Source organism: Poeciliopsis prolifica, unplaced genomic scaffold (assembly GCF_027474105.1).
Source record: "Poeciliopsis prolifica strain line A6 unplaced genomic scaffold, Auburn_PproV2 SCAFFOLD021, whole genome shotgun sequence".
Classification (NCBI taxonomy): domain Eukaryota; kingdom Metazoa; phylum Chordata; class Actinopteri; order Cyprinodontiformes; family Poeciliidae; genus Poeciliopsis; species Poeciliopsis prolifica.
The window spans coordinates 2267576-2374031 of NW_026562396.1; the positions used below are offsets into that span (position 1 = coordinate 2267576).

At 39.6% G+C, this 106456-nt stretch overlaps 11 protein-coding genes across 21 annotated transcripts; 6 read left to right on the forward strand and 5 right to left on the reverse strand.

The window, feature by feature from the left end:
* The first annotated feature begins 879 nt into the window (after positions 1–879).
* Positions 880–13553, forward strand: gas6 (growth arrest-specific 6). Its single transcript, XM_055044978.1, has 15 exons — positions 880–1370; positions 1575–1735; positions 3528–3552; positions 3651–3713; positions 5540–5662; positions 6481–6600; positions 8027–8149; positions 9036–9157; positions 9499–9617; positions 10020–10209; positions 10295–10459; positions 10544–10712; positions 11009–11148; positions 11227–11428; positions 11796–13553. Exons 1-15 carry the CDS (start codon positions 1292–1294, stop codon positions 11945–11947), a joined length of 1953 nt encoding a protein of 650 aa, XP_054900953.1. The 5' UTR covers positions 880–1291; the 3' UTR covers positions 11948–13553.
* Positions 13554–15066: 1513 nt separating this feature from the next.
* LOC129369580 (transmembrane protein 255B) lies at positions 15067–29249 on the reverse strand. The gene is made up of 9 exons (XM_055045090.1): positions 29027–29249; positions 28263–28405; positions 28100–28162; positions 19374–19463; positions 18458–18538; positions 17968–18053; positions 17018–17177; positions 15911–16057; positions 15067–15728 (listed from the first exon to the last, which is right to left on the reverse strand). The coding sequence occupies exons 1-9, from the start codon at positions 29088–29090 to the stop codon at positions 15498–15500; spliced, it is 1065 nt and encodes a 354-aa protein (XP_054901065.1). The 5' UTR covers positions 29091–29249; the 3' UTR covers positions 15067–15497.
* Positions 29250–30115: 866 nt separating this feature from the next.
* Positions 30116–35041, reverse strand: grk1a (G protein-coupled receptor kinase 1 a). 2 transcript variants are annotated; one of them, XM_055045270.1, is made up of 7 exons: positions 34151–35041; positions 33430–33557; positions 33149–33306; positions 32368–32451; positions 31863–31987; positions 31580–31781; positions 30116–30995 (listed from the first exon to the last, which is right to left on the reverse strand). In XM_055045270.1, exons 1-7 carry the CDS (start codon positions 34850–34852, stop codon positions 30703–30705), a joined length of 1692 nt encoding a protein of 563 aa, XP_054901245.1. In that variant the 5' UTR covers positions 34853–35041; the 3' UTR covers positions 30116–30702. The 2 variants fall into 2 exon arrangements, with proteins under 2 accessions (XP_054901245.1, XP_054901244.1); XM_055045269.1 differs by having other exon boundaries at positions 33149–33557.
* Positions 35042–36619: 1578 nt separating this feature from the next.
* Positions 36620–46084, reverse strand: tmco3 (transmembrane and coiled-coil domains 3). Of its 5 annotated transcripts, none has more exons than XM_055045013.1 (17): positions 45375–45486; positions 44372–44502; positions 44227–44265; positions 43378–43681; positions 42361–42528; positions 41515–41694; positions 41215–41415; positions 40987–41115; positions 40804–40896; positions 40050–40236; positions 39537–39654; positions 39247–39442; positions 39013–39163; positions 38827–38906; positions 38597–38746; positions 37497–37626; positions 36620–37413 (listed from the first exon to the last, which is right to left on the reverse strand). In XM_055045013.1, exons 4-16 carry the CDS (start codon positions 43633–43635, stop codon positions 37513–37515), a joined length of 2025 nt encoding a protein of 674 aa, XP_054900988.1. In that variant the 5' UTR covers positions 43636–43681; positions 44227–44265; positions 44372–44502; positions 45375–45486; the 3' UTR covers positions 36620–37413; positions 37497–37512. The 5 variants fall into 5 exon arrangements, with proteins under 5 accessions (XP_054900988.1, XP_054900987.1, XP_054900986.1 ...); XM_055045012.1 differs by adding an exon at positions 45208–45265 and having other exon boundaries at positions 36620–37626; positions 45375–45464; XM_055045011.1 differs by adding an exon at positions 45208–45298 and having other exon boundaries at positions 36620–37626; positions 45375–45464.
* dcun1d2b (DCN1, defective in cullin neddylation 1, domain containing 2b) lies at positions 45560–51576 on the forward strand. 3 transcript variants are annotated; one of them, XM_055045018.1, is made up of 8 exons: positions 46243–46471; positions 46591–46835; positions 47571–47787; positions 47881–48049; positions 48154–48284; positions 48375–48457; positions 48741–48837; positions 49632–51576. In XM_055045018.1, the coding sequence occupies exons 3-8, from the start codon at positions 47733–47735 to the stop codon at positions 49709–49711; spliced, it is 615 nt and encodes a 204-aa protein (XP_054900993.1). In that variant the 5' UTR covers positions 46243–46471; positions 46591–46835; positions 47571–47732; the 3' UTR covers positions 49712–51576. The 3 variants fall into 3 exon arrangements, with proteins under 3 accessions (XP_054900992.1, XP_054900993.1, XP_054900991.1); XM_055045017.1 differs by lacking the exons at positions 46243–46471; positions 46591–46835 and adding an exon at positions 45560–45668; XM_055045016.1 differs by lacking the exon at positions 46591–46835.
* A 1194-nt stretch (positions 51577–52770) lies between these two features.
* Positions 52771–58010, forward strand: adprhl1 (ADP-ribosylhydrolase like 1). 2 transcript variants are annotated; one of them, XM_055044759.1, is made up of 7 exons: positions 52771–53308; positions 54422–54586; positions 54673–54798; positions 55792–55932; positions 56066–56193; positions 56285–56420; positions 56608–58010. In XM_055044759.1, exons 1-7 carry the CDS (start codon positions 53095–53097, stop codon positions 56775–56777), a joined length of 1080 nt encoding a protein of 359 aa, XP_054900734.1. In that variant the 5' UTR covers positions 52771–53094; the 3' UTR covers positions 56778–58010. The 2 variants fall into 2 exon arrangements, with proteins under 2 accessions (XP_054900734.1, XP_054900735.1); XM_055044760.1 differs by having other exon boundaries at positions 56288–56420.
* Positions 58011–62216: 4206 nt separating this feature from the next.
* grtp1a (growth hormone regulated TBC protein 1a) lies at positions 62217–69553 on the forward strand. The gene is made up of 8 exons (XM_055045089.1): positions 62217–62851; positions 64407–64558; positions 64648–64806; positions 65294–65418; positions 66609–66705; positions 67299–67471; positions 68164–68349; positions 68496–69553. Exons 1-8 carry the CDS (start codon positions 62817–62819, stop codon positions 68586–68588), a joined length of 1020 nt encoding a protein of 339 aa, XP_054901064.1. The 5' UTR covers positions 62217–62816; the 3' UTR covers positions 68589–69553.
* On the reverse strand, positions 69138–75226 carry lamp1a (lysosomal associated membrane protein 1a). The gene is made up of 9 exons (XM_055045088.1): positions 74793–75226; positions 72063–72169; positions 71763–71982; positions 71270–71431; positions 70975–71171; positions 70773–70895; positions 70629–70695; positions 70382–70549; positions 69138–70293 (listed from the first exon to the last, which is right to left on the reverse strand). The coding sequence occupies exons 1-9, from the start codon at positions 74845–74847 to the stop codon at positions 70154–70156; spliced, it is 1239 nt and encodes a 412-aa protein (XP_054901063.1). The 5' UTR covers positions 74848–75226; the 3' UTR covers positions 69138–70153.
* Positions 75227–76221: 995 nt separating this feature from the next.
* cul4a (cullin 4A) lies at positions 76222–84659 on the reverse strand. Its single transcript, XM_055045117.1, has 20 exons — positions 84031–84659; positions 82498–82613; positions 82168–82272; positions 81864–81932; positions 81710–81783; positions 81475–81637; positions 81298–81387; positions 81132–81214; positions 80342–80409; positions 79883–80001; positions 79597–79789; positions 79369–79473; positions 79154–79264; positions 78314–78399; positions 78123–78230; positions 77934–78047; positions 77746–77851; positions 77484–77656; positions 77166–77318; positions 76222–77062 (listed from the first exon to the last, which is right to left on the reverse strand). The coding sequence occupies exons 1-20, from the start codon at positions 84158–84160 to the stop codon at positions 76967–76969; spliced, it is 2262 nt and encodes a 753-aa protein (XP_054901092.1). The 5' UTR covers positions 84161–84659; the 3' UTR covers positions 76222–76966.
* Positions 84660–85198: 539 nt separating this feature from the next.
* On the forward strand, positions 85199–95638 carry tgfbrap1 (transforming growth factor, beta receptor associated protein 1). Of its 2 annotated transcripts, none has more exons than XM_055045099.1 (13): positions 85199–85396; positions 87417–88132; positions 88415–88609; positions 89000–89154; positions 89897–89979; positions 90376–90556; positions 90635–90795; positions 92089–92146; positions 92241–92384; positions 92739–92882; positions 93143–93302; positions 93408–93850; positions 94730–95638. In XM_055045099.1, exons 2-13 carry the CDS (start codon positions 87436–87438, stop codon positions 94916–94918), a joined length of 2610 nt encoding a protein of 869 aa, XP_054901074.1. In that variant the 5' UTR covers positions 85199–85396; positions 87417–87435; the 3' UTR covers positions 94919–95638. The 2 variants fall into 2 exon arrangements, with proteins under 2 accessions (XP_054901074.1, XP_054901075.1); XM_055045100.1 differs by having other exon boundaries at positions 87422–88132.
* Positions 95639–98637: 2999 nt separating this feature from the next.
* Positions 98638–105722, forward strand: LOC129369630 (F-box/LRR-repeat protein 3-like). Of its 2 annotated transcripts, XM_055045166.1 has the most exons (7): positions 98638–98949; positions 99514–99718; positions 100494–100658; positions 100752–100874; positions 101942–102113; positions 102703–103349; positions 104102–105722. In XM_055045166.1, the coding sequence occupies exons 2-6, from the start codon at positions 99515–99517 to the stop codon at positions 103341–103343; spliced, it is 1305 nt and encodes a 434-aa protein (XP_054901141.1). In that variant the 5' UTR covers positions 98638–98949; position 99514; the 3' UTR covers positions 103344–103349; positions 104102–105722. The 2 variants fall into 2 exon arrangements, with proteins under 2 accessions (XP_054901141.1, XP_054901140.1); XM_055045165.1 differs by having other exon boundaries at positions 102703–105722.
* Positions 105723–106456: the final 734 nt, after the last annotated feature.

Consider the following 106456-nt stretch of genomic DNA (forward strand, 5'->3'; position numbering starts at 1 on the left):
AAAAAAGTTTCAGAAAACGTGACTTTTCTTGTTAATGGATAAAATAATTTATGTCTCACAAAACAGTTCAGTCAAAATGATTCAAACCCTTGGCAGATAAACTAAATTATTTTCATTCAACCATTTTTTTCCCTGATAGAAAATTATATTGACATTTCTCAAAAACAATAGTAAAATGTAAACAGAGTATGAATTTCGAAACTATAAACTCTTTCAACAGTCTATTAATTATTCATATGTCCAATTATGACCTCTACTCAGCACTGTTGGTGGCAATCTCCAGCGGCAATTGAATATAATTTAGACAGATTTCCAGTTCATCACATTTTCTTAATAGCAATGTCAATATCTGTATTTGCATTACAGTAAACAATCTCTTCTTACCACCGCTGATCTGCTTTCAACTTGTTCTGACAATTTATCTGTGGTGTGGACTCCCAAGTCTTTGAGGTTGGTAGGCCTCCTTGCCATTACCCTAATCTTTGGCTCCCTCCACAGATAATCTGGCAGACTCAAGGTAGGATACTGTTTTACTTATTCCAAACACTATTTTCAGTCAGAAGCAACATGCTAAAATTTACAGACTTCAATATTAAAGGGGACATGAATAATTCAGTGCTTAACCACATAATAACCCACAATGACCCCCAATTAGGTCATCCCACAAAACAACAACAAAAACAAAACTTATATTCAGTGTTAACATTACGGAGAGCCACATTCCTCAAACTTGAGCAGAAGCACCGCATCACTTGTCTGCATTGCAATCCATCTAAGCCAATAGCTGAAGTGAGGTGAAATCAGTTTTTCCCAGTGTATAATGGGGTGGCCGCGCACACTCGCTGAGAAGGAGAGGGAGGGAGGGATGGAGCTGCGTGGAGAGCTGCATCATTACAAACTCCTCAGAGCGACTCCCCCTCCAGAAGCAGCACCGTAACCTGCAACAAGGGCTGAGGCGCGCAGTCTTTCTCTGCAGACCCACACCGGTACACAGAGGACGAAGCAGGGAGAGGAAAGTGCAGCCAGACCGCAATGGGGACGAGCTGAACCGCAGACACGAGACAGGCTCGGCTGTTTTTATTCTGTGCGCGTGCTGTTTGAAAGAGCAACGTTTAGTTCCTCGAGGCGACAGAGACGTCGGAAGCTGCTAACGGACGGAGACGGTGGAGGTTACCTGAATACCTGCAGCGTTTCACACCGACGTTAGCTCGGACAGAGACGGTACTCCGAGACCACCACACGGGACAGGAGAAAGTTTCCCAAGCTTAGCGCCACCTTTAGCGGCTAAACAATGTGGCTGACCCCGACAAAGTCCGTCTCGTCGTCCGTTGCCCTGCTAATCCTGCTGGTCGTCCGCTGGTCCCACAGCGGTAAGTAAACAGTTGCGTGCTACGGCAGGCTAGCTAGCTCGCTAATTTCAATTTAATATGAAGCGTTGCTTTTTTTTATACGCGTCACAGTCCTCATTACAATAATTGTTTTGACGGTTAACCTGGGGTATGTCGCAATATTTTTCTCGTTCCCATTTGGTTAGACATGTCTTCGTTAAAGGGCGCATTTTGCTTTCCTTTTAGTTTTAATCTCTCCCCAAGAGGCGAACCAGTTTTTGAGAAGACACAGGCGAGCAAATCAAGTTTTTGAGGAGACGAAGCAAGGGCACTTGGAGAGGGAGTGTGTGGAGGAAAGGTGCACCAAGGAGGAGGCTAGAGAGGTTTTTGAAAACGACCCAGAGACGGTGAGAATCTAAAATTTGTTGGACTTTTCAAGCTTGTTTTCACTTCCATCAGTGGCATTATTTACATGTGTACATACATATATGCGCGATGCCTTGTTTACATCATGATGTCGTTTACTTTAAACTGATGACTGCAAGTGACACCAGACCAGTGATTCATTGTCTGGGCTTTGAGTGCTTTTGATCTATTGGGTTCTGTGATCTGTTAGCTGTCATCACTGTCCTCATGCTGGGGCCCTGACATGTTGTTGTCTGTCCTATTGTGTCTGATCAACTTTGAGTCATCTTATTAACGAAGCTTCAGCTTATTTCCAGTTTTTACAATAACACCTCTGTCTTTAAACTCACTCCTCACCACTTTGTGCACAGAAAGACATGCATCTAGTTGTATGACTGGTATTGGCATCTGCTTGGCTTATGTTTTTGCCAAATATGAGAAACACATGGATAATCTCTGCCTCCATGTATGTCAGACTGGCTCACAAATGCAAGTCAAAGTTGTAAACAAACCCTTACTGAAGTGACTAATAAAGAAAGTAAACCGAAGGTGAGAAACTTTTTTTTCTACGTATTGCATCACTAAACTACAGGCACACCTTGTTTTTGTCGCTTGACATTTAGCCACAAAATAAAACAAGGTGGTGTGTGATGAGATTATGTTCCGTAAGCTTCTTATGTTCTACATGTGATGAATATGTAGACAAGCATCAAAGATAATCAAATTTAATCTTAACCTATGCAGAGACTTTGGCAACATATTTCTGAACACTGGTTGTTTCAGGTGTCAGTATATACAAGATGCTTTTAGAATGTTTTTTTCTTGATATTTTGAATACATTTTCAGATTAATAATGACTGAAAACAGTGAGGGGTTGGTATTTTGCAGCATTAATGGAGTAATCCTTTGGCCTTTAACTAACACTTGTGAGAATTTGACATAGAGAATTGAGGATACTTAAATGTGTTAATCTATGACTCACAGATTATTGATTAGATTAGCAAATCAGAGAGACTTGAAGACTGAAAGAGGGACAAAATAAAGAGGATTGAACTCATAAGTAAAGTAAATGTCAGATAAAATATAATTGGTAAAGAGGTAAATATTTAGTGATATAAAGCTGCAGTCTCATTCAAAGCTACATTATTCATTCAGAAGGTTCCCATTTCTGACTCTGCATTTTCTTCCTGCTGCAGCTTTTTATCTCTGCAGGGACCAAACAATATCTTCTATGGCATTATACATACTCGCATCAAGTTCCTTGAGGGTGACTCAAGTACCTAACATCAGTATTAAGTTTAGAAACAGCCTAGAATTTGGCAAATCATTTGGTGCATGAAATAATCTGCCTTATATTTATTGTAATTGTCCAAAAGTGATGGTTTCCTAAAAAAAGAAAAAAAAAAGCCTGGCTCTTTAACTTGGTGCATTGGTTCTCTCTGCAGCAAGTCTCTGTGCCTCGAGGACTATTCTTTTTGCTAGTTTTCTGAAGATTTTGACCTACATGTGGCTGAGTACTGCAGCCTTGAGGAATATTATGGCTATTAGGAATGCAGAATTTTTTTTTAGGAAGCCTCTGAAGAAGGAGTGTGCAGATTAGTTGTGTTTTTTTTTAGCTAGAACAGATGAGGGTAAAAGAAGCAGTATAGAAGTGACTCCATATCTTAAAAACTATCATGTGTTACAAAGATTTCCCTTTTAATTGTGAGTCTATATTCAGAAGTTGTTCAGATTTTAGTTTTTATGCATAGTAAGCTGAGTAACTAAAACTTCTTTCTTTTCTTTCTGACTCAGGACTACTTCTATCCCAAGTACATATGTAAGTTCTTTTTTGCCTAAAACACAAAATCCTCACTCTCTCCATTGGTTTGATTTGCAATTTCTTCATAGTGCTGTCTGTTCTTTGTCTTTGTTCAGCTTGTGTGGAGAAATTTGGGGACTCTGAAAAGAAAAAGCAGGATCTGATCACATGTGTGCATAGTAAGTTTGATTTTGAAATGTTACTTATAACTGATCTTTCCTTATTGTTTCTTCAAACTTTCTTTCTCTTTAAAGTTTCACTTGCATGCAATGCTACACTTGGAGGAGATCGTCTCATTGTGCTGCCCGGTTGTGCTGCACTGCAGTGACATTGCTCTGCATCACTCTGAGGGATCTTTTTCTTGCTGGAGCAGAAGTTATCTGTACCCAATTTCTTTGTCAAATCTAGTCTGTTTTTTTTTCTGGAATGATGCTCAGGTATTTGTGAGTTACGTTGCAGCACCATAGTCGTGCTGCACATTGGTCGATGGAGGACACACCCCTTCATTCGTCACATACTCGCTCTCTGCAGTTGCTTCTTCGTGAGCTGAACCAGTGAAGGAGTGACGTAAATAAAAAAAAGAAATGTCTGACGTAAAATGAGGACAGGATTTTTCTGCTGCATCAGGGTAGAGGAGACGTGGAGCCACCCGGCTTTTACGCTATTGGCTGTAGAGTCTCCGGGTGGGTGCTGTGATTCAGCTGCATCACTGAGGCACTTAAAGATACGGCAGTGCTTTCAGCAATGACTGCCTACACGCAATGTCTTCTGCATCACATTTTTTTTTTTTTCGTGTCCAATTCATCCAGTCTCTCCTCCCTGTACTGCAGAATAGTGACTCTTTGGAGTGGTTTGATCAGTTCAGCCCTCACAATTAACTTAATGTTACATTTTCATAAACGTCAAACTAATAATAGCTGTTTATAGAAAGTATGACACCATTTAATCCATGTGAAATTAATGTGTGACTAACATAATTACTTATATTTAAACAAATTATCCACAGATGTTTCGTCCTTTTTGGTTTCATTTTGTTCTCTTCCAGATGCATGGTTGCAACTAACAATTATTTTAATTACCGATTATTCTATTGATTAGTCAATTAATCAGAAAAAACTTAGTACATTTTGCAGTTTTTTCATTTACGCACTTAAACTGTTTTTTTACATTAGAAATACAAGAAAAATAAACATTTTATTTACTAGAATGGGATAGCATAGCAATACTTTAGAGAATTTGCTGCCAAGAATCTTCATGGTCTGAGTCAATGTTGTTTCTGAGTAATGATTTGAAAAGCATCTCTCGTTCTTTCAGGAATGTAGTCCGACTGTCTTTTGAATCATTTTTGTGAACTTTTCAGAGATCAAACATTCAGAACATGAATCTATTCAAATCTATTGCTTGCAATGAATGCTGTTGTTTCAAAGTCCTAAATGTGAAGGTGAGGGAAATGGAAACCACGGCACATTTATAAAATAGGCATAATAGGCATGCTTGTTAAGTTGATTCTTTGTGTTTCATGAACTTGTTTCTGTTTTTCCTTCTTCAGACTGTGTCCTTTTCTGTCACTTGCTGAGCTGGAGCTGACATGCCCAGACATGTCAAGCATTCAGACTCCACTGCTATGATAACTGTAGCAGAAGAAACGAGATTTGCACTCTCTTACACAAGCCTAAGATGACATAGAGGACTTAGGAAGAAGTATACATTGGAAAAGCAAAGTAAACTCATTAAAATGCAGTTGGTATCAGTTTGATCTTTTCTATTCAAAGCTACAGCTCTCGTATTGTGGGAAAACCTGGATAGGGCATATTCAGGAGGATAGGTTACCTGCATTAGGCTATTTATACTGAATTCCTGATTTGCAGAATATGAGATTTGTCCTTCCTCTACGTTCTCTGCTTCACAGTTGCATGCAGTGTGTGAATGACACACACTTTCTTCTGTATCACCTTTATCAGGTAACTAATAACATCTATTACCTCCTGTTTTTCAAACTCTTAAGACATTCCAGACCAGTGCTCTCCTTCTCCCTGTAATGCCAGAGGTACGGTGCGCTGCGAGGACAAAAAGGGTGATTTCCACTGTCACTGCTTTACAGGCTGGACAGGAGCCAGTTGTGAGAAAGGTATGGTCATCATCACATGACTCGACTTTGTGAGCTGGATCCCAGCAGAGGTTGAATTTATGCAGTGTCACCCAGAGTCGGTGCAGACAACTCACCACTCTGACCTTGGTTCTGACAGCTGCAGCCTGTCCTACCCACAGATGAAAAAATCTGGCTCAAAAGATCTTTTTATTTGGGTTTAAAGTTGTATCTTAGTAAGGTGAAAGTAACTAGTTTCTTTCTATTTCACTTATGTCTTTCTACTTAAGCTGTTTATGACGGGAATATGATTATCCAACTGCTGATACAGTTATTATTCATGTGGGGGAGGATGGTTAGAGTCCTGAATGGCATTAACTGGAACTAGAGTTCAAAACAAGAATGTTTCTTTCTACAGAGATCAGCATCATTTAAAGGAATATTGCGGAACAAGCAAGAACTGGAAAACATACTTAAGTGAAATCCAGATTCAATGGGAGGGAGAGAGAGGAACATTTCCACTGTGACTCATCCCACCACCTTACTGTGAGAGGAAAACTGTAACAGATTTAATTTGACTCGGGCCAAACCTTTTCCAGAACATGACAAGTTTGCTCCTTAAACCTCTGCTGCAATCCTCAGCCACAGTGACAGAGTGCCATAGTTATTTTTAAGGACTTTAAGAAAGTAAGAATTCAATTCATTAGGATTAAGAAGTCCTGCACTGTTCAGAAGCTTAGAATTTACTTTACAAATTATTCTTACGGTAAACGTATTATTCAGGTACCACTTCCTGCTGCGCAGGTACAGATTGGTTGTTATTTCATACTATGTTGACAGTAGTTTCGGTTTTTCTGCAGATGTCAACGAGTGCACCAGAAGTAATGGAGGTTGTGAACATAAGTGCAACAACACTATTGGAAGTTACCGCTGCTCCTGTCATGATGGTTTCATGCTGGTGGGTCGCCACATGTGTAATGGTAAGCCACAAACCACTGAACCATTTATTCTAACAGCTGGGGTCCCGTCACAGCTGCAGCTGCAAATAACCGTTTGTTACTGAGGTTCCTTTCTCCTTTCAATCCACTTTAGACCTAGTAAATATCAAAACTACTTTTCGATAAAGGTTGTAATTAAGTTACAATGCTAAATTGCTTTGTTAATTCAATTTAATTATGCCTCCATAACACTTATGTAATGTCTACAAAAACGTGAAGAGTAACAAGCTCACTTTATAAAGGTTTAATTAAAGTTATTGTGATGAACACAAACTGCTTTAATTGATTGATGTAATTACTTTAATGTCGTTAACTAGATTTACCAGTTCTTCAAAGTCAGATCAATCTCATGATTGATTTGATTTCATCTGAAGCATGTACTACACCTTTCTGTCAAGTTTTTAAAAACTACACTAAAAAAGAAGAAGAGATTTTATTTTCATGGTTATTTGTCTGAAGAACAAACACAAAAAAGTTTGAGACTTTACCAAGGATTATAGGGAAAAATATAATGTCTGATTTTACAGAATTAAGGTTTTGTTGCTACTTTAAAAGACAAATAATTATTTTGAAACTATACACTTGATTTATAATAGATTATATTCATTTTGAGATTTAAGTCTTATTTCTAAGTTAAGGAAGAATCTCATCACAAACTTTCTCAGGTGAAAACGATGAAAGATTTTCTTTGCTAAACTTCTAAAATGTCTGCTGAGAGTTGCTTTTTACATCTAAGTTGTATTTTAGATATACATTGTTAAATGTATCATTTAACAAGATAAAAGCATATTACATTCAGTATTTTGTAATTTTGCTAAGTATTCGACTTTCTCATGTATTGTTTTAGTTAGAAAGTAATGAAATTGGTAACTTTCATAATCTCTTGTTTTAACTAATCTCTTTGAGACTAATACCACTGTAAATGGCATTCACATACTCAGAATGGCAATTTAGAGGTCTTAAAAACGCATAACTTTGAGAAACAAGCTTACTGTTTTTCAGAAAAAACTTTATTTTGTCTGACTTACACATTATTATTGACTAAAAAAAATCCAATTTTGCTGACAGTTTGAAATCAGGGAGAGAGCAAAGTCAATGGAGGTAATAGGAGAAACTCCAACGATTGCATCACGTTATTTACAATATCATCTATAAATAAATTGTCAGTTTTTCAGGTAACTAAGGATGAGGATACATCTGATTATGTTTTGCTGTTGATTACAACAACAACAAAACATAACACAACACAATTTGATAAATTAAATTGTACATTTAATTGATCAAATTTAATTGATAAATTAAATTTAATTGATACATTTAATTTATCAAATTAAATGTACAATTTGATAAAATCTCACTTTGACATGAACCTCACCAAGCTGAACACACACTTTGTTTGATTTTTCAGATATCGACGAATGTCAGGATGCAAGTGTGTGTGGAACAGCTCTTTGTCAGAATAACCAGGGCAGCTATGATTGTTTGTGTGAGGACGGCTACGTCTACGACAACAAAACCAAAAGCTGTGTTGGTGAGTCTGTGCAGCCATTCACAATAAGAGAAACTGGGGCAGTTTTATTTGATCTGGCACGCGAACAATGTTATCCTCAGCAGGCGCCTGATGTAGCACTGCTGTAGGTCCTGAAAAGAAAGCAAAACATATTTTGAAGAAATGCTGCACAATTAGGTAACAGTTCACTCTTGTCCAAACAGTGTTTTTGAATATTTTAGTTTATCCCACCGAAAAAAATTTGAAGCACACATGCAAATTAGCCAAAGTTCTTTTCGCAAGACCCACGAATTTTGGTTCTCTGAAGAACTCCAAATATGGATTCATAGATGAAGACATTTTAAAAACATAAAGATAGCCATTCAGCTAATTACATGTTTAATGATTAAATATATCTTTAAAGTTTAATGTGTTTGTTTGATCTGCTGTGTGTTTTCCAAGATATGCAATAAAATGCTATTAAGAACACATTTTATCTCGACTGTTGTTATAAGTTGAAGCAACAACAGAATCAAATGATGGAAATATAGAACGAAAGCCAACAATGACTTGGTGAGAACCAGACTTTTCATAACCTCGGTGTCCCTCCTCAGAGGATTGGAGTTTATTTAAGCCAATCTTTTCATGGCCATGTAAGGTTGTACGTGAAGCTCCAAAGTACTGCCTTGGCCAATGTCAGTGACCACTTTGCTCAAGTGTTGTATGCATTCCTTCTGTGTCGAAATACTCTTTCTTTCAGTTTTGTCAAGTATTTCTGTGTGTGTGTGTTTGTAGTTCTTGGAAGTTGTGTTTTCCCTGAAAATGATGATGTGCCTTTGCTAAGATCATGAACTCTCTGCTTCCCTGTAATCTTCGCCCCACAACCATTCTTCTCTTTAATCCATTCAACCTCTGTTATCACTTGCAGATGTGGATGAGTGCCAGTCTGGTGTTTGCGAGGAGGAGTGTTTGAACATTCCCGGGAGTTTCCGTTGCTTCTGTGACGGTCGTCAGGGCAGGAAGCTGGGTCGTGATCTGAGGAGCTGTAAGGTAGTTGTATCAGGTTCTGTTTTTGTTGGAAACCAAGAATTAAAATCTACTTACTGTGTTATAACATTTAGGTTAAATGGTTTACAAGTGCATCTGAGAGCCCATAAAAATAATTAAAACCTTTTACTCATAATAAAAAAGCAAACTGCAGAGATATAATAATCTCTGCAGGTTTTCAGTTGCACTTTGATGCTTTGTTTGGTAGAACTGGTACATTTCTAAAAGGTATTAAAGCATCAATAACTCAAGCCTTCAGACAGTCTTGATGCTTGTGTACTTTTATTATTTCATAAACTACCTCATTGTGCCTGATAATGTCATTGTTTTGGTTTGTTCTCCAGCCTATAACGCCGTGTATGTCGCCTTCCCTGAAGAGAAATCCTCGTTCTCTTTATTTGGGCCGCATGTTCAGCGCCGTGCCCGTGGTGCGACTGCGTTTCCGCCGCAGGGTCCACACTGGGTAAGAAAATGTTCCTCATGCTTATCACCAGCAGTGTGTGAGACTGTCCCTATATTTATACACTATTTCATGAAGTAATGGTACCAGCTGTAGTTCAGATAATGTGGATGTGTCTGGCTGTCTTCAGTTTGAGCCAAGGATGTAATTTATTTTCTATCAACAAACTCAAATGTTATAGTTTAAACTCTTGAGATATGAAGGATATCTTCAGGGTATGGCATTGCAGAGTAATTGTTAGCCAAAGAACAAAAACACCTGATTTGGGTTTGATTAGGACCAGTTTTTAGACTAATTTATGAATTTTTTTTATGTTATTTTTCTGCACTATAGAAAAAAATCTACTCTTTTAGCTTCTACTGTGTTTCATTTCTTTCCATTCTTTTTTTTTCCTGCCTTCATCAGTTTCTCTGCAGAGTTTGACTTCCGCACCTTTGATGATGAGGGGGTGATCTTCTTCGCAGGAGGCCACCTCAACAGCTCCTGGATTGTCCTCGCAATGCATCAGGGGAAACTGGAGCTGCAGCTCAAGTACGGCGCTGTCAGCAGAGTCACCAGCAGCGGGTCCCTCGTCAACGATGGCCAGTGGAGAAAGGTTCCTGCTCAGAAGCTTGAAAAGCAGCTACACATGACGTAAAGAATTTGAACTTACTGAAAACACCTGGGATGTGTTGTCACAGATCTCAGTGGAGGAGCAGGGCCGCAGTCTGGTGATAAAGATCGACAGGGAGGCTGTCATGAAGATCGCTGTAAACGGTGACCTGTTCACGCTGAAGAAAGGCATGCACGAACTTAACCTCACTGTCGGAGGAGTTCCTTTCAGGGAGGATGGCCTCATCAATCAGGTGTTTATTTGTCAGCTTTCCTGATCCACACCGAGGTTAGATCCTGTTCAGATGTTTTCCAACCGTCCTGACTTTGATGCGTAGATAAATCCCCGGCTGGACGGCTGTATGATGGAGTGGCGCTGGCTGACGGGTGAAGACACCTCAATCCAAGAAACCATTCGGTCCAATGACAACATGCAGTGTTTTAGCTCACAGGTTCCTGGAGCTTATTACCCTGGATCAGGCTTCGCTCTCTTCAACATCAGCTATGGTGATTACTCTATCCTCCAGACAGTTAGAGAAAACGCAGAATGATTGGACTTTAAACAAAGCAGTATTACAAAAAATCTAGCAGTTTGAAACTATACCTTTTTAAAACTTTGGTAGTCTTTAATAACATATCCAGGTCCATCCTAAGTACGTACAGTTGTCCAGAAGCATTGGACATTGCACAACAAAGTGTAATTTGTCATTCCTGACTCAAGTTCACTGTTAGGCTTGTTGTGATGACTGTAAGTTGACTTTCACTGACTCTTTCAGTGTATTCTCTACCTTCCTGTTCTCTAGAGTCCAAGAACCTGAGCGTCCAGATGACCCTCCGCCCACTTTCTGGTATCGGAGTGCTGTTTGCGCTGGTTCACCAGGATAAAGTGCCTCTCTCTATCGCTCTGTCTGACTACAATCCCACCACAGAAGAGTGGAGAGACGTGAGTGATTCATAACCCAGCTTTCTCACACATTCATCTTCTTTCCCTGTAAAAACTGATCTTGTGTTTGTTTTTCAGTTCATCCTGGTTTCCGTAGGTGACGTGGTTATCGCCAGCTATCCAGCACCCCTCTGCGACGGCGAGAGCCACAACATCCAGGTGACCATCTCAGGTAACCAGACTCTCCTTGTGGTCGACGGTCAGCCTGGACGAAGCGAAGAATCCGAGTACACCACAGATGTCTTCTCACATTCAAGCACCTTTATAGGAGGTCTCCCAGGTAACGACTAACTCTGTTTTTTCACTTATAAAGTTGATAAAGTCAATATTCTGCATGATCTTAGCGTCATCAAACCTTGTCTCCAGTACTTTCTAGAACAAAGTGTTGATCAGCTGCCAAAACATCACCTTACTAAATAAAACCAGTTTTATTTTGTTTCTAATCATAGTTGCTCCATTTCTGAGCCGTAAATAAAACCCACTGTTTTAAGATGAGAGTAGCTCAGAGCCTCTAATCGTACATGAGAGCAGTAATTAACACTGGCTTGTGTGGCGGGGTTGGGCTCTTGTTTGCTAAGTGGCAGATTCAACACCGGGAGTAAAACTTTTGGTGTTGCTGACTCACATGTTGTCATTTCCTCTCTCAGATGTCTCCCTGGTGTCCACGCTGGTGTCGGCGGCCTACAGCGGTTGCTTGGACGTCGCAGTGAACGGACAGTCTCTGGACCTGGACAAGGCCATCCACAAACACAACGACATCCGTTCTCACTCCTGCCCCCTCCTGAACTCTCAGCTGTGAGAAGAAGCGGTCTATGAGTAGGTCTTTGTCTTGATGGGGGGAAAATGTCCACTAAAATTCCAAAAGCTTTGACTCATTGGGAGATGGCTTAGATCGAAAAAAGAATAAAACACACATTTTTTATGTAAAATCTGCTACATAAATGGCTGGGGATTTCTACCCTAGCATGTCGGATGGCAACTGAGCAGGAAAATCCATCGAATCCAGCAAATACATGGCAATATATTTTGTATTTTATGTCAGCTGCCAATGTATTACAGGCTTATTAGCCCTTAAGAACACAGGAGATGATTTTCAAAGCAGTTTTAAATGGTTAGAGCCTGATGGTCGGAGTTCTGAACATCCTACCTTTGTTGAAATACAGATTTATTTTAATGTCTTTGCTGGTATTTCCAAAACTTGATTAAAGGGAGTGCTAACAAATGTTAAAAAAACAAACAAACTAGAACTCTCCACTCCCCTGCTCAGAGAAAGTGTCATCATCTGGTGCTTAAACGTCTCTGAGTGTTTGGTGCATAACAACGTGTTGATTGTGAACCGAGACTCGTATTTGCCCTTAAAATGCTGAATCTCCTCTTGAGCCACAGCATCGAAAACACAGCTTTGTGTTTTGCTGATGACCTTGCACATCGTTACAGGCAGAAATGGACTGCAGCCTGGAGCCATTTTTATGATCTCCTCTCGATTGCGAAATCACTTCATGTCTGCCTGCAACCTTAAAAATCAACCATGTGCCTAGAAAACAACAACCCAAACTTGTCAACCGCTCCCCTCCGATCGGGTGAACCGTTTTTTTTGCAATGGTGCAGTACTGTAACAACTCAAATTTTCAGCCTGTGCATTTTCCGGGTGGATTCTGATCCTTTGAAGCACTGAGCTGATTGTTGAGGTTTAGTCACTGACTTCATCGCAGACTCCCCTTCTTTTCCCGAGAGTCACTCAGTCACAGTTAAAACCTGCCACATACCAACCTGACGGCCACAGAAGCACAGGGAGACGGGTCGGGGCGCTGGTCGTGAGCGCCGGACAAAGCACTGCATCAATCGCACCACACAAGCTACTGAGAACAAGAAGAGTGCGCTGTACTATACTGTGTGTAAATAATGTTACTGTAAAATGCTTTAGAAATGACAGAAAGCAAACACTACCTTCTGCTGCAATATTTTTGGATCGTTTCAACAACAACCAAAAAAAAAAACAGACACAAAAGCCTCTGAGTCTGAGGAAAGCTTTGGCAATAAGTTTGTTCGCTTGACACAGAAACAGTCTTTAGGAGCTCGTTTTTAATTTATCGGTGCTGAGCAAATCAAAACACGTTTCAAAGCTGAGAATGTCAGAGGAGCATTTTGACTTGAAACGCCAAAAGGGCTCCGGAGTTATTTTACATCCCTGTCATTTTATAGTTCTCTTATGAATGAATGCAAGTGTATCAAGTTTGACCTTCTATTGTATTTTTTTTTTAATCATGTGTTGTATCTTGAATTTTCCCTTATTTTTATTTTCACTTTAAACTGCCAGTATGTGTACAATGCTGCAAGATGTCTGCCTTTTGAGTTTTAACTTCCCCTGAACCTATTTAAAAATAAAATCAGCTGTATGAACATTATATTATAGAGTAAAATTGTATTTTCAAAAAAAAAAAAAAAAAAGATTTGTGTGTGTGTGGTCTTTGTTATAGTCATGTCCTAAATTTTGGCTGCACTTACTTTGAGTTATTTTTATTACAGATAAAGCACTAGATTTCTGTTCAAGTTGATGTTGTTTGTTTTGGTCTCAACATTTTCAGCATGAGAGAATTTAAAACATGTAGTTGGAGATATGCAGTCTAATGGACGAGGTTAATTAAAAAGAATAAAAACCAGCGGATCTTGAGTAAACTGAGTTTAGGACCTTAAGTTTCCCCCTCTCCCTGGAGAGTAAACACTATACATTTAAAATGAAGTTGAGAAACATGCTTGTAGAAAGTGTGCTTATGTAACAGACTGCTGTGGCCCTTCAAAACGCAACGTCAGCACTAGAGGACATTTATACAGTCGGGTTTATAGGAAAACATGTTGAAATGGGCTGCTTGAGACTTCTGATTTGGCCCGACAGAACAGCTGAAGCAGAGGGAGTTGCAGAACCACATTTTATTGTTTTTTACTTAAACAAGATATTTAAATTCTCCTTTTTTTTTTAAACGTACAGCAACTGCAGTTATACAGTGAAGTCACCGAGTAGTCTCGAGTCTGTTCAGTTGAATCTTCCAAGGAAAAAAAGACATTTCTGGGAAATACACATTTTTCTCACATGAAGGCAGATCATTAAACGCCAGGGTTTGTGTTTACGTAAGGTTGATTTTAAATTTTTTTTTTCTGATCGTCATAGCATCTCTTTTCCACTTGTTTTCAACAAAGACTCTTCGGGACATGCTTCTTTTTTTTCCACTTATATTTTGGTTGCCACTGTATGCACCACTCAAACATGAATGTTGCAAAAATGGACATAGTTTCCAAAACCTATTGTTTGATGTTCTTTCAAAGCCCTTGCAGCACAAATATATAGGTCAAAGATCAAAACAGTATGAATTTCATAGCAGCAGATACTGAATCCCAACAGTTTACACACATCATCAATAATGCACACAGTATATTGACTTTAAGTGCACATTAAATAACACGAAGATTAAATAAGAGCAACATGAATATCATCTAATGTCCTTTTCACATTTTAAGAAAGCCCTTTTTAATTTAAATGAAGATGATCTACACATCTATTATCTAAATGAGACAGTAGATCAGTACATTGTCCTAATATCACACTGTACATTCATAGCGTCCATCAGCAACTGAGACGTAAATTACTGAGTACTTTGGAAATCTGCTTACTTTTGAAGTTTAACACAGACAATATTTTTAGATTGATAAATGTTGGCTAGCAGATCTCCTCTGCAAACCCACAGTCTTAAAATAAACGAGAGAAAAAGGGATTCATTTACTAAATCCTGACGAACAGAAATGCTACTTCAGACATTTACTGTTCTCCTTTGTTTGGTTTTAAAGTCTCATACCTTGACTAATCTTAAACTGTTGTTGAGATCATGGCTGGAACGTTGGACTCCGAACATGTGGTGAAGTGAATTGTAGCGATCCTCCATAAATAAAATCCCATATTTTAGTGTCAGCTTGAGCCTGTGAGGAGTTTGCTTTCTCCCTTTACTTGCTTGCGTCTGATCGACTAAACCAGCTGCAGGAGTAAGCGTGTATCCTTCTGTTTTTGAAATACTGACGAGGCAAGTTGCTGTTTAGGGGTGGTACATTTGATTGGTTTTAGACTCTTTATGAGAGACGAATTCTAATCTTATGTTGAAAATCGGATAACTGAGCTGATTTCCTCAAGTAACCACAGGAAACATAAAGATACACATCTATCAGTCTGTGATCAGTTAAAACCCATAAGACAGAACTGAAATGTAGTGAGTTTTCTCTCCACAAAGACAACCTACAAAAAGTCTTGTGCTGCACCAGGTGAAGACATCCTCCTCCACTTCCTTGCGTGTGCGTGTCGGGGCTCAGCAGGCATACGGTGGGGGCTTCTCGAAGGGGCTGTAAGTGGATCCGTACAGGATGGGAGCATTGGGGGTCAGCATGTAGCCTCCGGGGTCCTGAGTGGCTCCCTGAGACAGTGGCTGGGTGGGCATGTGGGCAGGCTGCTGGCTCTGGCTCTCCTCAGAGGGGTTGGCGCCAGAGCCTCCGTCAGGGATCATCTGGGGGGTGGCAGGTGCTTGGAAGCTGCTGGTATGCTGGCAGAGGAGAAACGGTATTTGGTATTTTTTTTAGGAGAAATGTGCTTTTCATTTCTTTGATCTTTGTAGTGTGGCCAAAAAAAACGTCAACCAAGATTCATCAAAAAAAAAAATCACCTTAAATCATCAGGAGCACCAGGACAACACACAACATCTCAATCACAGCTATGCTTTGGTACCTGCATGGGTGTGGGGTAGTTTGGGTAGGCGGGCAGAGCCTGGCCTGACGGGCAGAAGCCCGAGTAGGAGAGCATGTGCTGGGTCGGGTTGTAGAGGATATGGGGTGGAGGCGCGGGGCTCGGAGCAATCTGAGCAGAGGGCTTCTGCTGCAGGAAGGATGAGAATAATCATTTCAATCAAGGAAAAAGTGAGATATGCAACTATTAAGTTGCACCTGTTACCTAATAGTTAGAACTTTCCCAAAAATGTGTTTCACTAAATCAATTCAACCAGTGAAACTCAACTGTTTAGTGTAATACTTAATGTACAAAGTGACGTAAGGACTTATTTCTGTAGGAACTCTGATGATTTTGATAAACATCCCAAATTCAGTTTCTCGAAAAATTTCAATATCGCATAAGACCAATAGAAAAAGTTTTAAAACATGAAATCAGTGCTATGGCCATGATATGTCTTGACAAATATCAAGAGGAAGATGAGAATCTCCTCATCTGAGCTGAAGGTCACGACTGAAGCAATAGGACGTCTTATTTATTTATTTATTCACATGTTTGCTTCCAGTGAGCCAGATTTTTGTGCAAACTATTAAAATAGTTTTAATCAAAAGTTTTCTATTCCTTCTTAAACTCTTTCTATGGACATTGGCTAGTGTTGAAGACATGGGCGTTAGCTGTTTCTCTGTTTTAGGCCTGACACTCATACTTTTGTCCACCTCATTGATTTTCCTTGAACACAACGTACAGTATGGTGTCAGCAACAAGAGCTCGACAGAAAATGAGCCAGGCGCATCTCTAAGTTAGGCATCATTTCACTCAGCTGAGTTCTCTGAGACACGCGGCGAGCTTATTAAAATAATATATTAGCCACGCAATAATCATAGAGGAGCAGATGTCTGGAGTTCGTTTTCTTCAAAGCCTGCAGGCTGTTAAAGCAGTGTTTCATAAAACTCCAACCACATGGGATATCACACACATTTCATTTTAATCTGGAGTAAGATCACCTTTACATTTTTTTCTTTTTTTACTATTTCTGTGGCTTTATTTTTTCCTGCCCATTCAAATGACTTTTTCATTTTTTCTTGCAATTCTCCTGGACCTGCTGCTCACCAAATCCTTGTATGCTCCAAGGATGGCGGCGTCGATGATGCCCAGGAACATGGCGATCACGTTCAGCACCACGGAGGCCCACAGCAGTCGGTACAGGTGGATGGCGTCGAAGCAGCCGCTGACCCCCGTGAACTCGTAGTATTGGGGGTGGTAGTCTGAGCTGGAACAGGAGGAGGGCAGCTGTGAGTCGTGAAGGACTTGTAGTGTTTTCAGTCTTGCTGTTATGAGCACCGAGGATTTCTACACCCGTTAACATTGACTGGTTCACTGTTGACAAGTCGCTTTTACAGAATCTATTATTTGAAATTAGTTTGCAATATATTGTATTGTAAAAAAAACAACAACAAAAAATAAATCCTGCATGCAACACATTGTAAGCCATGTGTTACACAAACTCTTCGCCTTTTAATCAATCTAAAAGATCATCTCTGTTCATATTTCAGGAGAATGTGGTTCATGATATGTGGCTATTATAATGATGTTTCTCATTTTAAAAAACAAATTTTCAATTAAATAAAAAATTAAATAAATTTTATGTATCACTGCCATCAGGCCTGTTCGACCTGACCAAAAGACGTGCGTGTCAAAGGTCACCCGTTGTTCAAAAAGTACAATATAAACATTTTATAATCACTGTTGAGCAATAAGGTTAGGCCTCATCGGTTATTAGATTTTACTTATGCAGTCGCTCAAGAAGAATTTTTATTTGGTTTTCCTTCAGCTCAACTGCAAGCCAGTATTTACCTAAAGCACTCACTCCTGCAGCCCATTTACTAGGCAAGCAAATGATCAGCTTACAACAGATGGATAACTTTGATTTTCTCAAGCACTCAGGTCTCAAGCTGCATCCTCTGCGCTGTCGCAAGTCAAATTTAAACCCACATGCAATATGAGTTTTAACAATGTGAAGCCAGTTGCCAAAGTGCTTGCTGAATGTCTGATGCTCTCACCTCTCACAGTAAAGGTAGCAGCAGTAGCAGGTGTTGCTCCGAACTCTAAGCGAGCAGGCTTTATTGAACGAGCGGCACGCCACCTGCTGGGACAGTAGGGAAGTTCACCAGGCTTAGAATTGTGTGGGTTTAGATAAGTTGTTCAGGCAAACAGATGTAAATGTAACGTGTGCAAATCGTTTCCAAAACCAGGGGAAAAAATCCAGAAAGTTTTTAGGAGGAGCAGGATCACTGAATCCGAGCTCAATAACTGGATTTCATATATGTAGTAACGCCTTTGTGCCACTAGATGTCACCGCAATACTTTATAAAACATTCAATGGGATTGGTGCTTTTACTGTTTTCTAAGAAAAGTCAGTGTGTGTAGGTGTGTGCGTGCGTGTGTGTACATAGGTGTGTGTGTGTGTGTTTGTGTGTGGGAGTGTGTGTGTGTTTGGGTGTGTGTGGGGGTGTGTTTGTGTCTTGCATGGATAAATGTAAGAGAATAAACCTCAGTAAAGTAGTTATCGTAGGCGTAACCTGATCCACTGCTGTAATAGTTACACATGTTCTGCTCCAAAGGCCGTACGTCCTGAAACAGGCAAAAATATTTAAACAATTAAAAGTGTGAGACACATCATGCAAAATCTGAGCATCCTCCCCCAATCCACCAACATACAGTAAATTTACATTAAATGTGAAAAGCGATGCGCTTCGTGTTGTTATTCTGCCTCTGTGTGCCGCGGAGGCTGCAGAGGTTTACAACATGCATCTGCTCATTTCTGCCCACTGCACTGGTTCTGCAGAAGCCAGCCCATTATTCTTCACTGCACTTTATGCAGCACCAAAGGTAATAAAAGTCATTTTACTTTCCAAGGCCTGAATGTGCAATAGATATGACTTTTACTGCATGAGAACCAAATACATATATCTGTGGAGACCAGATAATATTGGTGATCAATATTAGGAGCTCAGTGCAGCTTTTAGGATGTCATTAAGAGCAGCTGCCTCTGTTGCCCACAGGGGAGGCTGTGATGATCTTATTAGCCCTGTGTTTGCTTGCCTAGAGGTATTCCGGGGTAAAATGTGCATATACTCCTTTAGTTTGTGCATTAACACATTTTCCCTCCTTGATTCCTTGTAGTTAACAGAAGTAATTTGGGGATTTGATTTATTTCGTGACATTCCAATCGGGATAAAAGCTGAAGAAACCCTCTCCACAGGTCAAGGTGAGATCAGGACGTTCGATACGACCCGATCAGTGTGTCTGTGTGAGTCTCGACATGGATTCCAGCAGAAAATCCTGCCTGATTTGTGGGGAATGAGATTTTCTTTGTAAACACTTGCCTGATTTCTTTTTCAGACAAAAAAAAAAAAAAAAACATTTTTATTTATGTTTTTTCAAGAGAAATCTGTGCAATACTTACAATGAACTCTGAAGCAATAATCCCATCCACAATGGCACACAAGAAAGACGTAATAACTCCGATGCTGATGAAGATTATTGCAGCCACAACCTTAAGGAGAGACGGAGACAGAAATAAGAATAAAATACTAATAGACATTTGTAGAATATCACACCATAAACATGTAATATTAAATGTTTGGTTTTCCCTGATAACCAGAGCTTATGGCTTGGCAACCTAATAAGCAAACGCATTGACATAAACACACAGAAATGTACGTCTTAATTTCCTTAAAAATAATTTTAGAATAATTTGTAACCTTAAATTGGCTGTGTTTGAATCATCAGTGTCAAGGTTTAATTTTTCTGATCATGCGTCTGTCTAATTTCAGATCAATGATTGCCCAATGCTGAAAGCCAAAGTTGGCATTTTCCCATCGCACCAAACACACACACGCACCCAAACACACGCAAGCAGGTAATCTTCTCATCCCCGGTGGTATTCATCCTGATTGGTTGTCTGCAGCGTCTGGGCTGCAGGATGATAAAGGAAATGTATGGCTCCTTCGTCTGCCAACATGTTGTGGCTGATTTACAAGCCGGCCCCGGTGGTGACCGCGAGGTCAATCTAATTCCCTCTAATCTGCCACACACACACGCAAAACCACAGTGTTCTCTGTTCCCGATCACTGATCAATAACCTCTACCTTCAGCTTTTTTTTTTTCACTCTTTTTTTTAAGACAAGGTGATCTAACTCACATATCCGCCCGAGTCTTTTACACGGTACGGCACGGCCATTTTGTGATTTCACACCCTCAGCCCTGCAGACGCAGCTGGCAGACCACAGATGTCTGGTAATAAAATTTACTAATCAGCATCAGCCACTGACGTTTAAATCGCCCCGCAGGACGGAAACAACTTTTTTTTCTCCAGAACGTCGGCCTCAACTTGTAATTTTCCTGATTGGTAGCTGGGATAGTCACAGAGATCTATTTCATTTAGGTTATTGGAATGTTTCAACAAAGACTGTGAGAAACTCAAGTCAGACTTTAAATCTGTGAGAAACCTCTGTATTTATTATTCATCTGTAATCTTATTAGAGATTAATGGAGTTTACTCATCTATTTTTAATCATTGTAAGGCAGACAACATTTAACAGACATAAATATGAAGAATTAGAACAAAACATCATAATACAATTTTTATAGGTAACTACACATACTAGCAGGTTGACTTATAACCTTGTAACTTAGTAAATTGCTCAAGATCACCTGGAATATTTTTGCTGTAATTTTGTCATTGCATTAAGAAAGATCTAAAAAAAAAAAAAACAACAACAACAAAAACAGCATTTTTGCTCAAAGTCATCTTTTCAGAAGAAAGTACATTTTTTAATTATGAAATCAAAGTCCCAACCAGAGAAGAGAGACACAGAATCCACGTTGCTTCCAGTCCAGTCGGATCAAAGTCAGTGATGGTTTGGGTTGCCATGTCATCTACTGGTGTTGGTTCACTGTCTTCCGCCAAGCAGGAAGTTTTACAGAATGTCATGTTTCCTTCTGCAGAAAAGCTTCATGGAGATCCTGAGTTCATTTTCCAGCTGTCCTCAGTGCTACAGGTACCAAACGTTGGTTCAGGGATGTCACTGAACTTGATTGAGCTCATGAAGGCTCAAGAACTTTTCAGAAGCTTGACTTTTTGTTCATTTGATTTTATATAAAATCCAAATTTTAATAATCTGTGAGCAAAAATAATGAGACATAGCTGTGTGAATATTTTTACTCTGCATGTACAGTAATAAATATATAAGATGTAGGAGTTTTATTTTCTGAAATAAGTGGCAAAACATACAGAATCTTTCCACATTATTTTTAGATGTATCTGAAGAACGCCTTGCTTTAATCTTCTTACAGCTTTTTCCTACTTTACAATCCCAGCTAAGGTCTTCTTTTTCTTTTTCACTTTCATATCAAACATTTGTCTTATCACCATATTGCAATAAAATTTCCTCAGCTCAATCAATTTGATCACTTCATTTAGATAAGTTGCAGTCGTGCAGCAAAACAAATTCATTTCTTAAGCTGTCTAAACTCTGCTTGCATCTCTCTAGTGAGAACATATTTCCAAGCAAACAACGATTTGTAATTCTGAGAACTAGAACAACAAATTTTGCTCCTTCAACCCTTCATGATGCCCGACCTCTTCACTCTCACTGACGTTTGCAGTTAATTACAGGACTGTTTCACTTTTCCTCTTTGCAGAAAAAAAACCCCATAATAATTAAAACAGAATTCAAATTGTCATTTTCTTCTTGTTTTAGAGTATAGATAAAAAGTGAACGATTTCGCTTTTCAAAATGGCGCAAACATTGTCAAGCATGTTTGAAAATGAGCAAGAAATCTGAAAAAAAAAGAGAAAAAAGATACTTCTAACAAGATTCTGAAATTAATTTTCATCAGCGATGTGAATAAAGAACCGGGCTGAGGAAATGAGCTCTTTCTGGACGGCTTTATCTGCCACTGGTCCAGACTCTCCACTTCATTAGCGGCTCAAATGACTTCGCTTTTATGGGCTGCAAGTGGGAGATGAAGCCATGAAGCCAGCGGCCGAGACAATAGAGCCTGACAACTGCATTACTTCAGATTACCTTGGCCACAGCTGCCAGCACATAAAACATATTCACTGTTCAATTCACTAACATTATTCCCCCAAAGGTCCAGTTGAACTGAATAATCATATTCTGTTTAAGATTAAAGACACACACACACATCTGGTGCAGATGGATGATCTACTCTTGAGATCTCGCTCTACTTCCCTTTAAAGCAACTCTGCAAACTTCAGGTGTGACCTGAACATTTTTCTCTAAAATGGTCCCACTTTAATATCTTAGATCAACATTTTAACACCAGACAAAAACAACCTTTGCAAATCAGCTGTCAGACAATTCAAAAATATCGTTTAAGTAATAAAAATATAATGTCCCTTAAAACATAATAATTGGTGCTGTGATGGTCAGCAGAGGAACTTCAGCCCGATCTTCTGCTCAGAAAAGGCTGAATGTGGCCGCGTTGAATGAAGAGCCGTGCTTCGTGCGTCGTCACAGCGTCTCGGTCGGTTTGAGATTCAACTTTGACGAGACCGCCTCGCTCAGAGGAGGACCTGCTGTTGTCCTTTTGTTCATAGCACTGCTAAATAAGCTGGTTTTCTTTAGCCGATAGGGTGAGAAACTGAAAGTCGGATCTTTTCCTTCAAGGCTTTCTATGAGTGGGAATACAATTTAGCACACACACGTTTTACAGTCACCTAAAAGTTGTTGATAGCTTATTTATTTATGCATCCATCCATCTCCATAACTGTTTATATTTTGTAAGTATTTTTGAAATATAGAAGATTATCCACTTTTATGAAATAAAGGCCAGTTTTCAGCCAGCAGGTTGTTAGATCACTTTATCTTTATAATGTCTCATCAGTTGATCTAATTAGATCCTTTTAAACCTTTTAACCTCTGTAACATTTGTGTCACTTTGTTATTAACAATAAGTCTATAGCTAATAATGACAGAGATGCCTTTATGATCTGCTTCAACAACCTTTTAGTGGGAAACATGCTGCGTGTTTCCACGTGTCTGTTTCCATTACGAAAGCATGGTGGGACATGCACTTTCCAGCTTATGCTAACTGTAGATTTGCGTGAAATGCAACTGGACTTTTTGTATTTTAAAGATATTTATTCTTTTCTTCTCAAGCTCAGTGACTGTAGTGTAGGTAAACTCACAAATCACCATCAGTGTTTTGGTCTGTGTTGAGAAACTTCTACAAAATCTGAAACCCAAAGAAGCATTTTGATACAACTTTCAGAGTGGAGCACTAATGACAAATGGATAAAGACACAAAGAGGAATTTTACTGCCCCTGCAAAGATAACTATCAGGTTATGCAACTAAAATCGCTGACCGCTGCAAGGTCTTCCTCCGCTGATTGGTCGACGATCGTCCAATTGTGACCACAGCTGGCCGCGCTGGCAATAAGAAGTGATTGTGCCGTGGCCTGTTGGGTAAAATACGGCCCGTTTAAAGGCGCTTCTCTCTGAACTGCAAGGTGACCAGGCAGGCAGGCTGCAGTGTGGGAGACACGGGCGGTAAGTAAAGGAGATGTGGCTTTAGGAGAGAACACGAGCTACACGAAGCGTTCAGTCATAAAGAAATCTCTCGGCACATCGGGGCGGTGAGGCCTGTTATCAGAGTGGCTCTGATGACCAGACAGAGAAGCAGTTTTTCATCTTCCTTTCACAGGGAACGCTGCACGCTCCGACAAGTTCCTATAAGATTTCTCCATAAAATATATGGCGGCAGAGTACAAGAAATTAAGACACTGAAGTTTTACTTTGCACATATAACTGAGTGCTGTTTGAGCTGTGACGATAGACCCATCTGTCTCTGGAGCGATGAGGTACAAGTTTCAAGTCTCAATCTAAATGTTCTCTGATGTCAATGAAAAATGTAAATGTCCAAAATGTGGATCTTGCAATTCAACTCTTTCTTGCAAAAGATAGAAAACAAATAAAGGGAAAATGTAACATTTTAGTGACTTCAATTTACAGCTATATTATAAAAAAAAGGAAAAAAAAAGAACAAAACTCTGGTAACACTTCATTTGGTCACACAACACTGTCATAAACGTGACATAACACCTGTCCTGAAGATGAAGGAGCCTTTATGAATGTTTATGACTGTTGTCATGAAGTGCCGTTTGGTAAACAAAGACACTGTCAATGCAAACTCCATTACCAAGAAACTCTCGTCTTTAAACCGAAACATTACAACAAGTAACAACTTGGAATGTTGCTGCATTCAAAAATAACCCAACGAATTAAAACTCTGGTTAAATAAGAGACAGCGTGCAGCTGTCGTCATCGCCTGCCTCTGAATAAGCTCAGGTAAAGTCCAGACGTCTCAATTAGTTTCCTGCAGAAACTAACTAATCTGCAGAGAGCTTCCAGATCATCACATGGATCTCCTGGTCAAAATTGGTTGGTTGGGGGGGAAAAAAATCAACTCTACACGTTACAAAGCATGCCGTTCCCACACTGAAGCATGGTGATGGCAGCATCGTGCTTTGGTACAGTTTCCTTTTCACCTGGAAATGAGACCTACATGGTGGGTGGAGCAGTCTCATAGATTTCATGTGACTGGAAAGGCCAGTAATTTCCGGTCAAAATGTGCCGAGCCGACAGAATCCGACCTAAAAAGAATGAAGGCTTTAAAATCAAAAGGAGCTTCAACAAAGTCTTAGTTGAGGGGCTAAAAACGTTTTTTCTTCATTTTCTCCCCAAAAGATTTCAGTTTGTTTTAGAGATGAGTTGTACTGCTCACACCACAGAAACCAGGCATTTCACCAGGCGTGTGTAGACGTCTACTTTGCTTTCCTTGTGTGTAGTATGGCTTTTTTTATTTTTTATTTCTCTATATTTTGTAAATGTTATTTCGCCTTGCAGTTGAAGAGATGCCTGTTCAACTTTGAAACATAATCTGTAAATCAATGGTACGAATATAAAAAAAAAAACAAAAAACAAAAAACTGATTACAATAGATTGGTTGTTTTATTGAGTTCATAATTTTTTCCAGGGAAGCAGGAAGCGCATGTTTGGCCCCTGCAGATAAACTCATCACTTCTCTCCTTGTTTACATTTCGGGCCATACCAACACCTCCATCTGCTGCTTTATGAGGTCAGAGTACCAAAAGGGTCGGCCCAATCAGGAAACGAGAACTTCGGGGCTCTCAGGTATCCGAAACATTGTGCTCGGGATAATTGTTCTTCTCTGCCGTGCCAACCAGCTCTCGCGTTACCGCGATGGCATCAGATGGAGGAGAGAAGAATTAGACACCCGTGTGGGAGCGAACATCGTGCCTCAGAGGAGACACTGTAGACCAGTGTTGGCGTGGCAGCGATCACACCATTAAAGTTTAAAAGCACAGAGGCGGGGGGAGGGGGGGAGCGATGCCAGAGCCAGACAAGACGCCGCAGCTCGCCGTCTTTGTTCACACGTTTAAGCAACAAAGTTGACGACGCGAAACCCGAGTCAAAACTCAAGAAAACCGACTGAAAATATGACCTGATGACCCTTTGTACAGATGCTTTGTCACAGAGTGTGCTGTGGGTGTCTGAACGGCAGCAGGAGGAGCATCTATGACGCGGACATGGTACGCTGTCTCACAAAGTAAGCCAACGTGATCCGAGCAGGCATGCAACACCCCGGACGCTCCATGAAATATTCACGTGGGCCTCAGTCAAGTTGAAAGGCACAGCGGACACGCCTGCATCATGCCTGCATCATGCCTGCATCACGCCTGCATCACGCCTGCATCACGCCTGCATCACGCCTGTATCATGCCTTGACAATCTATAATGAAACTGCTGATCTGTGCTTTGTTGTAATGTAAGGATTTGAACAGAAACTGGTTTTCTTTTTCTTTTCTTTTTTTTTTTTTACAGAACTTAAAAAAAGATGAATACGATAATCGTTAGAATTAGGATTATGAATGTGGTTCAGATGTTGCTATTTGTTTATGGTAAAATGCTCATGGCAAGCGTGATAGCTTTGAAAATTAAAAATAAAAGGGTTTATATCGCGTTCCAAATTATTATGCAAGTGATATTTTCTCAGATTTTCTTAAATGGCCGATGCAAATGATGCTCAGTATAATTTTCAAATCATAAACTATTACAGCATAAATCACATTTTACTGAACAAAGCTCCCCATGAGGACAGTATTTTTATTTCAAAAATAAAAACTCAAAATGCACTGTTCCAAATTATTATGCACAGCAGATTTTCTAAACATTTTATGGATTATAAAGAACTGCAAAACGGTTATTCTCTGATAACCTTCATTCTGAAATTAGATGTTACAATGAGTAAAGGAGTTATGCAATTGATTTTCTTTTGTTTTGTTCTGTATTTTTGTGTCATTCCTCATAATGCAGAAATAAATCAGGAACGTGGTTTTAAAAAACGTACAACTGTATTTATTGTTTATCATTATGACTACTGTTAGGTATTTGGAGTTCATTGATCAGTTTAAAAACAGCAAGTTATTATTATGTTTGGAGGTTATGAAACTGATTTATGATATGTGTTTGTGCAAAGAACCAAATCTCCTCTCCATACATTTTCACAGTTTTTTGTTCACAGAGATTAGACGGATTAGACAATAGAATCTTTTTCTTAAAGGGAAAAATAGGAAGAGCGACAAAAATACAATAGCGACATTAAAGCAAAGAGGAGAAAACTAGGCATGATTAGCTCTTTTTAGTGTGTGGATTAGAATAATTAGGGGAAAATGAAACATCAAGCAAAAAGGTTTGTAAGTCATCGGAGTCCCGTTCAGTGGTGCTGGGTATCATGCTGAGCTTCAAGTGCTGTTAACTCGATACTGACAATTAAATGTCATGTAACACCTTCTGTGCTTTTGGTTTTGTAGCTGCAACGTATTTGACCGTCTCTAGACTTTTATAACAAACTGGTTTGAACTGGCTTCTGGCCGATTCTGACCCAGTTCAGCAGCGGGTTCTTCCCAAATCTAAAACTTCTGATTTAGAGTTGGGATTTGGGAGTCGTGGATATAACCTTTTTTTTTTTTTAATTTTTATTATTATTACCTTTTGGGGTTTTTTTTGTTTGTTTTGTTTTATGCAAGGAGATGTCGGTGTTGTCTGTGTTCCTGTCCAGAATAAAGGATCTCTGCCAGCAACTGGCCAATACTAATGCAATTTTCCCTCTTGTCATTGAAGTCTGGAGACAAATTTTCTCCGACCACAAATCCAGCCATGTACTCTGACCTGAGCATGAGGAACATGAACTCATTACGCTGCCATTGAGTAATTTGATTTGTCTCTTGCTCACAACACAACAATTTCCCGCAAAACAGTTTAGCAGATTTGCACAGTCTGTAATGTAATCCTATAATTTATGTTATATATGTCTTGTTTTCCTGGAACACGGCCTCGTTTATAGATGACAATTCTAGTGAAGCACAGAAAGCAATAACTCACCTGGATGCAAAACAAGGAAATATTGCACAAGTGAAGTTTTCAGTATCACAAATTTAGATTTTGTTTGAAAAACTTGAAATCATGAAACATTGCTGTATCCTATTTTATTTGTGCGATATATCACATTATAGCCTCTTTATGGGGTTCTTGAGTAACTAAATCTGAGTTGAAATAGACCACGAAACACTGGATGTGTGACTAAGATGAAGAATATCTACAGTGACAGTTTGGTGTCTCTTTCCAGCGACCATCGGGTCAGTGGCAGGATACTCTGGACAGGTCACCAGTCCATCACTGGGCTATTTCAATCATTTCTCAAGTCATCAAACTAATTGTAATGTCAGACAAAGATAACCTGAATAAATACCAAATGCAGTTTTCAAATGATGAGGCTAAAAAGTCCATCCAAACCAATCTGGCTCTACGGTAAAGGTCATTTTATTTATATTGCACATTTTCAGCAACAAGGCAAAACAAAGTGCTTTACATGAATTAAAAGGAAATACAAACAAAATAACAAACCAAAGGAAAGAGCAAAAGAAGAAAAAGCTAATAATGTTGATCCAAAGTGAATAAACTAGATAAGTAAACTACCTTTACCTTGAACGTCTCTAAAAACAATGTATCCCTGACAAAACACACAAAACCATGGGTGTTGTGTCTATCTCACCATGTTAGACACAAACAGAAACTCACCATGGGTCTGCGGTTTTCCACCAGGTGGATGCCAACAATTCCCAGAAACGCTCCAAAACTGAGCTGAAGAAACAAAAGAAATGTTTGTGTTAGTAATTTAAAACCCACCAGGTCACCTTATAACTTTTTTTAAATATAAAAAAAAAAGAAATGTTTCACTCACAGTGATGCCGGGGTAATATCCAGACACGGACACGTTGTCAGTGCGTGTGGCCGAGACGAGACCGACGGTGAGGACCACCAAAGACAACGCCAGCAGAGACACGGTCACCCACAGAGCCGTCCTCCTTCTGCGGACATAGAGACCTGAAAGACAGGGAGAAGAATCAGAATGAAACAGATAAAGACGGATGTCCAGATTCTGACATAAATGTGGCTAAATATAGTGAAAATATTTCTGCACAAATCATGGAAAATAGATATGTGACATGCATTATAAGTATTGATCAACATAATATGATATTCTATGCAACTAAAGCACCCAGTGTTGTTACGTAATAGTTTTCAATTTTACAAACATTTATGCATGTGATTCACTGATTGTTGCATTTGATTCACCGTGCAAAAGAATAGAGATTTGACTCCCATTGCTTTTTAAACTCTTCTACTTGCTGACAACTCGCTGTAATCATTTTTTGCAACCGTTATGGGAATTATTGAGCTCTTCCTTTCATTAAACAAACTTATAAAAGTGATTGCTCCTTCTGCCCAGCAGGAGATAATGAAGATGTACCTCCTCAAGTATTTAGTTCATTCTGCTCCCTTTTTTCACTTGAATAATTTAGAGTTTTTGTCTTCCTCCCAAACCTAAAGGTGCATTTGTTAACACAACAACAATATCAACTTGAAGAAGGCTGATGATCAGTTTCACGGTGAAAATGAAGAAACATGCTGAACAGTGTGAATGATGCTCATTTTTAAAGTTACCTGCAGAATCCTGAGTTTCTGTGGTTGTTTGCTGACTGCTCTGTTGCGTTTCGGGCTGCTGCATGTTGCTTCAATCAGGATGAATTCAGTCTAAAATAAATAACAATAAAAAACACAGTCCAGGTGGTTTCTCTTCAACTAACGCTAATTTGCTTCAAAATAGTGTCCTCATCCTGCACGGAGTGACGCGACCGGGTCCCGTGTTTCCAGTCCAAAGAGGTGCAGGACGATCAGAGGAGGTTTCAGACAGCTGACTGTGAAAGGTCCGAAGGGTTCAACTTTACTTGTAGCCTGAGAGGAAGGGAGTCACACAGAGAGAGGAGGAAGAAGAAGCCAATCAGCTCCCTGTGTTTCCCCCCCCCAAGTGGTGAATCACTCAAATATTTATCTTACATAAGTTTTATACAGCTTCAGATGGATTGCTGTGGAAATTATTTACAGTTCTGAGGCTAATGATGCATAAAATGAGGTTTTATGAGCTTTTCATGACTATGGGAAAGAATCATTTCAATGAGTACAGCGCCCTCTACTGGAGAGCAATGTATAGGATCTCTAATGAACTGCTGCTGAAGCTGTATTGAACTGACAAACATCCCATAACAAATACATTGAAACAAGAAAAGTTGAAATAAAAGTAACCTACATTCTATTTTAAAAAAATTATTTTAAAGCGTTTTTTTTTTTTTTTTTTTTGCAGCATCTCACAGTGAAATTTTTAATTATAATTCATCAGCCATCCATTATTTTCAGTTTCATTTTTTCCAAAATCTCTGCGGTCATCCTTCTCACCCCCAGAAATTCCTGTAAAAATGGCGTAAACTGAAAAACGCCTACCTTGGTTTTTCAGGCAATCAGATTGTTTGGGAACTTTTGTTATCCTTAACAATTCATTATCGTTGGGTGTAAAAGTAATCTGACACAAAGCATTAACAGAATGGGAAAAAGAAGAGAACGTCCCTTTAAATGGAGGTAAATTTGTGCTGACCTTTAAAAGTATTGAATGTGCGAGGGCAACATAATGAAACTTTTTAAATATGTGCGAAAGAGTAAAATTATAATCTTAGGATTAATTCACCTTCATAACAACCATTCAATTTAAGGTTTTTATTCACATTTTTCAGAGGGATTTTATTAATATTTAACATATTCAAATAATTATTTACAATGATTGACACATTGTCACCGTTTTTGTTTCGGCAAAAAGAGATGATTATGGTGGAATTTGAAAAAATGAATGAATACTTTGTAAATGCATAAACTAGAATATTAAACATTAACCTCCAACATGATAGGCTTGAAAAAATGTTAAACTAAAATAAAGGACTTATGAAACTTCACTTTTTTTTTACTCCTAAGTAGAACTGTTACATTGAGAAAGAAATCTGTATATTTTGCAAAAAAATAAAGAAAAATGTTTTTAAAGAAGCCTGATGAAAGATCAAATAGCTACGCAAACTGTTGAGTAATTTCTTACTCTGGAGTAAAGTTGTTAAAAAGCACAATAATCCTATAAATATCCTTACATTATGCAGTTCTTGAAATACAACAACAACAAAAAAAGAATCATCGATGACATGAATTTTCCTTCGCTGACTTCTTGCTTGAAAAGTGCTCAGTTCTCATGACAGTCCCTGTACAATCGCTCTCATAGAGAAGAGAGGTTTCATGTTGAACTCTCAGCACAGCGCGCAGGTGGAGGACTTGGGCGGCTGCTCCAGGATGGATTCACGCCGCAGGTCGTTGGGCAGGGTGCCGCCGGGGCCCCACACGTTGAGCTCTCCGTAGATCCCGGTCTCTATCATCTCCTCCTGCCAGGGGATGGGGATGTTCCCTGTGGCGAACTCATCGAAAAATTCCTTGTCTACGTCTTCCAGAGCCACGCCTTTCACCGTGGAGAAGGCGCCGACGTTATCCAGGTCCTTGGCGTACACCGTCTTAGAGTCTGGCACGAAAGGGGGAGGGAGGATTCCTGAAGGGGACAGAAGGTGAAAGAGTTTGTCTGAAATAGTTTGATGTTGGAGACATTGGTGTTATAAGATTCTCATCAGCAACAAGATATCTAATGTTCTGGTGTTTTACTTTGGTGAGCGATCCACTTAATATTTTACTTTCACAAAGGTTTAGCACAGTAAAATGTTTCAACTGATTTAGTTTGGTCTACTTTTCAATAAAACCAAGGCTTTTAGAACAATATTTGGACTTGTTGACGGTCCAAACAGGGTTGGTCAAAGCTGTGAAAGCACTGGGAAATGATCAGAACCTTGTGAGTTTTAAAACTTGATAATAAAATGGCACAATAACAGTTAAATAGCTACAACAAAAGTGTATCCACCCTGTTTGGAGAGGTTCTGGTCAACTGCCTCTGCATTTGTTTACATGGGAAAACAGTGAACAGAACAATGAAGGTAAATTGTTTCTATTTATTAAAAATAAAACTTTACTCTATTAGTGTAATATGGAAAAAGGATCCAATGAACTACAAAATGGACCTGAACTCATGAGACTGACATCTTTGCACGTTTGCCATCAGCTTTGTTTCTGTCTCAAACCGACCTGCGTTCAGTTTCCTCCAGTTGATATCCTGGAAGAAGGGGTGAGCCCTCAGCTCGTCGCACGAGCCGTCCTTGAACCCGAACCTCTTGTCGACCTCCTTGCACAGCAGACCCTCGCAGATGGACCGGGCGCTCTCGCTGAACTTTTCGGGATAGGTTACGGGATCGTTCAGAATCCGTTTCTTCACCACCTTGTTCTCCACCTGACACGACAAAATGTAACTTTTGCTCAAACTCCAAAATCAAGGGTGTGTTTATTAACGCACGCTTTCTTTTCTATATACCTTCTCTCCGCGACTCCTGAAAGGTCCCTTAGCAGCCAGGAACTCATAGAGTGTGACTCCCAGAGTGAAATAATCCACAGAGTAATCGTACTCTTCGCCTTTAAGAAGCTCGGGAGCCATAAAACCTGAACAGGAGAATAAGAAGTTGTCAGTGTTTACACTGGAGCATCAATTTAGATCTGATGTCATGAATGAAACAAAACAAAAAAAAAAACAAACATTTATGTCACAAATATTCTGTTTAGTGTCTCAGTCAATCTGTTATCTGAAATCTGTTAATGAAAAATAAGCAAATCAATCTTGAATCTAATTATTTTCCTTGTAATTTAGTTTTCTTGATTTAAGATCATGTCTCTTTAAGGCAGTGGTTCCCAAATATATAAAACCTGATTCTGTGACATTAGATAAGAATTGACTGTATTGCTCTCACACATTCAGTTGAAGCCAAAAGCCTCGGTTCAAAGAGGAATTTCTTACTCTCTCTGTGTAAATGTTTTGTCTGTACCTGGGGTTCCAGCGTAGCCCTTGATTTTGAACTGATCATCTGCCAGCTCCACGGCGAGACCCAGATCAGAGATTCGTACGTTACCTGTGAGAAAACCCCCCAAAAACAAAACGGCACAGAGATGTCAAAGAGTGCACTCTCTAACAAACTTTATTTGCTATTAAAAAATAACTATCAACTCTACATGTAGTGTGACAACACAAAACCATCTGTTTAGTGTGTTTTTGAATCCTTGCAGATCTAAGAGAAAAAGCTTAACTCTCCCCAGTTAAGCTCTCATTATGTGCTTGTAAGTGTGCAGAAATTCAGTGCCTTGCAAAAGTTTTCATACTCCTTGAACTTTAAAAGGTGGTAAAACACAAATGTAAGCCACAAGTTTCATATTTTTAATTATATAAAACAAACAAAAATCAAAGCATGTGCCTTTTTCTTCTGCTGTTCAACTTTGCTTTGCTCTGTCACGTAAACCACTGAAGTAACATGACACAATAATTCAACAGGTAAAAAGACTTCCGTTAGGTTATGGATATTTAATAATCTTGGGCAGATTTGATTTATGAAATTTATTTTGCAAGACAGAATTTCACTTTCTACCCTTCTGCCATGTTTACAAAGCAATGGCACTTCATTCCCTATCAGTAAATGTTTCACTTAACCAAACTCAACCCTGGGTTTTAGTCATTGGCTTAAACCTTTGGATAATAAGGGGAAAACTAGCTTATTCTGATGAGTTAGCTGCATTTCAAGTTTTTCCCTTCAGTTGAGTGCATGCGTTTCTGACCCTCATTGTCCAGCAACACGTTCTCTGGCTTCAGGTCTCTATAAATGATCCTCTTCTGGTGGAGGTGCTCCATGCCCTGGATAATCTGTGCCGTATAGTAACAGGCCCGCGGCTCATCAAAGCCTGGGTTGTTCTCATCCACATTGTAAATGTGATACCTGGAAGCAAAGTTATTGATCAGGGACAGGGAGGAAGACATTGTGTAATTTGAACTAATCTGAAGATGATATGAAACAAACAATAATAATAATAAGTGTAAAAGTGTTGATTGAAGTTTTAACCTCAGGTCTCCTCCATTCATGATGGTCATGACCAGACATAACTCGATTTTTGTCTGGAAGGCATAAGCCAAGGAGACAATGAACCTGCTGTGAACTCGGGCGAGGATCCTTTTCTCCACCATCGCTCCCTAGAGGCAGAAGAAGGTAGTAGTCGTGAGTGAACCGCCCTGGCCATCTTCATTCACAGGCTTCTTCCTGATCTCCAGTCGAGCTTTTGAGGAAGTGTTGTGGTTGCTGCTTCTACTATATTGTCAGATTTCATGGTTTCCCTGAAAGCCACTAGCTCAGCTGACCTGATCACACAGTGTGTTTTTATCAGCTCTCAGTTTGTGCACCTTCTATAATTAAAAAGTTTTTTAAAAAGTAAAATTGTGAAGACAAACGCATTTCTCTAACTTACTGTGTCTGGCAGTTGTGTGGAGAGTATTTCGATATAGACTCAGTAAATATTAGTAAAGCCAGTTTAATCAAGCTTCCACTGAAAATGATCATTTATTTTGGGAGTGACTTGTAGAGACAGCGTGCCTGAAATTTGACTCCAGCACATCAACAATCGACAACGTTTAACACGGTTAGAAAATTATTTTCCTTTTGTATGATTGCAACTGGTTTGATATGTCTTTCTAATCCTGCATGTCAGTAGATTTGGAAGCTCTTTTAAGGTTATTACACCTTTATTATTACTGAACACAGCTTGCACCGCATCAACAGAATCTCTTACCTCATAACCTTTTCTTTTCTTTAACCTTTTCTTGTTGAGCTTTTTGCAGGCGTACAGTTTTCCCGTGCCTTTCATCTGACAGGCGGACACTTCCCCAAAGCCACCTTTACCTAAAACGCGGAAATCCAAAAACCAGTCCTCTCCCACCGGCTGCGTCTCCAGCCACTTCCACTGCAGGAACCTCTTCAGATACATGCTCTCCATGAAGAAAGTGTAGGGCACTTCTTTGAGGAAGTCCATGACGCTGTCCAAGGTCTCATTGAAAAGATCGTCGCCGGCTTCCTGATGTTTCTCCTTGACCTTTGTGATGCCATTCTCCGGCAGAAAGGGGCAGTAATACTTGGCATCGGGCTCCATGTACCGAGACAGGATCTTGCTGGCTTTACTGGCTCTGTCCTCGTCCTCAGCCATGTTATATTCCTCGATATCCTTCCAAAGACGGCAGGGGCCTTTGTACTCGCTGTTGGAGTCCAAGAACTCCTGGAAAAGCCGTTTGCCGATGGGCTGCTCCACGCAGACAGTGTTGAAGCCCAGATCCAAGGTTTCACGCAGACCTTCACAGACGGTGATGTGAGGCAGCTTCAGGCGGGCGCGGAACTTCTTGTCTCGGTTGACGGCTGGATTGGCGGTGCCATCGAAGCTCCCACGGGCAGAGATGTAGGCAGAGTTGGCCACCACTGTGGTCAAGCCACCAATATCCATGGTGATACAGAAAAGAAACAAAAAAAAAAACTATTCAAAGAGGTTTTAGCTGAAAGTCTGTAAAGGAGGAAGCCCAAAACAAGAAGGAGGATGTAGGGATTTATTCTTCCCTTAGGGATTTCAGAGGCAAAGTTTATCAGCCACCTATCATCCGCTCACAGCAGAGACCTCAGTGAGGTGATCACTGAAGCTCACAGCTTCTTCTCACTCCTTCACACACATGCAGACACATGCAGATCGGCCTGACTCATCACCTTTCTCCAAAGGGATTTATCCGCTCCGTTATCTCTCTAATGCTATATCCTGTGCTTAGCCCATGTGCTCCCTGCAAGAGACAAGGAGGTTGAAAACAACGCAAGGAAAAGACAAGGGAGGCGAAAGAGAAGCAAGAATACACCAAAGTTCATTACTTTCCAGACAAAATAATATGCATTTTTATGATTTTCTCATATATTTCGTCAGAGCTTATTTTAGTCAAAATTTGTACAGGCCTTATAATGGTCTTAATGGTTTGCTTTGGTTTTTGGTGTTTTTTTCTCTGATTCTGTATAACTAACCTATTATCAGTTTGTAAAAGATTTAAGAAAGTGTACAGGAGGAGAGCATAAAACAGGTTTAAAACCCTCTGTGGAACATATTAAATGTTTCTGTATTTTATATCTTAAGAAAACAGAAGAGGAGGAGATCCCAAATCGAGGACCTGAAAGTGAGATCATCCTACATTTGATCATCGACACGAGGTGATTCTTTAAATTCAGGAGGTTTGCCATGCCTCAGTAATTCAAAAATCAAAGTTAAATGGCAAATATTCCTCTGACAAAGGTCAGATACAGAAACACTGACAGAGAAAGACGAAACACGACCAACTTCTCAAAAACCTACATGTGATGAAGCCTATTGTAATAAATCTCTTTGCAACATTAAATCCTAAAACTCTCAGCATACTTAACTGAAAATAAATGTCCAAAACTGTTTCAACTTTTTTAGAACTGCTTTTATTCTGGCCAGATGTCAACTGATAGAATTTAAACATGTATTTTTTTTTTTTTACGTTTATTGAACATACAATAAACATTGATTTGAATGGATGCAACATGAGAAAGTTTCACCTTAAAATAAGATTTTATCATCATTACTGTTATAGCTCACTACTTTACTTTAGGAAATGTCCTAACAAACAATGCGCCTGTACTTGTAATGGCAAGCAAAATCTGTGTTCCTATAAAGATGCGGCCACACATGTAAAAATGTCTATCAGTGAACATCTCCTCCCTCTAATAGGATGAAGTCTTTCAGAGATGTGCTGACCGCAAAGTTTGTAGGTTATCAGCTTATGCAGGTCTGCTCGCATGTTTGCACACACACTCAACACACAACGACACGTGCGGAGCCGTCGCATTCACAGCTGAGCGTCGCGCCGATGTTAGACAGGGTTTCCAGGTAACCAGAATGGGCCATCACGTGGATTGATGCATGTGAAGCTGCTCCGTTGCACGCTTCTGAAGTGCAAAACGTGAGAAACGGTGTCATTACAATTCATTTTTCTTCATTCGAGTCCTCGTTTGTTTCATTCTCGTGAAAAGTGCTACATATGTAAATTATTTAAATCTTAAATTCGGAGCCTGAAATCAGGAATGTTGATTTTCATTAATATTGTGAAGCCAAAGATGAACACTTTATTCAGACAAACAAATAAAGTTCAAAGAAAATAACATTTGTCATCTTATTTTACTAAAGATATATAAATCCAAGTAAGTGCAAAACATATGACAGTCTGAATAAAAAATTTTAATGACAGCAGAAATAAAATACAAACTTCAATTTAAAAAAAAAACCTTCACACAAATAGAACACATGGAACTAATAAATATCAACAGTATTGTCTGATGGTGATACATATTAACATTGCACATGTTTTCATACATTTACATTTCAGTGTAAAAGCTCTTCCATCATTTTTGACATTCAGAGGACGAGTGCTGGCATTTTTTCTTCAGATAACACCGGTGAATAATAATAAATTATCAAACGTAATTCTACTGAAACATTTGCATTGCCTTTGTTGTTTTAGTGCATTACAAAGTAGCAAACAAAACAACCCAAAACTTGATTTCTGGGCAGATTTAGTCAGTTTTTCTGAAACTCTCAGTAAGAAAAGGATGATATTAAACCAAAGTACCATTAACGTTAATCAGGAGAGATCTTTGACTTCAGCCTGAGGCAGGGTCTGAAACCATTGATCACTGTTTGTAATTTCACAACAGAGAAATCACAAACAGTAATGTCAGCATTTATAAAGAAAAACTATAAATAAGCAAACATTTATGTGGAGAACTGTTAAGATTTGGTCCATGGATTTTCAAAGTTAATGTGCAAAATGAGACGATTTTGAGCTCAGCATCATAAAATGTAATAAAAAACATTCTGTAGAGACATGAATAACAGTCTAAGTATTAAAGAAAACATCTTCCAGTGGAATTATTTTAAGAATTTCTCTTTTTTATTTACTATTATGGTCAGCAGTAGTGTTGGATGAGAGATTAGAAGCAGATGAAATCCAGCTAAAAAAAAAGTAAAAGTAAGAGTTCATGTGATATTGCAACCAGCTCTAGTAAAGTCACAGAGAGATGTTTTTTTTTTCAACCCTGATATTGGTGTGGTCACGTGACCGTTTTGCGTTCGGGGCGAGGAACCCATTTGTGTGTCGTGATTCTCCACAGCAGCGGAGCCAGCAGCAAGCTGAGGGTGGTGACGCTGAGGACCAGCAGGTACACCTGAACAGAGGCAGGCAGTTTTACTCTCAGCATTTGCGGTTCAGTTGTTAACATTGCTTTAAATGCTCGAAGGCTGACCTCCTGCATTTGGAGTGCATCTACACAGTGATCAACCACAGAAAAGAGAAAGAACGAGGAAATCCATCCTCAACTTTAACTCGGATATAAATTCATCCTCTAACATTTACAGAGTTCTACTCTTAATCACTTTAATTGAGTAAAGACACGCATTATATAGCAAGACGTTCACATGTTAACATTTTAAGTACCAGCACGACTTTTAAAGCTAATTAAATTCATAAAACCATGTATTAGTTGATCTAAACATATCATCTAAATTTTGAATTGATACTTTCAGGTGTTGCATTTTACTAACTTTGTTGTTATTAACAGATTAGTGCAAGTTCACACTTGAATCCACGTTGTAAAGATTCAGCTCACACAGATTAAAACTGAAATAATTCATGTTTGTGAATTATTTCAGTTTTATAATTCACATACTGTAAAACATAATAAAAAATGCATCAGCTGGCATTATTTAAATGATGCAAAAAATAAAAGTCTTGTGACAAGTCTTGTTAAATACCGGCAGATTAAATTATGCCTCAACATTAATATATTATTTTGCTGACAGAAACTAAGAAAAGCATAAAAATCATAAATGAAATGTAGTCTGCAAAGAAAAAGACTACCTGTGGTCATTTTCTAAGCACTAAAGTTGTTTTTGTTGTCTACACTTATCAGACAGAAAACTTTTTAAAAAAGCACAATGTTTTCAAGTTTCCTTTCAGCTGATTTGTTGGATGTTTTCTGTACAGAGTGAGCTCTGGACTCACTCTGTGCCAGGAATTGACAATTTTCTGTTTACCTACTTACAGTCTTTAGAATTAAAAATAAGTCTAAACTGGCCGAGAAAAACCTGACGCAATTCTCCTAAACAGACCGGAATTTCATCCAGCTCATCACTCACCTCTCTGGAGATGATGCCGGCTCGACGTGCGCGGCTCCCCAAGACGAAGGAGAACTCGCTGACCTGCGCCAGACCAGCTGAGACGATCCACCGGATGTGTCGGGAACTCGGAGGCAAGATGGTGGACAGCACCAACACGGCCATGACAAACTGGAGCAAAATGAGAGAAGTCAGGAGATGAGGAAACTTCATCAGGACAGACTGAAAACAAAAACAAGGAATTGCTGAACCTTCATGATGACGAGTGTGAGCGTCAGCACCAGCAAGATGGTGAGCTCATACAACACAAACGTAGGGAACACGTGAAGGCCTGCAGCATCAAACAGACAAAAGAGGAGGATTCAGCACAGTCTATATGTGAAAATTATAAAAAAATGAAGCAAATATCACAGAAAGATCATAATATTCAGCCTAACCAATAGAGGCAAAGAAGATGATGGCGAGAAAGTCTCTGATTGGCTCGATGCATCCCATGATCTCGGCTGTGACCATATGACCTTGCGATGAAAGCAAAGCTCCAGCCAAGAAGCAGCCCAACTCCATGGAAACATCCAGAAACTCTGTAACCTAAAATACCAAACAAATCAGCCTCTGGACTTCAAGTTGACGATCGTACAAAAGAAGTCACACCAAATTTCTTTGAATCGTACCGTCAGCATGAAAAAGACAAACGCTGTCATCCCCAGTACCAGGATCTCCTTGTTGCCTTTGCTCTCAGCGTGGAGTTTCTTATAATACGGACCAATCAGGAAGGATCTGAGCACCAAACAAAGCAAAAAAACTGCAGCCAGCGACACCAGGACATGAGCCAGGAGCTTCAGCACTCGCAGACCTCCAAACAGAAAGCTGGTTCGAACAGAGGAATCAAAACATTTACAGGATTGTAAGTTTGAGAAGGAGGAATTTATGATGAGGAAACAATAAATTACAACTTCCTTACCTGTCCAAGTCTCCACTCTGTGCCTGGATCAGAGTGGGCATGACAGCAATGAAGAGGCCAAGCTGGACATCCTGCATCACCAACATCCCGAGGAGAACGCTGCTGTACTCAAGGTCACCTGTCAAACACACACACGCACGCACGCACACACACGCATACCACTGTTTAAAACATTGAATCAGTCAGTAACTAGAGGAAATAATTTCTGAGTTGATGATGTCAAACTTTCTCTATTAGCTTTGTGGCTCTATATTTTAAAGTCATCAGAAAAAAACTAGAATATAAAGAGAATTTTATTAGCTGTCCAAGTCAAAATTACCCATGTGAAATAGATTGTACCAGCTGCGAAAAACCATTAAAGCTTAACAGTGGAACAGGATTTCGCAAATTCAAAGGATTTAAATACGTCCTATATGGTCAACAGGTCAGCCTTTTTCTCCAACCCTTTGTTGACAATTTCATATAAAAGTATGCAGCAAATAATAATAATAAAAAAAAGACATTTCTACAAACCTTCTCTTTCCACCCGGCTTCCCCCTGCCAGGAATCGTGACACCAGTGGAGTGCTGGACAGGGACAGACAGGTGGAGACAAAGACCGTCTGGGTGGGGCGAATATGGAGAAGCTGACCCCATAACAACCCGGCCGCCACCATCAGCAGGCTCAGGTAGCATGACCCCTGAACTGAGGTCTTCCATACCTAAACACACATAACAAAAGAAGAAGTCATCTTCTTTCAAACGCCAAAACAGACAGCTAACAGTACTTCTCTACTTTAAAGGAATTTCTTCTAATATATTTCAATTCCTCATTTAATGAGAACTTGTATTTGTCTTTATATAAAGTACGTTCATTTCTATAATATTCCAATGTTCTGGGCAAAAATTACATTCTCTAGATCCACAAAGCTGGTCCGGACATACTCTAAATAACACTACAAGGTGCTACAAAATTTTGACTCACCTGGCTAAACAAACATTTTTCAGCTTTTCAGCTTTTTATTTAGAAAACAAATTAAAACAACTCCAAAATGTATTCATAAAACTACTTTTTTCACTCTCGCATAAAATACTGACTTTGATGTGTAGTTCATTATGATATATTTATGTTACCAGATGACACAATGTTAATGTTATGACATAAAACTAGCATCGCTGCAGATGCAACATCTTGCTTATCATTGTTCAAGAATAATCGGCAGTAAGTAAAACAACTGAAGAAAGCAATCATCACCATCAGGTTTTGGTCCAAACTCTTTCTCATTTACCTTTTGAAGGCGCTCAGGTGAAAACTCCAGTCCCACCACAAAGAGAGTGAAGAACACTCCCAACTCCCCCAGAGTCTCCACCTGAACTATGGACTGCAAGAAGAAAAGCCAGTCGTGATTTTACAGCTCAGCAAAAAGACATTGTTCTTTAGGCTACTGTAGACGTGACGCACAGACACAAACCTTGATGCTGTTGAGTCCAGAAGGGCCGAGCAGGACCCCACAGATGATATATCCAAACATAGGCGGAAGACCCACCAGAGTGCAAATCCAGCCACAAGGCAGAGAGAGCATCACCACTGAAACCAGGTCCTGTTGATAAATTCATTTAAAACCAATGAATGCAGTCTTTCTACTTCTTCTACAGCCTGGGTAAAACCAGGATCATTAGAGGAGAAAACAGCGACTAACCTTGATGAAGTGATGGTCTGCTCTGGGCATCGTGGAGTCTCGTGGTTTGGTCAGAACATACTGGTTATTCTGAGAGTCGATGAGCATGCTGAGCCCCAAGTCATCCTCCACCTCTTTCTGTGTGGATTTGTTCTTCGTTTTCCCTCCTTTTTCCTCATCCTCTTCCACTCTTAGCACTGCTTCGACATTCACTCCCTTCATCTACACGAAGTAGAGTGTATATGCATAACTATTGGTTCTGGGTATAACAATAACTGAGTCTGCACGTTCTCTGAAACTTAGCAGCCAAACTGAGCAGACCTGTTTGTTGTTGTCAAAGGCATGCTCTTCAATCTCCTCCTCCAGGCGGTCTGCTGCCTTCCTGACATCCTCTAAGATCTCCTCCAAGATGGACAGAGTCTTGTTCTGGGCCAAAGCGCTCTTAAGAGCTTCTTGCTGATGCTTCTCTGCAGCCACCAGCTCCATGTACTCCTGTTCTTCCTGAAATATAACAGCACAGCCCAACAAACACACTAATTTATAGGCAAAAAAGACTGAAGAATCAAAGTTCTTTTCATGTCGCGAGTAGATGTTTAAAAAAACTTGATCCGCCTGATTGCAACACATTATTCTACTGAATTTCAGAAACACATATATTAAAAGTGAACTTCAAATGAGTTCAGACTTTTTTGTTGCGGGCAAATCTGCCACATTTTCTGTAATCTAATGCTGTATTTGTGCTCATCTTTAGAGAAAAAACAACCAAAAGGAAAACATGTGGACTAAGCATACAGAAAAATAAAGCTTTATTTCAACTTTCATCTGATTAAAAACATCTAAAACAAAATTATCTTTATGTGTTTATGATGCAAAATGCTTGCAACTTCTGACACTAGTAATGTTCTATCTATTTTTGAAATGAGAAAAGTGATCATATCTTGTTTTTGTTTTTTTCAACTGAGACGACAAAGTCTTTTAAATTTGGCGAACTCACACATTTTTGCATTGATCACAAAGAAAATGTGGAATGTTGTTTTCACCTTGTCTTTGGCTTGTTAGGCTGCAGCGTAGATAGATGGCTGCCATGCCGTTAGGAAAGTCAACCAGAAGCAATATGCATTTACTTGCAACTAAAGGATCCATAAAACTCTGCAGACTTTACTTTACCTTTATGGCTGCCTCTCTGAGGGCCTCCAGCCTCTGTCTGCTGCTCTCCTTCATGTTGACCACATCCCTGTAGTCTCCCTGCAGCGCCCTCTGCAGGCCGTGCACCGCCTGGAACACCAGGTGCTCGCTCTCATTCAGCTCCTTCTGAAAAACCTCCAGAGTGTGAACCTAAATGCAAATGAGTAAAGATAAAAAAAAGAGAGAAGAAAATCATAAACTAATGTCATTCTACATGATCTTGATGTGGTACGTTTCATGAATAGGATATCTAGATATTAATCTTAAAATATATCAATTCAACATACAAGTCAAAAAGGCTATTTGGCCAGTTATAAACAAATAAAATAAGCAAATTAATAACATTTGTCACCAAATTTTCAGAAAAAAAAATATTGATATGTAGAAATACATTTACTTTTTTTTCTAGACTTTTTGGACATTTGAAACATCAGTTAGCTAGAGATAATTTCATGTGATTGTGAAGTCATTCTACAGAAAAAGTTTTCCTAATAAACAAAGAGTTTATTAGGAAAAACTAATAAACGCTTCTGGTCAGATAGAGCTCTGATCAAGTCATTTGAGTAAATGTAAACATTAAAACAACAGCAGAGATTTTTCACACATCTGCCAGGAAAAAGTAGCTTCACTTTATTCCTTGACTCAGAAATAAAGTTGTGGTTTCCATTTTATAACATGTTTTACCTAACTGACTTTAAGGTATGCTTACTTCTTCTGCTATGAAATGAATGGGCATGTGATATTTCAACATAGTGCCAAGCCCCTCCCTTGTATTGACTGTCTAACAGGTTATTATCTCGGCTTAATTCCTGCTTCGGTTGCTTATATACATGAGTGTTTAGTCTGCTTTGTTTTGCTATCCATCCTCCTTCAGCCTCGACTAAAACAAAGACTAAGGAGTGTTGAAAACAAGCTGAATACATTTTAATTCCAACATGATTATGACGTCAATAATAATAATAATAAAAAAGGACCATCCAGTGGTTCGTAGAGTGATACCTGGAAGTGCTTCTCTGGCTCTGAAAGGCTTTGGTCTTTCCCAACCACCGCCGCAGCGGCAGCCAGCTTGTTGATGGCCACATTCTTCTGCCGCATCAGACCCACCAGCCGCTTGCAGTTGTTGGTCACCCAGCTGTGGCCCTGCGCCGGCGCTTTGCTCCGATAGAGCTTGACGGCATGCCGGGCCACCTGCTCCTTTGGCAGCACAGCGAGTGCCTCAGTCAGGCCGAGGCACAGCAGCCAACACAGAACCTGCATCCAAACTGCTTCACTACGGTCAGGCGTTTGAGGAGAAATGCCAGACCTAAGAAAGGGAGAGAGCGGCACAGAGTGCACAGTGCTGAAAGCATTAGAAGCAAAATCCTACTCATCACACTGATAGTGGAAGCTTCATGTTTGCATCTGCTACACATTGTGTTTTCAAATACAGCCCAGATTTTTCACAGTTCATCCTACTTCAATTTAGATTTTAAAGGCTGCTTAGTAGAAACACATGATGTTCCTGAAATATCATTTTCAGAGACAGTTTTTAGTATAAGTTGCAATATTATATGTTGTATATTTTCAGGTATTACAAACATACACCAATAACAAAAGTATAAGTATTCCGTATCTTTAAATCAATTTCCATCATCAACTGCAACAGTAAAATCAGATGCAGTTTGAGAAATTTTAAATAACACAAGGTTGTTTTTTTTAGCATTTCTGACTATTCTTTAAATGGGTGTTTTCAAAAGAACACAGAAGGTGGATGTGCATCTCCTGTCACACCATATCCACACTTTTTTGAAGGTGTGGCCACAACAAAAATGATAGCAAACAGTGCAGTGATGTGACAGGACACCTTACCTGTTTACATTCCAGTGCTACCTGTCTTTCCACGAATTCCTAAATTGACAAAACAAGAAGAATACTAAACATGAGAGGCAGTTTATGATTATATTGGTCAATCATTAACATTTAGCTGAATGCATTAAACTCAGTTGATTTTTACCTAAACAGCATGAGTCAAGCTGACATTTTCTAACTTTCAGAATCCCTCCTCTTCTCCTCCTTCTGTCAATTGAACTGCTGCCGCTTTCATGGAGTTGCTGGAGATCAGGAGCACCGTTGTTCAGATGTGGACTGCAGATTGAAAAAACATCAGAGCACAAACATGTCACTTCAGGTTTTAGTAGTGTCATGTGCAATGAAACATATTATGATTGTGAAAAGGAAAATACGCTACAAAAACATATTTTCAACAATACTCCTCAAAATCTGATTTGATCTTTATCAGTGTTTCCTTATTTATTTATTTGGCATTTATTCACTTGCTTCCGGCTCACTAAATATGTGACAAGAAACCATAGCAGAAAACATAATGCAATAAAACAAGCGACTCACTTGTTTTATTGCCTGTCAGTGTGGCAAGTACATCTTGTGTTGCTTTGTTAGTCAATCAGACAGCAACACAGAGACAAACAGGACAAATCACACATGTAAATGTGTTGAATTCAAAATATCCATATATATATATATATATATATATATATATATATATATATATATATATATATATATATATATATATATATATATATATATTCAATATATACAGAATATCCAGTGTATGGAGCATAAATATTAATCACTAATACAGTATCTTCATGTGATTGAAAATATTTTTTTTAATCACAGTTTGATTAAATGGTGAAGAAAAACATTGATAAGGTCAGTTATAAATGAAATTTCACAGTTCTTTGGTGCAAATCCTTACACGTCAATGGCACATTTGCTTTGAAATAAATGTTTCACAAATCACAAACTGCGTCTTTAACTCATTCTTACTCAGAGTCCCTATTGTGATGGATGCTGCACTGCTGGAACAGGAGCTGGTGAAAAGAAGCTACGACAGGAGGTCTTTAGTTTGCTGATAAAACTTTAACGACAGAAGTTAGCCGAGACATTAAGAAGCAGATACATTCAAACCCGCCATAGATATAAATTAGACATACCAGAAGACACAGTCCGTCAGTTTGACGTGTCGTACGGACGATTAAAGTAGAGCTGCAACTATCACGGAAGAGAGTCCTAGTTCTTGCCTCTCGGCAGAGGAAGAAGTAGACGAGAACAATCGCGTGGTTGTGCCGCACCGACACCGACGGAGACACCCCTCCCCTGCCACATAGCTCGAGCCAGCGTCGGCACAAGCGCTCCCTGCTCCTACTTCATGTTTTGACTCCGACCTCCTCCAGTCCTGCCGCTCGTGACGGTGTTCCGGAGCACCCAGGGGGGGGGGCGAACCGACGGTGAGTTTGACCCGTCTCTGAGACAACTTCAACAAACCCCCCTTGGATAAAAGTTGGGCTTTCTGGCCTGGAGTTTGTCAAATCCTGACCATTAGTTCTTTACTGATTTAACGTCGGAGCTGTCAGTCCAGCTCTAACCAGCTGGGTTCACCCTCTTCTTTCTCACGGTGACATAGCGTTGCCGCTGCTAACACTTGCTTTGCTAATAATAGCAGACTAAACCGTACAATGTTGGAAACAACTTATTTCGGTAGAGTTCGACTTAAATGCACCTTAGCCGAAACAGCAGTTGTTTCTTTACGTTTCTAACATCAATTTCTCGTCGTAAGTTCGATGCAACCATCAGATTACTTCCGAAACATCTTTATCAGTCGTAGTGAAAGTGGGAGTTGTAGTTTTTTCTGGTGTGTCAGTTACTTCGCTGGTGACGTTCATGCCTTTTCAAACTCTGACAGCTAACGTTATTCTAATCCTTGCGCGAGACTATTTTTTTTTAAACGACAACACAATTTGAACTAAAACAACTCCGCTTTGCGTCAACTATGCCTTGGAGAGTAGTGTTTTAGAAGTAGGTATTGTCGGCGGTGTTCGGGGCGTTTATTAGACAGCAACAAAGTGCTTTGTTGCTAAGTGTTATTTATTATCACATAAACATGTTTTGTAAGTTTCCAAAGTAAACGGCCTGTTGACTTCTCCGGAACTACATTTCCCAATATTTTTTGGTCTGGATCGTATTTCTTCTTGCTCATGCGCACTATGAGATCGTGGATATTAAGTTGGCCAAAACAGCTGGTGATAAAATGGTAGGTAATATTTAAAAAAAAAAAAAAAAAAAAAAAAGACAAACCGAGTGAGAGACAGAGTGTTGTAAAGCCCCCGTTCAACATGTCGAGGGTCGTTGTCACTAATGTTTACGGTGCAGCACCATGTGAGGGATCAGGCTGTCCTCAGCGTCGCGTTGCCAGTCAGTGTGATGTGAGAGTAATGGAAGGTCAGTTGCTGGTATTTTGAGATCGGACACCTGCACTCGCTCTTCGTCTCTTTCCTCTTTTGGTTGGTGGCCCGGCTGGGTTGCTGTTGCTGCTGCGGGTCAGGAGAGCCTGTGAGATCTAACGCCCCCTACCCAGGAGAATCTGGGTCACAGAGAACCTGCCGTCTGATCATCCGGTGGGTTACTTCCACCGAGATGTGCAATCTGTTAGAGATTACCAAAATATGATGGGGTTATTTATGTGCTGCTTTTTGGAAGTAATTTTCTTACAACTCTAACTTGGAAGTGTTTGAACCCTTGGTTTGAGTTTTAGGCATGCATTGTTAACACTTAAAAATTATCAGACTTAATAGTTTACTGTATGTTTAGATTTGATTAGAAATCAGATCTTTGCAAGCAACTGCACCAGGAACTTCAAATGCATGTCCACAGTAACGCTGGGTGTTAATTATAATCATTTACTTTTTGTATATGGTTCTTCATTAATGCTCTTCTAGCATGATAGAATGTAGAAAACTCTGTGTCCCTGAGTTAAAACCAGTTTTTGTGTCCCACCCATACAATATCTTTTTACACATGCAGTTTTACAAAAGATTGTTCAATGTATGTGAAGTTTTAACATTGTTTGTGTTTGTATATTTTCTCTTCTTAAACAGTTTTGTTTAAAAAAAACAAACAAAAAAAACTTGTAGGAATGTTTTCATTTAAACAGAAATTACCTGAACTTTTATGGTAACCATGCCAAATCAATATGTGGCAAAGTAACATAGTCACTGAAAAGAACCTATGCATGAAGATTGCATTTAAAGCAGATTTGGACTATACCAAAATCTCATCCCCTTTCAAAAGCTTGGCACAGACAGTAAATATATTTAAGTATTTATTTCTTTGTGTGTTTACTTCCCTGGCAGCACAAGTTGAAATCATCACAGAAGGACAAGGTTCGCCACTTTATCTCTGTCACGCAAGCAGGGGACAAAACAGCTGTACATTGCCTGACTCAGAATGACTGGAAACTAGAAATTGCCATTGACAATTATTTCCAGAACCCAGACTTGTACTATAAAGAACCCATGAAAACCTCAGTGGACCGCAAGAAGCTTGAACAGCTCTACAACAGATACAAAGGCAAGTGTTAGGCAGACTCGCACACTATTTCGTCCCCTAAAAATGTACACTTTTTCTCTCTGTTTAACTAAGCTCCCTCTGTCTTTTTTGCAGACCCCCACGATGAAAACAAGATAGGCATCGATGGGATCCAGCAGTTCTGTGATGACTTAAATCTGGACCCAGCCAGCATAAGCATACTTGTAGTGGCTTGGAAGTTCAGAGCAGCAACGCAGTGCGAGTTTAGCAGGAAGGAATTCTTTGATGGGATGGTGGAGCTCGGGTAAAAGCCATGTCAAAAATGTCAATATTTGACTTAGTAATGAAGTGCTCATTATATGAACACCTTTAGTATTTACGGTAATTTATCTTTGTTGCGCTATTCAGCTGTGATAGTCCGGAAAAACTCAAGGCCATCCTTCCCAGGCTAGAACAAGATCTGAAAGACAATGGAAAATTTAAAGATTTCTACCAGTTTACGTTCAGCTTTGCCAAGAACCCGGGCCAGAAAGGTTTAGGTAAGCAGATGATGTTGGAAAATATCCCAAAATGTCACATTTTCTGTCATAAATCTAAAATACTTGTAAATACCTTTTTTTTCTTTCCAGAACTAGAAATGGCTGTGGCTTACTGGAATCTAGTTCTCACAGATCGATTCAAGTTCTTAGATCTATGGATCCGCTTCTTGCAAGTAAGTTTTAAAGATTAGCTTTTTTGTCCCCCCAGTAGTAATTAAGGTTTTTGCAGTTTATGGGAGTGCCTTAGCTGTGCACTGTAATTAATTGTCTTAATTAACTGTAATTAAGAAGTGCCATGTAATTAATTTTGTTTTTCACTAAAAAAAGAAGAAAAAAAATCCAATGGTAGGTGTTTGATGCAATCCATTGATTATTTCCCCACGCATAGTATATACTTCTTGTTTGGAAATGTGAACAAGAGAGGGTTACCCTGTCGTCTCCCTGTCCTCTATTCAGGAGCATCACAAGCGCTCAATTCCTAAAGACACCTGGAACCTCCTCCTGGACTTTGGCAACATGATTGCAGATGATATGTCTAACTATGATGAAGAAGGTGAGTCTCAAATCACTACTGGAAAGATTGTTTAAGAGGGTGCTGTGGCATCATTTATCTGTCTAATACAAGCATTGAAACCATATGGATGGATCCCTGATACTAAAGGGTTATTATACACTTGAAGCAACCTTGTGAAGGAGCAAAGTAGTGCTGATACTTGTATTTGCAATAACACCCTGAAAATGTTCAGCTTTAAAAAAAAAGTTAATCTCAGATAATATAATACAGATGATAAGACAGATGTCTTTGTTCACTAACCACAGACTTCAAAATATTCATTTTATTTCTATATAAAATTGGTCAACATGTAATTGGACGAGAAATGTTTTAAAAATCTGATCTTGTGCAACTATTTGTCTTCGAAAGTCGCCTTGTTGGTAGAGTCCTCCTCTGTGTAGTCTATGTTTATACATTTGTTGGTCGCTTTTATCCAAAGCGACTGAGAAATAATTTATTTAATCTCAGTATGAACACAGATGTCCTCAGGGTGTTGGAGAACATGAGGACCTTTAACAGAAAAAGAAAGATGAAGGCACTAACCAATGGCACGGCTACAAACGTACCAATAAATGGTGATATATTTGAACTGGGAGGCAAGGGAAGTAAAGGATTATTCTGAGAAAATGATAATTTTTCATTCTATGTGAATATATTGAAGTTTGTGATAGTTGTAAAATGCGAGAAAGTTCAAGAGGTATTAACAAGACACTGCATTTTTTTAGTAATAGTATTCCACTTGTCAAACTGATACTTTTAGATGTCAACTAATATTATCCTTTTTGTCTGCTCAGGTGCCTGGCCTGTCCTCATCGATGACTTTGTGGAGTTTGCTCGGCCAATTGTAGCAGGAAATAAACGCAACATGACGTAATATTTGCCGCATCTTCACCAAATGGAGGATGGCGTTTTCTTTCTTCCATCTTTTTCTATTTATTAATGAGATTATGATACATGGTAGCCTAAAGAAACAGGTTCTAAGTAGGTTGGCCTGCAGATTTTCAATAATTATTCTGCTGCTAAGAGGCCTTTGAAGAGGAGAAGCAAAACAGTGCAAAAAGCGACACCAAAAGAAGAGGGAAGTGTTTTGTTTTTACTTTCTGCTGTTGTGGACAGATGCTGGAAATGTTTCATGAAACTGATGAGTTAACTGATACTCATCCCTTACACTTGCAATGGTGGTAGATTTGAACTGCCACTGTAGACTCATTTCAAAGCACGCTCAGCAAAGCAGGCAGCCAGACTAAAATGGGCTTTTAAGGTCCTGTGGGTGTGAATGAAACATTGTGATAAGGTTTGGCTGATCTGTCAGTTAGTATGAAGCTGGTTGATGTAGTCGAGGTTATCAAAATTTGAGAATATGTGTTTGTCACCGTACAAGTGCGTTGGGTGGAGGTAAAATATGTCGCCTTCTGCACAAAAGCTGTTTTTTTGCTTTGAGATGTCACATAGTCAACATTCACCTTCACCAAGTGAGAGTGAAAATGTTCAGATACACTATTTACACCCAGTCCGATGACTGGATGAAGCATCACTTTTTCTGATCTCAGCACCAGCATAAAGGTCGCCACAATGACTAAAATCCAGCTCACATCAAAATGAGAATCTAGATGAGATCTTCACATTGCTTGCACAAGACAGGTAATGGCATTTAGAATCTAAATGTTCACACAAAGCTTTTTCTGTTTTCCATTTGGAACATGAAAAAAGCTTTACACAATTTAGGGTTGGCGTTGCAGTGCCTAAGAGCTTGAATTTCAACCTGCATGTGGACTGTTTTCAGTTACCCAGGTGAAGCCTTGTCACCTCTTCAAACTGCACTGATAAACACTTTTACAAGTACAGAGCTATTCAGTTTACATTACAGTAAGTTCAACTTTTTTAAAATATGGTTCGCACACCCAAGAGTGTTTTAAATGTACGTTTACACTGAGGTTTGCGCTGCCTCATATCAAAAGGTCATTGGGTTGTTGGACTGCCATCTAGTGGTGGTTGAGGTTTATAGCATTTTTAATTGTGCTATAGGCAAATTCTACATAGGATTTTGGGGTTTGGGGGTTTTTGTTTGTTTTTTTGTTTATTGCAGTTAGAGCAACACTGCATTATCAGATTTACTGATGCATATGGTAAATGCAGTGTTACAGGATGCAGAGCTCAGGGACCAGCACTGTGTGTCGTCCTGTTCTTATATCAGAGCTCACCCAGTTCCATCTTTTACAGGTTACTGCTGTCACCACAACATAACCTTTGCCATACTTTGTCAATGAGGATTATGCATTATTTTATAGCAGAGCACCTATGCACTGTAAAGTAGTTAAGTTTTAGGTTACGTTCAAAAATAGTTTGAGTGAAATTATAGATATTAGTCCAAACGATTGAATTTATTCCACATTAAATCCAAATCAAGTGCCATATTTTTCATCACATCAGCTGACCAAGAGTTGATCCAATGAAACATTGTTTAAAAAAGACAAAAAACAAATGTAACTTATTTAGACCAGTCAGAAATATGAAACTGGAGATATGAAAACATCTGTTCGCAATCAGTACAATACGTATGTATTTTATGGTACACATGTATTGTACTCGTGGTGGCTCATCGGTACATTGTCTTTGTCAAATGTGTCGCTGAATCTTCTTATTTAAACAGTGTTATTTTGGCTGTGAAAAAAAGTAGCTCTTAATGGATCAAAAGCATTTCTCAGTTGCAATGGTAATAAAATTTTTTAAAAAAGTCAATATAGTGTGTTTTTCTTTTTGCTATAGATGTGCATTGTCACTGCACTTGCACTATCAGTGATCTGCGTCCATACATGCCACGTATGAAATCAAGTGGCATGAGATTTTGGCTCACTCTTTGCATCTTTCCCTATGGCTTTGAATCATGTGTACATGACTCTTTGAACATTCATGCTTTTTTGAGGTCAGACACTGACCTAGGTTACAGTGGCTGCTCGAATTCATCCTTCATGTTTAATTGAGAGCAGGGCCACTCTACTGGCCAATCAGGTTTTTCCACACCATGGTCAGAAAGAAAGAGAAAGTCCCCAAACTTTTCCAACAAATTTGGAAGCAATATATTGTCTGAAATAATTTGATATGTAGAAGCATGAAGCATACCTTGTGGAACTAAACCTTTGGCCTAGCACACTTTATATGTGTATTTTTAGATTTGTGTTGTGTATAAAAGAGAGAACCTAAACTGTCCGGTAAAACAGAACTTGCAGCCCAACTATTTTCCGTGATCTGTAGTATATGAGCAACGTTGTGTTTGGAAAGATGTAAAACTGAACTGTGTGGCCGCCTTGTGCTGTATGCAAACATTGTTCCATTGCAGATCTAAAGCGACAGCAGGTGTCTGTTCAGGTCGAACAAAGTTGGATGTAAATTACACAACAGCAGTGAATGTGACGGAGGAAAAAAACTGATTCCACATAATCACAGCTCTCTGGTACGCCAGCAGAGAGCTGCTCAACTTGACACCAGTTGTCGCTTATCAAGTTGCATTCTTGCTACATATCATCGCCATCAGCTCTTAGTAAAGCTATGTCTGAATATAGGCTTAGAACAAAGTAAACCAACAAATATGCACATAAAAAGCATATTACTTGTATGTGTGAGACACAAAAGTAATTAAATTAGAATAATGTTGAATACACTAATTCATAAATCAGTTGATTGGATTTAATTTGTTTTTTGAAGGTGAGTTGTTGTGTGTGAGGGTGCATTGTCCTCTCACAGGACAGGTGAGACGTCGATAAGCTCTAGCACCAGCTGCTGGACGTGCTTGCGCTCAGGCCCAGCAGCACATTAGCATCTCTTCCACCCTGTGTCCACCCCTGATTACTGCTCCAAAGCCTGTCATCCAGCGTTCAAGCTTTGGGACCACAGGGATTGCCTTTTTAGGAGATGCATGGACACAGCTGAGCTCACCGATGCCCAGGACAAAGAAGCCGAGGATGATAATGCAGTGCTTTCATGTTTGCGCGTGTGTGTGCCCAGCCTTGCTATTCAAAGTGAGTTGGGTAAACTAATAGGAGAACCTCGAAGATGGAACGTAAGCAGAGCTGTGATGTAGCAGATATGGAGAAAAGGGCTGGAAGGGTTTGAAATTCAAAAGACTTTTGGTCTCCCTTCATTGTCCCATGATCGTTCACCTGTTAAAGGTGGAAGGAAGACCTACAAGGAGATTCATTCAGGAGGGTATAATTATCTTAACTTGAGCTGGGTGTGCCATTAAGAGAACAATCCAGCAGCATGGAGAAGTTTAAAGCAGCCATGGTTCTCGGTGCCGTTGGTGATGCTTTGGGCTACAGGAAGGGTCGCTGGGAAAGCTGCACGTCAGGCAAGAAGATCCAAGAAGAGCTGGCGTCTCTGGGGGGACTGGAGTCCCTGAAGCTGGACCCTGACAACTGGCCCCTGAGTGATGCAGTGCTGATGCACATGACCACAGCTGAAGCCCTCATAACAGGTATGTGAAGAATTAATTTAAATAAGGATGGTGGTATTTTTGTTTGTGTCAACACTGAGAAAGCTGTAGCAGCAAAACGCACTTACACCTTCACACAAACACACACAACTTCACGTTGTTAGAAACATCCAAGCACATTGGATTGGATTAAGGATACTTCAACTCACTCCTTTGAACATATAAATATACTTTACTACTGTTCTTATTTTGTTTTGTTTGCTTTTGTTTTAAATTTATTTTGTTTGTATATAATTTTTTTTTTTATTGCACTACATTCAGCATAGTCAAACTCCGTTAGTTAGAACAATCTAGAAAGACTAAGTAAAACGCCATCATTCATCATTGCAACCGAGCATCGAAGTCTTTGGAAAAAACATGACACGGTCTTGGTATATAGTATATTACTGGGCCGAGAGTCCAAAAAGTCCAAAATAGACTACTTTGGAAAAGTCGATCCTCTAAACAATGGCGGATCAGTGGCCTCTGTAATCTACTGCTATCATGTTTGGCTGTACATGCAGCCAATAGGTAGCCACAATAGTTCTGAGAAAAAATAGTGATGACATATTTCAAGATTAGGCATCCCTATTTAGCAACCATCCAGCTTGTATAGACACCAACTGGATAGACAACAATTTATAGAGAGGAATGAATCATGCTTTTGTTTTTAGTCACACCCCTCAAAGTTCAGATTTCTGAAATGTGAACATTTATACTAAAACAAGAAAATCTTTTTTTTCTCATTTCTAGCTGATGAACAGTTTAACTTTATCAAAGAACAAATGAATCATCTCATCATTCAAGCAGTTCCTTTGGACCGTTAAATGTGATGATGCAACTCAAACATGGAAGTAATTGACTATTTTCCAAATCACCAAACGTGAACCGGTCAGTAACTTCGTAGATTATTTCTTCCATGCAAAGATCACAGATACAATGTTCAAGGACAATTCAAAGTTTGCTGAAGTGATAGTTTTTTGACCACAGTTATTCTGGTCCTAATCTGTGTTGTGGTGGAGTGGGGCTAAACTTAGCTCATTGCAGCCCCTCTTATCTTTCCCTGCATGCCAGTCATGAATGACTCCTAACCACTGTGTGTATGTGTGTGTCTAGATTACTGGTGTCTGGAGGACTTGTACAGGGAGACGGTGCGTCTCTATGTGGAAGCCATGGTCTCTCTCCAGGGACGAGCTCCTGATCCAGGCACTGTGGAGCCTTGCGTTCACCTAAAACCTCATAACTTCCTGCTCGCTTGGCATACACCTTTCAATGAAAAGGGTAGGTTAAGATCAAGATTTAGGAAGCTTTGTGTGGTATAAACTAAACATGAATACAGTTTAAAAAAAATGTCTGTCCGTCTCCAGGGTCTGGATTTGGAGCAGCAGCTAAAGCCATGTGTGTTGGTATGAGATACTGGCAGCCTGAGAGACTGGATAACTTGGTGGAGGTCAGCATTGAGATCGGCAGAATGACCCATAACCACCCAACAGGTGATGTGCTGGCAATTTCAAACTTCCAATGAACCAGCAATGATAGGCCAAATATTGTGTTGCTGGTTGACTGTTTGGTAGATCTACTTTTGTTGATTCTGTTTCCCAAAATCTCGCTTGAACCTACAACATGAGCTGTTCAACCTGCTCCTTGAAACTGCACTGCACTGGCCTTCAGAGACAATGAGTCCGCTCTTCTGAACTCTTCTTGTCCAGCTTCTTTTCTATGCATAACATAATCCTTTTAACATGCTGAGTAGTTTCTCTACTTAGCATGAGCATCATTTACTTTTACACACTCATCCTTTGTTTCAAAACCTACGCAAAGATCCACTTGAAAACAAATCTTTTAATCTCAGTCGAACTAGACCAAAGCACATGGTTCCATTTTCTTTTGTAATATCAGAAGAGCAAACACTTTTTCCGACAAGCCTTGCAAATAGCCGGTCTGCATATGGAAATGATTGTTATGGCGACTTAGTGAACCAGTTCTCTTAAGATACAGTTTTAATTACTGTATTATCTTCCTGTTTGTGTGCGGCATCAAGACAAACTAGGATTGTAATCTAACCTTATTTGTCACAGTTCCAGCTGTGCAAAACATTTTAAATTAGAGCTACGACTGATACGATGATTATGTTTAGGCAAACAGTCATTTATTGCCGTGTCGTGACACATAACAATGACTGCAAATCTGCTCTACTTGAAAAGCAGTGTCCACTTGTCTTTCCCACTCTGATTAGTGGTTGATAGAAATTCAATTTTTTTTTGTGACTTCATTTTTATACCTCATAAAAAGAAGCCACAAATTAAAGGTTTTTGGAATCTGACCATAAAAAAAAGAATAAAAAAGTGAAAACGTAAAAGAAAAAAAGAGAAAAAAATCAGGTAGATTTAAGTAAATGAATAATTGTGAAGGTGCTGAAATATTCTTTGACTACAGTCTGAAGTGCCAAAGTCACTTTTGATGTGTCTCTCTTCTCTTGGCTTAAGGCTTCCTCGGCTCCCTGACAACAGCATTATTTGCATCCTTTGCAATCCAAGGGAAGCCTCTTGTGACTTGGGGCCGGGAGCTCATGGAGGTCATCCCCCGAGCAGAGGAGTACTGCAAGAAGACAATACGACACATGGCGGGTTGGACTCTGGCTCAGTCTTAATCTTTTTAAATACCAAATTCTAAAACATGCATTAAAAAAAAAACATCAGAATATGTTGTTAGAAAAAAAAAGTGATCCCAGAAGTACATTTTCTACATTTGTTCACACAGAATACCAGGAAAACTGGTTTTATTTTGAGGCTAAGTGGCAGTTTTACCTCGAAGAGCGAAAGATTGACAAGGAAGGACAAAACAAACCATCATTTCCTGATGGCTATGATGCAGAGGAGACTGATAAAGTATGTCCTTTGGGGTTCTTTATTTCTCATACTATCAAATCAACAGATTACAACCCTTTTCAGAGACAGGCCCTTTTTTTCCCCCTCAAAGCAGATGTACAAGCGGTGGAGTTCAGAGGGTCGGGCAGGGCGGAGAGGTCATGATGCTCCCATGATTGCCTACGATGCACTTCTGGCCTCAGGAAGCAGCTGGGCGGAGCTGTGCAAACGAGCCATGTTTCATGGAGGTGAGAAACTTTGACTTGCAGACCAGTATGTTTTACAGAATTGTCCAGAAAAAGCAAAACAATATAAAAATTTTTCATTTTAGCTGGCTCTAAATAACTTCCGCTGCATTTCCAATTGATACAATACAGTATTGTGAAGACAGAAGAACAATGTGAGTTAAGGAACTCTGTAAACATGTTGTTTTAGGTGAGAGCGAAGCCACGGGCCTCATTGCAGGCTGCCTCTATGGCCTCATGAACGGCCTGAGCCAGGTTCCTCAGAACCTCCACCGGGATTTGGACAAAAGAGAGCGGCTGGAGGAGTTGGGAGAAGCACTCTATAATGCTGCTTCTGCAGAGAAATGCACAGAGAAGTAATCCTGATCTTCACTTAGCTGAACTCTACTGGCTGTCAGAGGAACTGAGCGCGACTCCTCACTGTGCCCAACACCCTCCTTCATTCCCCTGACTTGTTTTCTGAGTCATGCTGTCCTCTTCTCACTGCTCATTCCTTGCTCTCTTTGATTTTTTCTGTCCACTATCCACACATCTGTCAAAGGTTTTATAAAAAGGTTTAATTACATCTCACCAAAGATGCGTAGCAACATTAAAAGAAAGGACTTAGCCAGACTTTTTTCCTTTGAATATCTTACTTATGATTCATATGTAATCAGTTTTCATAAATCCAGATATCATGCTGTTTGCTGAAAAGAACTGTTGTCTTGATTTGCCAGTGACAGAGTTGTGGGGAAAGAAAAAACCTTCTGCTTTTTTAACTTTAGTAACTTGGAGATGGAGGAAGGTAGATCTTTCCTTTCTCTGACTGATGCATTTTTTCTAAACCTAACTTTTATTAACATGAAGCACAAAGAGAAAATAATTAAATCTAATCAGCTCACAGTTTGAGCAAGTGCTGTCGTTGAAGGTGTGAGAAAACCTGCTTCAGCAGCTGGTTTTTGCATACCAAATTTTCTTTTGAACCAAAAATTTTCAGAAAAAAATTCAAATATACAAGTTTAACTTTTCACCTTTTACCTATCCGTAGCTTAATGGTGCAATTTGGATTGGTTTAAAATTAATAAAACTGTTGGGAATGTCGAGTTGTGATTATGTACTGTGTTAAAATATTTGCACAATACTAGTAATTACTGTTCTAAACCACAGAAATGTTAAAAATTTATAAAAAAAAATAAAATAAAAAAATCCTGTATCAGCCAGGATGGGATTCTCAGAGTGTAATACTCAAAATTCAATGGTCTCTTGGCAATTGGCCTATATGATTAGAATATTATTTTGGGTGTTTTGCTCTTAGAGTTTAGCAAATTGATGGGAAGTATATTTCTATTAAAATATTCTAAAAAAGTTAAATTCTTCAATTTTTTTAAGCCAGCAGAAAAAGTCAGTCAGCTGACCTGCAGTGTGCAGCAACAGCTACTTTATGCTCCACAGAGACAGAGAAAACTCCAGTCAATGAATTACTTTCCATTTCTTACACTGCAGGACCAGAATGACAGAAGAGCTTTGCGGTTTTTAACGCATAACTTCTTAAAACCTTGGTATTCCTTGATACTGGTAACCAGCCCACCCCTAATTAAAACAAATTGAACTGACTGACTGTGTCTCACTCTCTTAACATATATTTCAAGCTTGCTTTTTTGATTTTCAAGCAAAGTTGTTTGCCTTGTTTGGTAGCTCCTCACCGCAGTTCAAAGAACTGTAGTCTGGGACATTTGATCAGCTTCAAATGTGATCTAAATCCTAAATTCTTGCTTTTGCTGCGGTAATAAGAGAACTAATGAAATTGACGGTTCAAAGAGGGCAGAGATTTTCACTGACTGATTAACAAAGTTAATTACAGCAAGTGAAGTCAAAAATTTTTCCTTTTAAAGTTTAGAGAAATTAAAACTGCTTTGCTCTAAAAGTCACTTCCCAATTTGCTGCTAAGGATGTTGGTGTCGGTTTCAAAAAGTCTTGCATGTCCTCTATTCTCCATAGACCAGATTGTTGGAAACCCGGAATCAGCCCTGATGTTGGTGCGTTGAGGAGGCTGCTTAGAGACCCCAAATGCCGACCAGTACTCCGAGAGATTTTGGAGAGTCTCCTGCATTATCTAATGCACGATGTGCTCAAGAGGAGGAAGGATAATACAAGCATGGAGACGCCAGAGTCGAGCACCGCATCACAAATTCACACAAGAAACACTGTCAAATCTGATCTGCAGAAGGCAAAAAAAACTGTTCCAGAAACCGAAAGCAGTTCCAACGCTTCTGAAAGGTGCAATGTCAATCAAAGTCAATCAAAAGCAGAATTGCCATCTCGGCGCCTTACCACATTCCAGCTTCTCCAATCTAAGTTCTTAAGGTCTTCGCCCAAACCTTTCAGCACCAATCAGAGGGCGGTAGGAATTCTATCTACCAACAGGGGAGTGCAAGGTCAAGATAACCTTATTAAAAGCAGAAATCACAACACAGACTCCAGGAACAAAAGACTAAAAAGACATGGTAGTGTGAAAGAAATTGTTGCCAAATTTGCCCTGGCTGAGCAAAAACAACAGGGATCTAAAACTTTGAAGGAAGAGCCGATCAAACATGGACACATTGGTAGAGGAATCCTCCTAAATTCCTTAATGACGAGATTTGAAAACGTAGCCATTGCATTTAGGAAAAGTGATCTATTTTTATCTCACAAGCAGGCTTGTGGGGGAGACAGGGTTGCATGTCAAGTAAAAGAAAAAGTAGCTGTTATTGAAGGAGGGAAACACCAGGTGACTGATCAAACATTCAACAAGCAGAACCCAGGGGAGAGCCAGCAGTGTTACTCTGTTGTGCAAGAATCAAAAAGTAATAAAATTACAAGTGAACAACAGCAAAAGCCAGGTCTGGAGGCAGACATTTTAACGAAAGCAAATTCACACAAAGATGAGAGTCATCTGAGAGCAACAGAGTCCTTGGATCAAGAGATTTGCTTTTCACTAGACCAAATGAAAGGTGAAGTTCATGATGTTGATATTGAGGATAAAGGCTCAGAACAATTCAGCCAAATCTCAGTCATAGAGGCTGAACTTCTGCAAAGAGTTGAATTTGCAGAGATAGAAGTACTTCCTTTAATTTCTGTGTCTGAATGGTCACTTCCGCAGCCCTGCAAAGTTCTTCCTCAGGAGGAAATCCCAGTAAACTGGCAAAGAGCCACAGTTGTAATCTGCTCCCTTGTCAGGTCCACGTGTATAGATTTCTCTCCTGAACAATCTATGAGGGAAATTAAATCGGAGGTTTATGAAAACTGGGAACAGGACAAGATATCAGAGGAAACCCTAGGAAATCTGTTGGGAAACCTAGAATGTTCTTCCATCAATTTAGAGGGAGGTGAATCCAAAAAAACAGACAGTGTAGACGACTCGAAAACCAAGCCATATTCTTTGGAATATACCAATGCGGAGATCAATCTCCAAAGACCAAAGCATATTCAAGAAACGTTTTCCAGGTCTGTCATTCCATCTATTTTCAGATTCTGCGGTGAAAATAATCAGATTGAGTCAAGCCCACATCCAAAACCTAAAACTCCTCTCTCTGAAAATCAGCTGTCATACGCATCTTTGATTCATCAAGGAAATGATGTGTCACGTTCAACGGAAGATCTTGAAGACAAGGACGGATGTCCTCAAGTCACTAGTCTTCCCGCTGTGACAACCAGGACATCAAAGGGTGGAGCTGAAGCAACACACAAAGAAGCCTTTGAAGAAAGAAATGAAGATGGAAAACTATCAGAAAAAAATCATATTGGAAAGCCAGGAAATTGTAGCCATTTGGAAGAGACTGCCAACAAGGAGGCATTTGCAGACAGCGAGAGAGATAACGCAAAACAGAGGCCAAAGTACAAAACCATCAATTACGCAGATTCTTCAGTGAAACAAACATATAAGCCTAAAATAATACGATTTATGGACACCTTCACTTTTTAGGTTTAATGACCCAAGTCAGAATCTGCTAAAACTAAATAGCTACTGCTAATGTTGGCTAACCTTCTTGTTACATAGAGATCTTTGGGTTGTAAAAGAAGTGTGAAAATGAAATATATACATATATATATATTCAAAGTGAATAAATGTATGTGAAGCCTGAATAACAGTAAACTACCTCAATCTGTGCAGTTATATTTTGTGTAAATGAGTGTTGTCAAGAAGAATTTTATGGTCTGTGGGGTATGTCGTTTTAAATATTGCACATCTTCTTTATGACACAATATTGTCCAGCCTTGATTATTCATGCTTTAAAAATAAAATAGCTAATTCCTGTTGATATCTAAAACCCACAGAGTTACAAGTATCTTTACAAGGCTGTTTACAAAGAAGACAGTTCTTTTCTTTTGACCTCGTCTTGTTACGACTCTCATTCTTTTCCATGTGATGTTACAATATTGCAGCCACCAGACACATCTCAGCTGCGCCTAAACTGGGACAAAGTGAGATTTGTTCAGAGTAGATAAGCGCTCGCACCACAGAGCCAAACATGTCCACAGTTGGAAGTGAAGCTGCTGATACAAACACCTGCAGGCAGGATCACACCACCATATGATCGTCTGAATATCAACGTGTCCCTGCAGTTTTACTAGAGAACAACACAAACTAAGGACATAAAAAATTTGCATTCTCAAAGATGTTTAATTCAAGAAGAAATTGTGAGGGGAAAAGCCTATATAGCTGTGTTAAAATGGAAGGATTTTGAGAGACTTTTCTTCACTTTTAATGTGACGTTTAAATTGTATAGCTCAAATGAAAAACAAACAAATTTGACAAAGGGACAAATATAAAAAGTAATAAAGCTTCAAAACCTTGGTTGCATGGCAAACATACATGTTAAGAAGTCACCTTTTGCATTCAGTTTTCTCTGGTAAGAATCCGTCAACATCCCACTTCCTGCCTTGGCTACAGTGTATACCCACTCAGCCTTCTCCAAATCTTTCTGACTAAAAACATTTGCTGTCCTCAGGCCTCTTTATGTAACCTCACATATTTTCTGTCCCCTTTAACTCTGGACTCTGTCTCATTCCAAACATTTTTTTATGTCTTGTGGTTTCATCTGTTGATGTTAACACAGACTCACTGTGATGCTAATAAATAAATTATTATTATTTTTTACCTTCAGCCTCGGGTCAAAACAGATGAACAGTTATTTCATGCTCCTAGACAGAAAGAAATGCCAAATTTCACTGTGAGTGTGGGGTTCTTTTATTGATGTGCGGTTTCAATAAGTGGTTTGTTCACACACACATTTTGAAATTACTGCCAAAAGTTGAATTTTTCTTATGGAGAGATGTTAGATTTTATTAGTGGCAAAAAATAAAAAATAAATAAATAAATAAATAAATAAATAAATAAATAAACGTTTGCAGGCGAGACATTTTTGCTGCATTTTAGTGCTTTTGGTGATATACGATTAAGTGTCTGTTGAGAAGCGTAGCTTATTGTGATCGCATTGTTTTTAAAAGATAACATTTTGTATTGTTCGAACCAGTAATTTATTTATTTATTTTTCTATCTGATAAACAGATCACAGGCAATAAAATAAACCTAAATTAATAATAATGCGTGTATTTTATTTTAGGAAGTTATTCTAAAAAGTGTTTAACATTTTAGACCTGGTGAAGCGTGTGTTTATATTTTCTTACAAATGCCGAGGACATTAAAAGTAGTGATCTGAACAGCAACAACAAAAACTTTTCACTTCTCCTCAAAAGCCCCGTGAACGCATCCGGAGTCCCTTTTAAACACTCGGGAGTCTCTGAGTTACGACGTTGCCGTGAATCCCGTGAAGGCAGCATTAGATCTGATTTAGTTTGTTTGTCCCTGTTCCAAATCCTCGGTTCAACTGCCCGCGCAGGAGGAGGGAGACTAATTGGATAAACGTCCAGGAACATAACAGTGGGTGGGATCGCTTTGGGGCTGGTTCTGGATCTTTTTTATTTGCTCTACAGAACAAGTTAGGTTAGCTCAACGAGAGCCCGAGGACAAGCGGGAGCAGGTGCTTGTGGATGGCGATAAAAAAAAAAAAAACTGAGGAAAACTCCAGATTCCCGACACGGCTGACTGCGGCTGTATCGATATAATACAAGTTTAGTAATTTACCTGGAAAGGGCTTCGGGGACAGTCCTTACGGATTTTTGGGATTCTAGAGTAAATTAATCTGAAGGGAGCGCGAGCGGCGTCCCGCCCCGTCCCTCCGCGCTCCGACATGGAGAGAGTGAGCCTCCAGCAGCTCCTGCCTCAACTTCACCCTGCGTCCATTCGGTTGTAAAACTTTTGGCGAGGGGGGAAAACACAGCGACGCGCAAATGCTGGAATCCTAGGTCGGGTTTTCGTCGTTTTTACTGGAGCGAAGGCGGGCAGCGGGGGACGCGGACCGAAGAGACGCATTATCCACCATGAACCAGAGTACGGCTAAAGACAGAGTGGACAGGTAAAGCCGGCGGACCTGACGTTAAACACGGTTCAAATGTTATTTTATACACAACGAGACTTCGAGAGTCACTAAACTTTTCAGAAGAAAAGAAAACAAGAGCTGCGAGATTATTCTGGTCCTCTCGTTCTGTATATTGGTGAAAATGTCTGAATGTTGGTAATCTAGTCGTTAGCCATTCACTGGTTACATTAATACGTTTGTAAAAATAACGGTTGTTCCTCTTTCTTCTTCTTCATATTTTTTAAATATCAGTTTTATTCTGAAAGCGTATATTTAAACTGCAGTCTGTTTGCATTGAGGGATTATAGCTTCCAAGCTCTTGTTAAATGTTTTATAGTCATTTTAAGTTAAAGATTTACTCCATTGAGAAGCTACCTCCTCATCCAGCCTGCTATGTTTGTAGGACTCTGTTTGAACTTTATTCAGCACTTGATTAAAATGACATTTCGCTGCTTTCAAAATGTCTGAAGTATGTTGATCTTTATCTGTTCACTTCCAGACAAAGAGTGGTCCGTATCAAGAATTAAAAATAAATTTTAAAAAAAGTGGTTGTGGTAAAAAGGACACAACCATCCCAAAACCAACAAACAATTATTCAGTTATGTTAGACCAGCTCCAGTTGAAAATCTCAAATATTCCAAACATCCTCTATTTTAGTGCTTTTGTTTTACGGCTGTATTGGTGAATGTGAAACCAGGTCTAAAGCCTCAACACTTGCACAAAACAACACAAACTTAGATATTCTAAATTTTACCATTCTCATTGAGCTTTAGCATCTTTTTCAGCATCGTTTTTAGCATTTGGAATGTAACCAATTTAAACTTTCTTTAGGTTTTCTCTAATGGAAATACCTTATGGAAAGCATCTCGTTTGCATCAGAGCAGGAACAATGTAGATTATTCTGATGAAAGAAATGGCTATCACATTTATGCACCTTAAATGCAATGACTTAAAACATTAATAACTGACACCAGTTTATAGGTTTGCTGCCTTTTATATGGACACTAAGTCAAATGTCCTTTGCAAACTATAGCTTTGTTTTGTTAAATGTTCCACTCACAAATCTTAGATACAGTCTTTACATATTTCTAGTTTTATTTTAATTCATTGTTTGGGTCATGTCTTGATTTTATGTCGCACTTCAGTTTGTGGACACGCAGACTCAAAACAAACACATCACATTTATCAGCCGATGGTTTGTTAATGCAGTAGTTCCTCAGGAATGACTTTGCCCTTTGGGAAGGTTAAGCAGTAGGAAGATTAGCATGTTACCTAAGGCATTAGCTGAAGCTACCTACACCCACACTTCATCTTCTAGGAAAGAAAGATATGCCTGCCATGCCTAAATTAGTACAATGTAATCAGTGGTTGTCTACTTATCACAAATATCAATACTAGGATACTGGGACAAGAGTAAAAGGACGACATTGGAACTAGTTCTCTTGATTGTATTGAGACAAGTTGAGTTTGACTACGGTCTAATGGAATTCTGAAAACAATCCCTCCAGTTGCTCTTCAAAATTAGTTTGAAACATTTTTCTTTTTGGCTCAGAATTGATCCGTATGGCTTCGAGCGCTCGGAGGACTTTGACTTTGAATCCTACGAGGAGCTCATGTCCGAGTATCTCATCATCTGCACCCGACGTTCCATCAAGTGGTCCAGATTGCTGAAAGATACCGGCAAGGTGCAAAGGAATGTGAAATGTAAGTGAGAGAACCACGCACACCCATAGAATAAATGAATGCCTGCGCCAAAACTCAAGCCAGATGTAAACGTTCTCCTTGTCGTTCAGTAAAGCGCTACGTACGCAAGGGGATCCCCAATGAGCACCGCGCTTTTATCTGGATGACAGCCAGCGGGGCTCAAGAGCAGCTGGAGAAGAACCCAGGATACTACCAGTCCATGCTGGTGACCCACAATGACTCCAAACTGGTGGAGACCATCAGAACAGGTCAGGCTTTAGCGGCTGCTTCTTCACTCTGAAGTCCTCTCCTTTATAGGGCTTGTGCCGAGAGGTGAACTGCCATCCCAAGCACATTTTTGGCTGCATTCACTCTTCTCTTAATTCAGATCAGTCCCTGCTGTTGAGAAACACACAAACAGACACAGCATAATGTTGCTGCATTTTTTTTTCACTTCAGGAAAGGCTTTAACCAGATGAGCTTTTCCTGGTTTTGTCTCACTTGTGCTCCTTGGATCTCTTTAAATGGCATTGATTTTGCTTGTTTGACCAGAGATATATATATATATATTTCTTAATCATTCTCAAGTTTTTTTTATAAGGATGAAAGAAACTTTATTAAAATACAGTGTTTAAAATGCTATTCTCTGCTTTAAAAGTAATCAATTTCCTGCTTGTGTTTAATTATGTCACTTTTATCCATATTTGCACCCACAAACCTGTAGAAAGCACCATCAGCTTGTTTTGTGTCTTCCAGACTTGAACAGAACGTTTCCAGACAACGTCCTGTTCCGCAAGTCTTCAGATCCGTGTCTGCAAAAATCTCTGTTCAATGTGCTGCTGGCCTATGGTTACCATAACCCATCTGTGGGCTACTGCCAGGTACTGCTCGCCTTCTTAAAACCAAGCTAAAACTGATTTTTTTATACATATATCTTCATTTTAATTCGCAATATTTGCAGTTGAGAAAAATAACACGTCAACATTATTAACTAGATCTGTCGCTACTATTGGTAAAATATATATATATATATATATTCCCATGCTGTTGCATAGGTGTTGTAGAATAACTGAAAACCAATAGAACTAACAATCATGACATGGATTCTGCTGATTTGTTGAAACCGAATCAGAAGAGTCGTGATCAAAAGTCATTCTTTTTCAGAAAAAAAAAAAGAGTGGGTTTATTTTTGGAGATGTTTCACAAATATATGCTTGTTGTAGTTCTGAAAAGTCAAGTATGCTGTCAGAGGTGTTGCTCAAGAAAACTTTAATCGAAAGGTTGTTTAGAAAGTCAAAAATAATTTAACCTGAAACGCTTCAAAATGGGAAGCAGAAAGTGAGAACTGAAAAGTAGGATTCCAACAACTTCAAGAAGAGCCAGAAATAATTGGCCATTCATCAACTTCAGATAAGATGAACAATTACCAGTGAATGCTGTAATAACTGGAAAATAGTAGGAAAACTAAATTAGACAGCATATACTTTTTTTTCTGATTATTTAAAGCCGAAATCTATGTTGGAATGCCTACTATTTCAATCTGGCGTGCTTTTATACTCTTGACCACAATTTCGAATAAAAATAAAAATTTTTTTAGGAACAGCTTTTGTAGCATTTTACGCAAGTGTTCAAAAAGAGGCCGGTGTGTCGACTTAATGCGCCTTTTTGTTTGTTTATTAGAATTTGAAAGGCAAATATCCACCAAAATGCAGCTGGCTTGAAATTCAAACAGGTCTTCAGAGTATAAACAGATTCCATTCATCCCAACTGAAACCGTTGTGGTTTCATTTGGGTTGTTCGTGTGTGCTCTTTTTTTTTTTTTTTTTTTTCCACGTCTTGCATTGTTGTACCTGTAGTTTGGAAACCCCGTCACACCTGGAGGGTTGCTATCATTTTCAGGACATGCAAATAGTTTTTACATATTTTATAGTAAAGGCCAAAGTATCAGATTGGTAAAATATTTTCAGTTTTTAAATAGACTTTTTAATAGTCATTCAAGTCAAAATGCTCTTTTCTATGATGAAATGTATGAATGCCTTATTCAAGTCTTTTTTTATATATATATCTGCAGGGCATGAACTTTATTGCTGGTTATTTACTCATCATCACTAAAGATGAAGAAAAGTCTTTCTGGCTGATGGATGCACTGATTGGGAGAATTTTGCCAGGTTTGTTCGTGAATCGATTTTCTTGTCATTGTTCGTCTCTCTGCTCTGGTCTGGTGATCGGGTCACAAATCCTGATGAGAGTTTTTTTTTTTTTTTACGTGGAAAAAAATAATTACAAAAAAAAATGTACACTGGAAAAAGCTGTGGTACAAAACACAGTACTTCTCCTTTAATATCTATGATTTTTTTTGTATTGTATTTAAAGTCATAGTTAGTAAGGTCGCATTTACCCTGTAATTTTTACACAAAAGCAAACCTTTGTCCACCCAAATCAGGTTTGTATTTATTTCTTACACCTGGCAAAATGCAACAGATGTTTTCAGAGATTGACTTAAATCCTGCATTTGTAAAAATAGACTTTTTTTTCTAACTCAAAGCAATGTGCAAACTGGATACCTCCATTTTAAAGAGGTAAATGACAAACCTGTTCTAAATTTTGGCTCTGCTATGATTTGCATATCCTGTTCCTACAAAAAACATACATCTTCCTGGTTATCCCACAAGTGCTTCTGAGTAGGGTTTTTTATTTTTTTATTTTATTTTGGTCCATGTAACAAAACGTTTTGAGTAAAACTCTCACTGTTTGGTGGTAGACTACTACAGTCCCGCTATGCTGGGGCTGAAGACGGACCAGGAGGTGCTGGGGGAGCTGGTGAAACTAAAAATCCCCCGGGTGTGGGAGGTGATGGTGAAACACAACGTGATGTGGACCCTGGTGGTCTCTCGCTGGTTCATCTGTCTTTACATTGACATTCTTCCTGTGGAGGTGAGCATGTGTATATTTTTTAATACTTTGACATTTAAAAAAAAGGTCAGCACATTTTCTAATTCATTTTTTTTCCCTTTCCAGTATTTTTTTTTTAAATATTGATTGTTATAATACAAACATGTGGTTTGATGGTGTTTAGTAAAAGCAGCAAAATCTTTCCCTCAGGTTTTGTACTTTACATACACGATGTAAAGTGTTGTAAAGTACACAGGTAGATTTTCATCTACCGGTTGGTTTTAGATGAAAATGTGGTTTTGTTTTATTCCTCAGTTCTGATGGTGAAGTTTCTCCTACATTACACAAGTTGTTGTTGCCCTTCTCCCTCTGTTTGAGTTGAAACGATGTTGGCTCCACTGTTTGTTCTCCAAATATGGGAGGAACTTTTACCAGGCAGTAACAGATGGAGACGTTCACACCGTTTTCTCAGAAGTAGATCTGAACACAAACACTGCACATTAGTGCGACTTTTCACATATTCTTCCCTTACAAGGATGTTTTAGGAGAATATAGAACAAGGGAGCATTTGTAGAAACCTTAATTTGAAGGTGACAATATTTTTTATATAAAGAGAATAGATTTTTTTTTTTCTTACAGATTGTTTGTATTTCTAACAGCATTCAGCTTTTGTAGTTAAATTACAGATTTTTGATTTTTACATGAAGCATTACATTTTGGTTGTTTTCCCTCAGACTGTTATGCGGATTTGGGATTGCCTTTTCTATGAAGGTTCAAAAATCCTGTTCCGTGTCGCTCTTACACTGATCCATCACAACCAGGCTCTGATAGAACAGGCCAAATCCCTGCCAGACGTCTGCCAGGCCTTCAAAGACATCGCCCAGGGACCATTTGTTGAAGATTGCCACCCTTTCATGCAGGTAAGAGGACGGTGGGCGGCAGTGCATCCCATCTTTGCTCTGGAAGGGAGTAGTTTCACTAGAGGAGCTCACTCAGAATAGAGGAGCTTTCTGTTTTATTTCTGCTTCTGTAATCCCATAATCCTGGTGTTTCTTGCCTTTCCAAGAAAATCTTCACCGAACCAGGAAGTCTCTCCATGGCAACCCTGACTAAGCTCCGTGCGACATGCCGTGGTCGAGTCGGTGAAGGAGTATCCTGACCTGGACTTCCAAGAACGTCCGCCGATGCATTCCAGAGAGCCGAGCGCCCAGCAGCTCGTTTCCACCCGAGTCGCTTTACACTGAACTTTGTCTTAAAGCATAAATTGAGACAATCAAAGCTGACATGTTGTGCTTTATGACCCGATGATTCCATTTTATGCCATGATGTTTGTCTTAAATTAAGTTTCACATTTTTTGCACTTTCATCCGTGATGACAAAAGCTAAATAGAAAAACCTGAATGAAAACAATGTTGTTCCCTTAAAGCACAGCCAGGAATAAAATGTCCACTGCATTTCACATCTTTGTCAAAAATTTAAATAACACTAATTGTTGTTTTTAGGTGATGAGTTGAATGATGAAATATATTGATTCTATATTTTTGTGGCGTTCGTGTTAAACTAGTTGTTTAAGTGAAACTGTCCATTATCAGAGATGTGGGCTTAGTTTACACACTGTATTTCAATCAAGATGTCCTGGTGATCCAATACAAGCACAACCAAAACAGCTGCTCTGGCTGCGTTTTATAAACCGGGAATGACTCCAACATGGACTCTAAATATTTTTATTACATTACAGGAAAATGCATCATAGAAAATAGAATTTTTCTTTAAAAAAAAAAAGCATTGTTATTTTTTTTGTAAGACAGAAAAAAAAGAAGATGGAAACCAATTCATTTGGTACTTGACCAATGAGTTGTTACAGTAGAATACTGTAGAATTCTACTATAACAACTCAGATTTAAATCTGAGTCACAAAAAAACAAGAAATCAATTCAGAAAACAAGCATTTGCGTCCCCAAAACATTTCACCAAACGGACATTTAAGGTTAGATTTTTCTGGAATCCCATTCTTGAGTTCTTGGGAGGCAAGTTATCAAAGAGAAGAACCCAGAAGGAAAATACAAGTGTAGTTTATTTTAGTAGAAACTGTCATTTTGACCAGAATAAATGTCGAAATGGAGAGGATTGCTTCCTGTGTTTTAATACAATCTTCACTTATAGCCCCTGGTTCTTGCTTTAAATTTGAGAAGGTTCTCAAATTTCTGGATCGTTAAATAAATACACAATTTACATCCAAAGAGGGGAAACATTACATCAGCCTGAGAAATCTGAGAATCTCCTCTTGGCTGTGCTGCATTAGAGATTTCCCTTTTCATCAAGGATCATAAAGGAGAAAAAAAAATCCACAACAAAATCTGGCACAAGATTTTAAGAGATCTTACAGAGTTTGATTCATTTTCCTATCATAGCTAATCACATGGCTACAAAAAAAAAAAGCAATTCAAGCGATGTGTCCACCTGTCAATATAAGCTCAGAGCTGAACAGTTGAGCAGACTTGCTCTTCACCAGCTTCAACGTGATAAACATTGTCTAAAGTCAGCAAGTAGTTCATGTTCCATCACCCGCACAAGAAGTCAAAGGGGAAAAAAATATCCAGAGGACATGCAGAGAACAACTTTCACTCACTCAAACTTTTCCTTCATTTACTCCCATCCTCCCTCCCCGCCCCCATTTTCTGCCAGCTCTCAGTCTGTAAGGTTCAAGTTAAACCAAGCATCCTCTCAGATGGTCTGGTACCCAGCATGGCTCCTCTTCCTGCCTATTAGATACGCGACGAGGATGATCAGCACCAGACCAGCCAGTGCTGCTCCAACGATGATGGGGATCAACATCTGGTCCTGGTCCAACTGGCATTCCTCCGCTGCACAGAGCAGGTTTACAAAATGAATAAAGTGCTTTGGATCTCAATTTCTTCAGTTCTGAAAATGGAAAATAAACCCCAACAATACCTGCTGCAAACTGGCTGTCTGTGACTCCAAACGGCTGCACCTGCAGTCTGAATGTGTTGAGAGAGAAAGCTGGGACCACGAGCAGAGTCTGCTCCGTGTTGCACATGTAGGAGCGTCCCAGTGTGCTCTGGAGATAGTCCAAACTGGAGTTACTGGCTGAGAAAGGCGCTGGGAAGAGAACGCACCAGAAATTAGTCCAAGCAAACGTTAGCATTCAGAGCAAAGACATTCAAAACCAGCGACCTACCAGTCATGTCGGACCAGTTAGCCAACAGATTTATTCCACTCAGATGATACTTGCTAGTTGTTGAGTTCTGCAAATAGAAAAACAATGCTCACCTCTTGTAATATTTGCACGTTAATGGAAATGGAGAGGAAATCCAGAAGTTACCATGGTGAAGGTCAAATGAAGCATGGTGGTTTGTTGTGTTAAAACTAAGCTGGCAGTGGTGCCTCCACATGATCCTGATGTCACCGTCAGATTGGGGTTCACGTTGACTAATTCCTGAACAGTCTGGCAATGGAGAAGACCATTTTTTAAAAAATACTTTGTACCATAGCGCTAAATGATAATGCGCAAGCTTCATGCTGACCTTATTTTGAGACTGAGAGACATAGGAGACATTGAGCTGCAGACCCATTTTGGCAAGGAGACAAACGGAACCGCTGCTGTTGGTCACAGAGAACTCTCCGGTCTCGGGCGTTCCTGGTGGAGTTGGTGCTGGAGCTGCTGTTGTAGTTGGAGTAGGGGGCGCTGTGGTGGTGGTTTGATCTGCCACGCACACACTTTCTGTGACAGGACACAACAGAATGCCTGGTCAGTTTTGATGCAATAATAATAATAATAAATTGTTTAAAAGTGATCTAGTAAGAAGAAATGTACGTAACCTGCTGGGCTGAGGTCATTATCTGGCATGTACGCCTCCAGCCTCATAGCAGAGAAAGTGACGGCAGCTCCTCCCGCTCTGATGGTGGTGGGGCTCGCACAGCGGTAGGTGGTGTTGATCGGAGCCCAGATCCCAACCGAGGAACTCACCACAGTCACTACGCCTATAGAACACAAGCACACAGGCAGTGAATTAGTTGTAAACATAAATATATAAGATAAGATAAACATAAATATATTAAGATATAAATAGTATTCTATTTATATCTTAATGATCCCTATCTTTGTGTGATTGCTACTATGTTAAGAACTTTTGTGAATGTTTTTGCTAGAGTGAGGTCTGAGTTTTGTCAATCTGTCTGTCTCATACCATGCTTTCACAACATGACAGCTTATGTAAATAAAAAAAATACATATTTTTTATAAAAGTTAAATACTGCAGCTTTAAAACTGATAGTAAACTTGAGGCGGGAAAACCTTAAAGCACGTTCTCACCAGAGCCGTTAGACTGAGGGAACAGCGAAGTGTCGCTCAGGTTGTACTGGAGCGTCAGGTTGGTGACGCTATAAAAACTCCCGTTGGTAGCAAAGCTGAGGCCGAGCGTGTGACCCGACCCGAACACCGCCACCAGCCACGGCGGGCGGCCTGCCGCTCCACAGGAGCTACTTGCTGCGTCGACCGAGGTGGAGTCAGGCAGCGAGGTGGAAACGTTACTCTGAGGAGAGAATACAAGCGAGTTCAGAAGGTGATACAGTAAAGTGCTGATTGTATGTAAGCAGAGTATTGAGCACTTACCGTGCTGTTGAAGGTGCTGTATGTGATGAAGAGCAATGCAGACAGCTCGGCTTTGATGCAGGTTGAGTTCCCTTCCTTCACCTCAAGAGTGACTGCCTGAGTGCAACCTGCAAATGAGGACACAATGAAGGAACCGGAAACAGCTACGCAACATTTTATATCAATTCAATTCAATTGAAAGACTCAGACATGTTTACTTAAGTTGTTTTTCATATAAGCACATTACTAGATTTATGTAAACCTGAGTACGGAGTATGAATATAAAGAACTACCACTACTGCTAGGAAATACAAATTCACTCATATTTTTCACAAATTTAAAAAAACAATTACTAGAACTAACTTTTATTAAGCAATCACCAGCTTTATATTATTATTATTATGTTTTACAAAACTGTCTTTTTTTAGTAGAGCTCAGAATAGTTTATTGCAAATATTCCCAGTATGCTACAAGTCATTTATTCTTAGTTACCGGTTCAATAAAAATATTTTTCACAGTTTCTTCACGGTCCTTGCACGTTGCTACAAAGACCTCTGAACATTATATAAACATAATGTTCTACTTATTATTTTTTTACACCACAGAAAATAAAAGGTTAAATTGGCAGGGTCCAATGTGACTCCCTGCTGACACCTATCTACAAAAAGAAGAATGACAGTTGACACAGACTGCCACTAGAGGTCGCAACAAACGGAAAACTTGGGGACAAAGAACAAACTTAATCTCAGATCTCAGATTAAGTTTGTGAAGCACAAATTGTCCTGCTGCTCCAAGTTTTTTTCCAGAGCTATTTATGCAGACTTATACAAACTAAGAATGTAGAAAATTACACGGAAAGCTGTTTATACGTTATTCATTCTGTGAAACCTGCCAAATTACTGTTCCCTGGCTGTAGGTGTGCACAGTCCTGGTTTCAAACATTAACAGTGAACATCCTGAACCTGAATCACCACCGGTTAGCAGACTTGCATATTTACACATCATTTTACAGTATTTTATAACACAGACTTTATTACAGCCGCCCCAAGAACCTATAAAAAAGTGAAATTACAAAATTATTAAAAAACTTGAATTAAAGTACTTAATTCCTTGCATTGCTTTTTTGCTGTTGTTTGTTTATATATATATATATACATATATATATATATTTTCTGCCTGAGTCATGATGCTCTGCAGTTTTATTTATCAATCAGCTTCTCCTGATTTCTGTCAGCTGAAATGATCCAATTGTTGGGAGCAGTCTCAGTTTCAGGCGTCTCCCTACCTCTGCCAGTCCCTCAGGTCACCTCTGTTTAAAGTGTAAACGCGCGGCAGACAGCTTACACAACGCTACAATCCTTGTCATGAGGTCAGCTGCAGTGTGCACAAAGTATAAAGCGGCTGTTTTAATGTCCGACAGGAAGCTATCCCAGACTGCAGGTTGAGCACACCGGAAAATATTGGAGCAGGAATTCATCGATTCAGAAGAAAAACTGCAAACAGTCTTGCAATTAAAAACTGCCAAGTTTATGTCGAAAGAATGAACATCATAAATGAAAATATCCAACACTATTCAGACTATTAATGATCTGCTGTTTTTTTCCCCCGGCATCAGCAGCACTGCGTGCCTGTGTGTTTGTCAGGACCTCACCGGTTCTAAACTAACACCGTCTGTGGGCCCCTGCAGACCTCTGAGCAGCACAAAGCCATTGTGGCAGTCATGTGAAGCTCTCAGATGAAACAACAATGAGGCCGATCTGTCGGTCCACAACATTCACAATGCAAGGGCTTTATATCAGTATCAAATACAAAACAAAAAAAGGCTTTATATCAGTATCAAAACAAAAAAAAACCCACAAAGCATGTTGACTTCCTGAAACTACAGTCAGGATTTTCAAAGACAGCGAAAACCTTGAAAGGTTCTGAAATCAAAGATATTGATCCCTTTTTCGGGCAAAGCTTCCTTCAGTAGCTTTTACCATAAAGATTTCTAGTTTATTTCACCAGTGTTTATTCATTTAAGTACATCTGTACCATGTTTGCATCAATGTTAAATCAATTTATTAGGGAAAAAAATCTAAACTTTTATGAGATTCAATAAATAGTAAATTGAACCTCTCATCTCTACATGAGGTTATCACTTGAAGCACTTTGAATTGATAGCATATCATTTTAAAAATAAACTAACCAATGGACATAGAAATCCATCTACTCAAACTACATATTTGCAAAATTCTTGTAATTTACAGAAATTGCACATGCTGGAGCAGGTTCAATTTACTGAACGACTAAATAAACAGAACAATAAAAATATTGTGCATGGGTCCAGATTATTTTTCTCTGCACATTTAATACGAGAACAAAAACAACATGAAGTGCTAGATTTATTTGCATTTATATTCGATCAGCAGTGGCATCCCTTGTTTGACGTTGTGATATTAATCTCAAAGTACAAACATGTTTATTTAGATTAGTACCAGCCATGCAGGTGATGCAGCAGTTTTTGGTTTTTCCACACCTGATGCTTTCAATGAGCGACGGACATTTTAAACGTGACTCCAGAAGTTTATTTAAAAGGGTTTTTCAGGACGTGGGGGTCCATGTCGGTGGAAGGTCCAAGGGAAATTTTGCAACCTACGTCGGTAGCTAAATGAAGGGGGTCCAGCTTCCTCTGGGTCTGGGGTCTCAACTCCAGAACACCGTCACAACTGTGACGTCGTCCAGGCTAACGGTGATAGCAAAGACACTCACCTAAAATCCCCAGACAGGCGACGAAAAGCGGGGCTAAGCTCCCCGGGACTTTCATCGTAGAAGTGGAGCCCGGGCACAGGTTTCCTCCTTCGTAAAAAAAAAAAAAAAAAAGGTGGAGAATTGCTCCCCCCCTCTCCCTCAAGGAGGTCGTTTCTCCACGGCAGGTGGGTCAGCTGCTGCTGCTGCTGCTGCTGCTTCCTGCACTTGTCTTCGCGGACAGTTAGCTGGAGGCGAAGCGGCGGCTGTTTATCTGCTGGCCGAAGATGGAGAGCGCGGCGTGGGGAGGGAGCGCTGTTCAGGACCTGCAAATCAACTCCTGCGGACGGAGAAGCATCGATAATCGTGGCTAGGTCGATCTTAGTCGCGCAGTGTGATTAAACTGCGTCTGTCACGAGAGCTGGCAGCTTTCAGGGCGACCCAGTCACGTGAGACCACCCCTCTTCCTGCTGCCCCCCCCCTCCCCCAGCTTCTTCTTCTTCTGCTGCTGCTGAGCTCATCGGGGCTCCAAACACAAACAAACAAACAAATAAATAAGAACACAAAAAAGTGCTCTGTTGATGTTGAGAAGTAAAACACAAACCGCAGAAAAGACTAATGACTTGGAATATAGTACAATAGCTGCAACCTTTTGTGAAAAATTATTATAATAATACGTCTTAGTATTATGGTTACGTCATTTGAGCGCGAGATGGCGGGGTTGACGGTGCCTTATGTTTTTTTCCTTCCTGTTTATTAATGCTACACAATCAGAAGAGCGCCATAAGGCAACAGAAGTGGCGGAGGGTCTGCACGGTCTGCGCTTTGCAAGCTGCAGTGTGCTTGACTTGTGGTCAGTCAGCTGACATCCTCATCAGTTCACGAGGCTTTGCTAAAGCCCAAGGGGAACAGAGAGGCAGCTTTCATACTACTCCCCACCACTTAGCAGCTGCCTGGCACATTCTCACTGCGTAGTTGAGTTTGTTTTAACTTTACACAGATTTCCTCGGATTACACTATGATTTTAGGCACCAGACTTTCATTATCACTTCAATGGAACCATAAAAACTGATCTCAAAACACTTTTTAATTTCACTTCAATGAACTTGCTAAGTGAAATTCAGAAGTTTCAGAATTGGTAAAACTAACTTGGGTAATAAATGTTTTTTTTTCTGACTTTGAAAATGTAGTTGTCGCTCAAAGTCAGATGTATAAAAACCTGCCTAAAGATGTTAGGGAAAGAGAGTGAACCTAGACAATTTGCGTCACTGTTACGATGTGCAATACTTCATGAATCAAAACAGATTTTCAGTATTTTCTGTATTAACCAAACAAATTTTACCCAAAGAGGAAGTTTTAAACCACTGGTTCAACAGTGAAAGAAAGTGGCACATGCATGTTAGACTGAAATAAGAAAGCACTCCCATCAGATACAAGGCATTATTTAACTCAATCATTAAATACTCATTTATTCAGATTCACCTTTTGCACTCACAGTCCGACCTACAAAAACATCAGCATCAGCACGTGACATTGAACATTTTGGTCAAACATAAAAGAAACTGAAAAGAGAAATACACAAATGGCTGGCCATTCAGCTTTTGTGTAAAACACAATGAGCCCAACCACATTGGCCAACGTTTTTCCCAAGACTCGGTTTCACACAGGCAGCTGCTTCTCTGACCAGTCAAACAACCAAACCAGTCAAGTTGACACTCAGTAGTTAGCACAACCAATTAAAGGGAGAACACCTCAAGAAAAGAAGAAGAAATGAAAATCCAAAAACTTGTGACAAACAAGCTGCAAAATACAAAGAGTGATTTATAACGTGATGTAAGAAGGAAAACCCAATCGCTCTCTCTCAAAAAAAAAGAAAAAACAAAACAAAGAAAAGTGCTAGTTATTTTGAGTTGAATTTCACACTAGCAGATTTGTTAGTCATAACCAACCATCAACAACCCAATCCACGTATGCAGCCCAGTCTCAGAGTCCCATGAAGGATATTGCAGAATGGGCAACAGCGCAGCCAAGTCTCTTGTCTCTCTGCGTCTCCTGAACACTGCGTCCAGGATTGTGAATGTGAAGGACAAGATGGGCACCAGAGGAGAGTCAGGTGGCTGAGGGACTGTAGTCCTGTGCAGTTGGGCCAGCTGTGTGTTTGCTGTGGGACACAGCACTGCAGCTACAGCGGCGTTCCCTCAGGCGACATAGTGATACTGGTTGGGAATCTCCTTGTCACGCTCCATGTAGTCTCTGTCTATGAGCGACTCGATGCGCTTCTTCAGGTCTCCCGGCTGCGCAGAGGTCAGCAAAAAAAACAACAACAAAAACAACAATGAGATTTGGGTGTAAATGTAGGAAAGAATGAAACTGAAGACAAGTGGTTTAACACATCACCTTGACAGGAAACTTGAGCTGGTTGTAGAGCTCTGACACCAGCAGGTTATGACTCAGGGTTTTCCTCATCTTCATAATGCGCACAACAGCTGCATCGATCTGATACTGCCTGTCCTGAAAGACGCGCTCTGTGGTGCTTACCTGTTCCTCAACCTGTAGGAAATATGACAAGTTAAAAAAACAAAAAAAACAACAACAAACAAACCGATTCCTCTGTTTAGAAAGGGATATATTAGTTGAAAGCTTGTGGTTAGTTAACAGGAAATAAAATGCATATTAAAAAAGAGAGGAAGTATTGAATTCACAAGAGAAATTTACCGTTTCCTTCATTTGAATCTGGTTGATCTTGATGCGGAACAGTTTGTGTTTAAAGTCATAGTTAAAATTGAAGCGATCTCCATCTTCCACGTCTTTCCCCCGAGGGTTCTTGTTGAGGACGCGGGCTTTCCCACAGGCCAGGGACTGCAGGGTTCGCCTGAGCTCTCCCTCCTCTGTGCAACACGACAAACAACAACAGTTAAAGCCACACACGGCTCTCTCACATCACTATGGTTGCTGCATATTTTAAGACATGTGTAACCTATTCCGGTAGCAGCACGGATCTCCTCCATGCTGAATTCCTCCCCTTCGTTGAACATGAGCAGCACCAGCGTTTGGAACAGGGAAACCTGCAGCTCCTTCTTGCCCTGTAGGACAAAATGGTTTCTGTAAAAGTAGGCTGAGTGATTGTAAATCTCAGAGCTCCGGTGAGATGCATCAAGCTCTCACCTCTTTAAATTCTGCCTTCAGTACAGCATGGCCCAGTGTGGGCTGCCACTGCAGTTTCCTTCCACTGTGCTTCCCAAGGTAGAACAGCTTGAACACTTCCTGGAGTTTCACCATCTACCAAGAAGTTACAGCAGCAGCATGTGATTGGCTGGCCATGTTAAAGCCATGCACTCTCGTCATTCTCACTACCTCTGATGGAAGGTGAACCTCCATAGGTGTGTATGAAGGCCAGTAGCCCATGGTGAGGATGTTTACAGTGAGTTCTATGTTGCTTGGCTCACTCTGGTTCTGCATATACTGAATTGCAAAAGTTAAACACATAAATATGTCATTAGCACTGCAGTGCTTTTGAGTCCATGTGCTGGGAATATTTCTGGTACCTGTTTGAACTGGATCATGATGTCTTTAGACAGCTCCATGTCCTTAAACATCCCCTCAAGCTTACTGGTGAAGGCTGCGCCACATTCTGCAAACGCACAAACATCACAGCTGACATGTCCCCATGCTCTACCAACACACACACAGACTACTTTGGGATTTAGCAACTCAATTTATTAATTTGGCTTAATAAAACTGATGGTTACAGTGATACAGTATGTATTATTTTACAATTAAAACCCAACTTTTCTGTTAGATTCTATACACAGTGCCTTAGGAAAATATTCATACGCTTAGTTTTTTTTGCACAACTTGAATGACTTTAACATTATATTTTTTGCAAACTGAAGAGAATTTGTATTTCAATTAAATTCAGAAATGTCGTCTTGAGTTATTTTACAAAAAAAAAAATTCAACAAGTTTGATCACTTGAATCAGTTGATTCAAGTTATTAAAGAAAGTAAGCTCAGTTAATTATTCAAATAGTTTAAAAAGTTTCCATCTAAGGAAACCCAGCAGATTGCAGAATATTTAATTATTTTAACAACTGCAAATTTTTGGGGCTATGCTTTTACTGGTTTTGCAAATATAGACACTAATATTCTTACCCTTCTTTGCAAAAACACTTCAATCTGACTATTTAGAGAACATCTTTGAACATCAGTTTGTAAGTCCTTCCACAAATTCTGGACTCTGGATGGTACAAAGTAAGACACGAATAGTTTTTGATTTAAACTACAACATTGTAGCTCTGAGGAACTTCGTGGTTGCCCAGCCTGTCAGTTTTGGTCAACAGACTTTCTATTTGTAAAACATAGATTTTGTAAAAACAAGAAACTCACCATGTTTCAGTTTGGACAGCATGGACTTTTCAGCATCAACAGAGGCACTCTTCCCAACCAGCAGACGCTTAGCCAAATCTTTCTTGTAAAAAGCTTCAAACACGTCTTTTCCTGCATGGACGAAAGCAGTCATTGTTACTTTAGAACAGGTCTGACAATCCCAACGAAGCATGATGAAAAGGTTCATTCCTCATCCGTGTAGAGGTGTAACAGACCGTGAATGAAGCGGAAGATTATCATGATCTTGTCCAGGATTCTCTCCAGTTCCTCCTCTGTCGCCTCCTTGTTTCCAGCTCTTAACTTGGAGTCCACGTATTTAGCTAAACAAGAAGCAGTAGCCAGAAAACATGTAATCATAGGCTGGAACTAATGCAGGATCAAAACTAAATGGAAGTTAATGGGGCTAAACATGATGGTAAACGACTGTTACTCGCTTGACCTACCAATGAGTTCAGCAGGCTTGTTGGGCCTCTTGTTGATGAAGGTTTCAAAGGCCTCCTTCATGGCGTTGATGAACGCCTCGTTGCGTGCAAAGCAGCTCTGCACAACATTGTCCATCTTGTCCTTGAAGTCCAAAAGATCTTGAACCATGTCCTTGTCCTTCTCTGGTGTGCAAACAATCTCCCCACCGAATGACTGCAACCAGAAGGTTTATTCAGGCTTTTCTGACATGTAACAGGACTAAAACATACATCTCTAACAGGTCATATATGTGTTTAGCATGTTTACCTTGATATAGTCCCTCCAAAACTGCAGCAGCGTGGGCAGTCCTGCTTTTACCTTACTGAAGAGCTGGTAGAGGAGGGCCAGCTCAGTAACACGGTTCTCATCTAGGAGATTGCTCAGACCTAACATAAAATGAACATCCAGACTCATGTTAAAGTCACAGTTTAAACTATTATATCTACTAAAACAAACGCGGTTCACTTCCAGAGTCTCAAATATTGCTACATGCATTACATTGATATTTCACATGAGCATTATACTTTGGAAAAACTTTATTTTTTCACTAATAGGAGAAAAAAACAGTAACATTATATGGGACATGTAATCCTTTTTCTATGGACATCCAGCTGTGTCTTGTGTAGAAGGGGAAATCTGGTATTTTTACCACACAACTATACCACAGCTCCAAAGAAAGTGATTATATTAATTATGAGAAATGTAAATAAATTAAAACAGACACACCTTTTTGTAGAACTGCATTCATATGCTCTCCTAAAAGTTGTTTCTCGACACAGCAGATGAGAGGCTTCCTGTGAAATGACGAAAAGTAAAAAATACGAATGAAAAATTTGACAAAAACTGAGAATTTGAATATGAAAACTACAATATATAAATGTATAATATGCTAGCTATTTGGTTTAGAAGAATACCTACATGTAATCTTCTTCTTTCAAAGCACTCTCCCAATTTAAAGAGCACATACAGTTCTATGCAAGTTCAAAATGTTTAATAAAAGAAGCTTATGGGGTTTAATATTATATGTTTTAATTAAGTTATAACAATTCAACATCAACTCTTGCTCCCTTTCATTTTGTAATGCTATGCTTTTCCTCTGATATTTTCACTCAAAAATGAACTTCTGTTAATACCTGAGGCTTTTACACCTGTTAACAGCCAGAAGCGAGGAAACTTGTAGACATTTTTTTTCTACCTCTTGGTTGAAAGTAGATCATTTCTTAGCCTAATGTGGAGACATGAGTGGTCGCAGCTCTACCAGAACTCACTCAATCTACAACTCGATCTGTAATAGAAGAAATGTTTTCCCTGCTCCTCTAATCAGATTTACACGACTGTATCATTTTGTGCATGGGTTCAGCCTATTTAAGAAAGGGTCTCTTAAATAAACTGAAACAAACTTTGGGAATTCTATTATTCGTTTTCACTTTTCAGTGAAAACGTTTCACTCTTGTTGATGAAGGTTTCAACAAGAGGTCATCGAGAGATGATTCAACAACAACATTCTGAATCTTACTGAGTGCTCTGGTCGAGGTAGCTCACAATTCGATCATTCTCCTCTTCTAAACGGCGAGCAACATGGTGCAGGTATTCAGGCACCTAAACACAAAAACAGTATAGTCTAAGACACCGATGATGGACTTGACCTCATAACCCCAGGATCTATTAGGAGTTTCCCTCACGTCTCTCTCCTGCATCAGCCGCTGTCCTTCAGCTGCATAGAGACGATTTGTTTCTGTCAAAAATCTCTCCTCGAAGGAGTCTTTGTAAACCTTTGAAGAAAAGAGAAGTAAAACGCAGTCTTTATGTGAAGCAAAATGACCCCCGCAGCCTGGTGCCTGTTACTACCAGATAGATACCTGCAGGTCTGACAGCATGCCCAGCAGGCTCCGCAGCAGACTGCGATCGACAGTCTCTCCATTTCGCTCCAGTTCTATCTGCTCCAAAATGCCTTCCACCGTTCGCTTCTGAACTGCACTGTCGCTCACAATGTGTGTGCGGAACAGCTCCAGCCCAGTATCCCTGCGGCGTACAAACCAGCATCAGCTTCCTGAACGCATCACTGGAAGCACAACCGAGCCGACGGAACCTCACCAGATGGAGGGCAGCAGAGAGTTCTGAAGCACATACGTTCGATCCAGGAAGAGAAAGATGCTTCGGATCATTATCTGGAAAGAGGGGAATCGTTAGCTCGTCACAGAGTAAGTGAACACTCTTGAAAGTTATAGGGCTGAAGCTCATCTCTTACAGTTTGCCTGCAGTGGTCCTGCCAGCAGCGATTCATTCGCTTCAGGAAGGAAAGGTTATCCATCGACTCTGTGAGCTCCAGGTTAAAGGGAAAACCACAAACAAGCACCATCACAACAACAACTTCTAATTTTACTGGGTAAAATGTCACAAAGCTTTTAGCTCTTAACTCCAAAATTATTGAAAACAAAACATTGACTGTTAAAGAAACAAATTCATCAACACAGTCGCCGTCTCACTGCCGTTGAGCTTCGTAAAGGTTTCTCCTGGTTTGGCTGAATAGGTTGTGGACAAATGAAAGGATATTCTCTGAACTGATGAATCTGTGCCCGCACATGATCCTCGCAAACCTGCCGCAGCTGCTTGTACAGCGTGGGGGAGACTTTGTACGAACACAAGTTCTCCACGGCCTTTCAGGCGTTTCAGCGAATCATTTGATAGGAGTCCCAGGAAAAAGACAAGACAAGAAACACATGAGAAAGTGAAGTCTTCGGACACGACTCCAGCCTTCTCCAAAGGAGATGTACTTAAGCAACTTGAATATTTATGCAAAACTGATTTCCAGAGTCAGAACTCGGAAATCCGGCTCTGGATTTGAGCTTTCAGATTTGAGCTTGACGTTTAACTGCACCGACCTGATAGAGCTCTTCCAGGTTGTACTTGATGGAGGTGCTGTTTTGGATGGCACCCACTGCATCTCGAAGCTTCAGCCACGTGTCTTCTGTGTAGTTCTCTGCTAGTTTTGGCCTATCTGTTGAAACACAACAATAAACAGGATCAAACAAGTTGCTGATATGATTCACAAAAACAGGGGGAAAACAAAGTTTTCGCTACCAGTCAAAGGTGAGGTGACAACTGTTCGTTCATTTAATGCTCCCAAACATTTAACTGCACTTTTTAAAAACATCAACTTAGACGTTTTAGTTCACCAATATATATTATTAATCTTCTATGCTTTCCACAGAAATCTCCAACCTTTATAATGTGTTTATTAAAGACCCACAGCGATTTTTATTGCTTTCTGATTTCAAAAGAACAAAAGTTTCCTACTTGTTGAGACTTTTTTCTGACAAACTGCAGGTAGAGTATTTTCTACAGCCGAAACTTTGGACCCACAAAACATTTACTGATAATAAAAACAAAACCAACATGGGGGAAATTCCAAAAAGTGTTTTTGGTTCAAATTGTTTTTCTGCTTTTTTTTTTTTGAGAACTTTTTGTTTTTGCTATTTTAACAATTCTTATATTTTTTATCTACTTTTTGCAAAATCTGCATACATTTATCTGACATTTGCAAAATACATATTTACAGATTTAAAGTTTGACGAGAAATTGAATTCTTTAAACACATGGATATATTCTGCTGCTGAAACATTAAAAAACATTAGCAGGTCTGAGTTTCTCACAGTAACCCAGAGTAAAAAAAATTATGGTACAACTTGTTGTTTTTTAATAATATTAGAACTGTATGTAAATTCTGTAAAAAATGTTTTTTCTTCTTTTAGCTGGCTGAAAGGCAGTGTGCAGGAACAAGTGGGGGAGGGGCAGTATTGGACTAGTCTATTCCTACAGCAGCCAGAAAAAATCTCTGATTACTCTGGCACTTTCCCCGTCTTCTCAGTGAAAGGATTTTAAATAGGACTGAAAATATAAAATGTTTTAAAACCTTGTTACCTTGGTACTGACAATTGGCCTATTTGAATTTAATATTGTTGTATAAACCATGTGAAGGGCTTAAAGTCACAACTACATTATTGCTTTATTGGAGTAAACGTTTACCCAGGGAAGTGGCCTACATAGTTAAAGCACCATAAGTTGTGAAGCTGTGATCTCTCTCAGCTGAGATCCATAGATAGACAAATGCACTTTTTAGTGAGCCTGCTTTACCAAGACACGGGGGATTCTGCATGAGAAGTGGGAATTTCAGGAGGAAATAACACAACTAATCACTTCAACATATGAAGACAAAATAAAACTACTGCATTATTTGAAAGCGTGAGGAAGTTGGTTGGTTTTAAAATAGCAGGCTTTAAGGAGCAAATTGTTATTTTCAAGTAAAACAACAAAGAAAATCACTTTCACACACAATCTTCTGCAGCCTGACTTGAGACCTCCATCCTTCCCTCTTGCTGATGCAGTGGGGGTAAAAAGCACCACATTGACAGTACCTTTGAAGTTTTTGATCACTAATTTCCTTGAGGCGCCTGTTTTGCCTGAAGTCCTGGCCATCCCGTTGGTGCTGTGCTCGGTCAGAGCCGAGAAGCTGGCCCTCTTGTCCTGTCGGGTGTCCTCTGCCATTATCAGATTAGCGCTTTGGCTTACCGCTGTGTGCTTCAAAGTGTTTTTGCTATGTTTCTGCTGGATTGTCCTGTTGCCTGTTTTGTTCGCTTCCAGCAATGCGGTCCCTCTTCGTTGAACTAGATTGTCTCTGGATGGCACCGCAGGAAGTCTATTTAAAGTACATGATGTTGCAAAAACTTGAAAAACACAACGCTAGGTGAGCATAAGAAAAATAAACTAGAGACAGCGAAGTAAACACATAGCTAGCTAACGGAGTGTTATCTAAAACTGTAGCACACTTTTCGTCCCATTCGCCACTTTTCTTTTTAGCTTTGTAGGCTAGTCCATGTCAATGCAGACTACATAAGAATTTTAACTAGCTCAGTTAATGTGTTGGGCAAAAGAAAAGAGGAGCTCCAACGCGACTTAGTTAGCGTTGACATGTTCGATTCATGTTGTTGGTAGCTGTCTTTACCATTTAGCTAGCTAGCATAACAAAATGGCTTTTCTCAGACGGGCTCCCTTGGACAGGTGCGTTCAAGAGTGGCTCGGATTTTCACCTTTTATAAGGCTTGTCTGTACTTTGACAGTAGATTCGAAACTTTTTATTCCACTTACCATACACATATGTATTAACATGTTAAGTCTCTCAAGAACTAAAGTGAAATAACAAGCACTTCAGTTCTTATTGTTGTTACATGACACTAAAAAAACAGTACCCAACTGAGATTGTGTGATATCTGTATTTTTTTTTCAGTTGTGTTTATTATAACTTTAAAAGTACTCATAAACTTTATGCATTATATTTACAGTGGTAAGGAAGTATAAATATGGCGTACTTATAATTACTTGCTTCATTGATACTGCAAGTAAAGCTTTATATATAAAAAAACTTGTTAGATTTGATCAAGTCTGATCAAATGTTAACTGTCTCCATGTGTTTTTTGTTCGTTTGTTTGGGGTTTTTTGTGTGTGCTTTCTTTCGCTTTTTAAATAATCTTTGCAGATTTCCACCCCTCCCGGATGGTCTTGAACGCACCTGCGTTCCACCTGCAGTCAGCGGAGGTTCATATGTGAGGCTGTTTTACTTTGGATCGGACCCGAACAGTAAAAACGGACATTTTCCTCAGTGTGGTTCGGTGCCTTCTTGGAAACCATGGCTAGAATGATGTGTATTTTTACAAACGTCCCATGACGGCTGCCTCCAGAGCAATAGGGCTCGCCTTTTGGTGCTGATTCGGCCTCTCTGCAGCGGTAGGTACCGTGGCTGCTAACGCCGACAACTCCACCACAAACTCGGCAGGGAGTTGGTCCGCCGAGCATCAGATCAAGAGATGAGTGATTGACTGGATTCCTGGATTTTTTGTTTGTTTGTTTCAAGCAGACACGCATATGAAACAGCAAACCAGCTTAGCTGTTTTGAACTCACACTGAATATCTTCCATTTCAGTCACATAATTGGAAATCCAAGAACTATATATATATAAAAAAATTCTGTTAGCTTTAGCCTGGCTAGAACGGTGTAAGCTAATGGTAGCTTCCCCAGTGAGATTCCCACGGGTTTTTTAAGAAAGCGAGAACCCATTTCAATGTTCACTGAATGATGTCGGCATGTAAACAGGCTGCCCTGTTTCCCGACAGTCGGTTTTACCTCGGAGGGAACTTTTCCTGCCGTTTTTTGGGGCGCTTGGCTTGGGAAGCTAACAGGCAGCTAAAGCCAAACCCTAAAGCATGAAAGGGAAAGTCTCCATTTCCTTCCCTCTTTTCTTCTCTCCAATATTTGTATACGTGCTTAAGAATCCGTACATGTATATTTCATTTAAATGTCTATATATTAATGATTTAACGGCCCAGGAAGTACAGAGTCACGTGCTTCATGCACGGCTGTGTTGAAATCTGCAGTCATCGCCATGTGATGCCATTTGAAACAGTTGGTATGGAAAAGCGTTTCAGGAAGTATTGATCACTAGCATTGACTTCTGGAACGACTTTAAAACAACCATTAACTCGACTTTATTTTAATTGTGATCAGATTGCATTAAATAATCTCAATAAACGCAACTTGACCCTCAGGGAGTATTTTGTTGTTCTCCTGGGAAAAATAAAAATATTCTAAAAGTAAAGACAGCCAAAATGCAAACAGAAATATGTCCCCCTGTAAAGGCTATAACTAGGGGTGGGGAATTGTTGTTTATCGGTATTGTAAAATTCTTCTAATCGTCATGAGATTTTGAGTTGTTGTGAGAGTGATCATCTTGACTTGATGATGTTTGCAGAACTCCTCTTCGCCCCACAGCCCATCCCAAAAAATATGTCCAAGCTTTGGTCTACACGAACTGCAACAAACGGCACTGTCTTTCAAAATAGGATTAGATTTGCTTGTTGTTTGCCGTTTAGCAATAGAACTGCATTACCTATGTACTAATGGGTCCTAACATTGTCTATAAATATATTTTTTCCTAAGTGCAGTCCTTAGGTGTTTGTGGGCTTTGGCTGCAGGAAGGTGCAGTCCCGCCATGAAGTCTGTTGCTAAAAAAGACTGCAGTGGTTTCTTTTTATGACTTCCTATCATCATTTTTTTTTATCAGCAAACTAAATACCACAAGATATTAGGATGAACTCCATATTGATTCAAAAGTCTATGAAGCCCATTTGTATCTGTAATGGATGATTATTATTATTATGTGATCTCAACAAGATTAGTAAGATTGTCTCCATTTATACCTCAAAACATATGCTTTGAGGTATTAATGCAAAAAGCACATCAAAAGATGTGCTTTTTGCACTGTCTCTTGATTTAGACAGTGGGAACATTTTGCAAATCTTTTGAGTGTTTCATCTACCTGATCATCATTCAGAGTTGATTTGTTTTTTGTTTATTTTTTATTGCCATTAGGCTAAATCCTAATACCAGTAAGTGAAAGTATTTTTATTATAAATCCTGTGTCATGTTTAATAAAGTGTATTCAATTGTAGAGAGTTTAAATTAATCAGTTAAGGGCGTACTTAATTTTTTTTTTTATGGAGCTGAGTGGATTGTGATGCTTCCACAAAATAAAAAAAAACAAATAAAGGTCTAAACTGACCTTTTGTACATTTCCAGGGTTGAATGTATTTCTTGGAGCAATTATACTGTGAAAGACTCACCCCTCTTCTTATCGCTGGGTTAATGTTAAAAGGGTGTGTCTGACAGTAACATTTATTCTCATTAAATTAACCACTCTCTCCATCCGTCTTTGTGCAGTTTTGCTGACGCTTGTCTTCTGCTGTTTAGTCTAGATGCCTTGGCTGAGATGAGTGTGAAGGCTTTTGAGCTTGTTCCCGCCGTGGAGCGCGACCTCCTCATGGGCGACAAGGCTCGCATCAACATCGAGTGCATCGAATGCTGCGGGAAGCACTTGTACGTGGGCACCAACGACTGCTTCATCCACCACTTTCTCCTGGACGAGGTCACTTCCCCCAAAGGCAAGCTGAGCTACTCGACCCAGAAGCTGCTTCACAAATACCTCGGCCTCAAGAAACCTGTCGCCGAGCTGCGTGCCGCTTCCGCTCTGGAGCGTCTCATAGTGCTTTGCGATGGAATAGTGTTCCTTGTTGACATGGTGACTCTGGAGTCGGTTCCCTCAGCAGCTGGCGGCGGGGTCAAAATCCGAGGCGTGACCGCGTTCTGCGTCAACGAGAACCCCGTCAACGGGGACCCGTTCTGCGTGGAGATGGGCGTGCTGTCGTCCAAGAGGCGGACAGTTCAGGTTTACATGGTCTACGAGGACAGAGTGCAGTTGGTCAAAGAGGTGAATACTCCGGAGCAGCCATGCGCCGTCAGTATCGATGGGTACTTCCTGTGCTTGGCCCTCACAACGCAGTACATGATCCTTAACTACAACACAGGAGCGTCGCAGGACCTCTTCCCTTACAACAGCGAGGAGAGGAGACCCATTGTGAAGAGGATCAGCCGGGAGGAGTTCCTCCTCGCCGCTCCTGGCGGCCTCGGTGAGTTTATCATCGGCGGCTCAAAAAGTTGGGAGTTCTGCCGAGAACAAAAGCTGCTCATATCCACCGACAAGAATCGGCTTTGCACCTTGTAGTGAAGCTAATTTTTCTCTTGTTTTAGGTTGTAGAACTAGTTTGCTTACATGCTCTAAGCTACAGTATTTGTTATGTAGTCAGTGATGAGTCCAGCTTTCCCAGTTGTAGTTCTTTATAAAGTTTGAAAGGTTTTAACTACCTTTTTGTGCTCAGTAAAAAACGTAATTTTCCCCTCTCTTCATCCAGGGATGTTTGCCAACTCAGAGGGAGCGTCTCAGCGGGCTCCCGTTAACTGGTCAGAGAGCGTGATTGCTGCCGCTGTGTGTTTTCCGTATGTGGTGGCTTTGGACGAAAACTTCATCACCATCCACAGCATGTTGGACCAACAGCTGAAACAAACTCTTTCGTTCAGGAATGGACGCGTTCTGCAAGATTTTGAAGGTGTGCTCGCATCCTCTGGATTTCACATGTGATAAAAAACATTTCTGTGGTTAAAATATGGAGATGATCATTTTTTACAGCCACGCAAATTATTGCTATAGTGTTTCTGTTTAGTTTGTAAGTTTCAAAGCTTCAGAAAGTCTAAAAGCTGCAATCCCACAGGTTGAAAACCTTTGCAAGGCTCTATAAAAAAATCCTAATATAAATTCTTCTTGTTTTCCAAATGTTGATTAGATATAATAACAAAGTGATCTCATTTTAGAGCTGGACACTTTTTAAAGGCTGATTTGAATAACAGTGGATTAAAGGGAGGATGAGTCGACTGGTTCTTTGTAAAACAGATACATGCGCAGTCACAATCTGAGTGTGTGAGCGTTGTGTGTGTTTTAGGTAAAGTCATGCTGGCTTCCACGAAGTCTGTTTACGTCCTGGTTCCTCTGCCACTGGAGAGACAGATTCAAGACTTACTGGCCAGCCACAGAGTGGAGGAAGCACTGGTCTTAACCGAGGGAGCTCAGAGAAATATTCCCAAAGACAAGTTCCAGGTAAATATCAGCAGGTCATTTTAATAGAAAGGCAAAATACAAGGCCTAAAAGAACTATTGATGCCAGGCTGATGGAATCTGAATGTCTTAGGGTACAAATATGCCCAAAGAGAAACAGAAACTTTTAATCAATTTATGGTACTATGATTATAGGACACACACCAAATCCTGTTAGCACAGAAGGTAAAAACAACTTTCTGTTTGTCTGGATTTAATGAAGCAAAATGTAAATAAACAAGCATTTCAAACGTTTGTTTCTATGTACACCAGCGTTGTGGACTTGAGTCATGAGACTTTGAAGCAGAGTCAGACTCGAGTCAAAATGTGGACCTTTCTTTGTCTCTTTTTTTTGTTGTTGTTTTATATGTCACAAATGTTATGTCTTCAGAAATTTGAATGTACAGTAGTGAGACTTGTTTTGGGTAAATTAGACTTTTAGTCCCGTGCTGGTCTAAAAGTATAGTTGAGGGATTTAGGACATTTTTCAGTTTCCATACACACTTGGGAAAAGATTTAGTGGAAATGTAGAATCTAATTTACTTTCACAAATGAAAAGACAATCAAAAGAAACATATTTCTGGAAGTGACATCTGGGCTAAGATATTTTAAATCATCGCTTTGTTATAAAATTACATATTTGGTCAATTACCTTGCTCTGGTTTGAAAAACTTCATGTTGTATTTGGCGTACTTTGTTATTTCTGTAGTTACATTTTTCTTTCCATTGTTGCCACTTTCTTCAGGTTTTGCACAGAAGAATCCTTCAGCAGGCAGGGTTCATAAAGTTTGGCCAGCTTCAGTTCCTGGAGGCTAAAGAACACTTTAGGTAACAGCTGGAGTTGCTTTTTCTTGACATCTCGGCCCTTTTCGAAACCCTTCACAAGAACCATCTGATTCTTGTGAATTTTTCTTCTCTTTTGCATCTCATTCAATTTAATCATTGCTTTAAAGGTTTATGTAACATATCTCGTTTCCTTAGGGTACCATGTTACTCCTGTCATTGCTGACGATTTTTTTTTATATTTCAAAAACTTACAGATTTTAATAATGACCATATTCAATAATTTGACAAAAGTTGTGATGTTTAGTTTCTTATATTGTTTTCTACATCTTTGTCTTTTTACTGACGAATTTGATAAATGTGCCGGTCTTGCATGAGAAATATCAGTCTTTTTTTTTTTTTCTTTTGATATGTCATATGAAATGTCTTGAATTTTTCCAGGAAGGGTGAGCTGGATGTGCGGGAGCTCATCTCTCTCTACCCTTTGCTGCTACCAGCTTCCTCCTCGTTCATGCGCTGCCACCCTCCTCTTCACGAGTTTGCAGATCTCAACCATCTGGCACAAGGAGACCAGGAGAAAGTGCTGCGATGCAAGAAATTCCTCATCAGCTATTTAGGAGAGGTAACCGGGTTAAAACAGCCTGGTAAGCCAGCAGCGTGTTGTGTGGCTTCAATTTGCGCTTTTCCTCCTCCCGCTCAGGTTCGCAACACAGACGTGGTGAACGGCTGCAGAGACGACGTGGACACAGCTCTGCTGAAGCTCTACGCCGAGCAGGATCACGACAGCCTGCTGGACCTGCTGGCCTCGGACAATTCCTGCGTGCTCACAGATAGCGTTCCGTGGCTGGAGAAGTATCATAAGTGTGTATGCTGCTATGATTATTCATCTGGTTTAAAGCAGGGCTGATTACTCGCAATGAGTCGATTGTTGGAGTGATCGTCAACTAATTAAGTAATCGATTAGTCGATAGCTAGAGTGTACAGACTCAAAAAAGGCTGAAAGATCAACACAGTCCAATCAGTAATTAAGCCAAAACTGTATACAAATATATACATTTTGCATTTAAGATCAAATAAAAAAACAGTAAATATGTTCTATTCAGAAATCCTATAGGGACATAGTTTTAGCTTTAACCGGTTAATCTAAATTTGAATCATCAGATTAGCCTGTCATTGTATTGAAGCTAAGTCAAACAAAGGGCTGAGCTTTTCCCGTGTTGATGTTTGAAATATTTTTTTAGCTGCATCTTTTACTGCAGATGATCAGGAGCACACTAAATAAATGTGTACTACTTTCTTCTTTTAAGAAATGAACAGAATTATTTGTTTTATCTCTTAATGCATTTCTAATATTGCACAAAATGAGACATACGGGTTTTAAATGAAACATCTGCAGAATGTGTCTATTTTTTAGATCAAATTAATCCATAGAATAATCAATTACTAAAATAACAATTAGTTGCAGCCTGAGTTAAATGATATAATTTGGTTGGCATGGTGTCGGGGACTGGAAAAAGAAAATGAAGCACAGAAAAAACAGCAGCATTCTCCTGCTGTACTGCATCCGACTGGATGGAAACACACAACCCTCACACACTCAAAGTGTGCATTAAACATAAACATTTGTTGTAAACTCTGTTGTCTTTTGTATTTAGGCTTTAAGAAATGGGTTTAAACTGGACTGAGAATTTGTGATGGTGATTTTTGTCATAAGTGTGTGTTGGAACCCTGCCAAATAAAAAATGTAGATTCCTTATTAAAATGTCCATTTACTCACAGCAGATTAAGACACAAATATTATGCTGTGATTTCTTTATCGGCTCTATAAGAAGCAAGAACTTTCAATTATTAATCTCAGCGATTCTGTTTTAAACTCTGAGCAAATTGGCATGTCGAGTTAGAATAGAGGATTACTGTGGGAATCGGTATGATTTTCATTAATTATTCCAGTGATGAAATTGACCAATTCCTTCAGGATTGTCTGAGGCGAGCCTTTGTTGGGTAAATACTGCTCATTGTCCCGTGCCGTTAATTAACTTCCTGATGAAGCTGTTAAATCCGTGTCCGGTTCAGCCAAGCCAGTTTAATTACTCGGCACAGAAATGTAATTATGTTTTTGAAGCTCGACTCAATCCGCTCTTGTATTTCTCTCAGATATTTTGCACTCGGGCTTCTCTATCACTTTAATGGTCAGGATGCAGCAGCGCTAAAGGTTTGTATTCCTACAATTTAAAAAACATAAATAAATAGAACCTGCACCAGATCAGTAACGCCCTCTCTTGTCTGTTTTTTTTGGGTTTTTTTAGTTGTGGATGCGCATTGTAGATGGCGAACTGCAGGACTCCACTAGATCCGATCTGTACGAGTACATTGTGGACTTTCTCTGCTGCTCTTCCAGTATGGAGATCGTGTGGAAGTATGCAGACTGGGCTTTGCGGAAGGATTCCACTGTAAGTTCCCCAAAAATGTAACTCTGATGTCTGACTTTTGGTGCAGCTTTGACCCAAATATTATCTTCTTCAACATTTGTTTCTGGGAAGATCCAACTTCCCACTTTCCATGGCTACAGTATATTTACTCTCTTCCTCATTCATAATATTTGCTGCTTATTCTCTTCAGCAAACTGCCATGTAATTGAATGTGTTTTTTTAACTGAAAAAACAAAACGAGTTTACTTTTCTGTTGCATATGGCCGTAAAATCTGCAAATAAAGTATTTAGGAACTTCCACAGACCTTGTGGTTCTCTTCAAACAGATGTTTTTGATCATTTTACAGACTTTTCATTTGTTTTTTTTCTTAATAGACAGGTATTCGGATCTTTACTAAGAGGCCTGTCGGCAAAGATCGAGCAGAGGTGAACCCAGATGAAGTCATCACTTACCTGGCGAAACACAGCCAGGCTCTGCTTCTCTACTTGGAGCACCTGGTGTTGGAGAGAAAAATACAGGTTAGATATAGCCGTTCTTTGGGGATGCAGTTGAAAAATGCAAGAAAATATCTTGAGCTTACAAGTCCCACAACCAGGACTTGTAAGCTCTTTGAATCAAATAAATGTGATCTGAATTCACAAATCCTGCGGCAGAAGTGCTACTGCTTGTGAAAATTGGTGGTTGCATTGCTACCTAGCCAGACCCAACCACAGTAACATGTTATTATTTAGATGGATTTGACTGTTTCTGGGGTCGTTTTTCCCTTCTTGTTGTGCAGAAAGAGAAGTTCCACACACACCTCGTTGTGTTGTACCTGGACAGGGTCATGCTGTTGCTGTCAGAGTCGTCGGCTGATGAGGGTCAGCTGACCAGAGCCAGGGAGAAGCTTCAAGCCATGCTCAGGGAGTCCGACTTATACCGTGTACAGTTTGTTTTAGGTAACACAAACCATCCAGTGCAACAGGAATATTTATTTTAGAGTCATTGAGATCAATTTTCAGATTGAAGCTCATTTTTTCAAATTCTGTTTCAACCCGGGTTAGGTAAAATGGAGAGCTGTGACAAGCTGCTGCAAGAGCGTGCAACACTACACGGGAAATTGGAGGAGCACGACCAAGCGCTGCACATCCTGGTCCACAAACTCAGAGACTTCCCGTCCGCCGAGGCGTTCTGCATCTGGGCCTCGTCCAATCGAGATCCAGCATATCGACAGCGGTTGTTCCACCTCCTCCTGGGGGTCTATTTAGACGGCAAAGGTCAAGCAGCTGGCGGCGAGATGGAGATGGCGGCCGTGGATCTGTTAAACAGACACGGCGAGGTGTTCGACGCCGTCCGCGTCCTACGGATGCTTCCGGAGAGCTGGTCGCTGCAGCTACTGAGGCCTTTCTTGAACCGAGCCGTCAGGGCCAGCATGCACGCCGGCCGGACCGCCCAGATCGCTTTGGGACTCGCCCGCTCTGAGAACGTCCAGCTGCTGCATGACAGGGTGAGCAAACCTGCTTTCCTAAACCCCCCACTTATTTATTCATGAATATATATATATATTTTTAACCAAATGTTGGTTAAAATTGATGGACCAGCTAATTAATCTGTGGGCTTTGACTTTGTTGTTTCTTATGTGTCGGTAGGTGTTCACCTTTGTTAAGGCTAGGCCAGTTTCTACAGAAGTGTTTAATGGACTGAGATTGGGAATTAATTCAGGAACATTAAGTGTCTTTTTACAACAAGATTGTTTTTCATTTAAACAACACAGAAAAAAACTTAGAACAAGATGCAAAACTTGCTAAAATTAGAAAGGTTCTCATTTTAACAAAAATCTTTCTCGTTTAGCGAGTTTTGCATCGCATGAGATTTTTTTTTCTTTAAGGGAAAAACATTGCTCATTTTAACAAGATGTGAAAATACTTGAGAAGGTGTAAAGTGGCTCGCCATGACTTCTCTTCCTCTCACCGTGGCATCATAAGATGTTACAGCCTTTCTTATTTAAGAAAATATGTTTTGGTTTTAATGAGATGTCAAAATTACATTTTTAACAGATTATTTTTTAATGGCAAAAACTCTTTTTAATGAGTTTTGCATGTCATTATGACAAAGTTTTCTCATTAAAATGAAATACTGCTCCTGCATTTATTTTCAAGCCCTGGGAATTAAATGCTTCCATATGTTGGTTTTAAATTAACTTAAACCTATTTTTATTTGTAACTAACAATAAAAATCTAAATAAACTGAGGCACATAATCACAAAGTCTGATCAGACAGTATTCTTGCTCCTTCTTATGGATAGTTGACACTTGATTTTGAAAAAAAAAAAAAGAAGAAAGTTTCAGTTTTGATTTGTTAGAACTCGTGTTTCCTTCCTCTACAGTTAAAAGAGCAGAGGAAACCTATCATTGTGTCGGAGAAGAAGGGATGCCACCTGTGCCACAACACCTTCAGTGAGCCCAGCGTGGTCTGTCTGCCCGGAGGAGTACCTGTCCACGTCCACTGCGCCGCACAGAGAGTAAGAGACTCTCCCACAAAGAGACAGTTAGCTAATAGCAGTAACCATACGTGAGACTAAACATTTCCCACTGCTGTCTGATGTGCGACCGGAGGCTGCAGCCTTGTTGGGAGAACAAGAGGCACAGACGGGCATCCAGTTTCAGCTGTGGCGTGAACGCCACAAAGGAAGCCGGCTCAGTGCCACTGTGTTCAGCTGTTCGTTCATGTGCTCCACTTGTGCAGATTTAGGAATTCCAGCTCGGTTTCTTTCTCTATCTGTCCCGTCTTCGCCCAAAAAGGTGAAACCCCGAATTGGATAAACAAATTTGACAACAGATGATTTTCTTTTTCTTATTTTTAGTCCTGTTTCAAATATTTCTGAAGCATGGAATAATACCAAGACTCCTCCGGTTCTTGTCCTGTCAGTTTGTGTTATTCTGTCCTGACGTGGCCTCTGCACGCTAGGTTTAATGTGAAATACTACAAAGGCACTTTCTTTGTGTGTGTCTTTTACTGGAGCTGGTGTCTCTGTTGGTGTCATCAGTGTTTCACATGACGACACTTTGATCCGACCTATTACTATGTTTTGATTATAATCCAAGTAAAAAACTTGGTGACTATGAGGAAAAGACATGTGGAGAAACGTACATCTGAATAGAACTTCAGATGCAAATAAGGAAATTAAAAGAAAATGAATTAAATGTACAATGAATTCAATGTTATACCTCCATTGAAAATATGGGGAAAAGTCTTACTGTCTGGCTTTGACTAATAAAAAATGGTTTCCATTCTGCTTTCAGCCTCTGTTACACTCAAGATGCTTTTACAAATGAAGCGCACTCCAGTTCAAATGAAATCAAATTTCACCTCATTGTCAACAGCAGTGTCTTTGATCTCCAACTCATGACTCTCCCACCTCAAGACGCTGCCTCGCAGAACCATATTGTCATATTAGCAAAAAATAACAAAAGCTTTTCAAAATAAACAGGTTTCATTTACTTTGTAAATGCCTTTTGTTAGTCGAATGAAATGCACAGATGGATTGGGCAGAAAGCGATATAGACAGTGAATAATCATCCGTGCTCTGAAGATTACAGTTTCATGTTGGGGAAAAATAGCTCTCAGGGTCATATTGTTTTCTGTCATTAATCCCGAACAAACATCACACAAGAGAGAAGAAAATGAAAGGCAATCTTGAACAACCTTCAAGTACTTTTAAGTGGGAACATGAATAATTAAGACAATTTTTTCAGCGTTACTAACAGGAGCACAGAACAGGAAAACAAGAAACAATTTCACATGTAATTTCTTCAGGCTGTAAATGTGGAAAAATAATAAAATAAAGATACCTTAAAAGGGACAGCTTGGCTAAACCTTCAGGTTAGATTTTGGAGGCTCTGCGTTATGCAAACATTAAATGTTCCCCTCAAGCCTCACACTAGAAATATGAGGCACGTTTAAATAATTTGCGTAGCTTAAAAGCTCGCTGAAATGTGGCAAATGTTAAATTTTTTTAAAAACCTAAGTTCCAATTAATAATTGGATTCAGTCTAATTAATCATTAATGAAGGCAATTTCTCCGGTTTTTAGTACTATAATTGTTTTGGTGCGATTGTTTAATCTGCGAAAATAAATTTGGTCACACGATGGCAGTATTGTGTAACATTTTAACGAAAGCAACGTGCAGGTCTTCAGAATGGCTACCTCTAACATGAATCTACATTTCAAATAACTAAGTATGTTCTCTTCATTTATTACAGATATTATTTTTGCACTGCAGAGAGTAATAGATGGTTATATTTGACTCAGACTGTTGACGCCCCACTTGACCTAAGAGCATCCGACACTCATAGAGGATGGGTTTCTAATGAAATATTTTCTCTTCCCTTGGAAATTGTGGGTAAAAAAAAAAAGTGTCATCATGAACTGCTTTGATGGTCCAAGAACATACCTGAAAGGTTTAATACGTCTTAGCTTTCAAAGTTGCCTGCTTCAGAAGCCTGGAGTTACGGTTTTAACCTTTGTGCTGTGACACCCCTGTGGAAAATGGAGAGAGATGGAAGTCAGCGGTTTTCTATCAATTTCTTAACAGGCTTGTCATCAGAGCAAAGTACCTCAAGCTTCAAGCTTCTTTCTAAATGATAACAACGAGGTGTGCCTTGAACGTCATAAATAATACTTTTTCAGTCTGGCAAGGTGCATTTATTCAGCTGATCTGTGTGGACTTACTTCATCAGAGCCATATTACTTGTATAACATATTTGTCTTCAGAAAACCTTGTCAGAACGTGCATTAAATGAAAATGACACCAAAAGGCTGATACTATTGAAACCACTGTCCAGTTCTGCGTTTCTAAAGCTTTTGTTGTCCAAAGACTTTAACTGTAGCTTGTTGGAAAGGCCTCTGCACCGTGACTTCAAATCACATAAGAAAATTCTGCAAAGTTGTGTGAAAAGTTGCAATTGTATTTTATAAATATGTGTATAGTGGTGTGTAAATACTGCATTTGTATGTGTTTGTTGCTTTCTAAATCGATGCCACTGTGGATGGAGTGTGAAAAACTGCTAATCCGTCCCATTTTAATAAACATATGTTTCAGCTCCGACTCAAACGTTTGGTTGTACTTGCCTTCATTTCTGGTAGTTGGGCTTGACTGTGCTTTCTTCTGGTAAGTTCTCTTGTTAAACTCTGACCACTAAATCACAAGGTCGTATTACGAGTCTCTTGAAAAGAGACACAGCATCCAAGAGCGTTACCAAAACAGACACAGAAATGCGAGTGAACATATTTCGGAAATGTTTTACGTGAGTTTGAGCTGATCTGCTCTGTCACTACTGTCATGAATCATTCTTTAGAAATCATGGTCTTAAACTAATTGAGAAGAGAGGTTTTGTGCATTAAAATAGCATACATGTAAAGATTTTCACTATCGCTAGAAATATTCAGCTGTGAAAACTGAATCACAAAAACAAAGGCCTTAATTTAATTCAGTGTCCCTGCAAACTCTTTTTTTTTCACACTGAAACTTTTGAATTGATTATCAGAAAACTTAAACTTTTGGTAACAAGATGTCTTTTACCAGAGTATTCTGGGCAAGAAATACATGTTGCAGTTAAAATATCAATAGCTGTAACGTGCACATGTGGAAAATGAAAAAGCAAAGCATATATCTCAGATGAAACCAGCAACAAAGATGTACAAAGTAAATGTTGGGTAATCCTAATAAGTGGTGTCATACATTGATGCCCAGATGTTTGTGTATTTAAAGCATTTAGCAATTGTTAAATGCCCTCAATGAGATGAGCTGCCTAGGATGGATTTCTGCTCGGCTTAATTTTCATGTTTTGGTTCATCCACCCACATGGATACAGATCTGCAGCTTTATGCTTCATGTGCATTCAAATTATGGGGAAACCATGCTTTTCTTTGTGAACTCTGTGCCGTGTTTAAAGTTTTTCCCTCTGTTGTGGTCTTATGTCCTTGATAATAATTGGCAGTGGTTGTATTTTAATCTTCTGCACCTGTTTTATCATTACAAAAAAAACTTTTGACTGATCATTACCAACAAGCATGGGTGGGTTTGAATTGATAAGTTAGGAATAAAGTAGGGCGAGAAAAACATGCCAAGTACCTTGACTTCATAAGCTCTATAAATGAATTTCATTGTTTAGACAGTTCATTCTTTAGTCTTTATCTTGATTTGATTTGTCAGTTCCTAGTAAAACCGTAGCAGTTGAACCGTTGTTGCCTTGGAACTCGCATTTGGGTGAAACTGCTCCCCCTCTCGGCTGCTCACTGTAACTACAGCGCTCTGATCCGCACAGCAACACAAACGCCATCTTTAGCCGACAAAGTGCGGTGCCGAGGCAGAGTTGTGGGATCGAAACTAGGTCAGGCGCCTGGAAAACTCGAAGACCTTCGGAGATCTGTCGTCGGAAGCCTCCTGGGTTGGTGTCCAGAGACCCCCGGCCGCACCGCACTGTCGCATGGTCCAATGTGTTTGATCGCTCGGCCAGCCAGCACGCAGTTTTATTTTGTCGGTCCAGGTTGAGGTTGAAAGTGAGCCTCTGCAAATAAACAACCAACGGTGGAGCTGAAAGCCAGGTGAGATAAACAGACAGAAGCCAAACTTAGAAATTAAATTTGTTTTAAGTCGACTGGTTTTAGTCGCCAGTTACAACTTGCTAATAATTGCCAGCTTGACCCCCAGCGTGGCTAAATGAAGCTAAGCTAACTATTGATCTGTGTTTGTTTTTAACCACAGTCTTTTGACATTTGTGCACATTAGTGCTAACTTAAAGCCACTTTAGCCATCGCTTTGATGCCAATGCCTTTACAACATGTTAGTTTGACATATGTGTTGATCGTTAAAATAGAGGGAGGCGTGACCTATGAGTACAAATGTTTTCATTGTGAGCTAGAAAGACTGGGTCTGCACCATTCACACACCGGCGTGCTTGGCGGCGCCACGAGTGGTGATCAAGGTGAAAGAGCCCATCAGTGTCCAGTGATTTCACTTACGGCCGAATGCAATCATTTTTTCCCCAAAGCATTCGCAGGCCACTAACCGAATATGAACTTACGTGTTAATTATTGGATCGCAAATGAAATGACTGGGTTCTTCCAATGCTCAGGGTGTACATTAAACTCCTTCTTCTCCTCTGCTAGGATGAAACGAGCTCTCCAAGACAATGAGCAGGAGGAAGGAGGAGGGCCCAGCGGGGGGTATCAGAAGAGTATCAAATGGTCAACTGAGCAGGATGGAGAGAAAGAACTGGAAGAACAAGGAGTCAGCTGGGAGTGTTTGCCGCAGGAGATCCTGCTTCACATTTTCCAGTACCTCCCACTGCTGGACAGAGCTTACGCTTCTCTGGTATCCTAAAAGCACTGATTACATGTCAATTGTACTCTTAATGGGACTGTGTGAAATGACGATGGAGGGCTTCTCATTTCAATTATTTATTATTAGCATTATCGCAAAATTATTCACTCCCATAAACCTTGTCCTGTTTTGGCGAGTTCTATATAATTATTCACGTCTGTGCTTTGGTCTTTCACATGAGATTCCAGTAAGATGCTTTGGATAGCACATCACAGAGGGGTGTAAATACTTCTGCAATGCACTTTACATTCGAGGGATGGTGCCGAGTCGAACAGAACAGACGGTTTTATCAGGGAATTAAAGCCAACATGCAGTTTCAGACCATTCACACCACCTCCACTTCTAGCTGATTTCTGAAAGTTAGAAGATTAATTGCCACTAATTAATCATTAGCAACCTGCTTGTTAGTCTGGATTTGATTAATTTTTAAGATGGAGACATGTGATCACACCTTTATTTACTGGCTATACAGTACAGCAGAGCCAGTTTTGATGGTTAAGCATGTTTCATCATTTATGGCTTGGCAAACATTCTTTATTACCTTACCTTAAGGTGGCTTAAGGTCACAGACTCAATTTAGCCACTCTTGTAGCGTAGCTGGTGTTGGCTACACACATATCCTTCTTCCAACAAGTTTGACAGTCTTTTGGTGTAAAGGTTGATGTTTCTCTCCCTCACAGTCTCAGTCTGTTATTTTACTGTGTATGTATTTTTTTTTTTAAATCACTCCATTTCTTATATGAAGTTTGTTGGGTAATTTCTCTAGGTGTGCCGGTGCTGGAATCAGGCCTTCCACATGCCAGAGCTGTGGCGCTGCTTTGAGTTTGAGCTGAACCAGCCGGCCAGCTCCTACCTGAAGGCCACACACCCGGAGCTCATCAAGCAGATCATCAAAAAGCACTCCAACCACCTCCAGTACGTCAGCTTCAAGGTGAGACAGGCGGGCGGCTTGTGTTTGAAAACTGAAGTGGATTCACCTCTTCCGTATAAAAAGAGGGTTTGATTTTCTGCGTCGGACTCGCAGGTGGACAGCAGCAGAGAGTCTGCGGAGGCGGCGTGCGACATCCTGTCTCAGCTGGTGAATTGTTCTTTGAAAACCCTGGGACTCATATCCACAGCCAGGCCCAGCTTCATGGAGATGCCAAAGGTAACCCTGAAGGGCAGCGATAACTCAGCCGCCCGAACTTCAGATTTTTGATGAATGGATGAAATGAGGTTGTCCTAATTGATGCCATGTGCCCACGGGAAGGTCTAAGGCCTGGAAAACGCTCAAGTTTATGGATTAAAATGTCACTTGTTGTGTTTATTTTGATCTTTGAGAGGAGGTCACAGCTTGGATTTTCTTTTAGGCTTTATTAAGTTTTTATACTGTCCTGATATAAAAGGAAACCTTATAAGTTCAACAACTTTGATAAGCCTTGCAGGTCGAGTATTTTCACGAACAATCTTCTTGTTTTTCATGGATTCGGTTTGTTGGTTGACTGTGCCAAGTGGTCAATTAATTAATTAATCAATCTATGAGCCCTTCCTGGCCATGCCCTTCTCAGCACACTTCCTATCACTTAAACCATCAGTTATTTTTTTATATTTTTATTTTTTTATATACCTAGTTTAAGTTGTAAACTTTGACCATTTATTACAATGCTGGACATGCAGTCTAATAATGAACCAAGGAGCCACATTCATGTACCAAAGGAGGGAAGTAGAAATGCAGTTATTGTTATAATAATAATAATAATAAAAACTTACTTCATATAAAAGCAAGATTGACTATATAAAAGTTTATTTTGTTTTTAAAAGCAAAGGTAGATTTCTGTTATTCATTTCTGAAATTATTATTTTTTGTCTGTCATGTTGAAGCTTTAAGTCTCGTGTCTTATAAAGACGCGGGCCTTAAGCTTTCTTTGGGAATCACTGGAGTTTGTGAAAATGCCCCAGTTATTTGACACGAGCTCACAGTGTAGAACCTCGTGATTGGATCCGATTGGTCATTGGCAGGCCACCATATTCTAAAGATATGGGATCCATACTTGGACTAATAAAGGGGATACTTTTGTAATTCCATTAGTTTCTGTTGGGTATAAAACTGTTACCTCTATCTAAGGAGATATAGAACTTTTTTTCCTTCCTTGGTACAGTTATAATGGTGTTATGTCACACCGGTTATCTCATTTTGAGCCATTAAATGTGTTTCATTCTGTTTTCCTTCTACAGTCTCACTTCATCTCCGCTCTGACGGTTGTTTTCGTCAACTCCAAATCTCTGTCCTCCCTGAAAATCGACGACACCCCTGTGGATGATCCCTCCCTCAAAGTCCTGGTGGCCAACAACAGCGACACTCTCAAGCTGCTGAAAATGAGCAGCTGCCCTCATGTTTCACCTGCCGGTACTAAACACAACGCATGATTTATGGCACGGCTGTTAATAACCGACTCATTATCCTTGAGAAGCTCATTTCTCACAAAGATAAATTCAGTTTTAGGTTTTCTAGATTGCACCAGTTCACAGTGTTCTTCATATTAAACAGATGGCATGTAGAGGAAATCCATGCAGTCCAGATAAATATAACTGTATTAAATTTCATACAGTTTGGCTGCAAATACAAACACTGACTTCTGGCATCTTTTTCATTTAGTTTACTTTATTATTATTATTATTATTTTTATTTCACGTCCATGAGAAATTATTCTAAAAATGGGTTAAAAAAAAGCTTTCTATTATAGAAGTGAAAGAACACTCATTCATATTTTGTTACAAATTAAATTCCAAAAATTCTGGAGCTCGTCAATATTCATCCTCCATAAATCAGTACTTTGTGGAACGACCTTTTGCATGAGTCTAGCACATAATATCAGAGCAATGTACACTGGAGGTTGGAGTTTCAATGTGATAAAATGTGAAAAACCTCAGGTTGTATAAGACTATTTATTTTTTTGCGCCTTAGTTCCCGATTCACTGTGTTCTCCTGTTTGCAGGCATCATGTGCGTGGCCGATCAGTGCCACGGCCTGAGAGAGCTGGCTCTGAACTACCACTTGCTGAGCGACGAACTCCTCATCGCGCTCTCCTCGGAGAAGCACGTTCACCTGGAGCACCTTCGCATCGACGTGGTCAGCGAGAACCCAGGCCAGCAGTTCCACACCATCAAGAAGAGCAGCTGGGACGCCATGGTGCGCCACTCCCCCAAATTCAACCTCGTGATGTACTTCTACCTTTACGAGGAGGAGTTCGACCCTTTCTTCCGCGACGAAATCCCCGTCACGCACCTGTACTTTGGCCGCTCAGTCAGCAAAGACGTTTTGGGCCGCGTCGGGCTCACCTGCCCGCGTCTGGTGGAGCTGGTGGTGTGCGCCAACGGGCTGCGGCCTCTCGACGAGGAGCTCATCCGCATCGCCCAGCGCTGCACGCAGCTGTCCGCCATCGGCCTGGGAGAGTGCGAAGTGTCCTGCAGCGCCTTCGTGGAGTTCGTGAAGATGTGCGGAGACAGACTGAAGCAGCTGTCCATTATGGAGGAAGTGCTGGTTCCGGATCACCGTTACGAGCTGGATGACATTCACTGGGAGGTATCGAAGCATTTGGGTCGGGTCTGGTTCCCTGACATGATGCCGACATGGTAGAGTTTGGTGAGGGGCAAATTTTTTTTATTTAATTTTTTTTGTGTACAGATTCTTATTTTTACTGGTACAACAGAAGAAATTAATTTTTTTGATCTTACTTTGTTTTTAATTTGATGTAGCTGATGCATTTCTGTAATTTAATCACTTATATTGTTTAACATTTTCTTCCTCTGAGCCCTTCAGACTTGTCATTGTTATTTACACGTCAATTAGTTGCGTGAACTGATGGGTGTATCTGGAATCTATTGGGAATTTGAGGAATTATGCTCAAGACAGAAGTTGCTCCACATCTGTGTTGGCGACATGCAGACAGATATTTTTTTGTATATACGGTAAATTATATATTTTTTGCCTTGTATGGGCATAACTACAATCCTTTTAATAAAAGGCAGTAACTTTACAGAGATAAATTTTACAAAGACAAGTATGATTGTTGTCGTCACACTAAATGCACAGTGTGTGTGAAATCAGTTTGTGTAATCATCTTCGTCGTGGATTAAAGGTAAATACAGTACATAAATTTGACAGCGTGATCAGCATGATAAGCTAGGAGGTTTTTGGTTAATCGCTTTGCAACCGTTTGTGGATTTTTTTTTAATTTACGTTGTTGTCTATGCGTAAGTGCTAACAGGTCTTTGCAAAGAGGCTTTGTGTGGCCCAGACTGGGTGGTGGTCATGAGACAGCAGTCTGGTATGCAGCAGTTTATGAGGTGGATTCTGTCTTGAAATTATGTTTTTGTTTCTTCTAACCTCTCCAGGTTTCCCTCACAAAGCCACTATTCCCTGTCGACTGACTCACTACCACTTGTCATTTTTGTGTTCTTCTATCCAAGTGGAAAAGCCCAAGGATAGTCTGTCCCCTCTTTGAAACATTAACTGGCTGGCCATGATGAGCTTGTAAATATCTCTTAAGTTGCACCACGTTTTTTCTCTTTCCTATATTGTACGACAAATTATCCCGTTGGAACTGTAAAAAAGTGTTAATATTTGAAAGCATATACATGAAAGAAACCCTAATTAAAGACATTAATATCCAGCATACTTGTACATACAACATATAACTTTAAAGCACTTTTTCTCTAATGAAGGTCCCCAAGCTTGGCAAAGTAAACCCATGCAGCCACAGAGGTAATTTCTTTCAGTTGTCACAAACTCTCTTTGTAAATTACTTGAATTTCTGCTTCTTCTTTTTTTTAAGATTTTTTTTTATTTTTAACATTCTAAGTCTAATGAATAGAACAGATTATTTACTATATGAGGAGAAAATCCCTTTACAAAGAGAAACTTACCTAACAACACTATCATAGAATGTGCTACTATAATACAAACTTCTATCTAAGAAGGATTTTATATTTAGTTTTGCAGTCTGTGTTGCAATATCTAATGTGTTTAATATTGGTAAAGAAAATAAAAAAGTAGACTGTATCACAAATCACTGACGAGATGGATGGTTGTAGTTAAATTCCAGAGATAAACATATATAATTATTAGTCTTGGTGATGTCACTTAAATTTGTAATTAGAAAAAAAAAAGCAAATATTGTGGGTTTGAATCACTGAATTGCAAGGTTACAATCATTTAATTACCTCCAATAAACTGAATATCTACAGCAGTTAAAATTTGCAATTGAGCATTCAGTCAAAAAAGAAGGCTTGTTGAGAAGCTGTTGCTTCTGACTGAGTGACCAAGATGCTGGCTGACATAATGTAAAGCACTAATAACATTTTTAAAAACTGAAAATGTTATGAAAACAAAGTGAGAAGAATGACTACGTGTGGCTCATTTTTTAAATGTGATTTTTCTCAGTCCCATGAGAATAATAATAATTAATAACACATATTATTACTTGGACTATCATCCTTTCGCTGATATAAAATGATGCTGTTCCACATAGTGAAACAGAAAAATGTTCAAGTCCTGATCCAAATGAATATTGTTTAACCGTTTTTCATTTAACATTGGTTGGGTATTATTGTTATATTAACTGGAGTTAAATTTGTAAAAACTTCAAATTTAATAGCCTGCTGCTCTGTTAATAGACCCATCCTGTCTTTATGTGTTTTCTTTCCTTTTATGATTCATCCCGTTTGTTTGAAAACCGAATGACTTTATTTTATTTTTTGTAAATAGACGCCATCTGCTGGTTAGTGTGGTTAACTGCATTTCTTGTCACCTGTGCATGAAGATGATTATTGTAATCTAAGCATGGGATGGAGAGCTGATCTTTCTTCTGAAACAGTTCATCTGCTGTTAAGTTATATTTTCTCTTACAAAAGCTGTATAATACTGAGATTTATTTGAAAATAACTTGTATTTTTTTTCCCCAAAGTTATACAATATTTTAGTTTATAGTCATTAAAAACGCTTGTTTAAAAAATATATCTATGGCTGTTGAATTTGTATTTCTTTGCATTTACATTGAATACCCTACATATTTATATTGCGCACTTACGCAATATATAAATATGTGTACTTATGCATTATTGCAACCTAATAATGCGTATGAACTGTACTTCATAAATATGAAGTACAGTCTATTTTATATTTAGTGGGCACATGCATAATCTTTATATCAACTGAACAGAAACAATTGTAATTCTGCTCCTATCTGTCTTCTTAATTTCGTTTGTATTGAATAGTTAAGAATGTAAATGATATTTATTAAGAGTATATTGAACACATGGTATAGGTTTGACACGTATATATGTAATCCATAATATTCATACAACTTCACTATTATTTGATTAGCCTTCCATTAGCGAGTGACAGTCTCTGCACATGCTTTCAGACTATCGGGGCACTGCACCAGGGAGTAGCAACATGCCACACATCTCTGTTGTCTGCTGGTAGTACTGGTGCATTACACAAGGTGAATCGAATAATAAGGAATACATCATTTTCAATTTCTCCTTAAATTAAGAAAGAAAGGGTCAAATGTGGACATACTTGGGTGTTTAATACTCCCAAACACACTTCCGAATTTGCTCTGGCAATAATAAAGAATGTCAATATTAATGCTTTCTGAAAACCCTGACTTCAGCAAGTTTATGCTGAAAATGTATCAACGAACCTAGTTTTTACACACTATCTTATACTTCTGTATTATACTTTTC

Excerpts from the sequence above, each read along its gene's own strand:
- tgfbrap1 (XM_055045099.1), top strand. The coding sequence starts at position 87,436 with ATGAGTGTGAAGGCTTTTGAGCTTGTTCCCGCCGTGGAGCGCGACCTC. Across the intron at positions 90,557-90,634 it reads TCATCAGCTATTTAGGAGAG|GTTCGCAACACAGACGTGGT; the intron begins GTAACCGGGTTA and ends CCTCCCGCTCAG. Across the intron at positions 90,796-92,088 it reads TGGCTGGAGAAGTATCATAA|ATATTTTGCACTCGGGCTTC; the intron begins GTGTGTATGCTG and ends TATTTCTCTCAG.
- grtp1a (XM_055045089.1), top strand. The coding sequence starts at position 62,817 with ATGAACCAGAGTACGGCTAAAGACAGAGTGGACAG. Across the intron at positions 65,419-66,608 it reads CATCTGTGGGCTACTGCCAG|GGCATGAACTTTATTGCTGG; the intron begins GTACTGCTCGCC and ends ATATATCTGCAG. Across the intron at positions 68,350-68,495 it reads ATTGCCACCCTTTCATGCAG|AAAATCTTCACCGAACCAGG; the intron begins GTAAGAGGACGG and ends TGCCTTTCCAAG.
- LOC129369630 (XM_055045165.1), top strand. The coding sequence starts at position 99,515 with ATGAAACGAGCTCTCCAAGACAATGAGCAGGAGGAAGGAGGAGGGCCC. Across the intron at positions 100,659-100,751 it reads TCCAGTACGTCAGCTTCAAG|GTGGACAGCAGCAGAGAGTC; the intron begins GTGAGACAGGCG and ends TCGGACTCGCAG. Across the intron at positions 102,114-102,702 it reads CCCTCATGTTTCACCTGCCG|GCATCATGTGCGTGGCCGAT; the intron begins GTACTAAACACA and ends TCCTGTTTGCAG.
- cul4a (XM_055045117.1), bottom strand. The coding sequence starts at position 84,160 with ATGGCAGAGGACACCCGACAGGACAAGAGGGCCAGCTTCTCGGCTCTG. Across the intron at positions 81,784-81,863 it reads AGGACCACTGCAGGCAAACT|ATAATGATCCGAAGCATCTT; the intron begins GTAAGAGATGAG and ends CCCTCTTTCCAG. Across the intron at positions 79,265-79,368 it reads AATCTTCCGCTTCATTCACG|GAAAAGACGTGTTTGAAGCT; the intron begins GTCTGTTACACC and ends TCGTCCATGCAG.
- LOC129369580 (XM_055045090.1), bottom strand. The coding sequence starts at position 29,090 with ATGCAGCAGCCCGAAACGCAACAGAGCAGTCAGCAAACAACCACAGAA. Across the intron at positions 16,058-17,017 it reads TTGGAGCATACAAGGATTTG|CAGAAGCCCTCTGCTCAGAT; the intron begins GTGAGCAGCAGG and ends TCCTTCCTGCAG. Across the intron at positions 15,729-15,910 it reads ACTACCCCACACCCATGCAG|CATACCAGCAGCTTCCAAGC; the intron begins GTACCAAAGCAT and ends CTCCTCTGCCAG.
- grk1a (XM_055045269.1), bottom strand. The coding sequence starts at position 34,852 with ATGGATATTGGTGGCTTGACCACAGTGGTGGCCAACTCTGCCTACATC. Across the intron at positions 32,452-33,148 it reads CGTGTTGCTGGACAATGAGG|GTAACGTACGAATCTCTGAT; the intron begins GTCAGAAACGCA and ends GTTTTCTCACAG. Across the intron at positions 31,782-31,862 it reads TCAGGAGTCGCGGAGAGAAG|GTGGAGAACAAGGTGGTGAA; the intron begins GTATATAGAAAA and ends TTGTCGTGTCAG.
- gas6 (XM_055044978.1), top strand. The coding sequence starts at position 1,292 with ATGTGGCTGACCCCGACAAAGTCCGTCTCGTCGTCCGTTGCCCTGCTA. Across the intron at positions 5,663-6,480 it reads AGGAGCCAGTTGTGAGAAAG|ATGTCAACGAGTGCACCAGA; the intron begins GTATGGTCATCA and ends GTTTTTCTGCAG. Across the intron at positions 11,149-11,226 it reads CCACAGAAGAGTGGAGAGAC|TTCATCCTGGTTTCCGTAGG; the intron begins GTGAGTGATTCA and ends TTTGTTTTTCAG.
- dcun1d2b (XM_055045016.1), top strand. Across the intron at positions 48,050-48,153 it reads GATGGGATGGTGGAGCTCGG|CTGTGATAGTCCGGAAAAAC; the intron begins GTAAAAGCCATG and ends TGCGCTATTCAG. Across the intron at positions 48,838-49,631 it reads GTCTAACTATGATGAAGAAG|GTGCCTGGCCTGTCCTCATC; the intron begins GTGAGTCTCAAA and ends TTGTCTGCTCAG.
- adprhl1 (XM_055044759.1), top strand. The coding sequence starts at position 53,095 with ATGGAGAAGTTTAAAGCAGCCATGGTTCTCGGTGCCGTTGGTGATGCT. Across the intron at positions 53,309-54,421 it reads AGCTGAAGCCCTCATAACAG|ATTACTGGTGTCTGGAGGAC; the intron begins GTATGTGAAGAA and ends GTGTGTGTCTAG. Across the intron at positions 56,421-56,607 it reads ACGAGCCATGTTTCATGGAG|GTGAGAGCGAAGCCACGGGC; the intron begins GTGAGAAACTTT and ends ATGTTGTTTTAG.
- tmco3 (XM_055045014.1), bottom strand. The coding sequence starts at position 43,635 with ATGCAGGTTCTGTGTTGGCTGCTGTGCCTCGGCCTGACTGAGGCACTC. Across the intron at positions 39,655-40,049 it reads AAGCCGGGTGGAAAGAGAAG|GTGACCTTGAGTACAGCAGC; the intron begins GTTTGTAGAAAT and ends TGTGTTTGACAG. Across the intron at positions 37,627-38,596 it reads CCGGCATCATCTCCAGAGAG|GTGTACCTGCTGGTCCTCAG; the intron begins GTGAGTGATGAG and ends GCCTCTGTTCAG.
- lamp1a (XM_055045088.1), bottom strand. The coding sequence starts at position 74,847 with ATGAAAGTCCCGGGGAGCTTAGCCCCGCTTTTCGTCGCCTGTCTGGGG. Across the intron at positions 71,983-72,062 it reads ACAGCACCTTCAACAGCACG|AGTAACGTTTCCACCTCGCT; the intron begins GTAAGTGCTCAA and ends TTCTCTCCTCAG. Across the intron at positions 70,696-70,772 it reads TTCATTTGACCTTCACCATG|AACTCAACAACTAGCAAGTA; the intron begins GTAACTTCTGGA and ends TTCTATTTGCAG.